We start from the raw sequence: 114,913 nt of genomic DNA on the forward strand, positions 1-114,913 counted from the left end.
CGCAGTTGACATACTGAAAGATTCCTTTAATTGATTTATCTAAAAAACAGTTATTAAAATCACCCATGATAAACTTAGGGGCATCCGGAGATATCAGCTCTAGTCTGTCGAGCGTATTTTTGATGTAATCTATAGCAATGGATGCATTTGCCCTGGGGTGAATGTAGACCAGAATAAAAAACAGTTGTGGAAATTCCCTAGGAAGATAAAAGGGACGTAGGGAGACAGCCAAGAGTTCAATGTCAGGATTACACAGTTCTTCTCTGACAACAACTGTTTTGCACCAACGTGGATTAATGTAAAGGCAGACGCCACCACCATGGTGCTTACCAGTCAGTTCATTATCACGGTCCAGCCTCACAGGCGACCCGAAGCCATCTATGTACATACTGTCACTGTTGTCACTTCCAGTTAGCCACGTTTCAGTGAAAGCAAGAATGGAGGCAGTCCGGTATTCATACATGTGATAAACGTTAGCTTGCAATTCATCAATCTTGTTACGCAACGAGCGCACATTAGCAAGAATCACTGAGGGAAGCGCACGGTACTTATTTCCTCCTCGCCTCAGTTTTGCTTTAATTCCACCCTTCTTCTTCCTCCCCCGTCTTGTTACCTTCCTTCTGTTGTTATGCAGAATGTCAGTCCCGTCGGTTGGGAGTTTACGTTGTAGTTCCTCAGGCAACTTGTCGATACCTTGGTGGAAGTGAATTTGCAACTGCAGTAAAAAATCCCTGGAATAAGTAATCCGTCGAGTGTCCGGAGGGGTATATCCATAAGATGCAGTAAGCAGATAATCCAAAACGAAAAATAAGAGCATAAAAGTCCATAGTGTCCATGTAGGATCCATGCTTAGCAGCAGTGAGCACAAACTGACTTAACTGATTTAATTAGCGTCGGCTTGTTGTTTCCAGTATATGAGGGGGTGGCAACACCCTCACAAACACGCCACAAAAATACTAAGCTAGAACTATACTGAGTCGATCGATACCCAAAATAAAACACTCAAAAACACACGTTACGGGAGACAAACATTCAAGCTACTGTCAGCACCGACCGGTCGACCGCACGAGCAGTGACCCGGAAGATCAGCTCTACCTACCCAGACAGCAAACTGACATTGAATCAACGTGGAAACGACGTCTCTCATGACATTGAAACAACGTTGATTTGCTCATCGAATTAACGTTGAACCAACGTCAGACGCGGCAATCTTCAAGGCTAAATGAAATCGAAAATTGGTTTACTTTCATAACGTTGAAACAACGCGTTGATTTCAAGTTCATTTTCCGTTAGTTTTGAAAGAATGACGCGTCTGACGTTGGTTCAACGTTAATTCGATGAGCAAAACAATGTCAGATCAACGTTGTTTCGATGTCATATTTCCACGTTGATTCAATGTCAGTTTGCTATCTGGGTAGGTTTGCATGCTTTTTTAAGTAATTCTAACTAATTAGATTTTACAGTGCTGAAGAAGCAAGAGTCTGGAAATGCGTCACATGTCACATCAAATCTTCGATTAATTTGTCCAAACAGGATGCATTTATTGTTCTGATTGTTTGAAAATGTGATCAAAACTTTTATTTTCTCAAAAATAAAAATCATTTGGAATGGGTCAGACATAATTCTGACTTATTATGTTTTTTTTAAGTGAATTTTGTTTTTTATAAATTGTATTTCATTTTAATCAATGGTTTTAATCAACAAATTGACTGGATTGATTTCAACATTTGCAGACAAGGATTTCTTTAGTTCACACAACAAAACAATAAGTATATGCAACAGTGACTTTACTAGGATTTCTTTAGTTCACACAACAGAAAATACAACTTGCATTTTTTGAGTGCAAACCCTGTACCTTCTGTTAGGAAGGTAATTAATTAACAGTTAAGGACCCAGAACCAGATATGAAGAATGAAGACCCGGAGTCAGAATTATAAAAATTAAAGAAAAGTTTATTGAACATAGTTATCAGTTTCATCAGCAGAAGTCAGCTTCAAGACTCACTCAGGAGTTCGTAGGCCGCCCCCTTACAGTTACAACAATCACAGCAGTTATACTGTTTCCAAGGTCTAAGCTACGTCATTGCTTACAGGTTGAATGATTCTCATTGGCTAAGAAATAGATAAACACAGTAATTTTCCACACATATACAGATAGACGAAACATATCTCCATCGATGAGGCACGTCGAGACCTTCCAGGTCACAGATTTGGGTTGCTGGCGCCAGTGTGTCCAGAACAACAACTCATTCAATCTCCAATAATGGCAGTGGTTCCTTAACCTGCAACTAAGAAGACTAACACTAAACCTTAGTCTAACTGGAGTAAGACTTCAACAAAGAAACGGTGCCTTAAACTGTTGGCTTCAATGACCCCTTTGTGTTTTAACACTCAAACATAAACCAAAATCCCTATTTCCCTATTATTTCACTGTTACCGCATTCACATAGGACACTAGCAAATAGGAGCTCCCATCAAGGCTGAAGAGAGTCTGAGCGTCTTATTATCAGTTAAGTGTACCAAAACATAATGGTAAAACATTCACTTGTTTGGGAGAAAAACAGATAACATTTGCTCCTCAGAAAGCAAATATAACAGAAAGAATACAGTTTAATACAACAATTAAAGTTCAATATATCAATGTTCAATATAGCTTGACCATCGGTACAGAGAAGTATCAAATGTGTTGGACATATGTGTTCACGACGCCTTTAGGATCCATAAACCTTCCTCCTGAGACCAGAGAAAGAGACAAATGGCCTTGTGCACCTAAAAGAAGCTGGTGACTTGTGCATGTACATCAGCATGCATTTAACTATATGATTTCACAAGCAAAAGCACAAAGAATACATTTATGTCAATAAATGATTAAGTAACAATGAATATACTTAAGTATTGATTTTATAAAAGAAATACATAATCATTCAAAAGGATATTATGATATATATATATGCTGAAGAGGCAAGGGATTTTGACCACCCCTTCACTTCTCTTAAAACAATGAAAATATAGTTGGTAACACAATCTGATCTGTAGCATTTTTCGACAGAAAACCTGATGCTAATGATGACAGTTGTCATCAGGGAATAACAGACCTCCGAATGTTGCGACTAACCAATCAGAATCAGGTTTTCCAGAGAGCCATTTAATGAACTTTAATACAGTCAGTCTGTGTTCCTTCACACGGTTGTTTCATGTTTTAAATGTTTTATGTCGGTTGTTTCAACTAAATCTCATGTAAACATCAGTGATGAACTGGACTAAATCCAAACATGAATCTCTACTGTTTTGCAAATGTAGTTGCAGAAAAAAAAATCATTGTGATACAATAATAATTTAAAAAAGTATTTGAAGAGTTCAGATGCAAAAGCCTCTAAATGCTAGCCTGGCATGCCAGACCTACATCAAGATGTTAGGTCTGGGAACTCTTCATTGACAGGGCTCAATCCGAGGGGTGGGATAAATGGTTGTCTTTCAAATTATCGCTACACGCAATTGGATAGCGCTAAAGCCAATCAGAGCAACGAAGAAGGTGACGTACTAAGCGCAGCAATTTGATATATTAAACTTTTACCGCATCCAGTCCAGTTGTCAACATTGAACATTGAAAATAAGGGAGAATTCCCGGAATCCATCCCCAAAATAAGGGATTTTTTTATTTTTTACACAACCCACAAACTTTAAAAATAAAACACTAGTAATCATTAAAAGTCAAAAGAGTTTATAACTAGCCTACATATGCGTGAGAGAGAAAGAGACAGTATGTGTGTGTTTGTGTGTGTATGAGAGAGAAAGAGACAGTGTGTCATTAAAAAAATAATATCATAGAGAATGTTTAAATACTAATATCAGCTTACGAGGGAAACGGAGGCGGAGTAGTGGTGCTTCGGGGTGGTGGAGATGATTCGGGAGAGGTCCGTGCACCTATACCGATCAGAGCGCGCGCTGACACGGAGTAAAGCCTTTATACTCGACGCCACAGCACGAGTGGGCAAAAATGACAAGTTGATAGTTTCGCCACAGCTTTTTTGTAACAGCGCGCGCGGTGCCGGCCGCATCCGAGGATGAACGACTTCAAACCGAATATGTCCGAGCTTGCTCTGACCGGCTCAACTCTGTCGTCATTATGTTAAGCCCGCCCGCCGACTCTATACACGATGTGTGTAGGAAAGTCTATCCCTTTAATTGCACTTTCATGTTTCAGCACTAGAGGGCACGTCTTTCACTCTACTGATAACGTCCCCTTTAAGATCATGCACTTCATACACCGCACGCGCTGGGTCATGATGAGCATGTAAATTTCAAAGCTGTGTGCGTTCGTGCAGAAAAGTGAGTTTATTTCTTATTTCCTGTAGAAATGTGCACGATAATAATGTTGTTTATATTATCATAATGGTATATTAATCTTGCAAGTTGTATGTGCACAAGTTAATGTTATTCGATACTCTGTCAGAAATGTTATTCGATGTCGGAAAGCTAACGTGCTAGTTCCTCAGACAGTGTTATAATGTGTTGTCATATTAACATTTAAAATGTTAATCTGTTGCCATTTTACAGTTATTTGACATGCTACACTATTATAATTGTGGAATTGCTTGTAAATTGTTGATTGTTGATCTTCTGTTCAGTATGAAAATATCTGTAGCAGTTTAACAATGACTGTAATATAATTTTTTCTAATTTGTACTATTATCCTTTGTTTCAGACCACACACACACACACATATACAAACATCCATGTACATGTTATTTATGTGCCCAGCATATTAAAGTTTTGGATGTAACTCTCCGAGCCCTTACTCTCTAACCGGAGTCACCAGTCTTTAAGGCCTATCCGAACAATCCAGAGTTCCATCTCTACAAATGGTCCTTCGAGCCGGATGATAGCAACCTTGAAGACAACATGCAGCCCGAGCCGGAGGTCACAAAATCGATTGTGCGTCCTCGTACTCAGCGGGAGAGACATCCACCAGCCTACTTAGATGATTTTGATGTTGGGTATCAACCAAGCCAAATTCCAGATTTTAGTGCGGATGCCAGTAGGATAATGCCAGCGGCTGCCATTCCAGCTGCACAGTCAGAGCATGTGACTGCGTCTAGTAGGCCATCTTCAGCACGTTCATTTCCTTGTTCACGTCACAGCCAATCAAGAACAAAGACTAGCAGAAGCTCTGGATCCAGCCGAAACACAGCTTCACAACTGACTGATCTACAGACAGCTATTGTAGAGGAGAAATTGAAGAGCATGGAGCTTGCAGAGATGCAGAGACAGATGGTGGAGGAGAGCAAAGCTGAAGAGCAGTGTGAGTTCCTGGATCAACAAGCACGGTATGCGCTATATGAGAGAGAAGAATTACTCAGAGAACAGCAAAGAAGAAGTCGGCAGTTGGATGAAGAGGCTCGTGCAGCGCACAAGACCAAGGAACTGATCACCAAGCAGCTGGAAAGACAACGCCGAATTAAGCAGAAGGAGATGGAGCTGGAGAAAGCACGTCTCATTGCATCACTTCTTCGAGAATCAGAGACTGAAAATGCAACAGCTGTTCCACAAACCAGAAGTGAGCTTGATCCAGGGCAGGTACAGACTGATATACTCTGTTCACAGAAGGTAGATGTTGTTCCTCACACACCAAATCAGTTATCTGATAATCCACAGCACTCAACACATTACATACATCAGAGTAATTCTGTTAACCCTCCGCTCTTAACTTCATACTCTGTCACTGAGCACATTACACCTATCTCTATTCCCAAACCATTAGATGTAGACTATTCTAATGTTGTAGCATCACCGGTGCCACCCCAACAAGTAAAATTCTCTACTCCAGATGTTTACCCCCCTACAACAGTGCAACACTCCTTGTCTTTTGATAGACAAACCCATAGTGTTAGACAGTCAATCGCCAACCCAACCTTTCTGCCTAGACCATACATGTCACAGGATTCCACAGGGACCAGCTATGCCCAGCCACTTACTTTTGTAGGCCCAGTCCAGCCTCAACCTCATCCTCCAACAGGTCAGTTGCATCAACCTGTTAGGCAAGTGAAGTTTAACTCACAGCCATTTTCAGTGCCTAGTATCCCGTGTGTAGAGTCACAAGCCCCAGTCAATATGATGGACATGTTGATTGCCAGCTCATATGGTATACCCAAACCAGCCCTGCCTAAATTTGATAGTGGTAAAGAGTCTGACTTTGCCTTACTCAAAATGGCTCTGGACAGTCTCTTAGGTGGTCATGCTCATCTCACAGAGCAATTTAAATACCAAGTGCTTCTAGACAGATTAAAACTGCCAAGTGCCTACGAATTAGCACAAGCTTACATGCATGACCCTACTCCATATACGACGGCACTACAAGCCCTCCAAGACAAATACGGGCAAGCCCGCCAACTTGTACAGAGTGAACTTGGTGCTATGTTGAACTCTCCACCTGTCAGAGTAGGGGATGCTGAAGCATTTGATAACTTTGCGCTGTCGGTACATTCTCTTGTGGGCATGCTGCGTTCATTAGAGGGTGAGAATGGCTACGAACTGAAATGTGGCTCACATGTAGACAGAATTTTAGCCAAACTGCCTGCTAGCTATCGTGATGGATTTGTAGAGCATTGTTTAAATCGTGGTATACTAATCACCGGGACAGACAAAACATACACACTGCTGGACCTATCAGCGTGGCTTCAGATAAAATCACAGGCAAAGCGTATCTCCAGCAGAGCTGTGGACATGTTTCAAGAGCAGATGAAGCCTTAAAAGAAAGGGATGAGAAGCCAGAACCACCCATCATCTTCTGTGTACTACAATACCAGTAGTAGTCCAGATAAATTACCACTTACTTCTCCGATACACCGTACATTCCCGCTGAAGCCAAAAGACAAGCCTAAGCCCTATTGTCCATATTGTGACACACGTGAGCACTATCTCAGCCTGTGTACAAATTTCAAGTCACTAACAACTACCCAAATTGCAGAGTGGCTCAAAGACAAAGGCTGTTGGCGCTGTGGACGTAATCACAAACCTGAGGCTTGCACCCTCAAGAAGCCCTGTAAAATATGTCAAAAGCAGCATCTCACTGTGCTACATGATGTAACCATACAGGAGCCCAACCAGGTCCTCATGGTCAGTACTCCTCCAGACACCATTTATCTTGACCGTCCCAACCGACCTCAACAGGTCATGTTAAAGGTAGTCAAAGTACTTCTGCATAATGCTGAACACTCCCTAGAGGCATATGCTTTGTTGGATGATGGTTCTGAGCGAACTATTCTCCTTTCTTCTGCTGCACTATGTCTCAAGCTACAGAAGGAACCAGAAACCCTCTCATTGAGAACTGTACAGCATGAGGTAGTTCATCTGAAAGGGGCATCCGTTTCTTTTGAAATTTCCCCAGCTGACAACTCTAGGCGGAGATTCAATATCCATCATGCATTCACTGCTGATGAACTGGGTCTTTCCGAGCATAGCTACCCAGTTAAAGTACTGATGAAGAAGTACAGGCACCTCCAGGGGCTACCGATCCCAGCAATTGACAAAGTGAAGCCTGTACTGTTGATTGGTTCCGACTTTCCACATTTGCTCATCCCTACCCAGCCTGTTCGAGTTGGTCCTTCTGGGGGACCAGTAGCAATATGTACTTCCCTTGGTTGGACACTTCAAGGTCCTGCCAGCTCGGTCAATCTTCCCTTTGAAGAGCAGCACTGCTTCTTTACTTCAGTGATGTCAAATCACTCTGATCTCCAAATGCATGTGGAGAAACTGTGGCAAGTTGATACTTTGCCCTATATCAGTGAGAAAGCAGCCACCAGATCCAAGCTTGACCAGCAAGCACTTGAGTTGCTTGAGCAGCGCACAGTAAGGATGAATGTAGATGGCATAATGAGATATGCTACACCACTTCTCAGACGGAAGGATAGTCCGTGTCTAAAAGCGCCCAAATCTGCTTGTCTTTCACTACTTCGAAGTACAGAGCGGCGGATCGCCAACGATATCAATCAAACCAAGACTTATTGTCAAGAGGTCCAAAAGCTTGAAATTGCTGGCTATGTGAAGAGATTGGCACCTGAGGTTGTAGATTTCTCTACTGAGTCATGGTACCTCCCTCATCATTTAGTCCATCACAACAACAAAGCAAGGCTTGTTTTCAATTGCTCATATCAATACAGGGGCCAAGCGCTAAATGAGCACCTTCTCCCGGGTCCCATCTTGGGTCCGTCCTTGCTTGGTGTCCTCCTTCGGTTCCGTGAGCATGCGGTGGCTATCAGTGGAGACATTAAAGCAATGTTCCACCAGATCCGACTTCTCCCGGAAGACCGCTCATTGTTACGCTTCATCTGGAGAGACATGAAGAGGGACGAAGAACCAAGTGTCTTTGAATGGCAGGTTCTTCCATTTGGGACCACCTGCAGTCCTTGTTGTGCCACATATGCGCTTCAAAGGCATGTGAAGGACAACCGTGAAGGCTACGAAGATGTTCAAAGGTCTAAAGAGCAAGCATTCTATGTTGACAATTGTTTGCAGAGTCTTGACTCCCCAGAGAAGGCCCGTAACCTAATTGACAGGATGCGCAGTCTTTTGTCTTCTGGTGGCTTTGAAATCCGCCAGTGGGCCAGCAATGTCCCTGCTGTAATAGAACACCTCCCTGTTGAAGCCAGAGCAGCCAGTACAGAACTGTGGCTTTCTGAGTATAGTTCTGACCCACAAGAGCCAGCTTTAGGTTTGCGCTGGAATTGTCTCACTGACCAACTTGGATATAAACATCGCCAAGTTGACTACTCCGAGCCTACACTACGAAATGTCTACAAAGTACTGGCCACACAATACGACCCACTTGGATATCTCATACCCTTCACCACTAAAGCGAAAACGCTAATTCAAGATCTCTGGAAACTCAAGATTGGTTGGGATGACATCATCCACCCTGAAAACCTGTTGGTACAATGGCAAGCCTGGGAGGCTGAATTGGCCAATTTGCCCACTGTGGAAATACCCAGAGCGTATATCCCATCATATGCTGACACAGAAGACACCCAGAGAACCATCCATATCTTTTGTGATGCCTCCGAACGGGCATACGGGTCGGTTGCTTACCTCAACACTCAAGATCAACAGAAACGAACCCATGTTGCTTTTGTGATGGCAAGGTCCAGAGTGGCTCCTCGCAAGCAGACCTCGATTCCCCGCTTAGAGCTTTGTGCAGCTCTTTCAGGAGCACAGCTGGCGAAGTTGCTCAGTAAAGAGCTTTCTGTTCCTTTGGATGATATAATTCTGTGGACCGATTCAACAACAGTCCTAAATTGGATACATGACTTTGATGTCAAATTGGAGATATGTCAATACTGCGGATAACCCTGCGGATGAACTAACTAGGGGCAAGACTTTGCTCGAGTTGAGCAAACCTCAGCGCTGGAGGCAAGGACCAAAGTTCCTTCACCAACATCCCAACACCTGGTCATCTCTGCCTAAATTAACAACTCCTGATGACAGTGATGAGCTAAAGAAGCAATCATTCTGTGGTAATTCATGTCTTGCCAAGCCTCAACTTGACATCTCTAGTAGTAGTAGTTGGAATGAACTGTTGAAAGCAACTCACCAGTCCCTTCATGGGGTGGCTGCTATCATGACTGCAGCAGATGCCATATCAGCTGAACTATACCTATTAAGACAAGCTCAGAGTGACAGCTTCCCAGGAGAAATGGATGCACTGATCAAAGGTAAAGCCATATCCGTCCAGAGTCGTCTTGCTTCACTTTCCCCTGAGTATGATCAAACACTTGGTTTAATCCGAGTTGGAGGACGACTCCGTCAAGCTGACAGCCTAGATCCAGACACTATGCATCCGATAATACTGGACCCTAAACATCAGATTACAATGCTCCTAATCAAAGAATATGACAACCATCTTATGCATCCAGGTCCAGAGAGAGTCTTGGGTGAGATCAGACGCAAGTACTGGATCCTATGGGGCAGAGAATCAATCAAGAAGCATCAGTACAACTGTGAGAACTGCCAAAAATGGAGAGCAAGTCCTGTAATTCCGAAGATGGCAGACTTGCCCCCATCATGACTTAGGCTGTACAAGCCACCTTTCTGGTCCACTGGTGTAGACTGCTTCGGACCGTTCACAATTAAACTGGGTAGACGCACTGAGAAACGTTGGGGCATTATATTCAAATGTATGACAACAAGTTGCATACATCTTGATCTCTTAGAGAGCATGGACACGGATGCTTTTCTAATGGCCTTAAGAAGATTTGTGTCACGTCGTGGTAAGCCATTTGAGATACTGGCAGATAGAGGTACTAACTTCCGGGGAGGAGCTACTGAACTCCAGGAGGCCTTTGCTTCGTTAGAGGTTCCCCTTAAAGAACATCTTGCATGCCAGGAAATTGCTTTCCAGTTTAACCCTCCGAATGCGCCACACTTTGGAGGGACCTGGGAGCGAGAGATACGATCAGTTAAAACTGCTCTCCAGGTTGTCTTGGGCAATCGAACAGTAACTGAAGCAGTCTTCCGTACAGTGTTAGTGGAAGTCGAGGGAATTATTAACTCCAAGCCACTCGGATACGTCTCATCAGATGTTGCCGATCCAGACCCAGTCACACCAAATCTATTGCTAATGGGCCGTCGTGATGCATCACTCCCACAAGCAATCTACTCTTCTAGTGATCTGTTAGGGAGACGACGATGGCGACAGCCAAATTCTAGCTGATCACTTTTGGGTTAACTTCATTAGGCATTATTTACCAAGTTTGCAGCCCCGACAAAAATGGCAGAAGGACAATGCCAATTTAAGTGAAGGTCAGATCATCATGATAGTTGATCCGCAATTGCCCCGAGCCTTGTGGCCTATAGGCAGAGTGACTAGAACCTATGCAGGAGTGGATAATCGCGTACGCACAGCAGAAGTGCAAGTGAAAGGGCGCACTTATATCAGACCTGTTGCCCGTTTAGTTAAGCTGCCATCATGGGAAGATGAGGAAGAAAATAGCAACAGACATTGAGACTTTCCTAACTAATTACAAATTTGGAAACTAAATTTGGGGGCGGCTATGTAGGAAAGTCTATCCCTTTAATTGCACTTTCATGTTTCAGCACTAGAGGGCACATGTCTTTCACTCTACTGATAACGTCCCCTTTAAGATCATGCACTTCATACACCGCACGCGCTGGGTCACGATGAGCATGTAAATTTCAAAGCTGTGTGCGTTCGTGCAGAAAAGTGAGTTTATTTCTTATTTCCTGTAGAAATGTGCACGATAATAATGTTGTTTATATTATCATAATGGTATATTAATCTTGCAAGTTGTATGTGCACAAGTTAATGTTATTCGATACTCTGTCAGAAATGTTATTCGATGTCGGAAAGCTAACGTAGTTCCTCAGACAGTGTTATAATGTGTTGTCATATTAACATTTAAAATGTTAATCTGTTGCCATTTTACAGTTATTTGACATGCTACACTATTATAATTGTGGAATTGCTTGTAAATTGTTGATTGTTGATCTTCTGTTCAGTATGAAAATATCTGTAGCAGTTTAACAATGACTGTAATATAATTTTTTCTAATTTGTACTATTATCCTTTGTTTCAGACCACACACACACACCCATATACAAACATCCATGTACATGTTATTTATGTGCCCAGCATATTAAAGTTTTGGATGTAACTCTCCGAGCCCTTACTCTCTAACCGGAGTCACCAGTCTTTAAGGCCTATCCGAACAATCCAGAGTTCCATCTCTACAATGTGATTGGCCCTACCAGACTTGGGGTTTTCCAGCTCAAACGTCTATGGAGAGTTGCTAGACCACACTTTGCTTCAAAATAATTTTTGCTGCCGCTAGGGTGCTAAATGCCATTTGAAATTTTCTTCTAAAATGATCATTTTTATCAAGCTTGTATTTTTAAGTTCAGTAATTTCACTTAAATGGCAATGAAGATTACCTATTAATTGTCATTTAAATGACAATTTAAATGAAAAAGCTTGATAAAAATGATCATTTTAGAAGAAAATTTCAAATGGCATTTGGAGGCTTTTGCATCTGAACTCTTCATTTTTAGTTAAACACATTAACATGATTTTGAATTGTTAAAAGTTAATATGAGGAATTTTTGCATGAGGATTTATGATTTTTAATATTAGGATTTTTAATATGAGGAATTTTTTATAATTTTTGTGTGAAGAGTGTTCATTTATATGATAAATAGGCTATCATACATCAATAAACCATGTGAGTTGATGCTCTCTTTGACTTGTCTTCATGTGAATGTTCGACGTGATACATTTTTGGACGTTTCCATTAGATCAGATTGTTCCCTAAAATCAGACAGGAAGAGCTCTAGGAAAGGAATTGATCCAATCCGCACCCCAGAGATTTGTTCAAAGGCTCTAGGACTGTATCCAGTCAGTTTGTTTGTCTCTTACCAAGGGCGTAGATTACGCGGGGGACGTGTCCCCCCCACATTTTATAAAATGTAAATTTGTCCCCCGCACTTTTTTAGGGGAAGTGTTCACGACATGTTGAGGTTTTCGCGAGCCAATGTGTATATAGATACAGATTTAACATTCAAAGAGAAAAGATCGCCTATCTACTGTATCTACACGTGACTTTCACGTTGCCATGGTAATCAGTCACTCGCGCTCGTGCATCACCACACGCCCGTGCTCGCACCCGCACTGAATCCATCGTCGAAGGTCGAAAGGAATTCAAAACGGCAAAAAACACTTCACACTTTTTTCGCAAAAAAGTCAAGAACTGTAAGTTGTAATGTGGTATCCGAATTTGGTTGCTCATTGTCATTGATGAATAACTTTGCCTAATTTTCTGCCATTATCTAACTTATTTGCTTGAATCATGCAGCGTTGCACTTGACTTGTAACATGTGTACATGATGTATACCATATAATAAGGTAACACTTTACAATTAGATTAAAAAAGTTTGTAGACAAACGTTAAGTTTTCTTTAAAAAGCCTAACCAGAAAGTTTGAAGAAGTTTTAAAAGCATGAAGTTTGAATGTTTTCAATATGAATGACAGTTTTGGTTAAGTAAGACAGACAGACAGACAGACAGATAGATAGATAGATAGATAGATAGATAGATAGATAGAGAGAGAGAGAGAGAGACAGACAGACAGACAGACAGACAGACAGACAGACAGAGAGACAGACAGACAGACAGACAGACAGACAGACAGACAGACAGACAGACAGATAGATAGATAGATAGATAGATAGATAGATAGATAGATAGATAGATAGATAGATAGATAGATAACTAATGAAACCTTATTGTAAAGTGTTACCATTCAATGTAAATGCAGTATGCAATTGTATGCATTAATGTTCTGATTTAGGTCTTAATTTATAGGGTTTAATAATATTATTGCACTAATTTAATGTTTTTTTTTTCTTCTTCTGTGTTGTCAAGATTGATCAAGAAACAGGGAGCCTAGGGTTGTCAGGTCAGAAAGAGGATGACACTCAAAAAAAAAAAAAAAGAAGAAAAGAAAATTCACAGATGAAAAGTAATAGACTGGCTTGGCTTTTAAAAAAAGCTTGAATCATGCAGTGTTGTACTTGTAACATGTGTACATGATGTATACCATATAATAAGGTAACACTTTACAATTTGATTAAAAAGGTTTGTAGACAAACGTTAAGTTTTCTTTAAAAAGCCTAACCAGAAAGTTTGAAGAAGTTTTAAAAGCATGAAGTTTGAATGTTTTCAATATGAAAGACAGTTTTGGTTAAGTAAAACAGATAGATAGATAGATAGATAGATAGATAGATAGATAGATAGATAGATAGATAGATAGATAGATAGATAGATAGATAGATAGATAGATAGATAGATAACTAATGGAACCTTATTGTAATGTGTTACCATTCAATATAAATGCAGTATGCAATTGTAAAAAAAAAGGTATAATGCTTGACATTCTGTCCCCCTCACTTTTGAAATGATTGCTACGCCCCTGTCTCTTATGGTATCAGATTCTCAGCGCCGGAAATAAAAATAATAAAAATAAATGTCTAAATGACAATAATTATTGATCAATAATTGTCATTGTGGCAATTTTTGAGCAAAAAAAATGTGATTGTCAGTTTATCCAATTATCATGCAGCTCTGAAAGAACTGATCATTTTCAGATTTGTTGCATTTAAGAAGTTTTATCATGACTGAAATATGCGTTCCACTTTTGCCAGCCTAAATCCTTCAAATAACTTAACACCCCTTTATTTTTCTTCTCTTCTCCAGCTTTCCTCAGATCCTCCAGGTTCTTCAACCATTCATCTTTTCCCTCCTTCTTCAGTCTGGGAATCAGGAAATCCAGATGTTGAAGAGTGAAAGCGCTGTCGGCTTTTAGTGCGATCTTAGAGTTAAAGTTAATGAGATAATTAAGTGAATAATTGAGTGATGATTGAGATATTATTGAAGACACCTGATGATAAACAGCAGAATCACTGAAGGAGAATGTCACATTTTCAAAGTCACCATTATGGAGATCAGTGTCTGCTTTAGTTGGGCTCTTGACTCTTAAATCCTTTACTTTAGATGTTGTATGGCTGCTGTACATGAGATGTAACAGACAGATGAACAACAAGGAAAGCTGGTGCGCTGAGGTTGGTTATGTTTTGACATAATCATCATTTGTCACGAAACTCATTTGTAGAGTTTAACCTTTTTGATTACACAGTATAACATTTTCAAAAATGTAAATATTATCCAAAAAATTTCTTAAAAGCTGTTCTATTCTAAATACTTTATGGGCACACACAGACATCAAGAATCAGCCTGTGATTCTCAACAATGGTGACAATTATAAAGCATGTTGCAGTTCATTCTGGGTGCCACCAATCAAAACTCATTCATGCATTGCGGTATGAATAAATAATGATCTGAATTGTCTTAGTAATTTCCTTTCCCTATTTGAATATTCTGCTTGTAACCATTGTTGAGATTCATACACTGAATCTTGATGTCTGTGCGTGCCTAAAAGAAAGATTTTTTTTTCAGAACAATGTTTAAAATATCGTTTGGTTTATTTTGAAAAATCTGGATCTAATATTATAAAATCACAGTGATGCTGTTATGATCATTGTACTTTTAAATCAGAGAGTAGGCTTTAAATGAGTTCAGTGATTCAGATCTAATGATGACTGTCCTAACATGATCTTGAACATCTGATCTGATCTCTTTGTTCATCCAACTGTTAAAACAGCTAAACAAAATCTTTAGTAAAGCATTTAAAGTTCACCTGCCCAACTAAAGCAAACACTGATCACCATAACGGTGACTAAAAATATAGATTTTTAAAATATAAATCCTTCAGTGATTCTGCTAGTTAACATCAGGTGTTTTCAATAATATCCCAATCATCACTCAATTATTCACTTAATTATCTCATTAACTTTAACACTCTTGAGTCTGGATCCAAAGAGACTCCCAGTAAAGTTCATTTAACACTGGAGTTTTTGTTGTGGGTGGAATAAACTTATGGCAGGACTTTTACTTTCTGACCCCTGGACACACAACCAATAATGTGATGTCCACGTATGTGGACAACCAGGTCTTAGGAGGTTAAGATATCATTTGGTTTATTTTGAAATATCTGGATCTAATATTATAAAATCACAGTGATGCTGTTATGATCATTGTACTTTTAATCAGAGAGTAGGCTTTAAATGAGTTCAGTGATTTAGATCTAATGATGATTATGTCCTAACATGATCTTGAACATCTGATCTGATCTCTTTGTTCATCCATCTGTTAAAACAGCTAAACAAAATCTTTAGTAAAGCATTTAAAGGTCACCTGCCCAACTAAAGCAAACACTGATCACCATAACGGTGACTAAAAATATAGATTTTCTCCTTCAGTGATTCTGCTAGTTAACATCAGGTGTTTTCAATAATATCCTAATCATCACTCAATTATTCACTTAATTATCTCATTAACTTTAACACTCTTGAGTCTGGATCCAAAGAGACTCCCAATAAAGTTCATTTAACACTGGAGTTTTTGCTGTGGGTGGAATAAACTTAGTAAAGGCGATCTCTTAGAGATAGGGTGAGAAGCTCGGTCACTCGGGAGGAGCTCAGAGTAGAGCCGCTGCTCCTCCACATCGAGAGGGGTCAGCTGAGGTGGCTCGGGCATCTGTTCCGGATGCCTCCTGGACGCCTTCCTGGGGAAGACCTAGGACACGCTGGAGAGACTATGTCTCCCGGCTGGCCTGGGAATGCCTCGGTGTCCCCCCAGAAGAGCTGGAGGAAGTGTCTAGGGAGAGGGAAGTCTGGGCATCTCTGCTTAGACTGCTGCCCCCGCGACCCGGCCCCGGATGAGCGGAAGAAGATGGAATAAACTTATGGCAGGACTTTTACTTTCTGACCCCTGGACACACAACCAATAATGTGATGTCCACGTATGTGGACAACCAGGTCTTAGGAGGTTAAGAGTGGACGGGGAGAGCCCCGCAGAGAAGCGATCTTGGAGAAATTCCAGAACTGAAGCCACCGGGCAGTTTACTGGATCTAACCCCTGTTCTGTACACCAAGTGACAAACACATTCCAATTGAGGCCATATAATCTCCTGGTAGACGGAGCCCTACAAGGTAAGAAATAAGTGACACAAATATACAAGAGAGAAAAAGCACAAAAACAACAATCAATCCGGTAGTATCAGTATAGTTCTAGTGAAGGTAATAATCACCGCAACAATCATAACAACACCAATACATTAGTGGTGGTATTATCAATGACAATATTGGTATTGTCTAACCCCTAACCCTAACACTCATGACAACAACTGAAGCATTAGCTTTAGCAATCCACATCAACAGTGACAATAGTACCAATAACAATAAATTTAGCTCTGCAATTTTGCCCACTGATTCCCTCACACCTCCACCAGCGACACCCAAGCCCCGTAGTTGAGCTTCTAAGCTCCATTGGGTCTCCCTCTAAAGAGTGCACTGGGTCACCACCACAGGCACCTCCAAACCAAGCTCCCCCATGCAGTCTGTTTGTGACCTGACATAACCAATTGTTATGGGTGGTTGGCCCTCTTGAAATTTCATTTGGGCCTTAAATATTACATTTTAGTTTCTTTTTTTATATATATGTCACGTGATTTATAAGAATCAGATCATAGATGGGTGTGGTGAGTTACTTTAAACACTGTGTGCAGATAAGAAAACAAGCACTCACATTTCATGAAGTCATGTCATTTTGCATAGAAAAAAAACACATTTCAAAGTGTTTGGCTTGGCATAATTAAAACTGTAGTTTATTAAAGACAATATTAATAATAAACAGATCTTCTGAATATTGATTGAATAAAGCATTACAGTCTGATGGATTGAAGTGAAAGCTGAGGCTAATTACAAACACAATAAGCTGGATAGGGAACACTATTAATCATAAAGAAGTCATGCAATCTAGCAAAGAATGTATAATACATAATGCATAAGCATAATACATTTTATAATTGTAAAAACAAAGAATTATAACGGTTTCTTGCCCAGTTTCTTGAAACAAGTTTCTTGTTTCTTGCCTGATTAAAAATGTTTAATCTTTCTTTCTTTCTTTCTTTCTTTCTTTCTTTCTTTCTTTCTTTCTTTCTTTCTTTCTTTCTTTCTTTGATCTGTATTGTACCATCGGAAATCTTTTGTCAGTTATGATCATATTTTGAAAACATGTTTAAAAAAAGAGGATAGAAATAATTTGAAATCAATCAAAATGTAATCACAACTTTCTGAAATATTTATCTCAGGTGAAAAGGTGATAGTTATGCATTCCCGGTCTTGCAGGTGTCATAATCATATCTCTGAAAGCACGCACACACGGCAGGAAGAATGTCTAGCGAACTACCCTATTAGATTTGGTTGGGAGGGACTTTGTTCATCCATAAATAGAGTTTTTCAGTCAGAGCTGACTATCATTCAACCAGACACTCTTCACTGACTCCAGGTGTGTATGAATATTCATCTTTCTTCTTCTAAGTAGTTCATTTAGGTCTTGACATGATATTCCTCCTCTTACACCTATATTTAAACGGATTAGTTTATTTACAACACTGTTTTACAAATAAACATTTATTCTGAAGCATTAATGTATTATTTTATTGTCAGCAGATATCTGATCTTCTGCAACCTTCAATTCAGCACCCGGTGCAGATTCTAGGTGAGCTGAATATACTACTACAATGACAGGAAATGGGGTTGAAAATAGGGCTGGGCGATACTGACAAGCTGCGCCATATCGCGTTAATATCGAGGACGTATCGATAGCGATATTTAATGCGATATGGCTCAGCTGGTCAGTTAACTACGGCTCTACGTCTCGACAAAACCGTGTGTTAAATTAACAACATGACAACGATTTTGTCATGACGAAGAGTCGTAGTTAACTGACCAGCTAAGCCATATCGCATTAATCATTTGAAATTTATGTTTGTGATTTATTCTGTTGGTTAGTGTATAACTGAGATTCTGCATAAATATCCAGAATGTTTAACCTCCTAAGACCGAGTTTTGGGTGGAAAAGTCCAGGGGTCAGAAAGTAAAAGTACTGCCACATTTTTATTCCACCCACAGCAAAAACTCCAGTGTTAAATAAACTTTACTGGGAGTTTCTTTGGATCCAGACTCAAGAGTGTTAAAGTTAATGAGATAATTAAGTGAATAATTGAGTGATGATTGAGATATTATTGAAGACACCTGATGTTAACTAGCAGAATCACTGAAGGAGAATGTCACATTTTAAAGTCACCATTATGGAGATCAGTGTCTGCTTTAGTTGGGCTCTTGACTCTTAAATCATTAACTTTAGATGTTGTATGGCTGCTGTACACGAGATATAACAGCCAGATGAACAACAAGGAAAGCTGGTGCGCTGAGGTTGGTTATGTTTTGACATAATCATCATTTGTCACGAAACTCATTTGTAGAGTTTAACCTTTTTGATTACACAGTATAACATTTTCAAAAATGTAAATATTATCCAAAAAATTTCTTAAAAGCTGTTCTATTCTAAATACTTTATTAGCACACACAGACATCAAGAATCAGCCTGTGATTCTCAACAATGGTGACAATTATAAAGCATGTTGCAGTTCATTCTGGGTGCCACCAATCAAAACACATTCATGCATTGCAGTATGAATAAATAATGATCTGAATTGTCTTAGTAATTTCCTTTCCCTATTTGAATATTCTGCTTGTAACCATTGTTGAGATTCATACACTGAATCTTGATGTCTGTGCGTGCCTAAAAGAAAGTTTTTTTTTCAGAACAATGTTTAAAATATCATTTGGTTTATTTTGAAAAATCTGGATCTAATATTATAAAATCACAGTGATGCTGTTATGATCATTGTACTTTTAAATCAGAGAGTAGGCTTTAAATGAGTTCAGTGATTCAGATCTAATGATGACTGTCCTAACATGATCTTGAACATCTGATCTGATCTCTTTGTTCATCCATCTGTTAAAACAGCTAAACAAAATCTTTAGTAAAGCATTTAAAGGTCACCTGCCCAACTAAAGCAAACACTGATCACCTTAACGGTGACTAAAAATATAGATTTTCAAAATATAAATCCTTCAGTGATTCTGCTAGTTAACATCATGTTTTCAATAATATCCAAATCATCACTCAATTATTCACTTAATTATCTCATTAACTTTAACACTCTTGAGTCTGGATCCAAAGAAACTCCCAGTAAAGTTAATTTAACACTGGAGTTTTTGCTGTGGGTGGAATAAACTTATGGCAGGACTTTTACTTTCTGACCCCTGGACACACAACCAATAATGTGATGTCCACGTATGTGGACAATCAGGTCTTAGGAGGTTAAATCAACTAGGGCTGGGCGATATATCGCACAATATTGTTATGCGCATCTAATCAGTAAAGCCGGTTCCTTGATTAGCAGTAAATCTCCTTCACCTGCTTTCAGATGGAACGGCATTTACTACAAACAGCCATATTTCACTGACAAGCTGAGCCAAATCGCGTTAATATCGAGAACATATCGATAGCGATATTTAATGCGATATGGCTCAGCTGGTCAGTGAACTACGGCTCTTCGTCATGACAAAATCTCCCGTGTTAAATTAACACATCTGGGAGTGTATATGAGTCCACACTCAAGAGTGTTAAAGTTAATGAGATAATTAAGTGATTAAATGAGTGATGATTGAGCATTATTGAAGACACCTAAAGCAGAATCAGAAGAAAACAAATCTAAAATTTTAAGCCACCGTTATGGAGATGAGTGTTTGCTTTAGTTGGGCTCTTGACCCTTATAATATATATTTTATTTTTTAATTAGCTGTTCCATCTGAGTTATCAATCATTCAAGTCACGACACCTGTATTACGACACCTGCCGGGCCGGGGCTAGTAATTTAGCATGCTAATTTAGGTTTATATCTCGGCAGCACTATAACTTGTCAGTTTTTTAATGACATCATTGCACTTATTTCTTCTCATTCTTTTGATGTGTGTAGCTCATTTTTTGGATGTTTTTACCTCAATAATCCCATATGGCACCTTTAAAGGGTATGTTGGATGGCGCTCGGATTGGTTTATTTCACGTTACACCCAAACCACACCTATGAATAATGAAGCTACTTCAGACCAACCTCTTTTAGATTTGCGCCAGGCGCACGAGGCATTTATCCCGCCGGGTCGCGGGGGCAGCAGTCTAAGCAGAGATGCCCAGACTTCCCTCTCCCTAGACACTTCCTCCAGCTCTTCTGGGGGGACACCGAGGCATTCCCAGGCCAGCCGGGAGACATAGTCTCTCCAGCGTGTCCTAGGTCTTCCCCGGGGCCTCCGCCCAGTGGGACGTGCCCGGAACACCTCCCCAGGAAGGCGTCCAGGAGGCATCCGGAACAGATGCCCGAGCCACCTCAGCTGACCCCTCTCGATGTGGAGGAGCAGCGGCTCTACTCTGAGCTCCTCCCGAGTGACCGAGCTTCTCACCCTATCTCTAAGAGATCGCCTTTACTAAGTTTATTCCACCCACAACAAAAACTCCAGTGTTAAATTAACTTTACTGGGAGTCTCTTTGGATCCAGACTCAAGAGTGTTAAAGTTAATGAGATAATTAAGTGAATAATTGAGTGATGATTGGGATATTATTGAAAACACCTGATGGTAACTAGCAGAATCACTGAAGGAGAAAATCTATATTTTTAGTCACCGTTAAGGTGATCAGTGTTTGCTTTAGTTGGGCAGGTGACCTTTAAATGCTTTACTAAAGATTTTGTTTAGCTGTTTTAACAGCTGGATGGAAAAAGAGATCAGATCAGATGTTCAAGATCATGTTAGGACAGTCATCATTAGATCTGAATCACTGAACTCATTTAAAGCCTACTCTCTGATTTAAAAGTGCAATGATCATAACAGCATCACTGTGATTTATAATATTAGATCCAGATTTTTCAAAATAAACCAAATGATATTTTAAACATTGTTCTGAAAAAAAAATCTTTCTTTTAGGCACGCACAGACATCAAGATTCAGTGTATGAATCTCAACAATGGTTACAAGCAGAATATTCAAATAGGGAAAGGAAATTACTAAGACAATTCAGATCATTATTTATTCATACCGCAATGCATGATGGGAGCCATGAATGAGTTTTGATTGGTGGCACCCAGAATGAACTGCAACATGCTTTATAATTGTCACCATTGTTGAGAATCACAGGCTGATTCTTGATGTCTGTGTGAGCCCATAAAGTATTTAGAATAGAACAGCTTTTAAGAAATCTTTTGGATAATATTTACATTTTTGAAAATGTTATACTGTGTAATCAAGGTTAAACTCTACAAATGAGTTTCCTGACAAATGATGATAATGTCAAAACATAACCAACCTCAGCGCACCAGCTTTCCTTGTTGTTCATCTGGCTGTTATATCTCGTGTACAGCAGCCATACAACATCTAAAGTTAATGATTTAAGAGTCAAGAGTTTAACTAAAGCAGACACTGATCTCCATAATGGTGACTTTAAAAATGTGACATTCTCCTTCAGTGATTCTGCTGTTTATCATCAGGTGTCTTCAATAATGCTCAACCATCACTCAATTATTCACTTAATTATCTCATTAACTTTAACACTCTTGAGTCTGGATCCAAAGAGACTCCCAGTAAAGTTCATTTAACACTGGAGTTTTTGCTGTGGGTGGAATAAAAATGTGGCAGTACTTTTACTTTCTGACCCCTGGACTTTTCCACCCAAAACTCGGGTCTTAGGAGGTTAAATATCGCTATCGATATGTCCTCGATATTAACGCGATTTGGCTCAGCTTGTCAGTGAACTACGGCTCTTTGTAGTAAATGCCGCTCCATCTGAAAGCAGGTGAAGGTGATTTACTACTAATCAAGGAACCGGCTTTACTGATTAGATGCGCGTAACAATATCGTGCGATATTGTCCAGTGTGTGGGAACATGTTGGATTTCATGTTATGATATTTAAATATAACGCTACAGTGGCACTTTATGTTTAGATAAGAGCTCCAGTCATATGTTTCCAAATCCTGCATTTTAATTTTTAAGTGAAAAAAGTACCCTCACTCTCTGGGAATAGAAACATTGTTTATACTGTTTTTGTGTTGAGGTTGAACTTATGTTTCACTTTATGTTTATGGCCTTTGCCATTGCTATAGCCAATGAGGTTTCATGTATATTGACTTATTCATAAAAGACAGTGTTTTAAGAGTTCCTCTCTTTTTCTTTTAAAAGATATAATTTTTGTAAGAGCTACAAAAGTCAGCAGTTGATAAATGCAAGTTAGTTTCTTTGTGTAAATAAGATTTGTGTGATTAAAATGCACAAGTTCTTGTAGAGACAGTTTGTGCATGATTGCATGAATATATATATATATATATATATATATTTTATACTGTATACTGTATCCTAAAGTGTGGATAATTGCAAGGACGAGGCTGAGGCAGCATTAGAATCCATTTGTGATTGTTTATTAACAGCAGGTTGTAATGGAAGGAATGTTAAGCCAGGCAATAGGTCAGAATCACAATAGCAGTCCGATCTAGCAATATATACAAGGGTGATCCAAAAAGCAGATATGAGAAAACAGGCAGAAGGTCCAAACACAGTCATCAGTCCAAAATACAGGCAACCAGATCTGGGGCTCGTTCTTCGTACGTTGCTTAAAACATCCGAGATCAAATGAGACATCTAAGATGATATCATCGTGCTAATCATGATCCGGCTAATTGGGTTCTTCGAACACACCTGTTTATGATTAGTATAGCTGGATTGAGTTATCTGAGATAACTGCACGTTCTCGCGTTGGTTTAAAAGGGGACATGTATCGATAGCAGAACCAGTGATCAGCAACGCTGCTATTGGCTGTTCAGCATGGCCAAGGAACACGCCCAGTTTTTCTCCCAAGCAGAGCAAGCGCTTTTAATGCAAGGTTATGCCGAATTTCAGTCTTTAATTAAAACGCCAGGGAACACCTCAAAGTGTGCAAAAGCCAGGAGAGAGTGCTGGCAAAACTAGAAGACAAATTAAATGCGTTTGTGGTGACCATGTTAGATGTTTTAATAACTTATTATTATTTTATTTTTATTTTCATAATTTCATAATTACTTTGTTCATTGTAATGTCGAGTCACCACACTATAATAATGGACATGGTGAAAGTGAAGTACAAAAATATTCTACTTAATGGTCATTTTAGGCCTTATAGGCCTACTAGTCTCTTTTAAAAAGGCATTGTTAAATAAATATACTTTATACTTTATACTTTATACTTCACTTTATTTATCCTTAGAAAGGAAATTTACTCTGCAGCAGGATCTAAAAAAAAACAAGAAATAAAAGCACCACTAGATGCCAACAACATTAAAAACACGACACAAGACATCCACACATCGAATTAGTCAATCAATTAATCAATAGAGACACTCCTTCCCCAGAATCAAATGACCAAAACAAACATAATGCAATACACAGATCAGTATATCTAATAAATAATGACAAAATAAATACTGATAAATAACAACGCATTCTCACCCCAAGGCGTCACCTTTGACCATGCTTCAATATTTGACGTTTTAGGCGCCCTTTAGCGTCACTTACATGACGCGATCCTACAGCGTCATCTAACTGACGCTAAAGGAAAGCGTCAGTTAGAGGACGCGGTTAGGTTTAGGTGTGGGGTGGGGGTAGGGTACACGCGATCCTAGGGCGTCATCTAACTGACGCTAAAGGGCGCCTAAAGCGTCAGATATTGAAGCATGTCCAAATGCTTCCCAAGGCGTCAGTTAGGTGACGCTTTGGGAGTGAGAATGGGCTGTAAATAAACATGTACCATAAGAATTCATAAGATGTCACTCAAGTGAATTCAGGTTCCTTATAGCCACAGGAATAAAAGAATCCCTAGCACGTCTGGTTCTTAACATGGGTAGCCTAAAACGGCGACCTGAGGGGAGCAAATTAAACTCCCCAAAAAGTGGGTGATCAGAGTAATTTAAAATTTGATTAGCCTTACCCCGGACCCGTTTATTGTATATCTGTTGCAACTGTGGTAGCTGTACCCCAACCACCTTAGACGCAACATTAACCAGCCTTACTAGCTTATGCTTATTGATCGTTGAAAGGCCACCATACCACACCACAATACACAGAGTCAAGACTGATTGAATAAAGCACTGGTAAAACAGAGTCATCAGAGTCTTACATACACTGAATGTCTTCATCTTCCTCAGGAAGAAAAGTCTCTGTTGGACCTTTTTACAGACAGCAACTGTGTTGCTCTCAAAAGATAGTTTGTTGTCAATGATCGTTCCTAGATATTTGTATTCATCTACTTTCTCAACATTCATGTTCTGGATAACAGTTTGTGAGACATTATTCTGTGATCTACGAAAATCAATTGTCATATCCTTTGTCTTGGAGACATTAATAGACAGGTAAAAGGTTTCACACCACGCAATAAAATCATCAACAACAGGGCCATGCCCATCCTCCTCATTATTTAGAAGACTCACTATAACGGTATCATCTGCAAATTTTACATAGTGCCTATTATCATACTTACTCCTACAGTCATTTGTATATAAAATAAAAAGCAGAGGAGAAAGGACACAGCCCTGAGGAGAGCCAGTGGAGGTAAGGGTTTTTGAAGATAAAACACCATTTACCCTAACACACTGCGACCTATTTGACAAAAAATCCAGTATCCAGCCAATTAAGTTAGAATTCAAATTAAAAATAGACTGAAGTTTCTCAGCCAACAAGAAGGGCTGAATGGTATTAAATGCAGAGGAGAAGTCGATAAAAAGGAGCCTTGCATGAGTTTTTGAGGATTCCAGATGTTGATAAATGGAATTTAACAATGTGAGTATTGCATCCTCAACACCTCTGCCAGCCCTGTAAGCAAACTGGAGAGGGTCTAACTGTTCCTCCACCTGCCTCAGTAACTCCTTCTTAATCAACCTCTCAAAAGTCTTCATCACCAATGAGGTGAGAGCTACAGGTCGAAAGTCATTTAAGACCTTAGGGTTCTTACACTTGGCTACAGGAATAATTGTAGAATGTTTCCAGATTTTAGGCACTACTTGCGTCTGAAGTGATAGAGTGAAAATCACTTTAAAAATCTCACATAACTGACCAGCACAAGATTTAAGGACTCGACCACTGATGTGGTCTGGGCCAGGACTTTTCCTAACATTAGTTTGTTTAAATAATGATTTGACCTCACACGCATCAATATCAAAATCAAGAATACAATCACTAAACAGATTATCACCCATGCGACTGTTTTTTTCACTAAAATCACTATTGGAAAATCTCATATAAAAACTATTTAATTCATTTGCTAGCTGCTCATTAGAATCAAAACCGTTTAATGACACAGTGCTAGTGCCTTTGTGTAGACCTGTCATTAATTTCATTCCATTCCACACGGATCTAAGATCAGACTCATCGAATTTAGACTCAATTTTCTTTTTATAATGAAGTTTAGCCTTAACTATTTCCGCTCGTACTACCTTCCTAATTACAGCATATGCATCTTTGTCCCCACTTTTAAAAACAGACCTCTTTTCCCTTAACAGATGTTTCAGTTCTTTAGATATCCAAGGCTTATTATTAGGGTAGGAAACAACTGTCTTGGTTGGGATCACACAATCCACACAGAAAGCGATGTAGCTGCATACTGAATCAGTCAATTCATCAATGTTGTTGGATGAATCTTGAAAAACAGACCAGTCGGTACAGTCAAAACAGCCCTGTAGGGCCATAGTGCTCTCCTCATTCCATACCTGTACCACCCGTGCTTGCACTTTGTCTCGATGTAAAACAGGTCTGTATGTGGGCAAAAGATGCACAATATTATGGTCAGAAAAACCTAAAGGAGGACCTGCAACAGACTTGTAGGCTCCCTTGATAGAGCCATAGCAGAGATCCAATAGTTTGTTTCCCCGAGTGGGACAGTTGACATACTGGTAGAAACTACTCAGCGTCCCTTTACAGTTGACATGGTTAAAATCACCGAAAAAGAAGCACGGGGCATCAGGAGAGATAGATTGTAGTTTTTGAGCTACTGAAAATATGACATCAGAAGCGGATTTTATATCTGCTCTTGGGTGGATGTATATTACTGTCAGAAATATTTGGGGGAATTCCCTAGGCAGGTAGAATGGTCTCACAGACACCGACAACAGCTCGATGTCCGGAGAACAAATCCGCTCGCGCACAGTGGCGCCGTTGCACCACTTCGGATTGATGTACAGGCAAACACCCCCGCCGTGACGCTTCCCCGTCATCTCCGGGTCACGATCCAAACGGATCGGAACCCCGTAACCATCAATGTACACAGTAGAATCCAGGTCAGTGACAGACAGCCACGTCTCAGTGAAAGCCATCAATGAAAGCCATAAATGATTGTCTGTTTATAAAAGCAAACAGGAAAAAGGCTGAGAAAAAAATAATAATGATGCTCCTGACCCTGGCAGAAGAGCTGACCCTTGGGTTGAATGTGAATTGCCCTGTTGTGAAGGGCATCCCTGGGTTCAGCTCTTCCAGAGCCACATCAGGGACCAGTATTAGCAACACCTTCATCACTGGGAAATGAGATTTAAATGATCTTTGTACACTGTGAAATAATTTGTTGCTGCATTAAATGAAGTAGACCTAAAATCCAAATTGGCTGGTTTAGTCATTTCAACTGTTAAATCTTGAGTAATGATAAATTGCTTTGTCTTGTGAAAGTAAAAACTGATAAACTTATGTTAATGTAAAAAATATTTTGCCATGAGTTATCAATCACATTGCACTGGAGAGTGAAGAAAACTTCTCAGATGACTGTCCTTTGGAGGAAGTAATTAATTGAATTGATGGCTTTAATTGATTTCTACTTGTGCCTATGCCTATTATTTCTGACAGTAGTCCACATGTACAGAAGAGTCTGCACACAGCAGTGATACAGGGGTGGGCAGTGTAGAGAAAACTTTTGCTTTTTATTTGTTGCATGAGGCATGTGTGACACAAACGACACAGGGTTAAATTCGTTCCCTATATGAGTCAACAGAAAATAGAGTATTTTGAAAAAACAAAAATCAGGGGGAGAAACAGAACTTGACTAAAAAAAAATTGCACTAGAAATAGAGTTGCTTCAAAATAAACTTCAGAGTAAAATCACACAGAGTACTATTGCTGACCTTGCATAATATCTCTTTTAAAAAGATGACTGAATAACTGGCTTTTCTTTACAAAGAACTATTGAAATAAAACTCTAAGCAAATAGAGTTTTGCAAATTTGTCTTGTCTTTTATTTTAGGCTTAATTAAACATTTTTTTTTTCTTTTTCTGATGTTGGCAGTGTTGTGTAATATGGCACATGCAATGTCACAGGCCCAGTCAGGTGCAACCCTCAGGCTTTTCAGACCCTGAAATCTTCCCTTTAGTTGGCCAAAGCTCATGTCATTGTGTGCCCTTGTCCTAGAGCTGCATTGTAACTGGTCTGGGGTTTGGGTCAGGGAATGGGGTCATAAAACACCTGTCTCCATGCAGGATCCTGTTGTTATCACCTGTATAATGGAAAAATGCAGTTCTCAGCATAAGTGTATGTAATACCGTGAGTTTGATATTTATAATTTTCCTTACCATGTTCAAAAAATGTTCATAAATGTGAATCTCTTAAAATTCTTGAGTCAAGCACAGATCCTGGCCATTTTGCTTTCGCACTGATTTGTGATATAGAACATGGTCACACACCATCTAAAAGATTTTACTCAGTCAAATGCCTTTTAAAAAAAGTGATATAATATTCCAAATCTGGAATATTAAAAATTGTAATAGTAATTTGGCTGCACTGTATAAGCCCCCTTTCTGCTCACAAAACCCCTTCATTGAGGCCTTGATGGGAACATGTGTGTAGTCTACAGTGTATGGCACCAATCACGTAAGTTAAGCCTGAGGGACTGTAAGTCATAATCGGCATGGTCATCATGATTGCATTATCTTCATTAAAAATTATAATATACCCTAAGTTGGCAAAAAAAAAAAAAAAAACTAAGAGCACTACTTTGTGAATGGCACGACAGAAAGCTTATCAAGTTCTATGCATCTCCAATAGTGTAAAAGAAGCCACTCGCAAATAATTTTAGGGCAATGCAAACATTTTGTGCTGTTGTTGAAGCCCGATATCGAATCGAACATTAATGTGCATTTCCAACAAAATAATAATGTATTTAAACGACACCCTCACGACGATCGTTTCACGAGAAAACAAAAATAAATCTCAGAAATTAGGCTACACTGTCACACTGCGCTGAAGGACTTCCCGTATCAGCCGTGATCTAATCCTGTTTACATGAAATAAGCCTGCTCGCGAGCAGGTTCAAGCTGACGGACCTGTTGCTATGACAACAAGTCCAGGATGAGCGTCGAAGAACCAAACGATCCAAGATCATGGCAAATCGCCAACAATCAAATCCAGCTAACTGAGTTAGCGACGTACGAAGAACGAGCCCCAGAAGGATAATCCAAAGGGCGTGAATCAGATAAACAGGCAGAATCATACACAAGGTCAGAATGCAGAGACCAAAAGTAACGCTTGGTAAAGCAGATGAACTGGCAATACTTCACAATGTGCAAACACACAAACTCCTCTGAAATACCATCCAAACAGGAAATGAAAGTAGAAGCAGAGGGAGCGGCAACCAGTCAATATTCAGGAGAGGGCTCCCTCTGCTGGCGTGGTGTTACAATAATTAAGCTATATATCACATGCTGAAGTACATTTCTGGAGCATTAAAGATTAAAAGAAAAAAAAATAACAAGAACCGTACAGAACCGAAAACCGTGACCCTAAAACTGTGATACAAACTGACCCGTCGGTTTTGTGAACCGTACCACCCCTAGCATCTACGGTAGCAGTTATGTACCAAAAACCTATGACAGGATGTCTTCTAATAGCACTTTGTTGAGTTTTCCTTCGGGTGAACAAGTTTGTTATTTCAAACAAACGAATCGAACAAACGAATGTTCCAGTACGAAAAATAACAGTGCAATGCAGCCTTTTAAACTTGCCAGGGCCGTGAAGTGCTCACTGTTCTACTCCTCCGCTTCTGCTGTGTTCAGTCACGTCATGCTGGCTTTGAACGAAAACAGGCTGTAGAAATACGTTGGCCTACTACTTTATGTCCCTCTCTGCTATTATAGTTTTATTATAGATGGTGGAACTACATGGAAGCCTCCGTGGACCCATGTATATAAAAATAATAAATTATTTGTTTATGAGTATAAGTCAGATAATTAGCGGAGGTATTTGTACACCATTGAGGATATGATTATGAATAAAAATATTCATTTTATAAAATAAAATACCTCAAAACTTCATATTGTCCCTTTAATGACATTTCCGAAAACTTTTCCTCTTTTCTAGATGGACATGATTTTTTTTTTTTTTTTTTTTTTTTTTATGTATTCATTTATTTTAAAGTAGAGAGCAATTGTCTTGTCAGAAATAATCATATCCCATGTGGAGAAGACCTTAGAAAACACGCAGAATCTCAACATGACCACATGATTTGAAGCATCATTCATTTCTGGAGCACAAAACAATTAATAGACTGTAGATTAATACTTAGGGTTGGTAGTTTGTTTAAGTCATATTTCCTTTATTTTGAACTGTAAAAAAATATATAGTTTATCTTACAGATTCAACTGCTACAATGTCGAACAGTAACCGAGAGTCTGACCAGACCAAACAGCAACATGCACATGTCAAGAGGTAAGTGTCATAATACAAATGTAACATAATAGTTTGGTCCAAAAATTTGTCCAAATTTAAAAAGTAAGAGAGAAAAGTACACTGAAGTAGCGTCTCCAAGAATAGTTCAGACTCAGAACCCTGACCGTTCATTAATGGAGAACTCCGGCGCAAAATGAACCTTTGGTCTAGTAGCACATCGGTACCTAGTCAACCGTTCTCTGAGATTTGTTTTCATGATAATGGAATATAAAGAGTTTTATCTCTAAAAACTGTTTATATTGCATAGAGTAATGAAAAATAAAAATCGCTAGTTAATACCACTAACAAGGCTCAAAATGGCCCCACACTAACACAGTAACATAATGAGGGTCCCTACATGCAAAATGAAGCATTGAGAACCACGAACGCGTGCCAAGTGAGCTGAACTGTATGAACAGCGTTCGTGGTTCGACTTGTCGAGACTGTTTTCCAAAGATGGTGCCGCCTGTATACACGAAGTGAACTGTCTTTATAAAGTATCTTCTTATTAAACTGTCTGTACACTAACAAAGTTCTCAATGCTTCATTTTGCATGTAGGGACCCTCATTATGTTACTGCGTTAGTGTGGGGCTATTTTGAGCCTTGTTAGTGGTATTAACTAGCAATTTTTATTTTTCATTACTCTATGCCCTATAAACAGTTTTTAGAGATAAAACTCTTTACATTCGATTATCATGAGAACAGTCGACTAGGTACCGATGTGCTACTGGACCAAAAATTCATTTTGCGCCGGAGTTCTCCTTTAGGTCACATCAATGAATTATTTTTATTATTTTTTTTTTTAAACTTACAAGCTTCTCAAAAACCCAACAAAGAGAATGAAAAAGAATAATCAGTATTTGGAAACGAAAAGGAAAAAAAAAATCAACTGACAGTTATAAGCAACTGCCATCCTGTCACAGCAAATCAGGCAATATACTAATAAATGGCCATTTAAAAATGTTGTTGCTAATTCTCTCTTTTGTAGATCACGTCATGATGCTACACTGATGAATCCTAATAAAGGACCTCCAGCACTTTATCGTCTGAACACAGAAAGAAAATATGTTAATGGAACTGATAAAAAGGTCAGACAGTGGACATATGGAAGAAGAGACAGAAACAAACAGAATAAAGTCATCCTGATGGTGGGAGAAACCGGCGCTGGGAAAACCACCATCATCAACACCATGATCAACTACTTACTGGGAGTGAAGTTTGAGGATCAAGAGTTTTATCAAATCACACAAGAAGATGAACATAAAGATCAGTCACAATCCCAGACCTCTGAGATCACGGTTTATGAGGCGTTTGTTGAAGAAAACCCAACATCTCTGACCATCATTGACACTCCAGGATACGGAGACACTGAAGGATTCGAGAGAGATGAAGAGATTTCTAAATATCTGACCAAATTATTTTCAGATAAGGATGTTGGGATTCATTACATTGATGCAGTGTGTTTTGTGATGAAGGCGTCTCAGAATCGTCTCTCTGGAAAAGAGCTTTACATATTTCACTCAGTTCTGTCTCTGTTTGGTAGAGATATAGAGGAGAACATCGTGTTTCTACTCACACACTCAGATGGAGGACCTCCAACAGATGCTCTCAATGCCATTAAGAAAGCAGAAATACCCTGCAGAAGAGAAGAAGACAAAGAACCTGTTCACTTCTTATTCAGCAACAGACAGAAAGAGAAAAGAGACAAAAAGTATGAGCAAGGTTTGAGAACAGCCTGGGGAATGGGAGAAGAAAGCATGAATGAGTTCCTCAAACTCCTGGAAGAAAAGAACAGAAAAAGTGTTGCGATGACATTAGATGTTCTGAAGGAGCGAAGACGACTCGAGGCCTGTGTCTCTAATCTGAGGCAGAGAATAGAGGAGAAGGAGTCAAAAACTGATGAACTGAAACAGATTCAGGAAATCCTCAGACAGAACAGAGACAAGATCAAGAAGTGTGACGACTTTGAGTTTACAGTCAAGAGAGATTTCAAAGTAAAAGTCCCAATTGTAAATGAGTGGCTGTGGAACAGTAAGGCGACCTGCTGCTCCGTCTGTGAGGAAAACTGTCATGAGTGGGAATGCTCATTGGCAATATATCCCTCACAGTGTTGGGTCATGAAAGACAATCACTGCACTGTGTGTACTGGAAAGTGTCATTACAGCGAACACGTCAAAGAGAACAAAAAATATGTGACGAGGACAGAGAATGTCACAATGACATTTGACAAGCTCAAACACGAGTATGAATGCAAAAGTGAAAAGCCTCAAACCAGATTTGACAAAAACAAATATGATGCTACTAAAGAGGAACATGAAAGTATCATGAAAGAGTCACAGAATAAAACAGGAATAGAAGAACAACTGATCAGAGATCTGGAGAAGACTAAAGAAGAAAAGTCCAAACTGCTGTATGAAGTTTATATGGCCATCGTGAGTCTGTCTAAGATCGCACTAAAAGCCGACAGCGCTTTCACTCTTCAACATCTGGATTTCCTGATTCCCAGACTGAAGGAGGAGGAGGGAAAAGAGGAATGGATGAAGAACCTGCAGGATCTGAGGAAAGCTGGAGAAGAGAAGAAAAATAAAGGGGCTTTACAGTTTATGATGGGCTTTTTCAGTCGTGATAAAAAATAATAAATGCAACAAATCTGAAAATACATGATGAAAGAGCAGAATAGATATTAATCCATCAGTGAAAATGATTCTCACAATTACTTTACATGATCAAATGACTGAATATATGAAAAGTGTAACCACACATAATAGTTAGAAATAACATTGATGAATGACTATTATTTAAATATGTACTGTTTTATTTAGTCTCTACTGTTTTAGTAATTGTGGAAGAAATGAAATGTGTTATGTACTATGTTTGCATTTTCTGTATGTTTGATTTTCCTTTATTATTGTAATTAAGGTTGTATTATAGTTGAACAGGTTTCTTGGTGAAACAGTCTTGTGTTTGTATCAATGGCTGTGAATTAATTTGGATCTAGTTTTACTCATGGAAAGGCCACTGTTCACCGTTCTAAATTACACTTATGTGCAAAATTAGAATATTACATAAAACATTGGCAAATAAAGCACTGTTTCCATCCAATGCGTTCAAGAGAATACAATCGTCACATTCTGGTAAAGTGCCGCAAAAGGATAATTAATAAAAATGAAAGATGCAAACAGGGAAGACTTGTTTTTGCCCTACATAATAAATGACTTGCGCCTCAAAGCGTGCAGACGAAACTCAATAACAAACGCTGTCGTGTTATCTTGAGTTTGGATGCCTAATGTTTGTGAACGCAATTGTGTCTCAGTTTGGTGATGGTATTTCAAAATTTTAAAAACAACATTTGAGATGCTGTGCACTGGTTAGTGATGGATTTAAAAATATATATATTTTTAAAATTTTAAATTTTAAAATTTTAAATTAGTAAATTGTATATCAAACTAATCATTTTTCTAACATCTAACCTTTCTTCTCCTTTATGCCTAGTGAACAGGAAATGATATAATGTATCATGTCATATTGCCATCCTCCTATTCTATAAAAACTGTTGTATTGTTTTTGCTGGTTTGATTCTCTCTGATATTTTTCTGCAGCCCATTCTCACCCCAAGGCGTCACTTAACTGACGCCTTGGGAAGCATTTGGACATGCTTCAATATCTGACGCTTTAGGCGCCCTTTAGCGTCAGTTAGATGACGCCCTAGGATCGCTTGTACCCTACCCCCACCCCACACCTAAACCTAACCGCGTCCTCTAACTGACGCTTTCCTTTAGCCCCAGTTAGATGACGCCGTAGGATCGCGTCATGTAAGTGACGCTAAAGGGCGCCTAAAACGTCAAATATTGAAGCATGGTCAAAGGTGACGCCTTGGGGTGAGAATGCGTTGTTTTCTGAGATCCTCCGGCCGTGATTAAAGCGAAGATTGAAAATCTCATTTGATGTTGTTTTTAGTACTATTATTACTTTTTATTAATATTAATAATCAGAAGTATTATGCATCTGTTTTATTACTTTTTGTATACATGCATAATCATTTGTAATCATTGCATTTTGTGAATTATACTGTTTTGAGGATGTGGGAGAGATTTTAGGAAACTTTGTGTTAAGTTAGACTGTATGAGAAAATGTATGTTGGAGTGAGACCGAAAGTATATGCAGTGTATAGTTTCCACTGGGATTGCATTGTAAATGGGAACCATGGGTAAATGGGTAAATGGTTTCTGTGGTAATCTATGTGTTACTATGGTGATATAGTTTTTTTTTCTTGGTCAGTAGTATAAAGACTGAGCCCTTTTGTTCGGAAAGCAGGAAGAGATGGCAACGATGCAAAATGAGGAACTCTGTCTATTCCTCCAATCTATGTCTTCTAAAAATTATAAATAAATACGAGAGATCTCTTGGCAAAATCACTGGTGTCTCTTTTTCATGAAATTAATCAACAACAAGGGGAAAGCAGAACTTTTAAATCTAAAGCATATTCAAAGGCATCGTCTGGAGTCTGTCTGTTTAACATTGCTTGTTAGCAGGACCGGCTCTAGCCCTTTGGTTGCCCTAGACGAGATTGATTCGAAAATTAAAGCTATAGCTATATATTATACTTGGAAGCAACTCAGTGCCGCCAGTTAAGCAAAACATAACGAATGGGCTGCCGATCTACAAGTTTTATGGGCAGTTAAGACAAAAAATAAGTAGGCTAATGAATGTATCGGCCCAAAAAGCATGTCAGACACAAGGAATCTCCTCGGTAGGGAATCTCGGTAGTCCCGATGGCCAGTAGACCTAAATGCCTGTGCACAACACTAAGTACATTTATTTCGTTTGACACCTTAATGGCTGAGATGAGAAGACTTACCTTACCTTTATATTATCACAAAGAAATGATATTCGCTTAAATACTGATACAGGCAAATTATCAGTACTGTACTCGACCTCAGTGCTGCATTTGACACTGTAGATCACAACATACTTCTTGACAGGCTGGAAAACTGCGTAGGGCTTTCTGGGAGAGTCCAAAAATGGGCCAGATCATACTTGGAAGGGAGAGGTTTTTATATATGAGTATAGGAGAAATCAGTTTATTTTTTTCGCTTCGATGTCGTTTTTTTTTTTTTTTTTTTTTTTTTTTACTTTTGAAGCGAAAGAAAAGACTTCAGCCAATCATATACAAGGAAACAAAGGTGACGTGACCGCAACAATGACGGATCTTCTGATTGCTTGAGCGTCGAGTCGTCTGTGAATGAAAATCTGAAACAAGGACTGGTGGGACGTTGTGCTCATTCGTTCGTATTCGTATATTCGTTCGGTGTTTACAAGGCTTTTCAGTCCATTTGAGCCTTCAATCCGTTTACTAAAAGTGTTTATTTGTTTGCATTTTAACGTAGCCCCTGATGAATAGGATAGCTCACCTTACGCAGACTGCCATACGCTTCTGCCGTATGTTTCTATGTTTCTCATAAGATCGGGTGCACCCAAAACCTTCTTTTCTGCTTTTAAATAAAACAAAAAAAAAGCTTGTCTTCATTGGATGATAATGATGGTGATGAAGAAGCTGTCCCACGTCCCACAAGTCACAGCATTGTCCCGCATTTAATTTTTCGTCCACAATTCTACAATGAAAAAAAAATGTAACAAGAAAACAGAGTAAATGTGCAGCACAGATGTTACTGGAGCCATCACAAACACTCAAACTCTTCGTGGAGAGGGTATTTGCTCTGATGAATGCTGCGTGGACAAGGAACCACGCAACTGTGGGCTTCTTTTAAAAAGTGAACTGGTGAAAGTGAGCTACCTGCCAGGAGTTACTGACATATGTCCATAATTAATGAGAAGACCCATATCGAAGCTGCCAGATCGAAGCGGTAAGAACACATTCATCTTTAATCTTTCCTAATGGACTTATGTGCTTATAGCTTGTTTTCATATGATGTCACGCCACTGGGTTGCCATGGCGCGAAATACAAACTAGAGGGCAGTGATTTGCTGTGTTTAGAAAGCACTATAACACACTCAAAATGCCTGTGTCTTGAGTCATTTATGGTTACTTGAATCGATCAAATCACAAGGAGTTTATATCGTTTACCAAAATTGTTGGTCATAAGGGGCGAAAATGCAAGAAATTGATTGAAGAACGGCTTGCAAACCTATGTCTGCGGTAGGGAGGAGCCGAATGGGAAATTGCCCGTGTGTGTAACGTTAGTGATCACTTCGTCGAAGCTGAGTGTTTGTGTAACGTGTAACATTTCCGAACTTTGTAAAGTCAAATTATGTCTGTAAGACGAGGTAGTTGATATCTACCGCCTCGATGGCAGGAAAATATTTCAATTCAATTGAAAAATCTCTTCATAACGTAAGGATCACGTCCAACATATGTTTGATTTTTTGTTTATATCTTTATCTTGTAATAGCGTGTAAAGTAGTACAGTACGGACTTTCCTCCATCTGCTTTTCACTCCCTGCCCTCCATCTGAATTCCACGCATCATCATAACCACGTGACTGAAACCCAGCTATTTGGAAATGTGCTATTTAGCGATTGGGATTTTTTTTTTTATAAAGCCTATTAACAATTTAAAGCATCATGTTAACATCACTGCAAAAAGACATCTAATATAAAATCTATATTTATTCACCTAGTATAATAAAAAGTATATAGTACGTTTTCTCTACGTTTTCTCTTTTCTGCAACAGAGCAATATCCAGGTGTTCACCCTCGTGCGAATGTTTTGGAATGTTGAAGCTATGAACGTCGCAACTTCGCGTCGCGGCTGATGTGAATGGTTTTGACGCGAACTATTCGCTTTTCCGTTTCGCTTTTTCGTTAGGCATCCGGTGTGAAAGGGCCTAAAAGAGTGTGTGTTAAATGTGTTTGGGATGCAGAAACATGCTATTGAACAGTACTGAAAGTGAAAGAATGTGTAAAACAAATTGTACTGTCAGAGAATGTAAATGCTGAGATGAATTTCCCTGTAAAGCCGCCATGGAAATGCAATATACAGTAGGCTACTGTACAGACTCCCCACTCTCTAGCACATTCAAATGAACATGTTCCTAATAATTACACAGAGAAAGGATGTGGAGAAATGAAAAGGCTTTTGTTCAGAGAAATAAACAAATGATGTGATGTGCTGAACGATGCATAAGATGAGTTATAATAATCATGGTTTAAAGCTGCAGACAGAAACACTAAACTGACAGAAACTTGAGTTAAAATAGGAATTAGGATGTTAAAACATTTAGTCCATTCCATTATGAGTTATTATTAAAAGTTGTAAAAGTTGTAGTTTAGGTTGTTCTGTGTTCAGTCTGGCTTTACTGAAGCGGCTTCATGTCACTGATATAGACATCTGCAGTAAACTTCCACATCATCAGCGAGACTGACCTCCCATCATCCTACTGCTTCTCTTACATTGTCAATATTAAATAACAACATTAGACAATATAGCAGATAGATTTAAGAGGATTTGTCCAATGTTTATAACATTTACTTTAACAAAATAGCTGTCGTTTTATCAACAGTCTCATTCCAGGATGATGATAGGAGCAAAAAGCAGATATCTATCAGAGAAATAATGTAAGTTTCTGTTTTCTGATTCTTCATGATGTTATAAGACAATTAACATGAGATGCTCCCCATGAAATCACTGTAAATATTTTAATACTTCTTTTTTACTAAAGTGGACCTTTTCAGAGCAGACTCTGTCTGTGACACGCATCCTTGTTTGATTAACAAATCAGATGTTCAGGCGTGTTTATCAGCGCTACTGGAAACTCTTCTCTTCTGTGAGCTGAGTCCTGCTTTATGCAAATCTTGTATGCTTTCACTATTTCTGATGTTCCTCAATCTACATGTACTATTCTGGACAATGTTTGAAACTTTGAATTTAACACTTCTCATGTTCTTCGTTGCTGTTTTCCTAATTTTTTTTAAGTTTCTTTGGATTAAAGGCTGCTAAAGGAATACATATAAAAGCTAATTTTCAAGAAAAGTGCAAGAGATCCAACTTAAAGGTTTCAAACATTTCTAAACAACATTTCTGTGTTGCATAATCTCCTTTTAGATTTGGTAGGGATGGATTTAATAGGGACTATTATTCAGCCTGACACTTTTCACAGTAGGGGTGCTGGGGGGCTGAAGGATTGTGAATGCAATGCAAATTTATAAATGCATTTGTAATAAACACTTTAAGTGGGCTATTTAAAAAGTGTTATTCATATGTTGAAATACTGTATATGTTTCTTATAAACATACATGCATAATGTGATGTCATATGACAGACTGACAGACTTTTATTGTCATTCAACAGTACATTCACGATATACAGTTGAATGAGATTTCGTTGCACGACTCTGAATAAAAACAGAACACAAATATTGTGACCCTTGCAGTGTGTGTAGAAATTAAGTTGTCTGTTCTACTCCTGAGCACAAGTCAGTGTTGTCAGACAGGTTTTTAGTGATCATTTTTATTTCCTTTCACTGTGCATGCTCTTTTATTGTATATGACAACTTAATATACCATTCATTTAAATGCTTAATTTATACCGCACTAAAAAAAAAAAAAATGCTGTTTTTATAGCAAATTTATATCTTGAAATTATTTGGCTGGGTATAATATTCTTCTGACACACACATATAAATCGGTTGACATTACTACACTGGTTAAAATTTAAATTAATTACTAAATTTACATTAACAATTTTTACAAGAGAGTAAAATTAGTCATATTTTAAAAGGTGAAGATGTTAGATAATTAATTTTAGTTTCATGGTGATTTTGGTAATGCTGTTATCAGGAAGTTTAAAAAAATGGCAGTCAATTATAGCCTGGCTAATGACAGACCACACGTCTGGGAACCACATGTTCATTTTCTCGTATTTGAGGCGTGGTTTACGAATGCCCAGAGACGTTTATTGGGTGCTAAGAACGTCTATCAAATGCGCCTTACATAGCTCATAGCCAATCGTTTCAATTATACCAGATGACGTATGTAGAGTGACAGAAATTAGACGAGGAAGAAGACGATGGGTCAGAGATTTATTTGCGTTCTAAACTAGAACAATATCTAAGGCTGCTTCGAAACGTAACATTGCGTCCGCTGCCATGTTGGATCCATAGATATGAACAACCTGCTTCTGTGTGTCGCATAGACGTCGTCATGGTCTTGCTGCTCCCTCCCCGTTCTGTGATTGGTCCCCTCGCTGAGGCGAAAATCTGGTCCATGGTATCTAGAGTATCTATATCACCATATGAGAAAGGAAATTAAGTCGTTATCAGTCACATGACAAGAAACATATAGTTACAGATGGTGTTATTGGTCATGCAGTTGTAAGATAACTAAATGACACCGCAAAATGGGTCTGGAGTTATATCTACTATTTGTGTGTATGAAGCTTACATTTTCTTCACTACATTGCAAAGCATAATTTCAAACTTTTTACTACACTTTATTTCAGAAAAAACAATCTGTTCCTCGTCATTTTAAAGTGGAGAAATCGAGAACTCTTAAAAACATCTTAAAACATCTTAAAACATCTGGACCTCAAGGGAAGACATTTGTTTTTTCTCTTGTATTGTTTTTGGGGAAAATTACTTTGAAATGCTAAAGGACACGCTCAGCAGTTACCAGCACGCAGCTAAAGCAGCTAGAACTAAATATTTTTCTGATCTAATAAGTAGAACAGCGCACTGCCCAAGAGTTCTGTTTCTCACAATAAACACTGTGCTAAACCCGACCACTTTGTCTTTAACTGAATCTACACTCTATACCTGTGAGGATTTCCTGAACTTTTTTGTTAGAAAGATTGAACTAATAAGAGAACGAATACCCTCTCTAGATTTGTACCCTGTTCTAGAAACCCCCAGGCCATGTTCTTCCCTACTGGATCACTTTGATGCTGTCTCTCTTCCAGCACTAGCAGATATAGTCAAACATCTGAAACTGTCATCCACTCCCCTGGATCCTATTCCATCCAGACTCTTTAAAGATGTATTTGCATTTATAGGCCCTGGTATACTATCTATTGTGAATGGCTCATTATCAAATGGTGTTGTTCCACCCTGTCTCAAGCAAGCAGTGGTTGCTCCTCAAATCAAAAAGCCTGGCCTCGACTACACCGATTTGAATAATTTTCGCCCAATTTCAAAATTACCATTTGTATCTAAAATTTTAGAGAAGGTTGTGTTACTTCAAATTACCTCAGCTTTAAGTGAGAATGATATTTTAGATAACTTCCAATCTGGTTTTAGATCTAGGCACAGTACAGAGACTGCTCTGGTAAAAGTGCTAAATGACCTCTTAATAGCAACTGATTCTGGGTTGGCAGCTGTTTTATTTACACTGGATCTCAGTGCCGCATTTGACACTGTTGATCACTCGATTCTTTTAAAAAGGTTGGAGTGTGAGGTTGGCATTCATGGAAGAGCGTTAACATGGTTCCACTCATATCTACAGGACAGAACATTTTGTGTTAACTTTGCAAATGTTTCATCTTCTGCAGTAACCTTAAAATATGGCCTCCCCCAAGGCTCTATTCTGAGTCCTACATTATTTGCTCTTTATATGTGTCCCATAGGATCTATTTGTCGCCGTTTTGATATTTCCTATCATATGTATGCTGATGACACACAGATCTATCTACCTCTCAAAGTAGGGAACGAACAGTCCCTCAAGCCTTTGTTGGACTGTTTGAATGAGATTAAAATTTGGCTGTCTAAAAACTTTCTCCAGCTCAATGAAAAAAAATCTGAAATTATAATATTTGGCCCACAAAACTGCAAAGAGAAGATAGCCAATCTACTTGCTCCACTTGATATGACGGTGAAAGATAGTGTGAGAAATCTTGGCATTATAGTCGACTCATCACTTAGCTTTGACAAACAGATAAACTCTGTTGTAAAGAGCAGTTTTTATCAGCTTAGAGTGATTTCTAAGATAAAACCCCTTCTCACTTTTAAAGATTTGGAAGTCGTTGTCCATGCTTTTATCACATCAAGAATAGACTATTGCAATTCTCTTTATGCAGGGATCTGTCAACGCCAACTGCGCCGTCTTCAGCTGGTGCAAAACGCCGCAGCAAGGCTTTTAACTGGCACTAAAAAAAGGGATCACATTACCCCAGTACTTCGTGGTCTTCATTGGCTACCAGTTCAATATAGGATTGAATACAAGATTTTATTGATGGTTTTTAAAGCCTTGCATAATATGTCCCCAGACTACATTGTCGACCTCCTGGGAGTGTACAAATCGGGGAGGACATTAAGATCATCAAATCAACTTTTGCTGACAGTCCCTTACTCCAAAAAGAAGACTAGGGGTGATCGAGCATTCTCAGTTGCAGCCCCCAAGCTATGATCTATGAGCCCCCAAGGATAATCTCCCCACTAATATCCGGCAAGCTCAAACAATAGAAATTTTTAAGTCCCATTTAAAAACTTATCTTTTTAACCTAGCCTTTAGTTAGTGTATTGTTACAGTGTACATATATAATTTAACCATTTTCAGTTTCATTATTTTGATTCCTTTCTACACTGTACTCACTATATTTTACGTGGAGTATGTCGAAGAGTGTATGGTCTACTCTCACACACACTTTTACAGATAAATGTTTTACTGTTTTGAGCTACCTGTGAAGCACTTTGGGCAATGAACGTTGCTATTAAATGTGCTATATAAATAAATAAAAGTTGAAGTTGAAGTTGAAAAAGAAATAGAAACTTTTTTGCTCATTTATAGGCTTCGTTTTTCCTCTTCTGAAAGCTGAGACCCCTCACATTCGCAACAGAGATGAGATAAAGACATTAAAGTGCTCGTATCATAGCCTGGCTGCGCCCTCCTACGCACTTCCGCTCAATTTCATTTTACTTCTGTACTACGTCTGGGATCGCTCCATATCCTTAGGTTTCCAGAAACCAATTTTTTGTAGGACCAATCAGCAAATAGAGGGAGTGGCTGAGAAAGATGACGTTGATGTAAGCGCATCAGTTTCAATTCAGTAATGGCAGCGGAGAAAGACGTGAGAAAAGCTATTCGGTCCGTTGTTGGAAAAGAAACTGCCGAATATACAGAATTTAAAGCCGGATTGTTATCGTCTCACCTCTTGTTGCACAACGGAGGACCAAGTGAAGGAGGCAGAAAGTTTGGAAGTTTGTGCTGGGCAGCTCGTGCACAATGACCGACGGAAGGTTTAGCCTGGTGTTCGCGGTGTTCGGAAGCCCCGTGTCCTGGCTGCTAAACTATTGTTGAAGATCCGCTCAGGAGTCATGACAGTCGCTCATATTCCCAACTGTATATTTACTGATTCTTGTGATGAACATTTTGAGCCCCTTTGTGCACTCGTACAGGAGGTTGGTGTGTCAGTTTTACATGTTCTAAATCATACAAATTGGTTGTGATTTAAAAAAAAATAATTGTCATAAATAAAAATGTGAAAAACCATATTTTGAAGATATTTGATTTTCACTTTTAGATGGCAATGGTTGTTTGTTTTACTAAAAAAAATAAATGCCACATAAAAATGTACAAACACATACTTTGAAGACCATAATTAAGGTAATTAAGAAACAATAAGACGTAATATGAAAAATTGTTGTTTATTATCATATCTGCAGATAGAGACAGACTGATCATTCACTGTAGCTGCTACAGCATTTGCGGCAGATCAGAAAACGACCACAGCGGCGTATTTGTAATGATTAGACACAGCTTCCACCGTTGAATGAATATATCACTGTCCTTCATGTCAAATATACATTTCGAATTAATAATTGTTCCTAGATTAACAAAACCTGCGGCGCTCGTTGACTGAAATCCTATTGTAAACATAATCCTCTGATCATTCGGACTTGTTGTTTATTTCGGCGCGTGACATACGTCACTCACGACACCCCGTTAGCGATTGGCTATGGCTGATCGTGAGTGACTTTGGGCAGATCCAATAGTTTTGAACTTTAATAGTGAACCCGCCTACAAGGAAGGAAACGTTTCTCAATTGAGCGCTTCCAGACTCTATGTGGAAATGAAATGAACTAGAGTCTGGTTGAACCAGGCTACTCGTATCATGCTTTCATTCCCCTAAAGGTCATATAAAATGTTAGATATAGACATTTGAATATAAACATTCTCTTCACTCATTTGTTTAGATCCACATTTAGACTTTCACGGAGGACAATATTTACATCTCTGACTTGAAACAGAAGCAGAAACAGTGTGTTATTGTTGTCACAGAATGGGGAATGCGTGCGAGGACTCAAGTGCAAAACAATGCGTATATATATTAAGTCAAGTCAAGTCACATTTATTTATATAGCGCTTTTCACAATACAGATTGTATCAAAGCAGCTTCACAGTGATAACATGAAAGTAGCACAACACAGATCAACAACATTGCTAAACACTAAATAACCCCAACTGAGCAAGCTCAAAGCAAGCCAAAAGCAAGGCGACAGTGGCAAGGAACCAAAACTCCATCAGATTGGATGGAGAAAAAACCTTGGGAGAACCCAGGCTCAGTCGGGGGCCAGTTCTCCTCTGGCTTACATTCATATTGTTTAAATATAAATATTAAATATAAATATTGTTTATGAATCAAACGGCGCCATAACATATCGCAGGCGTTGAGTCGTCTCTTCACAGGCGTTGAGTCGTCTCATCACAGGCGTTGGGGCATCCGAAATCCCCGTGAGAGGCTGGACACAAAACTGGACCTGACGAACGCCATTTTTCTCGGGACAAGCGTCCCGAGATAACAGCAGAAAGGCAGATGGGAAATAATTAGCATAGCTGATGTTCATAATGATTTCCGTTATAACTCACAAACTCTCTGTAACCTGAACTCTCCGCAACCCAACCATACGCGCCGACCCGTTTGTCTAAGAGGCTGTCGAGCCCCACTGGTGCGTTAAGCAGTTTCAGTGGCAAACGGTTCCGTATGGCATAACAGAGGACTAGAAGGTAAGCATTATGTGAATGCGTCACTAAAGAGAAGCGTCTTTAATCTAGTTTTAAACTGTGTCAGCGAGTCAGAGGCTCGGACCGTATCGGGAAGGCCATTCCAGAGTTTTGGAGCTAAATGTGAGAACGCCTACTATATTAAGTAAATGACACGAAACAAAACTACAACCAAAACTTCCTCATGGGGAAAAACTGGACAGAAATCCAGAGGGAGGGGAGCTAAGAGGGACAGGCGGGTCTGGATTCCTGGCTGAGGACCAGGGTGGTGCCAGCAGGACTAATTGTTTATCATTGATCGTCACTCATTGTTTACACATAGATTTCGCAAGACGATTTCGATATATCTAAATATGTTTAGATCTTCACAGAGAAAGGTAAAACTTCGAAAATCTCTGTGTAAACAATGAGTGACGTACACACGCAAGCGATCACTTCCGGCGCATGCGCAGACCGAAGCGCCCGTGCCGTCAGATCAGTTAGACATGGCGTGTTACAAGAGGTAAATACTGTTCGTTTTCTCACACAAACCGCTCGTTTTCTGTCTTAGGCTATCTACGAGTCATTAAATCATGTTTAATCTGGACTTCTCTGTACATGCTCTTTGAGGTGGTGACCATAAACCTCCATTATGACTGACAGACAAGAACGGTTTGACCTAAAAATATCAAAATTGAAAATACTGTGAAAACAAAGACACCTACATTTTAGATGCCCTTGAGGTAAGATAAAACATACCAAAAATTCATTTCAAAGTGAACTATCCCTTTAACAATACTATAAAACACTTATTACAAACTAAAAACTCACAACAATCACTTTCACAATATAAAATGTCACACACTGTATCAGTCTATTTCTTCTGAAGACATTTCTTCTTTCTTTATTTCATCTGAATTATATCAGGAGTTTTTTGTCATCTATGATCAGATGTTTAGAACATGTCTAAAAAAAGAGGATAGAAATTATTTCAAATCAATCAAAATGCAATCACAACTTTCTCAAATATGTATATTAAAAGGTGACAGTTGAATGCATTCTTGGTCTTGCAGGTGTCATAATCATATTTCTGAAAGTACACACACACAGCAGGAAGAATTTGTAGTGAACTACCCTATTAGATTTGGTTGGGAGGGACTTTGTTCATCAATAAATAGTGTTTCAGTCAGAGCTGACGATCATTCAACCAGACACTCTTCACTGACTGCAGGTGTGTATGAATATTCATCCTTCTTCTACTAAATAGTTCATGTTTTGTCTTGAAATAGTTTGACAGGACATGATATTCCTCCTATTACACCTATATTTAAATAGATTTGTTTATTTATAAACAAATATTGCAACACCATTTTACAACTAAACATTTATTCTGAAGCATTAATGTATTATTTTATTGTCAGCAGGTATCTGATCTTCTGCAAGCTTCAGTTCAGCACCCGCTACAGATTCTAGGTGAGCTGAATATTCTACTACAATGAATTAAGGAATTCACATATTAAAATTCCAATAAAAAGATAATAAATGTAAACATAATAGGTGTGGTGTGTAATCACACCAGTCTCTGTGAAAACACAACGTGTTGTGTCTATAAATATTACTTTACAAACTTTCTAGTTTTTCTTTTTTTATACTGTATGATAGATGTTAGTGCAGCTCTTGGAGACGTGACAAACATTTACATCCACACAAATGAAAGGAAAATTAGAAATCTCTGAGATCAATATATTGTGTAATTTATGTAAGTCTGTCAAGAACATTTCAGAGGAGGTTATTCATGCAGCAAATGCTAACATCCCTAACATCTTGTAACGCTTTTACTTAGAATGATCCGGATAGCTCACCTAAACGGTTGTAGACAGGTGTAACGTTAAGCAAAGACTCAAGACGTAGCTGATATTCCACCGTGGTTTATTATAAACGTCGTCTCATGCTCATATGGGCATCTCGCAACTCACACCACTAACAACAACAACTGCGTTACCAAAAAGAAATAAAAGCAGTAGAAACTGGCTTACACGTATACATGCGCTCACAGCTCGCGCTTCACATGTCGACTGACCACACTGAGAGCGGAAGTCACAGAGTACCTACTATTTTAAAGGCGCAGTACCTTATTCTACTTGTTACAATCTGCTAACATCCCTAAACTACCACTTAGGGCACAATATAATTCAGTATTCCTCAAATCTTTTTCTGAGAGCAACTGTCCTGCATACTTTAGTTCCAACCCTAAATACACTTAAACCAACTAGTCAAGGTCTTCAGAGTTACTCGAAAATTCCTGGTATACGAGTTTGATCAGTCTTGGTTGGAGATAAACTCTGCAGGACATTTACCCTCCAGGGCCAGATTTGAGGAATCCTGCTATAATTGAAACTAATTACTTTTCATAGACAATTTAGAATATTTCACTAACATAACTCTGAAAACAATGTGGGAACACAACCTCAACGAAATTCAAAAGGGTGAAATAACCGTACCTTTACCCTCCGCAGTAGTTGATTGGGAGTATTATAATAACATTATTAATAATCAATACTCATCAAGGCATGGTGACAGACAGTTGTGCGAGCTGACAAACAATTAAAATAAAAAAAATACACACTTAGTCATTGTGCTTTGGAGTTTATTCAAAATTATAAATGAATGTGCTGCTTGAATACATTACTGGCACATTTGGTATTCTGTCAACACAGGCTTTGATCCTGAGTTTAGCTGTAACATCATCAGTAGAGAACAGCCAATCACATGATGATAGAGTTTATAGAATATTAGGAATTTAAACAAATGTACACAGGAAGATTCGTCGTCTTTTGGGAGGTGATGGAAACTACAGTCGTTGGCAGGATCACTCTGATTTCGTTTGCCCCAGAGCTCCGTAACGACATCTCTCATAAAGATTTGCGTCTTTAAATAGTAAAATAATTCTCCGAAAAACAGCTAGCCTCTTCGCTAACTAACACACAAAATACCATTGGAATGCTACTTCCGCCGCCTCACCGGAAGTTTCACCCACTTTATTTTTTACAGGAGCGCCCCTCGGAAACTTGTGGATAGGCTTACCTATAGAGTTGATAACATGAAAAATATGACGCACTACTCGCGTATCATCAAGAGGCTCAAACTACAGCACTAAAGGCACTTGAATCTGTTCTAATACAACATTGATATAGGGACATCTTGTGGACAACGTAATACACTGCCTTACATCTGCCCCTTCTTTAACTGATGGTGTCCCACCCATCTAATTAACCAAAACTCTAGGGTGGTCAAGCCTGGGCATGGGTAGCCAACTATTATCAGGGTGCATGTAGTATAGCTCCCCATGGGCCCTGCTGCTCCTCTGACTTCTGGCCTTTAGCCACAACTTTCTCCCTCTTTCTATCTTTTGGCGGTCACTCTCTGGGTTCACCACTTGGGTCTCGAGTAAGTTAAGTTGGGTGATGACGGCTCCTCCTCGGGTTTCTTCTTAGAGGGGTTAGGCTCTTGAGTGGGGGGTGGCATCATTACCAGTAAAAAGCACTCTCTCTCTCTTTTTGCTACGTGTTTCTTATGTTAGCCTTCTCTGTGCTCATTTTCTCCTCCTCTAGTGCTCTTAATTAGGGCTCTGTCCCATCACCCCTTGTTCCCTCTTCAGCCTCTGATTCAATGCCTGTCCCACATATCTTCCATCCTCTTGTCGCACCACATACACAGGCAAATCTTGAGCAATAACCTTAACAACACGATTAGTGGGAATAGGATTAAGTGGATAGGTAGTAGGGCGATTGAAAAGGAGGAGGTTGGACACCTCTGCTTTTGAAAGCAGAGAGAAGGAGGGTAGAATGTGTGTGTTATAGCCAGTATAGTATGTGATAAATTTGTGGTTTGGTAAATTGGCGATTTACCCAATCTTCCTAACTTTTCACCACTGCGCATATCATACGTCATTACACTATTTCAACATCATTGCACATGCGCAGTCCTTTCAGTTTTGGTTTTCAATAGAATCAAGTGTTTATGTTATCTTGATCAGATTAGAAAATAATATAACCATCCGTTTCAATCTGATTTGGATCGAGCTCAATCGGATCGATTAAGGTGCCTTTCCGTTCGAATGAGCTGTCAATCCGATTATTAACAGATAATTGGTTGCGTTTAAACATAGCCACCGTGTAAGTCTGATACTTTGTAAACACAGTTTCCCGGTGCACATATCACCTAGCTCTTGTCATTTCTGTCTGTGATGTGTATCAAATGGTCTTTAATGGATTGCTGGTGTGTGAGTGTATCATCTGTGGATGACTTCAAATTGCCAAAATAGGACAGACCACAAAGGAAATTAGGTAATGCGTCATTTTACAGTACAGTACTTACAGTGTACTTACAGTGTACTTACCTAGAAAGTACTGGCTAATATAAGGTAAGTACATGGAACAGGGGTAGGTTTAGGGGTAGGTTCAGGGTTAGTACTAGTTATTACCCAGTAATTGTAGTTACTAAAATAACTACATAGTATTTACATGGGTAACTGGACTGTAAAAGGAAGCGTTACCGGAAATTATACCAAAACATTATTCCAATTCCCCAAATTAAATAGAGTTTTATTGATGCTTAAAACGTCAATGAGTTTTTAATGGGAAAAATATGTTTGTATTTTAAGGTATTTTTCTATTTTTCTAACAGCATTGGAAATGAGTGATTTAAAACAAAACACTCAACAGGGGATTGACAAGTCAAGGACAGGTAAGTATTCAAAGTCATCAGCAGTCAGAGAGGCAAGGCAAGTTTATTTATATAGTACATTTCATACACAATGGTAATTCAACATATATAGAAGAAATTAAAATAATCAAAAGAAATCAGAATAATGAAAACAATTTAGAATAAAAAAGATAAAGTAATAGCAATTAAGCAGTACAGTAAAAACAGTCAGATGTACAGTGGCACAGTGCTCATTCAGTAAATGCACAGCTAAACAGATGTGTTTTGAGTCTGGATTTGAATGTGACTAATGTAGGAGCACACCTGATCTCTTCTGGAAGCTGGTTCCAGCTGCGGCTGGCATAATAGCTAAAAGCAGACTCTTAGAGTGAACCCTTGGTGTCTCTAGCTGATGTGATCCTAATGATCTGAGTGATCTGTTGGGTTTATATTCAGTGAGCATATCTGCAATATATTGAGGTCCTAACCCATTAAATGATTTATATACCAGTAATAATACTTTAAAATCAATCCTAAATGTAACTGGCAGCCTGTATAAAGACCTGAGGACTGGTGTGATGTGTTCATATTTTCTGGTCCTGCTCAGAATCCTGGCAGCAGCGTTCTGTATGAGCTGCAAATGTCTTATGGTCTTTTTAGGAAGGCCAGTGAGGAGACCATTACAGTAATCCACCCTGCTGGTGATGAAAGCATGCACAAGTTTCTCTAATAAGACTTGACTGGAAACAAAGGGAAATGTTTTCTGAAGTGTTGCTGATCTTGCTGTGGTATTACTGTAAACAGTTAGTGTCCTTGTAAAGCACCACTGTATCTTAAAGTCACAAAGTGAAGCAAATTTTAGAGTGTGTGTCAGAGCTTTTCTGAGATGAGAGGACAAATATTATAAGTGAATAACTGTAGCATTATTAAGATCAAATGAGAAAGGCCAGCCCATTCTCACCCCCAAGGCGTCACCTAACTGACGCCTTGGGAAGCATTTGGACATGCTTCAATATCTGACGCTTTAGGCGCCCTTTAGCGTCAGTGAGATGACGCCCTAGGATCGCGTGTACCCTACCCCCACCCCACACCTAAACCTAACCGCGTCCTCTAACAGACGCTTTCCTTTAGCATCAGTTAGATGACGCCGTAGGATCGCGTCATGTAAGTGACGCTAAAGGGCGCCTAAAACGTCAAATATTGAAGCATGGTCAAAGGTGACGCCTTGGGGTGAGAATACGTTGGAAAAGGAGGTCAGTGGAGGGAAGGGTTATGAATAGCACAGACATTAACACTCATATACCGTACAAAAATACACAATGATGTTCTCATTGTTGTGTATTTTTGTAGGCTGTATGAGTGTTAATGGGTTAAGAAGTGTTAGGGACTGAGAAGCGTTAATTTAACACTGTTTAAACATTGCTGGCTGAATTAATGAACATAAGAGTCATAAGAGTACAGCTGTGATTTAATAAACTCTACAAATACGACAGTAGCTTGTACAATCAGATTACAGTTTAGAAATTAGTTAAAGGTACAGTGTGTTTTTACTAATGATTAAGGTAGTGTGGTTTCAGTACTTTATAATAATTACACAAAATCTCGCTTATAGAACTGTTAGAAAAACATGAATACACCATAATAGAAGAGCTTGGGCGAGGATTGTCAGGAATAGCATTTCTGATGAACAGTCCAGAAGGAGATCCTTATGTGGTCAAAGAGATCCGTTATAGAGATGTAAGTATACTATCTGAAGTTTATTAAAGCATTTATCTGTTTGCTATTACAAATGCTACTTAAGATGGCATTTTAACTGTTATAAGTGTCACTTTTACATTTAAGTGTTTCTTTAGCAAAAAAAAAACAACAACAAAAAAAACAATAAATAAAAAGTGTTTCTGTCAGGAGACGGATCTGGACAAAATCAAAGAGGAAGTCAAGATCTTGAGAAGTCTGAAACATCCATATATTGTTGACTACGAGGAAACATTTGAAGGTGTGTTTGTTTAAAGAGTCAGTCTTCCTTCATTCTGGATTTAAAATACTGTATAACTTTTTTTTCCCCAAAAAAACAAATTTGTCAAAATAATGGTGAACGTGTTGTGAGTAAAAAATGAGGGACAATAAAACAGACCATCTGAAAACCAAAAATCTGCAGAGAGATTCTTAAATATACAGTACATTGATGAATGTATTATCAGTCACATTATATTATTCTTTGACTGATTTTGTCTTTATTTAGATCAAGAAACTGGACATGTTTATATTGTGATGGAGTATTGTGCTGGAGGAGATCTTTACAAGAAGATGCAAGCAGAGGGAAATAATGGAGTTTTTAAAGAATCACAGGTGAGTGTGTTATTTCACTCAATATACATTTAATTTAATTTAAATTAATTTGTTTACATTTAAAGGAAAAAAAAGAAAACTGCAATATTGCGCATTTGATAGATAACTAGTTCTTTTGATAAAGTAAAATTGCTTAAAATATGATACGTAAAATATGCTTGTTAGTGTTACAACGAAGATCTGGATACAAATTCAGTGAGTTTAATAATAAAATAAACATAACAAATCCAATATGGGGAACCAGAGAACAGAAAGAGTGCACCGAACGTAACATCCATGTCGGAAAAGACTCTGGGTTTAAATACACAAGGGGTAATTGTCAGATTACAAGATAGACCTGTGTGTGTTTCTTCTGTGTGTAGATCATTGACTGGTTTGTTCAGATGTGTCTGGCTCTGCAGCATCTCCATGAGAAGAACATTCTTCACAGAGATATAAAACCACAGGTAAGCACTGACAGTGGCGGTTCTAGTGGGGTGCAGTGGGGTGCCTGGGGGTGGGGGGGGGGTGATTATAAACATGGTATTTTGCTTGTTTATACCTTTATACAGTGTTATGAAAATGTTATGACAACAATAAGGTCTAAATGTAACCGGCCCCTCTAAAAGTACAACTGGCCCCTCCCAGTTGAAATGGTCTAGAACCGCCACTGAGCAATGATAAATGCTTAATGATTAAAAAATTCAAAATTCCAAACGAGATGAGTATGATTTATGAGGTTTACACACACACACACACACACACACACACACATATATATATATATATATATATATATATATATATATACAAACCCAATTCCATAAAAGTTGGGACACTGTACAAATTGTGAATAAAAACAGGAAGTTTGTGGAAGAATGTGGAAGTTTCAAATTTCAATATTATATTTAGAATACAACATAGATGACATATCAAATGTTGAAAGTGAGACATTTTGAATTGCCATGCCAAATATTGGCTCCTTTTGGATTTCATGAGAGCTACAAATTCCAAAAAAGTTGGGACAGGTATTAATAAGAGGCCAGAAAAGTTAAATGTACATATAAGGAACAGCTGGAGGACCAATTTGCAACTTATTAGGTCAATTGGCAACATGATTGGGTATAAAAAGAGCCTCTCAGAGTGGCAGTGTCTCTCAGAAGTCAAGATGGGCAGAGGATCACCAATTCCCCCAATGCTGAGGCAAAAAATAGTGGAGCAATATCAGAAAGGAGTTTCTCAGAGAAAAATTGCAAAGAGTTTGAAGTTATCATCATCAACAGTGCATAATATCATCCAAAGATTCAGCGAATCTGGAACAATCTCTGTGCATAAGGGTCAAGGCCGAAAAACCATACTGAATGCCCGTGATCTTCGGGCCCTTAGACGGCACTGCATCACACACAGGAATGCTACTGTAATGGAAATCACAACATGGGCTCAAGAATACTTCCAGAAAACATTGTCAGTGAACACAATCCACCGTGCCATTCACCGTTGCCGGCTAAAACTCTATAGGTCAAAAAAGAAGCCATATCTAAACGGGAACCAGAAGCGCAGGCGTTTTCTCTGGGCCAAGGCTCATTTAAAGTGGACTCTAGCAAAGTGGAAAACTGTTCTGTGGTCAGACGAATCAAAATTTGAAGTTCTTTTTGGAAAACTGGGACGCCATGTCATCCGGACTACAGAGGACAAGGACAACCCAAGTTGTTATCAGCGCTCAGTTCAGAAGCCTGCATCTCTGATGGTATGGGGTTGCATGAGTGCGTGTGGCATGGGCAGCTTACACATCTGGAAAGGCATCATCAATGCTGAAAGGTATATCCAAGTTCTAGAACAACATATGCTCCCATCCAGACATCGTCTCTTTCAGGGAAGACCTTGTATTTTCCAACAAGACAATGCCAAACCACATACTGCATCAATTACAACATCATGGCTGCGTAGAAGAAGGATCCGGGTACTGAAATGGCCAGCCTGCAGTCCAGATCTTTCACCCATAGAAAACATTTGGCGCATCATAAAGAGGAAGATGCAACAAAGAAGACCTAAGACAGTTGAGCAGCTAGAAGCCTTCATTAGACAAGAATGGGACAACATTCCTATTCCTAAACTTGAGCAACTTGTCTCCTCAGTCCCCAGACGTTTGCAGACTGTTATTAAAAGAAGAGGGGATGCCACACAGTGGTAAAAAAGGCCTTGTCCCAACTTTTTTGAGATGTGTTGATGCCATGAAATTTAAAATCAACTTATTTTTCCCTTAAAATTATGCATTTTCTCAGATTAAACATTTGATATGTCATCTATGTTGTATTCTAAATATAATATTGAAATTTGAAACTTTCACATCATTGCATTCTGTTTTTATTCACAATTTGTACAGTGTCCCAACTTTTATGGAATTGGGTTTGTATATTTCTTATATCGTATCATTCTAGAATGTTTTTCTGACTGAGGATGGTTACATTAATCTCTGTGATTTTGGATGCTCAAAAGAACTAAGAAGGTAAGAAATTGGGATTTTTAAAAGCTATTTTTTCTTGACAGTATCAGTGTGATTTTGCATCAGTACATTTTTTTTTTTTTTCAGAGCTGATGTTTATGCAAAATCAGTTGTGGGTTCAGATCTCTATGTAAGCCCTGAAGTGTTTGCACACAGATGTGATTTTAAAAGGTATGCTTTTTGTGCTATTGAGTTACAGTAAATGAAATAATTACCGGTAACTAACAGCTACTTTTGACTTGTTTAGTGACATATGGTCACTGGGATGGTTGCTCCACGATCTCTGCATGCTTGATGTGTGGGTGAGTATATTGTTTTCTTCTTGTTAAGCACTGTATTAAACTATAATTTGCAATAATCTTAACTGCTGCGAATTATGATAATTAGCTTTATAATGCAAATTTACTGTATACAGTAAGAAATCTTAAAAACTGCATCTTAAAAAACTGCAAAAACTGCTAAATAAAATGCCTAGGGAATTTCATTAAAGGTAATAAGGAAGAGATCCTGGCAAACAGACAGCAGATACTGTTAGGACCTCAAAAAACTCAGGAACCTCTTGAGATGCATAAATGTATCTAACTAGAAGTGGCAACAAAATGTGTACATTATTTGTTATTTCTATAAACTCTCCATTGTCAGTCTGTAGAGGTTAACCGGATTTTCCTTCATCCCACAGTCAGATATCATAGAGCGTCGCTTTGCACATGCTTTAAGCATGAATGGAGCCCCACCTCAGATCTCAGAGAGATATTCAGAGGAACTGAGGAAGTTGATCAGACAAATGCTCAGCTGTGACCCTAAAGACAGACCTTCAGCTGCTGAGATTCTGGCAAAACCATTCCTGGAAGAAGTGGTGAACAGAAACAAGAGAATCCCAGAAGCACTGAAAAAGAGATTTATGAAGGACACTGAGATCTTTGCGGAGACCTACAAAGACTCGAAGGGCTTTCTTAGTGAGTGGAAAGAAATAATTGATTCACTAGAAGAGATTCACCGTAAATGCACAATAGGCAGTCTGTCAGGTTCAGTGATCGGAGCCGCTGGAGGAATCACTGCATTAGTTGGTGCAATTTTGATACCTTTCACTTTCGGAGCATCTCTGATAGTATCAGGTGTTGGGATTGGTGTTGGAGTTGCAGGTGGGGCAACAAGTGCTGCATCCAACATTACCAATTCAGTCAAACAAAAAGCACTCTATGAAAGACTAGACAAAATTAGCCAGAAATACAAAGATGTTCACGAACAGATTTTCAACTCATCAGAGACATTGAGGTTACTAAGAAAAATCCAAAAGTTCCGAAGTTTTGTTGGAGATCTTGATAACAGGCAGAACCCATGGTTGGTAGAGAGAATTACTTTTACATTATTGAATGCCACAAAAATCATTTTTCTATGTGTGTTGGCAAATCTTGGCAGTGCAGCTGCTCGGGCAGCTGCTCAGGCAGGTGTTCGGGCAGGTGCTCAGGCAGGTGTTCGGGCAGGTGCTCGGGCAGGTGCTCAGGCAGGTACTCAGGCAGGAGCTCGGGCAGGTGCTCAGGCTGGTGTTCAGGCTGCCAGAGCAGGACGAGCAGCAGCGGCAGCAGCAGAAGCAGTAGTTGCAATAGCTGCAGTCTCAGGTGTGTTGAGTAGTCTCTTAGTCATAGCCGATGCTGTCTTCATAGCAATAGATTCCAGAGAGATTCACCAGATGAGACAGGGAGAAATAAATGATCCAGAAAAGGTCAAATCCAGTGTCCTCAAGGGCATTGCACAGATGAGGAAAATGCATAAAGAACTTGACAATATCTTGGAGGGAATTAAAGAAACAAGGAAGTCACTAAAACAGAATTATTAAGTGAAGAAGTGAAAGGGAATTTTGTTTGCAGAAACAAAATGTCTATGAGCCAAATAAGTCTGAATGAGGCCAAGTTGTGATCATTATATTGCACATAAGACATTATTTCCCTTTAACATACAGGTGGTAGTTTCTTCATGCATTATTTTTCATGATTTACTGTTTAAGGAATTCATGTTTGCTTTGTTTTAGATGTGTTTTAGTGATTTATGGGTGAAAATAACTGACTCAAACCTGATTCTGAAGAATTCCAAGAAAAATGTTCTCATATCCACAGAAGATGAGACAATTCCCTAGATTAACAGCTAATAAATACATTATTTTATAATACGTTAATACGTTTTTTTTTAATATTATTATTATGTCTTTATTAGTCAATTGTTATGTTAATCATAGCACTGTGATCATATGTACAAATCATTTATTTCACTGGCTCAGAGCATTCCAATGTAAAGGGGTTTTATATAGACAAAAAGACCAAAAAATAAACATGTAGCTAAAAAGGACTAGTTATTTTTGCAAGCAGCAGCAGGGAAGATCATGTGGTCATGGCTAATATTGGTCCTTAATTTAAGTTGATTTGAAGGAACTTTCGATATGTAGATATTGTGACATGTTATTCCTATTTACTTAAAATTGTAATATCTTACATGTCATAAATACATTTATTTACTTTATTTTGTGAATTGCACAATCTGTTTCTGATATAGTTGATGCTAACCATCACAGGTGGGATCAGTATCCAAAAACTTTCCTCAAGTAAAAGTACAAGTACTTATAGAAAAGGTAATGATCTTAAAACACATGGTGGTCATGGTTTAGCAGTACCTTTGTCTTTCTTTGTTTTTGTTTTGAAGTAACGTTACACGTCTGCAGTTTTATTGTTCTTGAGTTTCATCAATGCTCATTTAGCTGCGTTGTTTTCTGATGCTTTTCTAAACGTATCATATTGTCAATACAGATTTTTTGTGGTAAGATTAGACCGTAGTCATTTATCTTGTTAGTGTGCTTGTTTTAACAAGAGAAATAGTCGACTTTCACTAATAACACAAAACAGTTAACTCACATACCAATATATCCATATGAAGAAGAGGTCGTTCTGCAGGTTCGTCGTGGCAGTGTGACGCTGAAGCTTCGATACGAGCTTCGAAACCCTGAACTACAAACCTAGAGAACCACTGCTTCAAAGCTTGCTTTGGTGCGAAAAAAATCATGTGACATATGACGTCTGAAAGAGGCAAGTGCTTCATTGCCTGAATGAATCATCTGACTGGTTTGCGGTCCAATCAGGTGATTCACTGGAACGGCGCGTCTCGATTCTGACAGGTGATAGGTTGAAACAGTTTTGAGCGCCTTTTAAGGTGTGTTCCATTCGACAGGGTCCCTACACAAGTGTTCACTGCTCCCTACTCCCTGAACACGGTATATCAGTTGAAGTGGACTTCACTGACTTCCTGTGAAGTGATGTATCAATGTTCCCTTATTCCCTATGCCGTTTGCAGTGCCCTTCGAACTGAACATGTTCGTTCCCTTCGAATTGGAATTTCACTTAAGATGGCGAAATACCCTGTGAAGTCCACTTCGCAGTCCACTTACGGTCGAATGGAACGCACCTTTAGTCTTTATAACCACTCTAAACAATGTACAATTTGTAGAGTTGTCGTAGTAGGTGTGTTATTGCTGTCGAGTTATTGGTGTTGCGTTTGTATTGGATCATTATGGAACCAGCCAGGAAGAGAGGTCGTTCTGACATGTGGGAACACTTCAATCTGATCGCTTCATCCAGCATCATCTGTTCCTTGTGAGAGAGTGTTTTCCAAGTCTGAAGAGGTTGTGAGCAAAAAAAGAAACCAACTCAGTCCAAAAACTGTTGAAAAAATAATGTACCTCAATAAAAATCTTTGAGTGTTCCCCATCCCAAAAATCACCCCCTGCCATAGTTACACAAGCACACCCAACCTATGCCATATTTTCCCAGCACTCATTATGCTCAGCATTAGCGTGTGCATCAAAGAGTTTTCAAAGGAAATATAGTTAAAAATCCAAGGGTGATCTTAGCAAAGATGCTTCAGAACTAACAGCCCATTCTCACCCCCAAGGCGTCACTTAACTGACGCCTTGGGAAGCATTTGGACATGCTTCAATATCTGACGCTTTAGGCGCCCTTTAGCGTCAGTTAGATGGATCGCGTGTACCCTACCCCCACCCCACACCTAAACCTAACCGCGTCCTCTAACAGACGCTTTCCTTTAGCCCCAGTTAGATGACGCCGTAGGATCGCGTCATGTAAGTGACGCTAAAGGGCGCCTAAAACGTCAAATATTGAAGCATGGTCAAAGGTGACGCCTTGGGGTGAGAATGCGTTGGAACTAAAGTAGTTTCTCCAATACTGCTCACTGATTAATTTGACTGCAGCCTTGCTTTTCGCCAGGAGAGGTCACTGCAACTGAAGCTTCGAGTAATGAACCCATTTTCAAACCAATTGGCTCAAGTGGTTCAGTGCTTCACAAAAGCTTCATTTAGCCATCACTACTAAATTCTAACACACACCCTAGTTTATAGTTCAGTATTTTAATGGAGAGCGGTACAAATGAAAATTTAAACCTATTTAGTCTGCAATTTGGTAGCCTGTACCTTCTGCCTGAGGGCACCATGTCATACTCGCTGTATAGGACATGATTCACCTTAATTACAAAAATAAAGGAAAATCAAACATAGAAAATGCAAACATAATATAAAATTAATTCCACAATTACTAAAACAGTTGAGACTAAATAAAACGGTACACATCATTCATCAATTTTGCTATTTCTAACTATTATGCCTGATTACACTTTTCATATATTCAGTCATTTGATTATGTAAAGTAATTGTGAGAATCATTTTCACTGATGGATTAATATCTATTCTGCTCTTTCATCGTGTATTTTCAGATTTGTTGCATTTATTATTTTTTATCACGACTGAAAAACTCCAGCACATACTGTAAAGCTCCTTTATTTTTCTTGTCTTCTCCAGCTTTCCTCAGATCCTCCAGGTTCTTCATCCATTCCTCTTTTCCCTCCTCCTCCTTCAGTCTGGGAATCAGGAAATCCAGATGTTGAAGAGTGAAAGCGCTGTCGGCTTTTAGTGCGATCTTAGACAGAATCATGATGCTGATATAAACTTCATACAGCAGTCTGGACTTTTCTTCTTTAATCTTCTCCAGATCTCTGATCAGTTGTTTTTCTATTTCTGTTTTATTCTCAGACTCTTTCATGCATCTTTCATGTTCCTCTTTAGTAGTATCATATTTGTTTTTGTCAAATCTGGTTTTAGGCTTTTCACTATTGCATTCATACTCCTGTTTGAGCTTGTTAAATGTCATTTTGACATCCTCCGTCTTCGTCACATATTTTTTGTTCTCTTTGACGTGTTCGCTGTAATGACACTTTCCTGAACACACAGTGCAGTGATTGTCTTTCATGACCCAACACTGTGAGAGTTTACTGGGAGAGACCCAGTTACAGCTCCACTCATGACAGTTTTCCTCACAGACGGAGCAACAGGTCGCGTTTCTGTTCCACAGCCACTCATTTACAATGGGGACTTTTACTTTGAAATCTCTCTCGACTGTAAACTCAAAGTCCTCACACTTCTTGATCTTGTCTCTGTTCTGTCTGAGGATTTCCTGAATCTGATTCAGTTCATCAGTTTTTGACTCCTTCTCATCTATTCTCTGCCTCAGATTAGAGACACAGGCCTCGAGTCGTCTTCGCTCTATCAGAACATCTAATGTCATCTGAACACTTTTTCTGTTCTTTACTTCCAGGAGTTTGAGGAACTCATTCATGCTTCTCTCTCCAATTTCCCAGAATGATCTGTTTGCATGATCATACTGTTTATCTCTTTTCTCTTTCTGTTGGTTGTTGAATAAGAAGTGAACAGGTTCTTTGTCTTCATCTCTTCTGCAGGGTATTCCTGCTGTGTTAATGGCATTGAGAGCATCTGTTGGAGGTCCTCCATCTGACTGTGTGAGTAGAAACACGATGTTCTCCTCTATATCTCTACCAAACAGAGACAGAACTGCGTGAAATATGTAAAGCTCTTTGTCAGAGAGACGATTCTGAGACGCCTTCATCACAAAACACACTGCATCAATGTAATGGATCCCATCATCCTTATCTGAAAATAATCTGGTCAGATACTCAGCAATCTCTCTGTCTTTCTCGACTCCTTCAGTGTGTCCGTATCCTGGAGTGTCAATGATGGTCAGAGATGTTGGGTTTTCTTCAACAAACGCCTCATAAACTGTGATCTCAGGTGTCTTGGATTGTGTTTCATCTATATCTTTTTCATCTTCTTCTGTGATTTGATAAAACTCTTGATCCTCAAACTTCACTCCCAGTATGTAGTTGATCATGGTGTTGATCATGGTGGTTTTCCCAGCGCCGGTTTCTCCCACCACAAGTATGACTTTGTTCTTCTTGTTTTCATCTTTTCTTCCATATGTCCATCGTCTGATCTTGTTCTGATTCCCATCAATACAATGTTTTTCAGTGTTCAGACGGTAAAGTGCCGGAGGACCTGGATTTATTTTGCCGTCATGACGTGATCTATAATAGAGAGACTAGTTAGCATCGACATGGTATGATTTCGATCAGCTTTTATTAGCATTCGGTGCCTGTGGGATGATGGTTGTTCACTGTGGTTCACTTTACTGACAGTCATAAACATTCATAAAGACTCCTTCATGTTCATGACAGGTGTTATGTCATGTTTATGACAGTGTCATGTGTTACGGCCTCAGCCTTATGGGTGTTGCCTACGTATTTTTGTGTGTATGTTTGTCTTGTAATCTAATTAATGTTTCTTCTTAAGTGTAGGCTCCTCCCTTGCGCACCTGTGGTTCGTTGCTCTAGCTCGTGCTGAGCATATAAGCGGCGTGTGCAGGAGTGTGAGACACGCAGCGGTGAACTCCGTGCGCGTCATGACCATCTAAACAGCGATCAACTCAAGACTGTGTTCTTTGTATTGTGCCACTGTTCTGTTTTATTTTGTTAGTGTTTGGTATGTCTAGTGTAGAGTAAATGTGAGTTTTCTGTTTTATTTTACACAATAAATAAAACATGAAACAATAAGTGAACTTGATGAACAAAAACTGAACCTGATCATGAAGCCGATCACAGAGAAAATGGGAGACAATGACAACGATCTTGTCTGCAAACAAGAGGAGACTTAAAAAGGGAACAAATCAAGAGGGGACAGATGGGAGAAATCAAACCCTAATCAGGTAACGAGGGGGAGGGATCAAATAATGATGAGAGCACTTGGCCCAAAATAGCAAAATACCCATGTGCAGCACAAGACAGGACACAGCAGCAGATTTATTAGACTGAAAAAAAAAATTGTTACTGTTTCTCCAAAATAATGTGTATTATGTCACTAACCTGTTGACAGATACCTGTCTCTCTTGTGTCTGGTCAGTCTCTGAGCTGCTCTTCTCTCTGTTCTTGTTCAACATTGTAGCATATGAATCTGTATGATCTGTAAAATATGAATTGAATAAACCATGAAGAATTAATCGTTAGTTCTGTATTTTTTCCTGGACTGTTCCAGCTTGTGTCTAATATGAATAAACAGTTGTTGGCATTCACTTCAGAGAAACGCATCTAGCAAACAGAATATTGCAAAGACCTTTTTCACTGGAGCAGTAATCTATACCGGTAAGAATCAGAACAATCAAAGCCTAACGGTATGAACACTACGTGATGCATGAGTGCTGGGAGCTAAAACAATTAACAGGTAACACTTTATGATAAATGCATGAAACGAATCCCCAGTAAAGCATTGGTAAATAGTCAGTTCAGCCAAACTGACCACTCTACAACCTTCCTCGGAGGATTGTATGGGGATGCTGACACCTCGGTGCCCTGAACAGCGAACTGGCAGGGAGCAACCGAACTGCCGACTCAGAGAGTCGCACCCCAGAGGTCACCGAGGAGAAACGATTTCTCAAAACCGTCCCTGCCCCAGAGGAGCCCTCAGAAGCCTGATAGCCACGTTTTTTTTTTGTTGTTTTTTTGTGACAGGACTTCTTGTCTAAGCTTTATTAGAGATGACGACAGTCCTCGGATCTTGCCTACCTCTAACTACCTTAGTTCCTACGACCCTCCTAGGAAGATAGTTGGAAAAAGCAGGCACCTAGGCGGCCTGAAATGGCGAACCAGCAGGGAAACCGAACTGACTGCTCTTCTTTTTTCTATTTGAAGGCTCGTTTGGGGACACTGACACCTTGGTGCCCTGAAACGGCGAACCGGCAGGGAAACCGAACCGTCAGTGCTGCGACCCTCATCAGAGAGTCACACCCCAAAGGGCGCTGAGGAGAAACGATTTCTTAAAACGGTCCCTACCCCAGAGGGAACCACCCTTAGACGCCTGATCGCCTCGGCGTCAGGGCTTCTTCTTTGTCCAAGCTATTTTAGAGATAAGACAGTCCTCAGATCTTTCATGTCTCTAACTGGCTAGACTGCGACCATCACCCAGGTACCCCTCGATTGTAGAGTAGCCCGAATGGCAACGCTCTGTTTCACACTCTGCGCTGCGAGGAGCTTAATGGGCCGAGACGGCTCCCGCCCAGCAGTCTCAAGAACATTAGATTGGTGAGGAAGAAACCTCTGGAAGGCCACTGAATGGTTTATTTCTTAGTTTTCTTGAAAGCGGAGCGTCCAGAGAAACAGATATGTTTAAAGTGTAAAGTGCCGGACAAGCAGAAAAATATTATTTCTGAAACATGTATAGACCCTTTTACAGTTGGTAAACATGGTGACGTTTTTTTGTGGGCGGAGCTTAGGTGGAGGCAGAAAGATCCATCTTCTCTAACGCTAGTTAGCAAGGATTGTTAGCTTGTTTATAACAATGACTGGAGAAAATGCGACATTATCTTAATGTGTAAGGTCACTCAGTGTCCAGGACCGCGATTGTTATTTCCAAAAGTTATTTTTAACGGACAGAACCAGATTGGCCGACCCGTAGCCGCCTACACGCTCACTCGATGCATCGATGATCTGACAGGATTAATGTACGTTACCTCGGGTGAGTGGCCTGACTTCTACACCTACCTTATAGAGAAACCGATCGTAAAGAGAAACTGAGGGCATATACATCTTTAGATGCCTACATGGTCCTGTACAAGACTTGTGTGTATGATCCGCAGTTCTGCCGAGCCAGCGCCGAGACCACGACAATGTAAAGAGTGACATTACAGTGCGATTTTAATGTGAATATTTTCTATAAATAAAAGTTCCAGATACAGAATATTCATTTTTCATAAATTCTTGCACCAAACAACACAACAAGATGACATTTAATAATAGTAACAATTATTTAAGCTCCTTATTATGTAGCCGAATCTGTGCTGTTTTGTATTGGCCGCCTCCCGTTTTCGCCTCCAGCTAGCGCCGTGACGTAACTGTGACGTTGGCGCAAAAGGGGTCTGTAGGAACTGGCGCATGAAGAACGCGTAAAAAAAACTGTAACGTAAACTGTTATGTAAACTGTTACATAACAGCCTCCTACAGTTCTGCAGCTCAACATAGTCAAGCGCGACGGCTACACATATCCATGATGTAAAAATTAAATAAGAAAACATCTTTATTGCAAATGCAAACCCCTCCATCAGTGTCAATGTCAGTGCCGAGAGCTGCATGGACTCACAAATCGGATCTGAACAGTTGCGATAACCAGTGTGGACATCATTTTAGATCAGACTCCAATCGGATACAAAGATAATCGTATTTGGACTGACAGTGTGAATGTAGCCATAGTTAATACGTTAACATTTTAGCCATAGTCAAGTCAAAGCTTCATTTGCACATGTGGCTGATGAGCTGATGCTGTGCCTCTCTCAACCACAAACGCCTTCTTTCATCAGTTTTTTGCACTCTTCTCTTTAACTTTTGGCAGTCTCGAAAGGTATTTTCCCGATGCGACCGATTAGTACACACCAAAACTCGACCATTTTTCAGCAGAAATAATCAACCAAATTTGCGCGTCCTTTCAGTTCAATGGCATTGTTTATGTTCTGTGCCTCCAAAATGGCCGACTTCCGGATTGATGACGCGTCGTAAAAACCCTCCATAGGAATAATTATATAAATCATTATTACATTATTATAATAATTGTTTGGCATCCCAAAACACCATTGATAATGTAATGCAGACTGAGACTCATAATTAAAAAGATGTTTGAGCCCTCTTTATTGACTTTGTACAAATCAATGCTTTTTCTTTGTTCAACGGGCAGTTCATGGGTTGAAGCTCTTAATTTTGATCTCTCAGAGAGCACGAGATTGATGCATTTAACCTTAAAATGTACAAAATGTTCTTGCAGGGGAGAATGGCCCCGAACCCACCTAGAGGCTCAGAGTCCACCCAACATAGTTTTACAAATTCCAATGGGAAAGAACGACCATTTATGAACTTTATTCCAGCATAGTACAACAAACTTCCTTTTAAATCAGTAAAACTAATATTAAAATGTCCTTGGAAAAAATATACATTTGGCTTGCCTTAGAGCGGACAAGACACTGTGCCCAGCCTGGGCCTCTGAACTCCTAATCCGGCACTGCCTGCACTGCCGACAGCAGAAAACAGAAAGGAGGGGAAAATCTGTGTGGTGAGTATATATGTGCGGTGACTGTGGTCAGTGTGTATGTGTGTTATACCCAGCGGGATATCTACAAAAGCACCCTAAATCTCTCAAGATCTCTGCAGAGGAGGATTAAACAACTCCACAAACAGCATTACCAGCTAACCAGACTGACTTTATTTCTGTCATACGTCTACAGAAGATCTTATTGAAAATTAACAGAGGCTGAGATGTCAATGATGTATTGGTTTGTTTTATGTTATCTTCATGATGGCAGTTTTTCTTTGGCTGTTATGTTAAAGGGTTAGTTCACCCAAAAATGAAAATTAAGTCATTAATTACTCACCCCCATGCTGTACCAACCCCGTAAGACCTTCGTTCGTCTTCGGAACACAAATGAAGATATTTTTGATTAAATTTGAGAGCTGTATAACTACCACATTGGCTCCTAAGGGACTGCCTCTTGACGGCCCAGAAAGTCAATGAAGAAAATGTTTAAATATCCCAAGTGACTACCGTGGCTCAACTATATGTTTATCAAGCGACGCGAATACTTTTTGTGCGAAAAAACAAACAAAAATAACGAGTTTATTCGACTATTTCTTTTCTTCCTTGTAGGCCAGAATGAGAATTCCTTAGATTTCCACGACGCATGCGCGAGAATTGCGATCTGAAGTAGTGTAAGCTGGTGTGAGCAGATCGCAAATCTCGCGCATGCGTCGTGGAAATCTATAAGGAATTCTCATTCTGGCCTACAAGGAAGAAAAGAAATAGTCGAATAAACTCGTTATTTTTGTTTGTTTTTTCGCACAAAAAGTATTCGCGTCGCTTGATAAACATATAGTTGAGCCACGGTAGTCACTTGGGATATTTAAACATTTTCTTCATTGACTTTCTGGGCCGTCAAGAGGCAGTCCCTTAGGAGCCAATGTGGTAGTTATACAGCTCTCAAATTTAATCAAAAATATCTTCATTTGTGTTCCGAAGACGAACGAAGGTCTTACGGGGTTGGTACAGCATGGGGGTGAGTAATTAATGACTTAATTTTCATTTTTGGGTGAACTAACCCTTTAAAAATGTTTTAAAGACACTTTTGTTGAAAAGCTAAGAAAAAGTATGATCAGGTGTTGTTGATTGTGTTTTGATAATGATATAATCACCATGCAATGCTTGATTCACTGATCTCAATCAATATCCAATTTTGGAGTGTTTTTAAAACACAATAATTTTACATTACCACCACTGTAGAACTACAGCAAATGGTTAACAGTGCAATCCGATTTTAAAACTTGTCTTTCACATAACAACAGCAAAAATAAAAGCAAATATTACGAAAGAAAGAAAACTACTGGACTACTTTTGTAGAATAGGCTGCTCCAGCTACTTTTAGCACTGAAATACACTAAACTTCCATTTGCATTTATATTATAAAACATAGTTAAACATTTTTGCCATCCCGTTTTTACTGACATTTGTATTGTTTCTACATATTAGAGAAATAACAGAATATTTTTCTCACCTTAAAGAGTTTGCTTGTAGAAGTTCTTACAGTGATTTTGATGAGATTGTATAGTGAAATCTACTTTTGTCCCATATATATATATATATATATATATATATCCTGCTGGCATTGGGTGGAGGCATATGGAGTCATACGTACATAGAAGATCAGTAAGAGACTGCATGCGATTAGATAACAGTGATATTTTTCACTTCCTCAAAACTGTTTTTGCCTTCTTGGTATGAAACCACATTTATAAAACCAGCTTGAGAAAGACATAAGTTGTCACGCAGGTGAATATGCTAAGTGAAACACTAAAAAACTCTTCCTTACCTCAACAAACTGACATTAAAATGATAAGATAAAAATAAAAGACATCATAAAGTATAGAAATGAAAATGACAAATGTGCAAAAACAAACCAATAAAACCAATTACTTCTCCAAAAGATAAAAGAAAATGCTTGCCAAGCACCAAATGAAAGTAGACATGGCTTTCGGTCAGTAGAAACTTGCTCAAATTAAACATAATTAGCAAATTTAGCGGCTAGTAGCAAACCTACTATAAGATCTAGTCAATTTGTTGTCAATTTAAAGGATAAATTTATCTTTTATACATTATGCTTGTGTTCCTCATTTTTTTCAACAAAAATGCTGATGGGGGTTAACTCACATGTGTTACACACATCAAGATTCAGCATATAAGTCTCAACAACAGTGACAAACAGTATGTTCAGATAAACAGACTCTGAACATCACAAAACAAGCTACTAAAAACTCATATAAAAAGAGCAAGAATAAAATGAATGACTAAGACAAGTTAGCTCATAAATTGTTAATGCCACAATGGATGCTGGGAGCCATGAATGAGTTTTGATTGGTGCTCCCAGTATGCACTGCATCATGCACTGCATCATGCTTTTTGATGGTCAAAATTAATTCATGCTTCATCAATTCATCAATTCATGCTGATTCTTGATGTCTAAATGATAGAGTAGTTGGAATGGCAGATGTATAGTTTTTTTTTTTTTTTTTTATCAAAATATTCACAAACTTGCCCATGTCATCAACTATCTGATATTCTTATTCTCAAATATGTGAGAGTGTTTGGTTGTTTAAAATCCTTAAAATGTAATGCATAAAATATTTGTTTGCACCGCAGTTCAGAGAGTCATGTCAGTTGGATTTACTGAGCGTAAGGTCACCAGTTTCTCCTGAAATACATGTACATTCTGTGAGAAGAGTAGACTTTATGGTTACGTCCATGTGTATCTGATATGACTAACACACGTCAGCAAGCAAATTAGATTTGAATAGAATAAATGGAATAGAATAGAATATACTTTATTGTTACCCATGTTAAAATATGACATAAGAATAAATAGTTTAAAAAGCTGCATTAATAAGTAAATAAGTATAAGGTAGTTAAGCGATTAATTTAATGTAAGTCAATTCATCAGAGTTAATTAAAAATGTCAATACAACAATTTAATGTTTAAGATTAAAAGTATTCTGACGAAAATTCATTTTTTTCAAATGCTTTATTTAAACATTCAGTTTACAGAGTAAAACAACATAATAACACAACAACATAATAGCACAAAACAGAAGTTAGACAACGATAAACAGGAACAGGAAAATAAAAAATAAAAATAAAAAGAGGGCAATACATAAATGAAAATAAATCTAAACATTTAATAAAGTAAAAAGTTTGTAGGACTTACAAATTTTACATGTTCTGAGTGCTTTTAAATTTTTAACTGGGTAAATATTATGAGTTAATTTAAAGGACATTTCTTTGATTTTGTTTGTGAGGAGAAACCTATGTTGTATGGACCATATTTTTTGCCATCTGACGACAATATCACTGCCCTTTGAGGGATTAGTGACGTCAGACGCAGCATGTCAGTGACGTTGTAGCAGAGACACAAGGGAGAGAGCAGAGGAGAAAACGAGATAACAAACTGTGCTTAAAGGGGGGTTGACTGCGATTTCACTTTTTTGATTTTGAATAGTGTGTAATGTTGCTGTTGGTGCATGAACAGTATCTGCAAAGTTGCAGCGATGAAAGTTCAGTGTAAGCAGAGATATCATCTTTTAAAAATCAGGAAGTATAATGCCTACAAAAACGACTCGATTGGGACTACAGCCGGGTTTTAGACGTCACTAACCCACACATTTGCATCAACCACTCCCTCCGGAAAATGCAAAAAAGGGCATGCGCATATTTCTGCGGCTCGCCGAGTGTGTTGTGTTCACCAGCTGTCAGGTGTTCGTGCTTCCCACAGACGCTGTACTTCAACAATGGATACAATTTATGTTTGATTATGTTCCTGAAAGTGACGATCGTAATCTAGCTCTCTGTACTGCGCATTTACGGAAGACTGCTCTCAAATGTCCTGCGTTCAGTAACAGACTCCATAGGATACGTGGACAAGCTGCCAGTCTCTCTCTCAAACTGTTGTCCGCACGGCCCACTTATATGCGCTCTCCTCACGCTAATCACTGAAATCACAGACAGGTGTTTGTCTTTTGAACTTTACCCACTTATTCAGCGCTCGGCTTCAGTCCGTCTCCGCTCTCCCACAGTCCCACTGCAGACTCGCTGAACCACGCCCCCCTCGCCACAACGTGACAACATGTGGACAACGTAAGCAACAGTTTAGCCAATCACAACACACCAGCCCAAACTAACCAATCTGAGCCCACTACGTGTTTCTGAGGGAGTGGTTTCATAGACTCAGGAAGTCAACCGCTCGTTCGAGGACAGAGGAGAGCGCGGCTGACAATAAAGGTGAAGTTTATGAAAAATAAGACTTTTTAAAAAAGAAAAACCACAAATACATGTTATATTGCACCCTATAAACACAATCATGCAAAGAAAAGAAGCAGTCAACCCCCCCTTTAATAAGCTGAGAAAAGAGTGAAAAGTTGATTTTGCAGTTGAAAGAAAACATAATTTGCCTGGGGTGCATTTCCCGAAAGCATCGTTAGCCAACTATGGTCGCAAGTTCTGTCGTTACCAATAGATTTCAATGGAAATAGTTGGCCATAGTTGGCCAACGATGCTTTCGGTAAACGCACCCCTTGTCAGGAACTGATAGGAATTTTATGAGAACTAAGCCACACTAGTTTTAGTCAGGTTTTTGTTTGCTTGGTTTGAAGCTTGGTCGAAGCAAAGATCGGTCAGCAGTGTGCGGGTGCATCACTAAGTTGTGAGAAAAGTTATTTACATGCTTATAACTTTAGATTTGGTTGACTTTTTTTCACGAGAGTCATCACCTTACATTCCTGAATCCTTGCCGAGTCCAATGATACCAAACATGCTAGGTTTCGCGCATGTGCATGGTCAATGCAACCTTGTAAATTAGCATTTAAAAAACTTTGCGAATATCTTTGAAACGGTTAGTCTGTTCGAGACGAAACCACCGTAGGAAATTCAGAAATATAGGTCTTTGTCTAAATGCTAATACTCAAATTTCAAAATGTTAATAGTATGTGGCAAAAAAAAAAAAAAATCCAAAGTCACACATGGGTCATTTTTATGCTCTCATACATTTTAATGTATATAACTCTACAAAAAAAAAAAAAAAAAGATATTTTCACCAAATTTGACAGTTAAAAAAAGTGGTGGAACTGTGCCACTGGTTGGCGCTATAATAGAACAAAACAAGGACATTGCCATTATTTACAATATAATATCATGGATATTAAATGCTACACTTTTCAGCCATTACAATGTAATGTACCATTACAAAACTCATCATGTGTCTTGATAATCCATTAAATCATATTTTTAGTTACTGTATGCTAATCAGATGTCATTCTTTGTAATGTGGCTCTTCGGTTCAGGTTCACCGCAGGCTACATTTGCATTACGGTCATCAACTAAGTGGCACAAGCTGCTAAACCATGTGCTATGAGTCATTCAGATCATGGGTTTGAATCCTGCGTGACACATGCCCAGACCATAAGAGCTCAATAAATAAGACATGTTGTGCATACACAAATTATTAATTTTGCGTTGATTCTCACTTTAATTATGGAACTTCGGCCTCTCAGTGAATGTATGTCTTCCCAGTGTCGCAACAAGATAAATGACAGGCATCTGATCCAGAGATAGTGGGTTAGAGTCCCCCGTGGGACAACTTTAGAAGAATTGTGAGGAATATTGTGTCATTTCAATTCCTTTATCATTCAAGTGTTGTACTAATCGTTCTTTCTCTTGGATTAGAAATAAGTATGTTTTGTTCATTCTGTGTTCATTCTCATCTGAACTTCTGTTCATTTTGAGTTCATTTTCACCTGTACTTCTGAACCTTCTGATCTAGCTGTGTTTTTTTTTCATGTAGCTTTGTTCAATTTCTGCTGTTTTTGCGGAAAAGCAAAAGAGCTGTACCCTACTGTTGATGCTGCGTCAGGGTCTTGGCCCCGTATCGCTGCCTTCTATGTTTTCTCTCTGTAACCATCGGTTTGTCACATGATTGTGAAATGTGCATGGTTTTCAAACTGCTATTGTTTAATTTGATCTGTTCAGCAAGTTTCCACTGACCGAAAGCCATGTCTACTTTCATTTGGTGCTTGGCAAGCATTTTCTTTTATCTTTTGGAGAAGTAATTGGTTTTATTGGTTTGTTTTTGCACGTTTGTCATTTTCATTTCTATACTTTATGATGTCTTTTATTAGGTGTTCAAGCACTGAAGTGCTGAAAACCTATTGTATTTGCTAGAAAGAAAGAAAAAAATCCCCTAAAACGCATCGTGCAGCCCAAACCGTAAGGGCTGGAGCTGTGAAACTTTGTCAGATGGTAGGGCCTCAAAATGTGGAGAAGCTAGACCGTTTGACTTAATCCCTGGCTCAAGATGGAAGAGATGTATATCTTGGATTTCCATTTGGAGCAAAAAAAAATTGTTATTTTGGTTTTTGTCCAAAACCCTCTTTTGTGAACTAGTCCCTGGATTTTTGCCCGATCGGGACCAAACCAGTCTAGGCCTATTCTCTGGACTCTCTAGATCAATAATTATAGAAAAAAAAGTTGAAATTTTGCATTTGGTTGGCTGTAACAGGCTCATTTAGATAGTGGTCTGTGGCAAAATTCAGTCAAAAGCCCCTAAATCCCCCCCAAAAAGTCACAACTTCACAAAAATCGATGAGCATATGTGTCCTAACATGGTTAAGAAGCATGCAAAGTTTCGTGAGGATCGGATCATAGGTGGCGCTATAACTGTTAAAAAGCTCTAAAACTATGTATTTCCAATGGTAAATTGCCTGTATTGGCTGTAAAAGGTGTTTTTTAGTGTTTCACTTAGCATATTCACCTGCGTGACAACTTATGTCTTTCTCAAGCTGGTTTTATAAATGTGGTTTCATACCAAGAAGGCAAAAACAGTTTTGAGGAAGTGAAAAATATCACTGTTATCTAATCGCATGCAGTCTCTTACTGATCTTCTATGTACGTATGACTCCATATGCCTCCACCCAATGCCAGCAGGATATATATATATATATATATATATATATATGGGACAAAAGTAGATTTCACTATACAATCTCATCAAAATCACTGTAAGAACTTCTACAAGCAAACTCTTTAAGGTGAGAAAAATATTCTGTTATTTCTCTAATATGTAGAAACAATACAAATGTCAGTAAAAACGGGATGGCAAAAATGTTTAACTATGTTTTATAATATAAATGCACATGGAAGTTTAGTGTATTTCAGTGTTAATAGTAAAAGTAGCTGGAGCAGCCTATTCTACAAAAAATAATGAAGTAAAAATACACAAACTAAATGACCAATTAAATTTTTAAAAAGAAGAAAAACAAATAAAATGCCAAGCCTGATGACTTCTGTTTATCTGCAGGGCCACTGTTGTATAGCAGCTCAATGTTCTAAACCAGATCTTCTTGATCTGAGAGATTAAGGCTACGACTTACACATGACTTACACAGTTGTGGTCAGAATTGATGGCACCCCTGGTAAATATGATCAAAACTGGCTGTAAAAAATAAATCTGCATTGTTTGTCCTTTTGATCTTTTATTAAAAAAAATGGCAAAATTCTAACCTTTCATTGAAGTAAAAGAATTGAAAGTGGGGGGTAAATCACATTATAAAATAAATGTTTTTCTCCAAAACATGTTTGCCACAATTATTGGCACCCTTTTATTAAATATTTTTTTGCAATCGCCTTTTGTCAAGATAACTGCTCTTAGTCTTTTCCTATAATGCCTGATGAGTTTGGAGAACAACAAGAGAACAGAGACCATTCCTTCATACAGAATCCCTCCAGATCCTTGTTTGTGTTTCTTTTCCATCAGGTCAGGAAACTGTCATAATTTATTTATTTATTTATTTTTTGCTTTCTGACCCCCAAAACTGAACTAATCTCTGCAATTCTCCATCTGTGATCCTTGAAGAGTCTTTGGACACTCAAACTTTCATCCTCACCGTCCATTAAGGCAAAATAGACACACGTCCTCTTCCAGGCAGAATCATAACATCTTTAGTTGATTATAACTTCTTAATTATTGCCTTGATGGTCAAAATGGGAATTTTCAATTTTTTTTAATTTTCTTACATCCACTTTCTATTTTGTGAAGCTCAACAATCTTTTAATGCACATCAGAGCTATATTATTTGGTTTTACTCATTGTGATGGATGATTAAGGGGATTTAGCACTTGTGTTTCCTCATATTTAAACACAAAGTCATGGATGGGCAATTTTATGTTTCACAAAAAAGGGAATATCCTTTAGAGATATTTTACTTAAATTCTAATTTTAATTAAATTCTAGGGGTGCCAATAATTATGGCCAACGTGTTTTGGAGAAAAACATTTATTTCATAATATGATTTCCCCCCCACTTTCAATGCTTTTAATTTAATGAAAGGTTGGAATTTATAAATGTTTTGAATGGAAGATCAAAAGGATAAACCATGCAGATTTATTTTTTTACATCCAGTTTTGATCATATTTACCAGGGGTGCCATTAATTCTGAGCATGACTATATATATATATATATATATATATATATATATATATATATATAGAGAGAGAGAGAGAGAGAGAGAGAGAGAGAGAGAGAGAGAGAGAGAGAGAGATAGAGAATTTTGAATTTTAACAAAACGTTTATTTTACAATTCTTTAGAGATTAAAAAACAATTCCAATATAAATGTCACCACAACACACATCACATGTATTAATACTTATTGTAACACACAAGAAAAAAATAAAAATTCATCTACAACAAGACAAACTGCATCATTATAACACCACTGATTTGAAAAAAACGTCAAGTCCTTCATCATTTTATAAAATTTGAAATCAATCCATACTCTTGATTTTATCCTGTTTTTTAAAATAGAAACAGCTTCACAACCTTCTGATCCTTCAATTTTATTCTTTCTACTCAGGTATATTGCCATTTTTGCTTCACCTATGATGAAGTTTAAAAGTTGACATTTTATTCTATTTTTTGCAACATACCGAAAACCAAAAATAAAACTCTGAACAGTAAAAACCTCATTTAACTTATTAAACAACAATTTAAGAAAATCAAAAAAATAACCCAACCTTGAACACTCCATGAAACAATGAAAGATGGTCTCCCTTTTTTTACAAAAAGGACACCCATTTGACACATTAGGATTAATAACACTTATAAAAGCATTGACAGCAACTGCCCCGTGTAAAATCCTCCATTGAAGATCCCCAACTCTTTTTTCCAAAGGAGGTTTATACAACACTCTCCACACAGGCTTTATACTATGATCCAAGCAAAGCTTGTCTCTCCAAACAGTGTCTACTCTTCCATTTAAAACTTTCTTATTTAATACTTTAACACAATTTTGATACAGTTTCTTACGGTCAGCCTTGTGAATACTTACATCTTCCAAGTCCTCTAACATTAACCCATTTGCTCCTTTAAGATCAGGAGAAAAGAAAACTTCAGGAAAAGGATCTTTATTATTTGGAGAAACCTTCCCTTCCCCGTAACTTGCAAGTAGAAACTTTTCTTCCATCGTAAGTCTCTGTTTTAAAACCTCCAGCAATTTACTTGCCAATCTTTCTGACTTTAATTTTAGACCAGCTACTACCCCATGTGAGTTATTTAAACCAGGACCCCCAGCTGCAATCAGATCACACAATTTAACCTTTTTTGAAACAATCAATACATTTTCAAAACCACATGCAATTTCATTAGATACATCCAACCTGGCTCCAAACACAGTCGGTTCTTCTAATAACCAAAATAAAGACGTCTCAGAAACTCCTCTTCTCTTTTTAAAAAAACTCCACACTCTAAAAACCCCCTTATAAAAAGGTGTCAGTCCATTCAGTTGAATCTTGTTAGAATCCAATAAAAACAAAGTAAAGTCCAATCCCAGACCTCCAGCTTGTTTTAATATAGATCCAGCAACATTTCTCCAAACTAGATCCTCTGGACCTGTTAAAAGTCTTTGAATGAACTGTAAGCGAAAAGTTGCTCCTCTGCTGACCAAGTGTATCAGTCCTTGTCCCCCTTCTTCTCTAGGAAGATAGAGTACACTCTGGGGAATCCAGTGAAGCTTAGTCCAGAAAAAGTCCACAATTACAGCCTGCAGTTTTGCAAGAAGTCCACTTGGCGGCTCAATACATGCCAACCGATGCCAGAACATTGAAACCACCAGATTATTAATAATTGTCACTCGTCCTCTAAAAGACATTTTTGACCACAACCATCTCCATTTTTCTAGACGTCCTTTTGTTTTTTCCAAAACCCCTTCCCAGTTTTTTTGCATCATTGAGTCGTCTCCAAGATAAACACCCAAATATTTAAAACCACCTTTCTTCCACTCAAGTCCACCAGGTAGTTTAGGAAAACCTCTACCTTCCCATTTTCCGCCAATTATGGCTTCACTCTTAAACCAGTTTACCTTAGCAGAAGACAATTTACCAAACTCTTCTATAATTACCTGTAAAGTGTTTACTTCTTCTTGATTTTTAATCATAACCACAATATCGTCAGCATAAGCTGATAACTTAATTTTACATTCAGATTGCGGTATACTCCACCCATCAATGTTTGCCCTAATTCTTACCAGCAACGGTTCAATGGCTAAAGCATATAACATGCCAGACAGTGCACACCCTTGTCTGATACCTCTTGTAATTTTAAAAGGAGCACTCAACCCTCCATTAATTTTGAGTATACTCTCAATGTTTGCATACAACACTCCGATCATTTTGATAAAACCCTGACTGAAACCAAACTCACTCAGAGTCCTCCAGAGGTACTTATGCTCAACCCGGTCAAAAGCCTTTTCCTGGTCTAAGGAAATAAGGCCAAAATCTAAACCCAATGATCTAGAGACGTCCAAAATATCTCTAATTAAATGAATGTTGTCAAAGATCGATCTATTAGGAACACAGTATGTCTGGTCTATATGGATGACCCCACCAATCACCTCCTTCAACCTAATTGCTAAGGCTTTAGATAGGATTTTTACATCAGAGCATAAGAGTGACACTGGTCGCCAGTTTTTTATATTCGTGAGGTCTCCTTTTTTCGGTAACAGGGTGATCACTGCTCTCCGGCAGCTTGTTGGCAGTGACCCTCTGGCCACGCTGTCATTAATGACCTCCAGAAGATCATCACCCAAAACTGCCCAGAGTGCCTTATAAAACTCAACAGGAATTCCGTCGATCCCCGGAGCTTTCCCGCACTCCATACTCTTTAGGGCATTATACAGCTCACCTTTCGTAAAAGGTTTTTCCAGCTCAGTGTTTGCTTCATCCGAAACTTTAGGCAGACTCACATAAAACATACTGGCTATATCCTTTTCCTCCACGTGACCACTGCTATATAACTCTGAGTAAAAACCTACCGCTCGTTTTCTAATTTCCTTAGCCTCTATAATTTCTGTGCCTGATTCAGATAACAAGCAATGCATGCTTCTATTTTGGCCATTTTTCTTTTCAAGTCCAAAAAAGAAACTGGTTGGGCCATCCATTTGTACTACACTCTGAAAACGCGAGCGTACCAGAGCACCCTGTGCTTTAACCCCCAACAAATCATCTAAAATCTTCTTTTTATCTTTTAAAACTTTGACACATTCTCTGTCTCTAACAGATTCAATTAAATTTTGCATTTCAACTATCTCTTTCTCTAGATCCTTTAGAGATCGGGAAATGTCTCTCGAAGCATTGAAAGTATACATACGGCACAGTTGCTGTATCTCTATTTTTGCAATATCCCACCATTGTTGCAAAGAATCAAATAATGACCTCTTATTCCTAAACTGTTGCCAAAAATGACCAAACACCTCAAGAAAAAAATTATCTTGTAAAAGAACCGTATTAAAATGCCAATAAGCACTTTTTGGCTTTACATTAGTGATAAAAACATTACAACTGACTAAACCATGATCTGAAAAGCCTACAGGAGAAATTGCACATTGTTTAATAATATTAAGATGATGTTTAAAACAATACCACCTGTCTAGTCTAGCCATTGTCACATAACGTTCCCTCACTTGTGTCCATGTGTACTGTCTCTGTGTTTTATTCAACACCCTCCATATGTCATACAGTTCACATTCTTTCAGAATTTGTTTTAAAACACACTGTGAAGGCATGTGTGGTTCTTTGTGATTTCTATCAATTTTATCATCTTCCGTACAATTAAAATCACCCCCTAGAAATAAAAACTCTTCAGGTTTACAACTTCTTACAGTATCTCTAACTTTGTTTAAAAACAACACTCTTTCAGGGCCCAAAACTGGTGCATACACATTTATAAATACAACAGAAAATTTTTCAAACTCAAGCCGTACTTTCAAACACTGTCCCCCGACTACATGCTCTACTTCACACGAGACTGGATTGATATTTTTTCTGAGTAAGATTGCTACACCTCCACTAGTGGTAGTCTTATGGCTCATTATCACCTTTCCTTCCCATTCCATCATCCATTCACTTTCATTTTTTATATCACTATGTACTTCTTGAAGAAACATAACATCAATTTTTTTCTGTCTCACCAATTCATAAAGTATTGCTCTTTTCCTAAAATCCCTTGCACCATTCACATTCAGGCTGCCCATCCTTAAATTACTCATAAATAAATGAGAAAAAAAAGAGACTGAGCAAAACAAAAACAAGAACTTAACAAAGAAAAAGGAAAAATTAAAACACCTCCTTTTCATCATTTACCATATTGGATCTCACTTTATGAACTATTTTCTTTAACCTGTATACTTCTTGCTCTGTGAGACCCCCCAACCCAATTTCTTTCATTGACATCTTTGCAGACTCTATAAACAACTCACGATCTGGAAAAAACTCTAGTACTTGAACTCCCTTCATGCCTTTTGTACTCTGCAAAAAAGCTTTAATTTTTTCAAGGGTGTAAGCACTCCTCCCAGATCTTCTCAGAGACACTGAGTCAACTGAACTTACAGATTCACACTCACTTCCTGATACTGAATCATCTGAATTACTGTATTCAGTGTTAGGCATTGTTTCTTGAACCATCTTTTCCTCTGTCTGTTCTTCCTGAACCTGCTCCTTCTTAGCTTTTTTCCCTCTACTTTTTCCACTTGTTTTTCTCTTTAAAGTCGGTGTTTTAAACAGACTGTCATCCTCCGTCATATCAATATCTCTTGAGACATCTACAGGGCCAGCAGCATCATTTGCTCTTTCAAACTCCCTTTCTCCTACTGTTTCCCCATTACTCCTGCTTACAATTTTTGTTTGATTAGTTTGTTCACCATTCTCTAGCACTTCTCCACCTTTTTCCTGATTTTCATCCTCCACATTATCTTTCTGTCCCTCACTTTCAATGTTATTCTGTCCTGGATCATGTTCCACATTCTCAGGACACGAACGCGCAAGATGTCCTCCTTGTCCACATTTAAAACATTTCATTGTCTCTGATGTAGCGTAAATGACATAGTCAAAATCATCAATTCTAAACTTCATCGCGAGATTCAGCTCCGCACTCTCATTGTTCAGAATCATGTACACCTGCCGCCGGAAAGAAACAACATGCTTCAACTGTGCCGATTTGCAATTTAATGCGATTTTTTTAAACTGTGAAACAATTTTTCCGTGCCTGACCAATTCCCTTTGAATCGCTTCGTCCTTTATAAAAGGTGGAACATTCGACAACAAAATCTTTTTCGCCGGTTGCATCAAAGGCATCACTGGTGTGTACGACTCATTCAACACAATTCCACTCGCGACTATTTCATTTACTTTGTTCACGTCATCTAGGAAAAAAACAAACGCACTGTTCATCCTAGATGCTGACAAAATACTCTTATACCCCACAACTTGAGCAACTGCTATGCTGCAGTCTTCTATAGAACAGCGTTCCGCGGGCGTGATTTTAATGCCATTCCTCCGCGTTAGCTTGTCAAACTGTATGCTCTCCGATGCTGCTGCCATCTCGGACAGCACACGCTGAGCAACAGCGACCTACTCTCCCTGACTCCAAAAAAACCTCCACAAATACACCAACAACTTTGCCAAAGAAAGAAGAAAAGTTAGAAAACTCACACAGCCCGCAGGCCAGCACTCTCGCACTCCACACTCGTTCAGCTCAGACGCTCACGCATGCGCGCACAGAGAGAGAGAGAGAGAGAGAGAGAGAGAGAGAGAGAGAGAGAGAAAGAGAGAGAGAGAGAGAGAGAGAGAGAGAGAGAGAGAGAGAGAGAGAGACCCCTTGATAAAAACAGCTGTTTCCACTCTCAGTAAATGAGGAGAGAACAATTATAAACAGAGGTGTAAAGTACCGAAGTAAATACTTTGTTACCTTACTTAAGTTGATATTTTGGGTATTCTGTAGGCTACTTTACTGGAGTAATTCTTTTTTCATCCGACTTTTTATTTTTACTTTTATACTTTCAGTAGTTTTGAAACCAGTTCTTTTACACTTTTACTTGAGTAAATAGCTTGAGTTGATACTTCAACGTCTTCAGAAGTCTTTTTAAACCCTAGTATCTATACTTTTCACCCTTAGTAATAAATGTTAATACTTTTGACACTTTTGTATTTTATCAATTTATACTTTTGATTGTAAATGAGCTCCAGTGGGTGATTGAGGAGCATAAATGCCCATCATGTTGAACCCATGAGATGAGAAGCTCAAAACGAAACCAAGCTTTTAAATATAAAAATTACTCTCTGTGCTCTTTGTATTCATTATGCATAAATACATAAATACATGATGCTGTTTTATTAAATTAAACAATTTATGAGAATACTTTTGATTTATCTAAGTGTGTTATTTTAAACATTCTGCACTGTTTTACTGACAGACATGTTATTTTATTGCTTTAATATTTTGCTCATTGCGCTCTCTTGTGTCCGCAGGAGACAAGCCAAATCTTCATAAAAGATATAAGAAAAAAGATATTTGTTTAAATTTTATTTCGTTTTTGACTGATAAAACTAAAATCATTTGTTATTTGCCCTAATAGATGGGTAAATAAAATAAAAAATAAAAAATCTAGTGGTCTTTTTTTAAAAAAAAGGTTACAAAAATAGTATGAAAAATTATATTGTGTTAATTGTTTTAGCTCCCAGCACTCATGCATCACGTAGTGTTCATACCGTTAGGCTTTGATTGTTCTGATTCTTACCGGTATAGATTACTGCTCCAGTGAAAAAAGTCTTTGCAATATTCTGTTTGCTAGATGCGTTTCCCTGAAGTGAATGCCAACAACTGTTTATTCATATTAGACACAAGCTGGAACAGTCCAGGAAAAAATACAGAACTAACGATTAATTCTTCATGGTTTATTCAATTCATATTTTACAGATCATACAGATTCATATGCTACAATGTTGAACAAGAACAGAGAGAAGAGCAGCTCAGAGACTGACCAGACACAAGAGAGACAGGTATCTGTCAACAGGTTAGTGACATAATACACATTATTTTGGAGAAAGAGTAACAATTTTTTCATTTTTTGACAAATTCAATTATTTCATTTGAAGAGAAAAACTGATGCTTATTCTGGCATTGTTCAACACATTGTATACATGGAATCATTTTAAATGGTATACTCATTGTTTTTTTGTAACATTCTTGGAATTTGATTCATCCCAGTATCTTGAATCATTTGAATCCATTAACCACATAAATTGTTTTGAGTTCCTTTAGTTATTTATTCTGTTATTCTTTCTGAAGGTTATTTTTACACTTTTACTGTATGTGGAGACAAGTGAGTCTTTTGTGCATTAAATGTTACTACTAATAATAACATTAACTTTATACCATATAAAGCGTTTAGTCACTGCTCAAGATTGAAGTATATATAACATAAAAGTAACAGGCTAACCAAACAATATATAATACTGTAATGTGCACAGAGCCTCAGCCAACAGTAAAGATCAGGGTGCTGCAACCATCAGTGTGAATTTAAGATATAAAATCATCAAAGCAACAGTCCGCTGGAGCAAAGAGACAAACAACAAAACCCAGCAGATTATAGTACAAAATATGAAGAGAAAAACTGCAGTGCTGCATACTTGACAGTCACATTCACACACTGCTAAATACCTCCATGAAACTCACAGCTGCTGCAGAGCAAACTACAAACCAGCATGAAACACACACAAACAAACAAACAAATTGTGTGTCCACAGTTGTGATCTGTGCCCGCAGGCTTTGGTGGTCGTGGGGCCTGCTGGGGGCTTGCAGCAAAAGAGTGGGACAGTTTGGTTCCAGCATAGACCAGTTTTTTCCATTTTCTCTGAGAAGCACAGAAGTGGAGATGCTGGCGAGAGTGATAACGTGTCAGGGGAGAGGGGCTGTTGCTCTGGTGTTATTGGAGGCTGTAGTATATGCTGTCCTGGATTCTCTCGCTGTTTTCCAGAAAGTCGTCCTTGGGTGCTGAATCTGGGAGCAGTTCTGATATGTTCCGCTCTGTCTGTGGTGAGCTCTGTGGGCAGCCCAGATAGCAACATTGTTTCGGCCCAGATCCGGCCCACATCTGGCACTTGTGGGATGCAGATCTGGCCCGCATGCAGCGTTGAATGACGGCCCTTGGGTGGCCCACTCCTGTTTGCCAGATCTGGGCCACAAGCAGGCCATACACAGCAAAATCCCCAGTGCACTGTAAAAAATTTACTGTAAAATTTACAGTAACTTACTGGCAACGATTAGCCAGTAAGTTACTGTGAATACTTTTTACAGTAAGGGTACTGTACTTCCATTTACAGTATTTTATGTTTATACTGTGAAATTAAATCAATTAAATACTGTGATTTTAGCTGTAAATTTCCTCATTAACTTTAACACTCTTGAGTGTTAATTTAACACTCGTATCTCCATCATATCTTCCATCTGAAAGCAGGTGAAGGTGATTTACTACTAATTAAGAAAACCGGCTTTACTGAAGAGATGTGCAGAGCATTTGATTGATTTTTTTTTAAGGAAAATACAAATGACATGTATTTGAAATACGTATTTAATTACTTTTGTGTATTTTGTAATTAAAATACTGCCCATCTCTGGTAGCCAGTCAGTTGCTATTGTTGCCAGTCAGATGCTTTTGTGTTAAACAAACGTGTATAAAGTTAAAAAATGTAGCAAATTATCCTTCAGAAACTTTTAGTAAGAGCCGTGTGTGTTGAGGTTCTGTTTGACTCGCTTCATCGCGGCTTTCTCGGTCTGATTCTGGGTCATACTGATACTGCAAGTTCGACACATAAGGCTTGTTTGAGATGCGCCTCGCCTCGCCTGCAATGTAGTCGAGAGTAGGCGGCTGCAGTGAGTGGAGGAGTGAAAAAAGCGCATTCAAGTCGGACAAATCTCGGTTCTCGCAGTGAATCAGACACCTGTGAGATCAAATTCTGATATCACGGGATTCACGCTCGTGCACGTGTTGCTAATAAACTGGATGTGATTTAAGTTCTGTTGCTTTTATATGAAAATAAATATAATGAACAAGACACCCAAAGCACTTGTTATTTAATTAGGCTACATTCCAAATATGTGTTTATCAATCATTTTTTATTTAATACAGACGTGTTTTTATATTTTTTTTAATAAAAATGACATCACATAATAACCCATATGGAACTGCCAGAGAGTGTAAACATATTCACCCATATGTATACACATAAAACATGATATCAGTTTTAAAATCAAACATTTTAAAAGAGAACAATTCATCACTGTTGTTTTTTTTATTTTTATTTATTTTATTTTTTATTAGAATGCAAGTTACAAACATACAAGCACTACAATTCGTGAAACAAATATTATACAGCGACAAATAAATAAACATCAGAATAAAATTAATAATAAAAAAATCAAAATTAATCAAAATAAATTTAGTTTAAATAGACAGACTTACAAACTTCATCATCTATAAAATGAGAGAAATTTTCCTAATTTTCACTTGAAAATTTTAGAGTATATTTGAGTTACTGACATAGCTTTCTTATTTTTAACCCGTTTAAGAGACTCACAATATATATCAATTTCAATTTTAAAACATGGCCTTTATTTGGAGAATTTAGCTTTATGAATATGGAATTTACCTACATAACTGTTGTTTAAACCAATGAGCATTAAGCTGTGTCGTCAGCAAGTCGTTTCCCATCATGCTTTTGATCAGCGCAGTCGGTGGAGAGCAACTGCGCGCGACTGCAGAATCCCTTCCGCTCGCGAGAGTTTTTTGACATACGTCGGCATGACATCAGATCCAGGCGGACCGTTCTCGGACACATTTCTAACCGGCATGCATCTCGCGCTGATCACCGGTGATCGATTCTGCGCAGATTTTGCTCATCTCAAACAAGCCTATTTTTTTTTTTTTTTTTAAATTCAAAAATTTGTTTTACAATAGTGCAAACATGCACCTCTTAAACATCTGGATCATTTCAACAATGTATATATTGAACAAGTAGAATCATTCTTGCATATCTCAAACAAGCCTATATTTACATCTGGACCGGAGCTCATGACGTGCCCATAAAGGTAATGGGCATTAACCGTAAGCGACAGTTTAGCCAATCACAACACATCGGACCAAACTAACCAATCTGAGCCCATAACGTGTTTCTGAGGGAGTGGTTTCATAGAATCAGGAAGTCAACCGCTCGTTCAGGGGACAGAGGAGAGCGCGGCTGACAATAAACGTGAAGTTTATGAAAAATAAGACTTTTAAAAAAAGAAAAACCATGAATACACGTTATATTGCACCCCATAAACACAATCATGCAAAGAAAAAAAGCAGTCAACCCCTCCCCCTTTAGATTAAGCAGTCCGACAACAGCCAATATTTGATCTCACCATCGTCAAGTCCATCTGGGATCACATGAAAACAAAAAAAAACAAAAAAAAACCTGACTAAATCCAGAAGAATTGTGGAAATGTCTCAAGATATTTAAAGAAACATTCCTGCAAAGCTAGGGGGTGGCACAAAACATATTTATTTGATTTGGTTAATGGAAGTTATTTGATAAAGAAAATCTATGTATGATGACATTATTTCTCCCTTTCCAGCATTTGCCCACAAGTGCCTAAAACCTTTCAACATACTTTGCAATAAGGTTTCTTCAACAGTCTTAGAGAAGTTGCTGCAGTTACTCTGGATTTAGTCTGTCTTTCAGTTTTTTTCTGTTTTTTTTTATGTATTCGTAAATTTACGATCATTCATTCTTTATACGCATTGGTGGGCAGTGCATTTCACACCTAGGTACTATGGTAGTCAATGGGGAGATCTGTGTTTGATTAAAACATTCTTCCAAATATCTTCCTTTGTGTTCAGCAGAACAAATAAACACTAAGAGTTCAGATGCAAAAGCCTCTAAGTGCCATTTGAAATTTTCTTCTAAAATGATCATTTTTATCAAGCTTGTATATTTAAGTTCAGTAATTTCACTTAAATGGCACTGAAGATTACCTATTAATTGTCATTTGTGAAATTACTGAACTTAAATATACAAGCTTGATAAAAATGACCATTCTAGAAGAAAATTTCAAATGGCATTTAGAGGCTTTTGCATCTGAACTCTTCACTTAGAGGTTTGGAACAACATGAGGGTGAGTAAATACTGACAGAATTTTCATTTTTGGGTGAACTAACCATTTAATAACTCTTAATAGTGTATCAGCGCAAAGACTCTTTATAATTGTTGTTTTTATTTTGTACCGGCAGTTATTGGATTAATGCGGTGAGTTCGGGAAAGGCCGGTCGAGAGAAACGAGCGCGTGAGTTCGGCTGATGCGATTGTACAGTGGTTCGTGCGTTCCGAATCCGATTATAAGTTCAGAAACGGAGCCTCCCTTATCTTGTCGTTCAAGGCTTACAATAGTCCTTTTTCAGACGTTACAATAGCAACTGTGTATCACACGAAATACGTTCTGAGGAAACTATTTTGCAAATCGTAATTACGTTACATGCCAACATATAAGCAGTGCTATTACGTTTGTCCTTAACGTATTTTGCAAATCGTAATTACGTTACGTTTGTCCTTAACGTAATACTATTGCAGTGCTATTACGTTTTTCCTGAACATAATACATCCAAGCAGGTTTCTTTACTATTTATGCATAATCGTGGCATTAAAATTTTGACTCTTTTGCATTCAACTGTCATCAATTAAGTTTTCCTTCGCATTTATTAATATAATAGACCAACGTTACTCAAATATATAAAAAGCATTTTCTCCAATAAAACACAACATACTGATACATTCACAAAAGACATACATTTTATTAGCTTGATGTAAACCAAATCCTAGAATCCATACGTTGTTTGCAAGAAACAGATCCAAATTCAGCCTTTTATCCAGTGATCTTCATCTTCATTTCTCAGCAGCGACCGCAAACGTCAAATCCGCGCTGGTGATTAATTCAAATTCAAATAATGCGCCTTCAAGAAGCGTTACGACATGTTTTACGGCAGTGATATCAAACGCTCATTGGCTCTCGCCTGCTTCGTCACAGATTGCGACATGCCGTGTTTCAGTCGGTGTAGTACATTTACATTTGAAATAGAGAAGAGCGCGCGCCTTCAGACAGAGAGCGAACCGAAATCAGATTAACATTTTGGATTAACGTTAATAACTTTAATTCTGATCTGTACCTCATACACAACTACTATAATACTGCCAGAGGACTGCGACTGCAACGCATCATCATGTGAACGACTTTTGGTAATGTTAATAATAAATAAATAAATTATTGTGAAATGTATCTGTCTGTTATGTTTTTTTTTTCCTTAATTGTGTTACCTACGTAGTTTTAAGGAATGGTTATGGTTAGGTTTAGGGATAGGAGTGGGATTAGTGGCTCAAAATATATTTTAATGCTAAAACTCATTTAACTACACATCTCTGTCCATTACGTTTTATCCTTTTTATATTCTGTATAAAATAAATATGTTTTTTTGGAGTAGGATTAAGGGGTCTTGTTACATTTATCTTTAAAAGTGAAAGTATACAGATATCGTTATGATATGAAACATATGTAAATAGTTAACGTTTTGTAGCTGTAAAAACGTAATAAGGTTACGTTTAAATGTTGACAATACGTCCATATTATACGTTTTAGCATCTATCCAAACATACAAAAACGTACGTTACATATCTTTGAAAATAACGTATTAAATCTAGGTATTAACAATGAGACATATTACGTTAAGGACCAACGTAATAGCACTGCTTATATGTTGGCATGTAACGTAATTGCGATTTGCAAAATAGTTTCCTCAGAACGTATTTCGTGTGATACAGGGTTGTACAATAGCGGGACTTTCGCCTTCAAAATCATTCGTGGCATAACTTATACATTAGTCAGTTCTGTTGTCACACAGAGAGATCGAATAGACTTCTGTTAATCTGTATTTAGCACGGCCGAATAAGGTTTTTTCAGATTTTTTTCTGCTGGGGTCAAGGAGGGAAAGAAACATTAATTTGTGGGTTGAAAAACTATTACATCTACATGAATATATTTTAGTTTACACAGTTCACTACAGATGTGGATAGTAATAGTACTCTGTACGCGCATCCAATCAAAGAACGAGAAAATACAGACGTTATTATACGCCTGCTAGATGGCTGCAGTCAAAGCGAAATCTGATTGGCAGATAAAATCTGACTGATTATCTGATTGGTTAAATAAATGGTTTCATTGCCATTCATTTTAAGCTACAGGCGCCCGCACTGTCGATTCTGAAGGCCTCCAGGCAGATTTATTTACCCTGGCAATGCATGATGGCTGAAATATGATTGGATACAAGCTCTAACATAAAAACACAATACTGGAAGCAGCGCAACCAAGGGAAAAGCTATGATAGAATGAACGATTGGGAATAATTTAATACTCATTCATGGAAAAAATATATAAAAGTGCAAGTCAGCGATTCTGATTCAGAGAAGGCTTTGCTGGTGTAAGGAAGGACTTTCCTAAGACTGAATTTAGGAATTCGAAACTGCAGTAAAACAATAAAAACTTACTAATCTGTAAAAGAGATCAAAGGGACAGAGGGCACCACACAACTGGCCCAACCCGATATCTTCCCCCCCATGTTGTGGTTCTTGACTCTGCACAATATCTTCTCTCCTCCAGGGCTCATTCAGGCATTCAAATCTCACCAACCTCCTGCCCCCAGCTGTGTTATGCAAGGGCAAAATAAATACTTCTGGCGCGAGTGGTAAAATTGTTTAATTCCTGCAGCAGCAGAACAGGCAGAACAAGAAAACAACGCCTGTTCTTCTGTTGTGGGAGATGCCCCAATAAAGATTTGGGTGATAGGTGTTTATTGTTCTTTTGCTTGTGAATCTAAGGTTTTCCCTTTTCATGTTTGGTATCATTTTAAGTGTCTCAGTGCGATTGGTAAAATGGTCTTAATTTCATTACAGTTATTGGAAATAGGAGAAAGATTGAGAACTTAGGAGATTCCAGTTCTCCTCCAAGGGTGATGTCTTTTCAAGATATCTCCCCTCTCCCCCGAGACCAGGTGTTACCCCCTGGGGTATAGGAATGGACCCAAAACAAACTCTGAAAGCGATTGGTACAACCCTTTTGTTCTGGTCTGGGTATTTAAGGCTAGGTAACAGAGCAGTCTTGGGGAACCTGTAACCAGGAAAACCCCCATACAGTGCTGTGTCAGTGTTTTCCCGGTGGAAAGCACTCACACACTACTGTGTGTCTCTGTCAGGAATGCATTGCTTACTTTTAGAATCATCTTTGAGTAATTGATGTCATGTATTTACTATTTCTGAATTGGCTGTTAATTGCTTGGGTAATTGGCATGATACATTTTTTCCTGACAAATAAATGTTACATCTTGATTTACTCTGGAGTATTCTGACGTCATTATTTTAGTAAATTATAGGAGGCTGGTGCTACCGCAAATCTTGCAGGATAGGTCAAACTAAAGGCACAGATGTGAATGGAGCAGTAGGCACGTCCTCTGAAGACCTTTTGATTTCTGTCTATCACTGATTTAGCAAGTTGTATGGAAGTTGCTAAAATAAACTAAATTCTTTGTACGTGTGAGCAGTAGGCAACCGACTTAAGAAGTATTAGTTAACCCTGCACCCTCTGACTAAATACAGAACTGACAAGGTTTGTGTCCGTGAGAAACACGATCTGGCCACCGTGATCTCTGTGCGGCATCGGGTCCATAATGAACGAATAATTGAAAGTGTAAGAAACACAGACATATCAAAGATCTAAATTAAATTATAATCAATAGTTTTCTAATAAGAAACACAATCTAAACTTGATCATCAGTAAAAATTGGAGTCAGATTAAGCGTAGAGCTAAAGCAATATTGAAACTAAATTCTAATAAATTAAGTGAACTCAACTGGAGCGCTGAAAAGACATACACGCATTATCCCTTCGCCCAGCCATTGGATTCCGTCCTTGGGCCAATGGGTGGACCTTACAAAGTGGTGACCCCGACGTGATCTCCAGATTGCGAGTGTCTTTTCAGCAAAATATTGGAACTTGCAACTAGTAAGAGGTTCGATCTCCTTCTCTTTCTCCAGCTGTTGTGGTAAGTCAATTCTTTTTGCCTTTTAGAAGTGTTGAGGGAACATGCAGACGCACCTCATATAGACACATTTGTAGAATGGGTCGGCATACCCAGTTAGACCGGAGAACGCAAAATCCGGTGGGGCTTGAGAATTAATGAAACCACATGCTAGGGACATGATAGCAGCAGCGTAGATGAGAAATGATATCCCTTGTTTTAACTTTAAATAACCCTTGTTTGCCCACGCAACAAGAGATGAAACCAAAATTGGAATAATTTCATTCAAATTTTATCCTGGTACTCAACAGAGGGATGTAAACTAAAAACTTAAAATTCTGAGGGTAAATATGTAATTTGATTATTTTGTGTGCTGCAACAAGATTGCAACATTGAAATAAGAAAATGATCATGCTGACTTGTGAAAAGGTCTTGTGTTGTGATTAGATGATCTAAAATGTAACAAGTAAAAATATCTCACTTGAATCATTTGTGTGCAAAATGTAAAGTTGGACTAAACAGTGCAATGAAATTTGAATATTTCAAAAGAAATGATCTGGGAAAATGACCTCTCAGTCCTAGAGAACAGCTGCCATACAGAAGTCCTAGTGACTGAAATTCAGAAGAATATGCAAACTGTTAAAACTAATGCATATAATGATTAGTGTGTCACTAAAAGGCTTGTAGCCAGGCCTGATAGTTTCACCCATGCACAGCTGGTTCTTGTCCCATGAGGGAAGTTAGACAAAGAATGAATTACATCAAATTAATCATTATTCTTTGAAAATTTTACAAGAATGCTAAAAAATGCATGACTGATGTCCCAAAATATGGTTTAAACAACACCATTTAAGGCACAGTCTTATAAAACATAGCTTTTAATTTGATATTAAATCATACTTTGCAATCGCTGTGCTCTTGTATGTTTTCAGAGGTCTCAAAAGACACTGACAAAAGTAACAAGCCAAAAACAATGGCACCCTCAATCAGACCCCTTTGTCCAACCATTTTTTCATATTCAAATAGATTCTTAATAGAATGCAATTGATAAAATCTCGGCCTAAAACAAGATAAGAATTGTGTCCAATTCTATATTGTATGCACAGAAATTTTTAAAGTGAGCAATGATTTGACCCATGGTTCTCAGTGCTTGCAGTGCATTGAATGTTTACCGTATCAGCTATAGCTTTCCAGCTTAGTTTGTTGCTGTGCACACAATGCTCATGGCAGCACAACTGGAGCTGCAGGGCCAAATGCCTTCTAAAAGATCAGGGAGAAGATAACAAGTCAGTATGGACATTTACTCAGAAGAGACCCCAGAGACCAGCAAATAAAATTAGCTTTGATTTATACAATTTTCTAGAATATAAATTATATTATGACCAGATATAATATATGTTATACTAATGTCCAGGAATGGCTTTAATCTCTTGATGATTCAGCATTGGTTTAGAAGAAGAAAGGATGTGGAAGAAGAATGAAAAGAATCAGAATGTAGGAAGAGGGAATGTGCATGTAGGGAGTAAGATGGCAGGAACACTACTAGTGTTGAAATGGGGTGAAGAAGGAGACAATGGATGGTTAGAGAAAGGATTGTTAAGAAAGAAAACTGAAAGGAAAAATAGTGAGAAAGAACTTCTTAAACTTTTATTTGTGCAAGAATCTTTAATGAGGAAAATTACAATGTCCAGTATGTACCAACTAAAATGATCAACTTGATTGACATGTCTTGAAAGTCCATCCAAAGCCACAGGATAATATCAGTTTGATCTAATAGATCTTTAACGCAGTAACAAGGGGAGATACAAGTTTTAATGTTCTCTTGCAACAAAACCACAAACAAAGTGGTGCAAGTGTTAGACTCCTCTCTGGGAACATCAGCTCACATGGGATCTGATCAGGGAAGATATGTTACTGGACATGTAAGGAAAGTTGTGTGAAATGTAATCATCAGGCAGAAAATCTACTGTCCTTATGGACCTCAGAGATCTAAATGGTCAAGAATTTGAATGGCACCATAAATTCCAAATGCCAAACAAACAAGCACAGCACCACACCTGGTGATCTAATTGCTCTGAACACAGATCTGGCTAGTGTAAATAAACAGCAGCATGTGAAGAGATTTCCCCAGCAGATATGGGTGTCCTACTGCTCACAACACAGCAGACTGTGTGAGTTTAACTGCAATAGCAGTAAGATCTGACCATTAACACTCAGTTTAATTGGCCTTTTCTTTGCAGAAACATGATCATGATCATGATACATGTTGTTGTAAACTAAAACAAATTTTCTTCTAATGGAATAAAATCTTAACAGATCAAAGCCATCAGTAACAACCTTCTGGCTTAGGCCATCAAAGAAATATTGAGATAGTACCATCTATTTGACTGCAGTTTGTGTAAAGGCTCAAGATTAAACTGTGATGTTCTCTCTAGGTCTATTCCCTTACAGGCTGACAACTGACTTTCTTCAGAACCAGATTCCACAAGGGTCTGGTCCTGCCTGCATCAAGCAGGACACACACAACTTGACATGTAGGAGATGGGTGGAGAAACTTCAAGGGGCTGCTCACACCTTATAACACTACGGAAGTAGCTATACTCTATGTGGCCTCCCGGTGTAGCACCGGAACTAAATTATGCAACACAGATTATAATAATATAGACAACACCCATCTCCTATGCATAAACGCACAATACACCCCATGACTATGACAACCTTAGAACATCTCTACCTGGCATAGATCATAGGACTATTCAGGTCAAAATTATTCACATAATGCAAACAATACATCATTCACCTTCATACATATAGGACAAGGGAAATTATTTGAATAATTTCTTTCTAAACATTTTTACAGCAGTACAGTCTTGTCAACTTCCTGAATGTAAACGCTGTGATGTGCTAAGAAAATGTGCATGGCTATAGTCACACATCAATTGCTTTAAATTCCACATTTAAAATCTAAGTGGGACCTGTTCATCAATGCAACTGGTCTTTGGACAAAATGTTGATGATCCAGTCGTTAGAGTTGTTGCAAACCAGGAGGGCCCCCTAGTTTCCAACAAATGACTAATGCCAATAAAAAATATAAAAACAAATCTAAAATGCAGGCATTTCTATTGGTCAACTATACAATTCCCATCCAGACCTGCACTATTGAGTGTGACTTAGCCTGTACATCAAATGCACAGAGGATGATTTTAAAAGTTAAACTAGAGAGTTCAAATCTCTGTTCCGGTACATTTCATTCTCTAACTGAACATATTAAAACCTTAAGGTTCAATTGATGATTTGCACTTAAACAACTAATGCAGACAATTTTATAATTATGAATTAGTGTAGTTCCATGATTAATTATGCATACCGCTGGTAAATATACTAGTTATGTTGACGTTCTGATACACTTCCTTAATTTATCCAGACCCAATCTAAATTCCACAACCACATCACTGTGGTGGTGAAGAATTTGGTGATTAAATGAGACCTGGCCACTAAATATATGATTCTGAAAAAGAGACCTTATTTACCACTCGCACTTTTGACATGACTGCATCATGTCTTGCTTTTGTGTTCTTCTGTTTAACAACCTTTTCCCCAATTTGACAAGAACTACAAATGCATCATTGTTGAATTATTGCAGGGTCATTCTGATGCTGTTCAAGTGTCTCACACACAATGGTGCATCGTCAGTGAGATGAACTCCTTCTCATACGGAGGTCTGACCTGCCCTGCGAACCACACGTTCTGTTTGGAAGTAAAAGAGGACTTTTCAATGGCACAGATAAACATCCTGGGAAGGGTTCCAATGGACACTGATGTTTCTCCCTGGTGGGAGGACACCTTCTATGAACAAAGTACTCAAGCTCTGGTCAATACAATGGACTTGGTGCAAGAAATCATCTTACAGACCGAGTATCATCTGAACCAAGCTCAATTGGAAGCAAATCTGGCGAGAAAGACTGCAGAAATCCTGTCCAGATCCTCGACCCGGTCAGCGAGGTATGCGTACACCTGGTGGGACTGGACGTTCCGTGGATGCGTCCTCGTCAGTGGAATAATCTTCTTCGTCACACTCTGCCGGTGCTGCTACTTCAGGTGCCTAATCCGCACAATGCGCACGTCGACGAACGTGGCCATCGCGCTCAGCCCTTTAAAGGTACCTGCGCTACGGAAACTGTAACCAGAAGTGGACTTAATAAAATTGTGGCCCCTCAGGAACTGATCTGAATCTGCCCCAAGGGGCCAGGGGTCGAAACTGTAAGGAAGGACTTTCCTAAGACTGAATTTAGGAATTCGAAACTGCAGTAAAACAATAAAAACTTACTAATCTGTAAAAGAGATCAAAGGGACAGAGGGCACCACACAACTGGCCCAACCCGATATCTTCCCCCCCATGTTGTGGTTCTTGACTCTGCACAATATCTTCTCTCCTCCAGGGCTCATTCAGGCATTCAAATCTCACCAACCTCCTGCCCCCAGCTGTGTTATGCAAGGGCAAAATAAATACTTCTGGCGCGAGTGGTAAAATTGTTTAATTCCTGCAGCAGCAGAACAGGCAGAACAAGAAAACAACGCCTGTTCTTCTGTTGTGGGAGATGCCCCAATAAAGATTTGGGTGATAGGTGTTTATTGTTCTTTTGCTTGTGAATCTAAGGTTTTCCCTTTTCATGTTTGGTATCATTTTAAGTGTCTCAGTGCGATTGGTAAAATGGTCTTAATTTCATTACAGTTATTGGAAATAGGAGAAAGATTGAGAACTTAGGAGATTCCAGTTCTCCTCCAAGGGTGATGTCTTTTCAAGATATCTCCCCTCTCCCCCGAGACCAGGTGTTACCCCCTGGGGTATAGGAATGGACCCAAAACAAACTCTGAAAGCGATTGGTACAACCCTTTTGTTCTGGTCTGGGTATTTAAGGCTAGGTAACAGAGCAGTCTTGGGGAACCTGTAACCAGGAAAACCCCCATACAGTGCTGTGTCAGTGTTTTCCCGGTGGAAAGCACTCACACACTACTGTGTGTCTCTGTCAGGAATGCATTGCTTACTTTTAGAATCATCTTTGAGTAATTGATGTCATGTATTTACTATTTCTGAATTGGCTGTTAATTGCTTGGGTAATTGGCATGATACATTTTTTCCTGACAAATAAATGTTACATCTTGATTTACTCTGGAGTATTCTGACGTCATTATTTTAGTAAATTATAGGAGGCTGGTGCTACCGCAAATCTTGCAGGATAGGTCAAACTAAAGGCACAGATGTGAATGGAGCAGTAGGCACGTCCTCTGAAGACCTTTTGATTTCTGTCTATCACTGATTTAGCAAGTTGTATGGAAGTTGCTAAAATAAACTAAATTCTTTGTACGTGTGAGCAGTAGGCAACCGACTTAAGAAGTATTAGTTAACCCTGCACCCTCTGACTAAATACAGAACTGACAAGGTTTGTGTCCGTGAGAAACACGATCTGGCCACCGTGATCTCTGTGCGGCATCGGGTCCATAATGAACGAATAATTGAAAGTGTAAGAAACACAGACATATCAAAGATCTAAATTAAATTATAATCAATAGTTTTCTAATAAGAAACACAATCTAAACTTGATCATCAGTAAAAATTGGAGTCAGATTAAGCGTAGAGCTAAAGCAATATTGAAACTAAATTCTAATAAATTAAGTGAACTCAACTGGAGCGCTGAAAAGACATACACGCATTATCCCTTCGCCCAGCCATTGGATTCCGTCCTTGGGCCAATGGGTGGACCTTACACTGGCCCTGATGGCCCACCACTGCTAAAGTGACAGCCCACAAAATACAGTGAACAACCGTCATCACAGGCACTGAATGCTAATAAAAGCTGATCGAAATCATACCATGTCGATGCTAACTAGTCTCTCTATTATAGATCACGTCATGACGGCAAAATAAATCCAGGTCCTCCGGCACTTTACCGTCTGAACACTGAAAAACATTGTATTGATGGGAATCAGAACAAGATCAGACGCTGGACATATGGAAGAAAAGATGAAAACAAGAAGAACAAAGTCATACTTGTGGTGGGAGAAACCGGCGCTGGGAAAACCACCATGATCAACACCATGATCAACTACATACTGGGAGTGAAGTTTGAGGATCAAGAGTTTTATCAAATCACAGATGAAGAAGAAGAAGATGAAACACAATCCAAGACATCTGAGATCACAGTTTATGAGGCGTTTGTTGAAGAAAACCCAACATCTCTGACCATCATTGACACTCCAGGATACGGACACACTGAAGGAGTCGAGAGAGACAGAGAGATTGCTGAGTATCTGACCAGATTATTTTCAGATAATGATGATGGGATTCATTACATTGATGCAGTGTGTTTTGTGATGAAGGCGTCTCAGAATCGTCTCTCTGGAAAAGAGCATTACATATTTCACTCAGTTCTGTCTCTGTTTGGTAGAGATATAGAGGAGAACATCGTGTTTCTACTCACATATTCAGATGGAGGACCTCCAACAGATGCTCTCAATGGCATTAACACAGCAGGAATACCCTGCAGAAGAGATGAAGACAATGAACCTGTTCACTTCTTATTCAACAACCGACAGAAACAGAAAAGAGACAAAAAGTATGAGCAAACATTCAGATCAGCCTGGGGAATGGGAGAAGAAAGCATGAATGAGTTCTTCAAACTCATGGAAGAAAAGAACAGAAAAAGTGTTCAGATGACATTAAATGTTCTACAAGAGCGAAGACGACTCGAGGCCTGTGTCTCTAATCTGAAGCAGAGAATAGAGGAGAAGGAGTTAAAAACTGATGAACTGAAACAGATTCAGGAAATCCTCAGACAGAACAGAGACAAGATCAAGAAGTGTGAGGACTTTCAGTTTACAGTGACGAAGTCCTTCAAAGTAAAAGTCCCCATTGTAAATGAGTGGCTGTGGAACAGAAACGCGACCTGTTGCTCCGTCTGTGAGGAAAACTGTCATGAGTGGAGCTGTAACTGGGTCTCTCCCAGTAAACTCTCACAGTGTTGGGTCATGAAAGACGATCACTGCACTGTGTGTTCAGGAAAGTGTCATTACAGCGAACACGTCAAAGAGAACAAAAAATATGTGACGAAGACGGAGGATGTCAAAATGACATTTAACAAACTCAAACAGGAGTATGAATGCAATAGTGAAAAGCCTAAAACCAGATTTGACAAAAACAAATATGATACTACTAAAGAGGAACATGAAAGTATCATGAAAGAGTCAGAGAATATAACAGGAATAGAAAAACAACTGATCAGAGATCTGGAGAAGATTAAAGAAGAAAAGTCCAAACTGCTGTATGAAGTTTATATGGCCATCATGAGTCTGTGTAAGATCGCACTAAAAGCCGACAGCGCTTTCACTCTTCAACATCTGGATTTCCTGATTCCCAGACTGAAGGAGGAGGAGGGAAAAGAGGAATGGATGAAGATCCTGGAGGATCTGAGGAAAGCTGGAGAAGAGAAGAAAAATAAAGGGGCTTTACAGTTTATGATGGGCTTTTTCAGTCGTGATAAAAAATAATAAATGCAACAAATCTGAAAATACACGATGAAAGAGCAGAATAGATATTAATCCATCAGTGAAAATGATTCTCACAATTACTTTACATAATCAAATGACTGAATATATGAAAAGTGTAACCAGGCATAATAGTTAGAAATAACATTGATGAATGACTATTATTTAAATATGTACTGTTTTATTTAGTCTCTACTGTTTTAGTAATTGTGGAAGAAATGAAATGTGTTATGTACTATGTTTGCATTTTCTGTATGTTTGATTTTCCTTTATTATTGTAATTAAGGTGGTATTATAGTTGAACAGGTTTCTTGGTGAAACAGTCTTGTGTTTGTATCAATGGCTGTGAATTAATTTGTATCTAGTTTTACTCTTGGAAAGGCCACTGTTCACCACATTACTGTGTTTACATCCAAAGCTGTGAATTACACTTATGTGCAAAATTAGAATATTACACAAAACAAACAACAAACGCTGTCATGTTATCTTGAGTTTGAATGCCTGATGTTTTGCAATTGTGTCAAAATTTTAAAAACAACATTTGAGATGCTGTGCACTGGTTAGTGTGATGGATTTAAAAAAATATATTTTTAAAATTTTAAATTTTAAAATGTAAAATTAGTAAATTGTATATTAAACTAATCATTTTTCTAACATCTAACTTTACTTCTACTTTATGCCTAACAGTGAACAGGAAATTATGTAATGTATCATGTCATATTTGCCATCCTCCTATTCTATAAAAACTGTTGTATTGTTTTTGCTGGTTTGATTCTCTCTGAAATTTGTCTGAGATCCTCCGGCCGTGATTAAAGCGGAGATTAAAAATCTCATAATTTAATGTTGTTTTTAGTACTATTATTACTTTTTATTAATATTCTTAAGTATTATGTATCTGTTTTATTACTTTTTGTATACATAATCATTTGTAATCATTGCATTTTGTGAATTATACTGTTTTGAAGATGTGGGAGAGAGAGACTTTAGGAGACTTTGTGATAAGTTAGACTGCATGAGAGAATGTATGTTGTAGTGTACTGTATATGCAGTGTATAGTTTCCACTGGGATTGCATTGTAAATGGGAACCATCTGTTTCTGTGGTAATGTATGCGTTACTATGGTGATATAGTTTTTTTTTTCTTGGTCTGTAGTGTAAAGACTGAGCCCTTTTGTTCGGAAAGCAGGAAGAGATGGCAACGATGCAAAATGAGAACTCTGTTTGTCTATAGTCTCTTCCTTATGTCTTCTAAAAATTATAAATAAATACAAGAGATCTCTTGGAAAAATCACTGGTGTCTCTTTTCATGAAATTAATCAAAAACAAGTGGAAAGCAGAATTTTTAAATCTAAAGCATATTCAAAGGCATCGTCTGGAGTCTGTCTGTTTAATATTGCTTGTTAGCAGGACCGGCTCTAGCCCTTTGGTTGGCCTAGACGAGATTGATTTGAAAAATAAAGCTATAGCTATATATTATACTTGGAAGCAACTCAGTGCCGCCAGTTAAGCAAAACATAACGAATGGGCTGCCGATCTACGAGTTTTATGGGCAGTTAAGACAAAAAATAAGTAGGCTAATGAATGTATCGGCCCAAAAAGCATGTCAGACACAGGGAATCTCCTCGGTAGGGAATCTCGGTAGTCCCGATGGCCAGTAGACCTAAATGCCTGTGCACAACACTAAGTACATTTATTTCGTTTGACACCTTAATGGCTGAGATGAGAAGACTTACCTTACCTTTATATTATCACAAAGAAATTATATTCGCTTAAATACTGATACAGGCAAATTATCAGTACTGTACTCGACCTCAGTGCTGCATTTGACACTGTAGATCACAACATACTTCTTGACAGGCTGGAAAACTGCGTAGGGCTTTCTGGGATAGTCCTAAAATGGGCCAGGTCATACTTGGAAGGGAGAGGTTTTTATATATGAGTATAGGAGAAATCAGTGTGGTGTGAAAAGGGACCAAAATGTCTGAAACATGCTACAAAGTGTAGATGTGACTATATGTGAAACTGAAAGCACCCTATTTCACACTGGACGCGATTTTGACACACAAATAATTCGCGCGATGGTTTTATTTTTTGATCAGCTGTTTGTATAATGCGTGCTTCCACACTGAACGCGAATGTGCTGCGGCGAAAAAACGACTTTTATTTTTTCGCTTCGATGTCGTTTTTTATTTTATTTTTATTTATTTTTTTACTTTTGAAGCGAAAGAAAAGACTTCAGCCAAACATATACAAGGAAACAACCCACATAGCAACTGACTCCGGAACGGATCTGCCGCGGAGGTAAGAACAAGGTCCGGAACGGAGTCCACTTGCACAGCGCAACGGATCCGGAACAGATCCGGATTGCGGATCCAGACTAGATCCGCGGCAGACCCTATCCGGATCCGATCTGGACCCGTTCATTTCGGTCTGAAAACCTTTCAGATCACTCATTCAAAACTAGTAATCTGGCCAAAACTACAAAAATATTTCAAATCTATTGGTGGACCAACATTAGATAGACTGCCCGCTAAACAACATGATGGCCAAAAGATGTCTTTTCAACGTCTGTGTCACAAAAGTCGGATGCTGAAAAGACGTCCAATGAGGAGCCAGAATTAAAGTTTTTATGACGTGTTTTTTTGACGTGTTCTGCACGTCCGATATAGATGTTCATCGAACCTTCGTACACGTTTAAAAACTAGGTCAAATGTGGCCATCGTGTTTAAAACTCATGTTTATATCAATGTCATTTCCTTACATTGTTTAGATGAGGTTTAGATGTTGATATGTTTCATTTTAAGTAACCATTGTGGAGATCAGTGTTTGCTTTAGTTGGGCTCTTGGTCCCAATTCTTCTTACTTTAACTTCTCTTTGGTTGTTGTAACTGTGTGTTTGTATAACACTATTGTTGCTGCAGAGAAAGCCAAGAAAATGTAAAATCGGCTGTCATCGGCTCCTTGTTGATGATGACAAAAACACAAAGCGAGCTTTTAATGATGTGTGTAGACTTTTGTCCTTATATCTGCTGTCTATAACCACCTATTTTGTGGAACTGTGTTATTTGGACGAGTACCATTAAAATTATCGCTTATTTGAAGGTCAATAAAAAGCATGTGTACTCAATGTTTTGAGCAAATATATCACATAGTCACACACAGACATCACGATTTTGCATATGATTCTCAACAATGGTGACAACCAAAACAAAAAAGCTTGGGAATCAAGGATGTTTTGTACTTTGAAAACTACCCATCATGCATTGCAGCATGAAGCTTTTTTTATTGTCACCGTTCTTGTGATACATACGCAAAATCTTGATGTCTGTGTGTGACTATAAGGTAAATTTCCTAATAACATTGTTTAAATAAGCTTTTTTATTCACCATCAAATAAGTGCTCATTTTAATGGTATACAAATAACACAGTTCCACAAGATAGGTGGTTATAAATGGCAGAAATAAAGACTAAAGTCTAAACACAACATCAAATGCTCACTTTGTGACTTAGCAATCATGATGCCAGCATCTCGCTTTTTCTTGGCTTTCTGTGCAACAACAATAGTGTTATACAAACACACAGTTACTACAACCAAAGTAAAGTTAAAGTAAGAAGAATTGGGACCAAGAGCCCAACTAAAGCAAACACTGATCTCCACAATGGTGACTTAAAATGAAACATATCAACATCTAAACCTCATCTAAACAATGTAAGGAAATGACATTGATATAAACATGAGTTTTAAACACGATGGCCACATTTGACCTAGTTTTTAAACTTGTACGAAGGTTCGATGAACATCTATATCGGACGTGCAGAACACGTCAAAAAAACACGTCATAAAAACTTTAATTCTGGCTCCTCATTGGACGTCTTTTCAGCATCCGACTTTTGTGACACAGACGTTGAAAAGACATCTTTTGGCCATCATGTTGTTTAGCGGGCAGTCTATCTAATGTTGGCCCACCAATAGATTTGAAATATTTTTGTAGTTTTGGCCAGATTAGTTTTGAATGAGTGATCTGAAAGGTTTTCAGACCGAAATGAACGGGTCCAGATCGGATCCGGATAGGGTCTGCCGCGGATCTAGTCTGGATCCGCAATCCTGATCTGTTCCGGATCCGTTGCGCTGTGCAAGTGGACTCCGTTCCGGACCTTGTTCTTACCTCCGCGGCAGATCCGTTCCGGATCTGTTTGCTATGTGGGAAAGGTGACGTGACCGCAACAATGACGGATCTTCTGATTGCTTGAGCGTCGAGTCGTCTGTGAATGAAAATCTGAAACAAGGACTGGTGGGACGTTGTGCTCATTCGTTCGTATTCGTATATTCGTATATTCGTTCGGTGTTTACAAGGCTTTTCAGTCCATTTGAGCCTTCAATCCGTTTACTAAAAGTGTTTATTTGTTTGCATTTTAACGTAGCCCCTGATGAATAGGATAGCTCACCTTACGCAGACTGCCATACGCTTCTGCCGTATGTTTCTATGTTTCTCATAAGATCGGGTGCACCCAAAACCTTCTTTTCTGCTTTTAAATAAAACGAAAAGCTTGTCTTCATTGGATGATAATGATGGTGATGAAGAAGCTATGTCCCACGTCCCACAAGTCACAGCATTGTCCCGCATTTAATTTTTCGTCCTTTAAATTACAATTCTACAATGAAAAAAAATGTAACAAGAAAACAGAGTAAATGTGCAGCACAGATGTTACTGGAGCCATCACAAACACACAAACTCTTCGTGGAGAGGGTATTTGCTCTGATGAATGCTGCGTGGACAAGGAACCACACAACTGTGGACTTCTTTTAACCCTCTGGGCTTCTTCGGTCAAAAATGACCGAAAACTGTTACGTTTTGAAATGTTTAATTTTTTTGCTTGATCGGATTGGGCTGAAACTTGGTGACTTTTGTTGTATTACCAACATGAACACACAAAAAAATCAAGGAGATGATTCTGATTTGTTAAAGGGTCGTAAAAAAAAAGTCACACTTAGCTTCCTCCCGGTCAAAAATGACCGACATAGGAAATGAATGGGAAATACGAAAAATAGGAAAACTCAGAGAAACTTTTGGTGGTACAAGCAGATCAGCAACTGTGCAGAAAAAAAGAGTGCAAGAGTGCAAATAAGACCACCCCCCCCCCCCCCCACACACACACACACACACACACACACGCACACAAACACACACACATACACAGATAAACTGGCAAGACTGCACCAGCAAATTTGTAGAATATGAAAAATAAAATCAATAAATGAGAAAAAAATCTTGCTGAAATGCACACTCACACGCACACACAGAGAGAGAGAGAGAGAGAGAGAGAGAGAGAGATTAACTGGTAAGACTGCAACAGCAATTTTTGCGTATATTTGAGAATATGCAAAAATGAATAATTAAAAAATACAAAAGAGTGTCACTCAAATGCAACACACGCACACACACACACACACACACACACACACACAGATAAACTGGCAAGACTACAACGCAAAACCTAATAATTATCTTAAAAATTTTGTAAAAAAAAAAAAATTAGTCTTTTAGAATATCTAAATGTATATTTAAATAAAAAAAACGAATAAGATTGAGAAATCATGTCTAAACCAACTAAAAGAATCAAAAAACCTTTCTATGTATTTATATAGGAAGCTATAAGCAGCCTACAGGCTGTACAGGACATTGCACACATGTAACTATTTTTTAAAGCCACTAGGTGGCGCTCTTCTACTTGAATTATTATTTTTTTTATTAGCTGACACTCTATTTTTATGTGAAATGTTGTATTTATTGAAAAAAAAAACTATAAAATAAAAATATGTATATTAATTCTAATGGAAAAAATAGCTCATAAAAATTATATAATTAATGCAAAGTATCATAAAAAATTCTAAAAATTCTAAATAATAATCAGAAAATATTATAGAACAAAAATATATTTGAATGGTTATCCTGGGAAGAAGTAAAGTTAAATTTTAAGGCTTCGTCCGTTTTTGACCGGGAAGCTAAGTGTAACCCATTTACGAAGAAGCCCAGAGGGTTAAAAAGTGAACTGGTGAAAGTGAGCTACACCTGCCAGAAGTTACTGACATATGTCCATAATTAATGAGAAGACCCTATCGAAGCTGCCAGATCGAAGCGGTAAGAACACATTCATCTTTAATCTTTCCTAATGGACTTATGTGCTTATAGCTTGTTTTCATATGATGTCACGCCACTGGGTTGCCATGGCGCGAAATACAAACTAGAGGGCAGTGATTTGCTGTGTTTAGAAAGCACTATAACACACTCAAAATGCCTGTGTCTTGAGTCATTTATGGTTACTTGAATCGATCAAATCACAAGGAGTTTATATCGTTTACCAAAATTGTTGGTCATAAGGGGCGAAAATGCAAGAAATTGATTGAAGAACGGCTTGCAAACCTATGTCTGCGGTAGGGAGGAGCCGAATGGGAAATTGCCCGTGTGTGTAACGTTAGTGATCACTTCGTCGAAGCTGAGTGTTTGTGTAACGTGTAACATTTCCGAACTTTGTAAAGTCAAATTATGTCTGTAAGACGAGGTAGTTGATATCTACCGCCTCGATGGCAGGAAAATATTTCAATTCAATTGAAAAATCTCTTCATAACGTAAGGATCACGTCCAACATATGTTTGATTTTTTGTTTATATCTTTATCTTGTAATAGCGTGTAAAGTAGTACAGTACGGACTTTCCTCCATCTGCTTTTCACTCCCTGCCCTCCATCTGAATTCCACGCATCATCATAACCACGTGACTGAAACCCAGCTATTTGGAAATGTGCTATTTAGCGATTGGGATTTTTTTTTTATAAAGCCTATTAACAATTTAAAGCATCATGTTAACATCACTGCAAAAAGACATCTAATATAAAATCTATATTTATTCACCTAGTATAATAAAAAGTATATAGTACGTTTTCTCCCTAGTGTCCCGCAAAATCAGGTCTGCTTTTCTGCAACAGAGCAATATCCAGGTGTTCACCCTCGTGCGAATGTTTTGGAATGTTGAAGCTATGAACGTCGCAACTTCGCGTCGCGGCTGATGTGAATGGTTTTGACGCGAACTATTCGCTTTTCCGTTTCGCTTTTTCGTTAGGCATCCGGTGTGAAAGGGCCTAAAAGAGTGTGTGTTAAATGTGTTTGGGATGCAGAAACATGCTATTGAACAGTACTGAAAGTGAAAGAATGTGTAAAACAAATTGTACTGTCAGAGAATGTAAATGCTGAGATGAATTTCCCTGTAAAGCCGCCATGGAAATGCAATATACAGTAGGCTACTGTACAGACTCCCCACTCTCTAGCACATTCAAATGAACATGTTCCTAATAATTACACAGAGAAAGGATGTGGAGAAATAAAAAGGCTTTTGTTCAGAGAAATAAACAAATGATGTGATGTGCTGAACGATGCATAAGATGAGTTATATTAATCATGGTTTAAAGCTGCAGACAGAAACACTAAACTGACAGAAACTTGAGTTAAAATAGGAATTAGGATGTTAAAACATTTAGTCCATTCCATTATGAGTTATTATTAAAAGTTGTAAAAGTTGTAGTTTAGGTTGTTCTGTGTTCAGTCTGGCTTTACTGAAGCGGCTTCATGTCACTGATATAGACATCTGCAGTAAACTTCCACATCATCAGCCAGACTGACCTCCCATCATCCTACTGCTTTTCTTACATTGTCAATATTAAATAACAACATTAGACAATATAGCAGATAGATTTAAGAGGATTTGTCCAATGTTTATAACATTTGCTTTAACAAAATAGCTGTCGTTTTATCAACAGTCTCATTCCAGGATGATGATAGGAGCAAAAAGCAGATATCTATCAGAGAAATAATGTAAGTTTCTGTTTTCTGATTCTTCATGATGTTAAGACAATTAACATGAGATGCTCCCCATGAAATCACTGTAAAATAGTTTAATACTTCTTTTTTACTAAAGTGGACCTTTTCAGAGCAGACTCTGTCTGTGACACGCATCCTTGTTTGATTAACAAATCAGATGTTCAGGCGTGTTTATCAGCGCTACTGGAAACTCTTCTCTTCTGTGAGCTGAGTCCTGCTTTATGCAAATCTTGTATGCTTTCACTATTTCTGATGTTCCTCAAACTGCATGTACTATTCTGGACAATGTTTGAAACTTTGTATTTAGCATTTCTCATGTTCTTCGTTGCTGTTTTCCTAATTTTTTTAAGTTTCTTTGGATTAAAGGCTGCTAAATGAATACATATAAAAGCTATTTTTCAAGAAAGGTGCAAGAAATCCAACTTAAAGGTTTCAAACATTTCTAAACAACATTTCTGTGTTGCATAATCTCCTTTTAGATTTGGTAGGGATGGATTTAATAGGGACTATTATTCAGCCTGACACTTTTCACAGTAGGGGTGCTGGGGGGCTGAAGGATTGTGAATGCAATGCAAATTTATAAATGCATTTGTAATGAACACTTTAAGTGGGCTATTTAAAAAGTGTTATTCATATGTTGAAATATATGTTTCTTATAAACATACATGCATAATGTGATGTCATATGACAGACTGACTTTTATTGTCATTCAAGAGTAACGATATAGTTGAATGAGATTTCGTTGCACGACTCTGAATAAAAACAGAACACAAATATTGTGACCCTTGCAGTGTGTGTAGAAATAATTTGTCTGTTCTACTCCTGAGCACAAGTCAGTGTTGTCAGACTGTGCATGCTCTTTTATTGTATATGACAACTTAATATACCATTCATTTAAAGGCTTAATTTATACCCCACTAAAAAAAAAAATGCTGTTTTTATAGCAAACTTATATCTTGAAATTATTTGGCTGGGTATAATATTCTTCTGACACACACATATAAATCGGTTGACATTACACACTGGTTAAAAAAAAAAAAACCTGTGAGGTTCAATCCAGCAGTTGTTACAGACTCCAGGTGAGCTAAATTTACATTAACAATTTTTACAAAAGAGTAAAATTAGTCATATTTTAAAAGGTGAAGATGTTAGATAATTATTTTAGTTTTACGGTGATTTTGGTAATGCTCTTATCAGGAAGTTTAAAAAAAATGGCAGTCAATTATAGCCTGGCTAATGTCAGACCACACGTCTGGGAACCACATGTTCATTTTCTCGTATTTGAGGCGTGTTTTACGAATGCCCAGAGACGTTTTTTGGGTGCTAATAACGTCTATCAAATGCGCCTGTACGTAGCTCATAGCCAATCATTTCAATTATACCAGAAGATATATGTAGAGCGACAGAAATTAGACGAGGAAGAAGACGATGGGTCAGAGATTTATTTGCGTTCTAAACTAGAACAATATCTAAGGCTGTTTCGAAACGTAACTTCTGGTCCGCTGCCATGTTTGATCCATAGATATAAACAAACTGCTTCGATGTGTCGCATAGACATCGTCATCGTCTTGTTGCTCCCTCCCCGTTCTGTGATTGGTTCCCTCGCTGAGGCGAAAATCTAGTCCATGGTATCCAGACTATCTAGCAGTGTCAATAAAATCACACTGTGCAAAGGCACAATGAGGAAACCCAGGCTAAAGCTGGACGTCCATGAAAGACTCAGCTATAGTAGTGGCTCCTTTGTAAAAAAAAAAAACCCCATTGCATTAAAAGTCACCTATTATGCCCCTTTTACAAGATTTAATATTGGTCTCTGGTGTCCCCAGAATGTATTTGTGAAGTTTCAGCTCAAAATACCCCATAGTTAATTTATTATAACCATTTGGAAATGTCATTTTGGGACCTGATTAAAAATGAGCTGTTTTGGGTGTATACCACCTTAAATGCAATTGAGCTGCATATCCCCGCCCTGCCTTTGGATGAGGGCGTAACATGAAACCAATGGCAGTCGGTACTGAGAGACTGAGAGAAACCGCTGTTTTGAATGTCATTCAGCGTACGTTTGAATCGGAATATATAAATAGTACGAAGAGACTCCAGCAGAATAAACACAAATGAGAACGGACCAGTACATCTCGGTATGGTTATTTGATACATTTATGTACTTATAGCGTTGTTGTAATCGCGTCTTTTTGCAAGTATGGATGTGCAACACACACAGACACACACAAACACAAATGCTGGCGCATTTTTTTTAAACTACATACACATTCTGTGATAAAGTTTGCTACGTACAAGCGAAATTACATTTATGCGAGGGACGGGGACCTGTGGCGTCATGTTTAGCTACTTGTCATACGGGTGTTTCCATAATAGGTGCCCTTTAAGTACAGATAAATAAGCACAATGTACCAAACATTTCACTGATCCATATCAAACATATGGATCATATCAACTATCACAAATGATTAGCCTGTAACAAATATCTTATCAACTACGATGCACTACAAAGCAAATGATAATTTGATGGACATACCTATCCCTCTATTGACATGAGACTCTAGAATAGTTTCAATTGGTGGAGGCGTAACGTTAGGAATTAGGCCTAGTCTCCGTGGATCCTCTGGTCTTACAGTCTGACTCCTTGGCATCCCCTTGTCAGCCTGTAACCTTTCATTCAGAATTGCTGCCTGTAGATCTGGTATGTAGCTGTAATCCTTCTTTGCCTTCAAATCATGTGCTGTCCATCTCCCTGTTTTTTTCTGAAACACTCTACGAAAGCTGTAAAGTATGATATTATAGTGATACAGACATATATATTTTTTTAAATAAAGTTATATGGTAATTTGAAAATGTGTGAAAATGTGTGGCATTTCACATTCATACCCTGCAGGGGCTTTTTGTGGAAGTATGGCATGTTAAATTATGGTATTCATACATCTTTTCCCCCTTTTTGTTTAGTAGTGTTGGTCTATCCTCATGCTGGTTGTAATCCAGGGCTGCCAGGAGAGTTCTTGCCTCGTACACCATCGGTGAATAGCTGAACCGCTTACTGGCATACATAAACAAGTGGTTGTGGAATGCCTCAAGCTCACACGTTGATCTGTACAAATAATTTATGTTTTCATACACAGGGTTACTCAACACTTACTGTAACCTAATCAGTATGTAAAATAAAATAAAATGTAATACCGAAATAATTACGGTAAATTATTACTTGAACATTGTTGAGTAACGGAAAAAACAAAAAAATGCATTAAAAAAAATGGCAGCAGAGATAGTGCTTCCTGTAGTTACCTGAAAGGTAGATATCGGTGGACATCTCTGTGCCATCTCTTTTTAAACAGCCGTTCTCATCCCAAGACGTCATCTAACTGACGCTTTTGACCATACGTCAACATCCGACATTTTAGGGCACCCTTTAACGTCATCTAACCCTAACCCTACCCCAGACCTAAACCTACCTGACGCTAAAGGTAAAGCGTCAGATGGATGACGCCCCAGGATCATCATCTAACTGACGTTAAAGGGTACCGCAAAACGTCAGATGGTGACGTATGTTCAAAAGCGTCAGTTAGATGACGTCTTGGGATGAGAATCTTACACACTATAGCTTCCAGTTCCTTATGAGCCTGCGAGAACCACTCTCCATCCATTATCTGTCTTGGTTATCTGGCAGTGACCCATGCAGGCAGTGACCAAGGTACCACTCGTGCTTGTTTGTTAGATGATGACTAGCCTGGATGCCAGCCCGAACTCAGCCCACAACATTTTCTGGTCGGGAAGTTCGGTCTGGACTCGATCCATTATGATCAGGCAAAAAATGATCGGGCCAATCAGATTGTCAGGGCGGGCTTTATACGATGATGGACAGGTGATCTGCAGGGACGTAATCATGAGTATGACGAAGTCAGGCTAGAAGCACACTGCTCCATTGTTTCTAAAATACAAATGTTTGGATATAATCACATAGTTTAACAACAAAATAATAGAGTTATTCTATGTGTTGTCATGTGTCCTCATTATGCTCTGAGAATAAATTGTTTGTAAAGGTGTAATCTCTGGCCTAACGTGTTAATAAAGACTCTAACATCATAGCACATAGATGCACAGAATTAGGTGCATGGACATTATTTAATTATAATATAAAAATATATTATTTTTTAATTAAGAAGGAAATTTTGTGTAATATTTACAAGGAACTGTTGCTCCGTGTCTGCCGTCTTACAGCAGAACCAGAAGTGATTTACAATTTATTTTCCAGTGGAGAAGGATCTTCTGCTGCCTAAGTTTGCACATAACATTTGTGGTTTACTACATTTTAGCATAAAGCAACATTAAATGTATGCCTGCACAACAAAGAGACTCAAGAATGACAACGTACTGCAGAGATTGATTTGGCTAAATTCTTCGGCCCATGCCATATATCCCATGAGTGAACAATTCCTGTCTTTATAGCGACCATTAGTTTTACCTTACAGAGGAGCATATCAGTTACAGTGGAGGCTCCCGCTCCGTCTCCTCTCCGCCACCAGAGGGAGCCTTCACCGGAGTATTGATCATTGGACATAAACTCAAATTCCCATCATACCTCTTACCTGGGACTGATTGCGTCACACACCTGCACCACATCAGCACACACACATAAAAGCCACCTTCACACACACATCCATGCGAAGTCTTGATTTGCCCCGGTGATCATTTCTGAGCGTTTATACCCTGATTCTGATTTTCTGGTTTTTGGACTTTGGACTGTTTGACTCTTCTACGATTGATTTCTGCCTGGCCTGAACTTGGACTGTTTCCTGATTACGATTATTGCTAGTGATGGCAAAATGAGGCTTCCTGAACCACTGAGACCTCGCAGCCCATTGCTTCACCCAAAGGTTCATTACTCGAAGCTTCATTCATCATTGCTCACTAGTGACACCTAGCTACCGTGCAAAGAAATAGCAGACAAATTAAATCATTCTGAACCCATGACCCGCCCCCTCCCGCTTTGTTTTATTTATCTTCTTCTCACTGTTAATGTCTCTGTAACCTTTCATTTGCAATAATAAAAAGATCTGTGCAAACTTTTGTCCATTGCCTGGATATTAAATAAAACGTGTATCTTTCTCTGTCTGCATTTTGTACAGAGACAACTGTCACACCATAGACTGTAAGTGTCACACACACAATTATTATTATTTTTTTTTAAATGGAGTGACAGTATGAACAAAAAAAGTGACAGGTGTTGAGTGCGGTGCTTATGGTGGAGTGACTCGAGGGAGTGTAATAAAGTAAGCAAACTGCAGTGATGAAGGAAAGGGTTACAGATTTTTTTTTTTTTTTTTTTTTGAGAAAATGAATTCTTTTAACTGTGTTGGGGTTTAGACAATTCCTCTTCTTGGACAAAACCTCTCCACCCTTGGAAAAATATCATTTCACAAGGAACAGAGGACGTCAGTGTGTCAGCGGGTAAAAATGAAGATGCTGATGCTTAGCCCAGACAGGGTTGGATTTCCTCTTTCTTGTTGGCTCCATTACCATGAAAAAGGAAGATGTCATAAAAAAAAAAAAAAAAAAAATCCAAAAGGGCAATCCAAATCAAAAAGCAGTTCAGTCCTGCCTGTACGACTCTGATTAATACAAGCTGCAAATGGATTCCTCAGTTCTCTGTGGTTCGTTACAATATCAGTGCAAATTTCTGCAATCTTCACTTCGCCAAGACGCTTGTCCACGGTCGTGACAAAAGCCTCTTTCTCCGTGATCACAGAATTACAGTCTGCCTCTTATCGATGGTCACAAGTGAGATGATTTCTTTTGAATCATTCTCCATGGCAGTGTAGGAGCAATACTGGGCACAGACTGTCCATTCGTCCATCTGCTGTAGAGGACACAAGACATCTTTTCTTTTCCAAACATTTAAGAATTGCTGAACAATTAAATATTAATAAAAAAAGCCGAACAATTAAATATTTAAAAAGAAGATATGCATGTACATATATTTACCCAGTGTGACAGTGCCAGTTCCTCTTGAAGTAAGATGGACTTCAAAAGGTCCTGAAGCCTGGCATGACACATGTGTAACTCTCTCAATGAAATTACACCTCACCAAAAGCAAATCTGAACAGGTGTTTCAACGTTGACTCATAGACTATGCCTTTTGTCCAATGATGTCTTCCTCAAACATGACCTGTTTTTGTGTTGCAAGATGAACTGTCTCTTCAATGCCAACAACTGGAAGCTCCTGAATCTTCACAAAGTCAAAAGTTCATTTTGCACCGTAATACACTCGCGAGAGCAGAGTTCGTTGCGAAGCTCTCTCCATCACGAGAACACCACGCCGATATTTATCATGGTTTTATTCCTCCGTTTGTCAAAAAGTCTGCGTGTATCCGTGTATGGACGCTTACGTTTTGTTGGAACTTCAATTCTCAGCAGTATTATCGAGTATAATCGTGATCCATTATGTGTCACAAACAGCTATAACCACGACTTCCGCATTTGTCCATGTGATATTACGGAAACCAAGGTAAACGTGGATATTGCGTCACTGACAGGACGGCCAATTCACCTTTGGATAAGCCACGCCCTAGAATGTAGATTGACCAATCACAGCCCAGCCAAGAACCAGCTCCCACAGAGGTCCGACAGTTTTTCACATCGCTCCATTGACTTTCAACACAGGCGTCTCATATTTTTGGTCTCGGCAGGCTATTACCGTCGTAGTTTTATCCAAAATATGGTTAAACGTTGTGCCTCGGGCATTTGTAACACAGATATGCGTTTCCCAGAGAGGTTGGAGGGGGGTGTCCGTTTTTTTCCCTTCCCAAAACCGAAGTCAAATCCTGACAAGTGTCGTGTTTAGATTAAACTGTGTGGACGTCCTCAGTCAGCTAAACCCCGCAAAGATCAACAAGCACATCTTTTTTTTTGCTTCTAACCTTACTGTGAAGTTATACTAGTTAGACCGTTTTATAATGTTTTAGGTTACGATTTCGGTTCTCATACCGGTTGTTGATACGCTAGCACACGCTGCTAATAAATACAACGTTATACTCGTGTAGTCCGTTTGCTTTGTAATAACGATTATACAAGTGAATAGAGACCTACCCAGCCTTGCATGAAGAGTGTTGCTCCCTGATATTGTTAGTCCCAGCCTCCTTCTCGTTTAGTAGGAAATGCGGTGGTTCATTTTTTTGACTGTGAGCGGTAACTTAACGTTATACTTTTGCCTCTATTTTGGATGCCTTGTTGTTGATTGCGTTTCACTTGTATGTCTTGAATATAGCCTTCGAACGCATTTTGCAGCCCCTTTTGCCTACTTCTATCGGACACTTTATTTGCTGCTTTATAAAAGTTTGATAATATTTCAGCAGGAAGAGCTGTCACAGCATAAGCCATGCAGAGCGCAGATGAAGTTTGACGGATGTAGCAACAGTAACTAAGGGGGGCGGGGCTTAGCCAAAGGTGAATTATTTCAAAATGGTATTTCTCTTAAAACTCTTTGTAAACTTTTGGGATATGTAACTGCAGTAATATATCACACTGTGCAAGTGATTTTGGGATATTTTATTACACAATTCTTATTGGACCTTTAAATCTAGTAGTTTGTGGGTTTTAGGCCATTTGTATTGATGTGTTATTGCAATCAGTGAAATCAGTCCTTCAGTGAACCTGCAACAATGCTGAAATAGTTCATAAAGTCTGTGAGTCTGTTTATTTTTGAGCCTGCTTTTAAACATTAACGGGCTATATCGTCATATTCGTGTGCGGGAAAAGCGTCAATTAAACTAAACTAAACTAGTCAATACACATCTTGAAACATCGTGTTTGTGTATTCTGTTCTGCCGCTGTTTGACTCTTCTTCCTCTTGAGGGGCGGCGGGGAGAGAAAGAGGAGGAAGAAGAAGGGTGGAGCATTGTTTGCTGTTGTTCAATTTGGCTATTTTTCAACGATTTTCTTTGTTTGCCTCTTATTTATGTTACGAAAATGGTTTAAAACTAAATATAATATGTCAGTTCCGTATGTTAAGTATAATTTAGTTTCTATCGTCGCGGTTTAAAACGTCTCGGTTACGTATGTAACCCTCGTTCCCTGAGTAGGGAACGGAGACGTTACGTCAGAAGTGACGGAGATTGGGGGTTTCGCATAGAAAGCCAATCCTCTTCGAGTATTTAAACACGAGCCAATGGCATGCAATGCCTTGGGGCTGCGGAAATTTGCATAGCGTACTCCGCCCTACTCCGTGAGTATAAAAGGAGGAAGTGAACGCAACCGCAGTATGTCTTCGCTGAGGAGCCAAGACTGAACTCGGCATCTACCCAGCGATACAGCAGAAGTGGCAGGGAGACGTAACGTCTCCGTTCCCTACTCAGGGAACGAGGGTTACATACGTAACCGAGACGTTCCCTTTCGTAGTCACTTCGAGTTACGTCAGAAGTGACGGAGATTGGGGGTCTGTGCCATCACGCCAACTTCAGGCTGTCTTCCAGTGCCCTGCGAAAGTCTGAACCCCCGAGCCTTACCTGTTTTCCTTAGGGGATCCGACTTAACACAGGATTACCAAGGTACACTGGGAAACATATCCCGAAGGGGACATGCTACCAGCTGCCTACCGAAGGGAGGACTTACGAATACACATATGGCCACATAGGAACACATATGGAATCACTGGAGCACCAACCGCAGGTGGCTACTAATTTCAGCTCCAGGGGTGGCAGATGGCTTGCCAAGGGAAGACACATGCTCAGAGAGGCTTACAGTGGATAATACACATGAGACGGTTACCAAGGGGGAACCGTACGCATGGAGGCACCTAGCCAGCATCCAGAGCCACAGCAGTGGTGCCCGCATCGTCGGTGCTGGAGGACTCAAGGCTTCAATGGAAGAACTGAGGAAATATCGCACTTATCCAGTCCGGGGAGTGGAGTGGCGAGCAAGCGAAGACACCTGAGCGGATCCAGAACTGGCCGAAACGAGTACGTGAGAGGATACCGGCTCAATTCGCAGATTATAGAATCTGGCGAAGGTGTTGGGTGTCGCCCAGCCTGCAGCTCTGCAGATGTCTGTTAGCGAGGCGCCGTGCGCTAAAGCCCAAGAGGAGGCCACACTCCGAGTGGAATGGGCCGTCACACCAAGGGGGCACGGAAGGCCTTGCTGCTGGTAAGACAAAGCAATGGCATCCACAATCCAGTGGGACAGCCGTTGCTTTGAGAGAGCTCTTCCCTTCTGGCTCCCTCCATGACAGACAAAGAGCTGGTCTGAGGTCCTGAAACACTGCGTTCTGTCGACATAGGTGCGGAGAGCACGTACCGGACAGAGCAGTGCCAAGGCTGGGTCTGCCTCCTCCGGGGGCAGCGCTTGCAGGTTCACCACCTGGTCCCGGAAGGGAGTGGTGGGAACCTTGGGCACATATCCAGGCCGGGGTCTCAGGATCACGTGAGAGTAAGCCGGCCCGAACTCCAGGCACGCTTCGTCAACGGAGAATGCGTGCAGGTCCCCCACCCTCTTGATGGAGGCCAATGCAACCAGGAGCGCTGTCTTCATGGACAGAAACTTTAACTCTACCGATTGCAAAGGCTCAAAGGGATGCCTCTGCAGAGCACTTAAAACTACCGAGAGGTCCCAAGAGGGTACGAGGGGAGGACGAGGCGGATGCAGCCTCCTCGCTCCCCTCAGGAACCTGATGACCAGGTCGTGCTTCCCTAAGGACTTACCTTCCACTGCTTCATGAGAAGCGGCAATGGCCGCGACGTAAACCTTAAGGGTGGAGGGCGACAGCCTGCGCTCCAACCCTTCTTGCAGGAAGGAAAGCACGACACTGATCGAACATCTCCGGGGGTCTTCTCCGCGAGAAGAGCACCAATTGACGAAGAGGTTCCACTTCAACGCATAAAGGTGTCTCGTGGACGACGCTCTTGCGGAAGTGATGGTTGCCGCCACCGCAGGTGGCAGCGAACTCAAACCTGCCTCGTCCCGTCCAGGAGCCACACGTGCAGCCTCCAAAGATCGGGACGAGGGTGCCACAGAGTGCCCCGTCTCTGAGAGAGTAGGTCTGGTCTCAGAGGAATAGGCCAAGGAGGTGCTGTCGCGAGGAGCATGAGATCGGAGAACCACGTCTTGGTGGGCCAGTAGGGGGCTACCAGCAAGACCTGCTCCTCGTCCTCCTTGATCTTGCACAACACCCGTGCAAGGAGGCTCACTGGGGGAAACGCATACTTGCGTGGGCCCCGTGGCCAGCTGTGCGCCAGCGCATCCGAGCCGAGAGTGCCGCGGGTCAGAGAATAAAACTGGGCGCAGTGGGACGAGTCCCGAGAGGCGAACAGGTCTATCTGTGCCTCCCCGAACTCGTCCCAAATCAGCTGGACCGACTGGGGATGGAGTCGCCACTCGCCGGAGATGGGGCGGACCCGGGACAGCTCGTCGGCTGCCCAGTTCCGGTCTCCAGGAATGTAAACTGCACGAAGGGACCTCAGGTGCTTCTGACTCCATATCAAGAGGTGGCGGGCGAGCTGCGACAACTGGCGTGAGCGTAGACCCCCCTGGTGGTTGATGTACGCTACTGCCGTAGTGTTGTCTGAGCGGACAAGCACATGCTGGCCCTTGAGCAACGCTCGGAAGCGGCGAAGGGCGAGCCGTACTGCCAACAGCTCGAGGCAATTGATGTGCATGAGGCGCTGGGCTCCTGTCCAGGAACCGGCGGCTGCATGCCCATTGCACATGGCACCCCAACCCGTGGTAGATGCATCCGTGGAGACAACGAGATGCCTGGAAACTCGCTGAATAGGGACGCCGGTCCGTAAAAAGCTGAGGTTCGACCACGGGAAGAAGGTTCGGCGGCACGCTGGAGTTACTGGAACTCGGAGCGAGCCGCGATGCCATGCCCACCTCGGGACTCGATCGCGAAGCCACAGCTGAAGCGGTCTCATATGAAGCAAACCGAGCGGCGTTGCCGCGGCCGCGGATGCCATATGCCCCAGGAGCCTCTGAAATAGTTTCAGTGGAACCGCACTCTTGCCCTCGAACTGTCGAAGACAAGTCAGCAGTGAGTGCGCGCGCTCGTTCGTGAGCTGCGCGGACATGGCGACCGAGTCTATCTCCATGCCGAGAAAAGAGATCCTCTGCACGGGGCAAAGTTTGCTCTTCTCCCGGTTGACCCGAAGGCCCAAACGGGCTAGGTGCCGGAGCACCAAGTCTCTGTGTTCGCAAAGCTGAGCTCGAGAGTGTGCTAGTATCAGCCAGTCGTCGAGATAATTCAGGATGCGAACCCCGTGTTCGCGAAGGGGAACAAGGGCTGCCTCGACGATCTTCGTGAAGACGCGAGGGGACAGAGCTAACCCGAATGGGAGAACGGCGTACTGATATGCCTGGCCCTCGAAGGCAAACCGAAGAAACGGTCTGTGTCGAGGTAAGATGGACACATGGAAGTACGCGTCCTTCAGGTCGATCGCTGCAAACCAATCCTGATACCGAACACATTCGAAAATGCGTTTGGCCGTGAGCATTTTGAACGGTAGTCGATGGAGAGAACGGTTCAAAATGCGCAGGTCCAGGATCGGTCGTAACCCACCGGTCTTCTTGGGGACAATGAAGTAGGGGCTGTAAAACCCGGACTTCACCTCGGCTGGAGGGACCGTCTCGATTGCACCCTTCGCCAGCAGGGTCGCAATCTCCGCTCTCAGGACTGGGGCATTGCCACCAACTATCGTGGAGCGAACTCCCCTGAAGCGGGGAGGAGACCGTGCGAACTGAATCGCGTAGCCGAATCTGATCGTTCTGATGACCCAGCGGGATATCCCGGGAAGCGCTAG

At 39.1% G+C, this 114,913-nt stretch overlaps 4 protein-coding genes and 2 long non-coding RNA genes across 7 annotated transcripts; 3 read left to right on the forward strand and 3 right to left on the reverse strand.

The window, feature by feature from the left end:
• Positions 1-17,945: 17,945 nt before the first annotated feature.
• LOC148998552 (uncharacterized) lies at positions 17,946-33,057 on the forward strand. Of its 2 annotated transcripts, XM_089131758.1 has the most exons (4): positions 17,946-17,970; positions 18,135-18,183; positions 30,210-30,282; positions 31,272-33,057. In XM_089131758.1, exons 3-4 carry the CDS (start codon positions 30,224-30,226, stop codon positions 32,917-32,919), a joined length of 1,707 nt encoding a protein of 568 aa, XP_088987884.1. In that variant the 5' UTR covers positions 17,946-17,970; positions 18,135-18,183; positions 30,210-30,223; the 3' UTR covers positions 32,920-33,057. The 2 variants fall into 2 exon arrangements, with proteins under 2 accessions (XP_088987884.1, XP_088987885.1); XM_089131759.1 differs by lacking the exon at positions 17,946-17,970 and having other exon boundaries at positions 30,198-30,282.
• Positions 33,058-33,491: 434 nt separating this feature from the next.
• Positions 33,492-97,026, reverse strand: LOC148998553 (uncharacterized). Its single transcript, XR_016168770.1, has 2 exons — positions 95,925-97,026; positions 33,492-33,771 (listed from the first exon to the last, which is right to left on the reverse strand). It is a non-coding gene; the product is annotated as an uncharacterized LOC148998553 (long non-coding RNA).
• Positions 48,907-55,595, forward strand: LOC120461282 (uncharacterized). The gene is made up of 9 exons (XM_089131857.1): positions 48,907-48,958; positions 50,529-50,653; positions 50,822-50,912; positions 51,159-51,265; positions 51,628-51,711; positions 53,683-53,750; positions 53,835-53,918; positions 53,995-54,049; positions 54,427-55,595. The coding sequence occupies exons 1-9, from the start codon at positions 48,907-48,909 to the stop codon at positions 55,582-55,584; spliced, it is 1,824 nt and encodes a 607-aa protein (XP_088987983.1). The 3' UTR covers positions 55,585-55,595.
• Positions 58,360-77,717, reverse strand: LOC120485501 (uncharacterized). The gene is made up of 3 exons (XM_089131858.1): positions 77,171-77,717; positions 75,312-75,498; positions 58,360-60,179 (listed from the first exon to the last, which is right to left on the reverse strand). The coding sequence occupies exons 1-3, from the start codon at positions 77,715-77,717 to the stop codon at positions 58,532-58,534; spliced, it is 2,382 nt and encodes a 793-aa protein (XP_088987984.1). The 3' UTR covers positions 58,360-58,531.
• Positions 93,454-95,312, forward strand: LOC148998554 (uncharacterized). The gene is made up of 2 exons (XM_089131859.1): positions 93,454-93,497; positions 93,606-95,312. The coding sequence occupies exons 1-2, from the start codon at positions 93,454-93,456 to the stop codon at positions 95,245-95,247; spliced, it is 1,686 nt and encodes a 561-aa protein (XP_088987985.1). The 3' UTR covers positions 95,248-95,312.
• Positions 97,027-103,801: 6,775 nt separating the features above from the next.
• On the reverse strand, positions 103,802-106,522 carry LOC148998555 (uncharacterized). Its single transcript, XR_016168765.1, has 3 exons — positions 106,413-106,522; positions 106,002-106,218; positions 103,802-105,896 (listed from the first exon to the last, which is right to left on the reverse strand). It is a non-coding gene; the product is annotated as an uncharacterized LOC148998555 (long non-coding RNA).
• Between the last annotated feature and the right edge of the window lie 8,391 nt (positions 106,523-114,913).

Source organism: Pimephales promelas, chromosome 1 (genome assembly GCF_988280905.1).
Source record: "Pimephales promelas chromosome 1, fPimPro1.hap1.1, whole genome shotgun sequence".
NCBI lineage: Eukaryota > Metazoa > Chordata > Actinopteri > Cypriniformes > Leuciscidae > Pimephales > Pimephales promelas.

Excerpts from the sequence above, each read along its gene's own strand:
- LOC148998552 (XM_089131758.1), top strand. The coding sequence starts at position 30,224 with ATGTCGAACAGTAACCGAGAGTCTGACCAGACCAAACAGCAACATGCA. Across the intron at positions 30,283-31,271 it reads CAACATGCACATGTCAAGAG|ATCACGTCATGATGCTACAC; the intron begins GTAAGTGTCATA and ends TCTCTTTTGTAG.
- LOC120461282 (XM_089131857.1), top strand. The coding sequence starts at position 48,907 with ATGAGTGATTTAAAACAAAACACTCAACAGGGGATTGACAAGTCAAGG. Across the intron at positions 48,959-50,528 it reads GATTGACAAGTCAAGGACAG|AACTGTTAGAAAAACATGAA; the intron begins GTAAGTATTCAA and ends TCTCGCTTATAG. Across the intron at positions 53,919-53,994 it reads CACAGATGTGATTTTAAAAG|TGACATATGGTCACTGGGAT; the intron begins GTATGCTTTTTG and ends TGACTTGTTTAG.
- LOC120485501 (XM_089131858.1), bottom strand. The coding sequence starts at position 77,717 with ATGATTCTGAACAATGAGAGTGCGGAGCTGAATCTCGCGATGAAGTTT. Across the intron at positions 75,499-77,170 it reads AGATGATTCAGTATCAGGAA|TTTCGGATGAAGCAAACACT; the intron begins GTGAGTGTGAAT and ends GTCTGCCTAAAG. Across the intron at positions 60,180-75,311 it reads AATGACAGCGTGGCCAGAGG|ATCACGTCATGACGGCAAAA; the intron begins GTCACTGCCAAC and ends TCTCTATTATAG.
- LOC148998554 (XM_089131859.1), top strand. The coding sequence starts at position 93,454 with ATGGGTGGACCTTACACTGGCCCTGATGGCCCACCACTGCTAAA. Across the intron at positions 93,498-93,605 it reads GATGGCCCACCACTGCTAAA|ATCACGTCATGACGGCAAAA; the intron begins GTGACAGCCCAC and ends TCTCTATTATAG.